The sequence below is a fragment of the Ziziphus jujuba genome, chromosome 1 (assembly GCF_031755915.1).
Source record: "Ziziphus jujuba cultivar Dongzao chromosome 1, ASM3175591v1".
Lineage (NCBI taxonomy): Eukaryota > Viridiplantae > Streptophyta > Magnoliopsida > Rosales > Rhamnaceae > Ziziphus > Ziziphus jujuba.
Window position 1 is genome coordinate 38,202,499 of NC_083379.1, and position 118,720 is coordinate 38,321,218.

The 118,720-nt window shown below is 33.8% G+C and overlaps 20 protein-coding genes and 2 pseudogenes across 29 annotated transcripts; 9 read left to right on the top strand and 13 right to left on the bottom strand.

Moving 5' to 3' along the window:
* Positions 1 to 3,744: 3,744 nt before the first annotated feature.
* Positions 3,745 to 5,986, top strand: LOC107405838 (uncharacterized). The gene is made up of 2 exons (XM_016012932.4): positions 3,745 to 4,070; positions 5,473 to 5,986. Exons 1-2 carry the CDS (start codon positions 3,911 to 3,913, stop codon positions 5,754 to 5,756), a joined length of 444 nt encoding a protein of 147 aa, XP_015868418.2. The 5' UTR covers positions 3,745 to 3,910; the 3' UTR covers positions 5,757 to 5,986.
* A 2,473-nt stretch (positions 5,987 to 8,459) lies between these two features.
* On the bottom strand, positions 8,460 to 13,479 carry LOC107406223 (uncharacterized). Of its 2 annotated transcripts, none has more exons than XM_025069376.3 (10): positions 13,050 to 13,479; positions 12,415 to 12,465; positions 11,147 to 11,248; positions 10,464 to 10,907; positions 9,937 to 10,370; positions 9,724 to 9,823; positions 9,542 to 9,601; positions 9,340 to 9,429; positions 9,110 to 9,229; positions 8,460 to 8,981 (listed from the first exon to the last, which is right to left on the bottom strand). In XM_025069376.3, the coding sequence occupies exons 1-10, from the start codon at positions 13,452 to 13,454 to the stop codon at positions 8,670 to 8,672; spliced, it is 2,118 nt and encodes a 705-aa protein (XP_024925144.3). In that variant the 5' UTR covers positions 13,455 to 13,479; the 3' UTR covers positions 8,460 to 8,669. The 2 variants fall into 2 exon arrangements, with proteins under 2 accessions (XP_024925144.3, XP_015868812.4); XM_016013326.4 differs by having other exon boundaries at positions 8,462 to 8,981; positions 11,147 to 11,263; positions 13,050 to 13,478.
* Positions 13,480 to 14,451: 972 nt separating this feature from the next.
* LOC107405834 (probable folate-biopterin transporter 4) lies at positions 14,452 to 18,466 on the top strand. The gene is made up of 7 exons (XM_048467566.2): positions 14,452 to 14,667; positions 15,352 to 15,479; positions 16,114 to 16,335; positions 16,621 to 17,103; positions 17,223 to 17,420; positions 17,508 to 17,645; positions 17,890 to 18,466. Exons 1-7 carry the CDS (start codon positions 14,587 to 14,589, stop codon positions 18,149 to 18,151), a joined length of 1,512 nt encoding a protein of 503 aa, XP_048323523.2. The 5' UTR covers positions 14,452 to 14,586; the 3' UTR covers positions 18,152 to 18,466.
* A 2,878-nt stretch (positions 18,467 to 21,344) lies between these two features.
* LOC107405837 (vacuolar protein sorting-associated protein 22 homolog 1) lies at positions 21,345 to 24,335 on the top strand. Its single transcript, XM_016012931.4, has 7 exons — positions 21,345 to 21,622; positions 21,768 to 21,878; positions 22,250 to 22,385; positions 22,778 to 22,932; positions 23,189 to 23,296; positions 23,859 to 23,948; positions 24,068 to 24,335. The coding sequence occupies exons 1-7, from the start codon at positions 21,572 to 21,574 to the stop codon at positions 24,167 to 24,169; spliced, it is 753 nt and encodes a 250-aa protein (XP_015868417.2). The 5' UTR covers positions 21,345 to 21,571; the 3' UTR covers positions 24,170 to 24,335.
* A 108-nt stretch (positions 24,336 to 24,443) lies between these two features.
* Positions 24,444 to 26,268, bottom strand: LOC107405836 (fatty acid desaturase 4-like 1, chloroplastic). Its single transcript, XM_016012930.4, has one exon. It carries the CDS (start codon positions 25,802 to 25,804, stop codon positions 24,845 to 24,847), a length of 960 nt encoding a protein of 319 aa, XP_015868416.2. The 5' UTR covers positions 25,805 to 26,268; the 3' UTR covers positions 24,444 to 24,844.
* Positions 26,269 to 27,895: 1,627 nt separating this feature from the next.
* LOC107405833 (uncharacterized) lies at positions 27,896 to 31,107 on the top strand. The gene is made up of 7 exons (XM_048465459.2): positions 27,896 to 28,322; positions 28,566 to 28,706; positions 28,835 to 29,200; positions 29,378 to 29,623; positions 30,069 to 30,161; positions 30,241 to 30,441; positions 30,636 to 31,107. Exons 1-7 carry the CDS (start codon positions 27,981 to 27,983, stop codon positions 30,849 to 30,851), a joined length of 1,605 nt encoding a protein of 534 aa, XP_048321416.2. The 5' UTR covers positions 27,896 to 27,980; the 3' UTR covers positions 30,852 to 31,107.
* Positions 31,108 to 31,245: 138 nt separating this feature from the next.
* On the bottom strand, positions 31,246 to 32,818 carry LOC107405839 (fatty acid desaturase 4, chloroplastic). The gene has a single exon (XM_016012933.4). It carries the CDS (start codon positions 32,638 to 32,640, stop codon positions 31,891 to 31,893), a length of 750 nt encoding a protein of 249 aa, XP_015868419.3. The 5' UTR covers positions 32,641 to 32,818; the 3' UTR covers positions 31,246 to 31,890.
* A 5,662-nt stretch (positions 32,819 to 38,480) lies between these two features.
* Positions 38,481 to 39,685, bottom strand: LOC107431800 (fatty acid desaturase 4, chloroplastic). The gene has a single exon (XM_016042802.4). The coding sequence runs from the start codon at positions 39,481 to 39,483 to the stop codon at positions 38,665 to 38,667; it is 819 nt and encodes a 272-aa protein (XP_015898288.4). The 5' UTR covers positions 39,484 to 39,685; the 3' UTR covers positions 38,481 to 38,664.
* Positions 39,686 to 45,936: 6,251 nt separating this feature from the next.
* On the top strand, positions 45,937 to 50,604 carry LOC107431793 (uncharacterized). The gene is made up of 7 exons (XM_048465289.2): positions 45,937 to 46,361; positions 47,074 to 47,214; positions 47,307 to 47,672; positions 48,327 to 48,572; positions 49,030 to 49,122; positions 49,585 to 49,785; positions 50,141 to 50,604. Exons 1-7 carry the CDS (start codon positions 46,050 to 46,052, stop codon positions 50,354 to 50,356), a joined length of 1,575 nt encoding a protein of 524 aa, XP_048321246.2. The 5' UTR covers positions 45,937 to 46,049; the 3' UTR covers positions 50,357 to 50,604.
* Positions 50,455 to 52,826, bottom strand: LOC107431816 (cytochrome P450 716B1). The gene is made up of 4 exons (XM_016042832.4): positions 52,012 to 52,826; positions 51,446 to 51,887; positions 51,152 to 51,339; positions 50,455 to 51,071 (listed from the first exon to the last, which is right to left on the bottom strand). Exons 1-4 carry the CDS (start codon positions 52,501 to 52,503, stop codon positions 50,769 to 50,771), a joined length of 1,425 nt encoding a protein of 474 aa, XP_015898318.2. The 5' UTR covers positions 52,504 to 52,826; the 3' UTR covers positions 50,455 to 50,768.
* Positions 52,827 to 60,170: 7,344 nt separating this feature from the next.
* Positions 60,171 to 63,006, bottom strand: LOC125418180 (beta-amyrin 28-monooxygenase-like). The gene is made up of 4 exons (XM_048465877.2): positions 62,048 to 63,006; positions 61,078 to 61,519; positions 60,764 to 60,951; positions 60,171 to 60,641 (listed from the first exon to the last, which is right to left on the bottom strand). Exons 1-4 carry the CDS (start codon positions 62,537 to 62,539, stop codon positions 60,339 to 60,341), a joined length of 1,425 nt encoding a protein of 474 aa, XP_048321834.1. The 5' UTR covers positions 62,540 to 63,006; the 3' UTR covers positions 60,171 to 60,338.
* A 605-nt stretch (positions 63,007 to 63,611) lies between these two features.
* Positions 63,612 to 65,666, bottom strand: LOC107431784 (cytochrome P450 716B1-like; annotated as a pseudogene).
* Positions 65,667 to 65,968: 302 nt separating this feature from the next.
* On the bottom strand, positions 65,969 to 71,039 carry LOC107431774 (beta-amyrin 28-monooxygenase-like; annotated as a pseudogene).
* A 701-nt stretch (positions 71,040 to 71,740) lies between these two features.
* LOC107432036 (protein FATTY ACID EXPORT 5) lies at positions 71,741 to 75,134 on the bottom strand. Its single transcript, XM_016043091.4, has 3 exons — positions 74,798 to 75,134; positions 73,601 to 73,688; positions 71,741 to 72,046 (listed from the first exon to the last, which is right to left on the bottom strand). Exons 1-3 carry the CDS (start codon positions 74,994 to 74,996, stop codon positions 71,971 to 71,973), a joined length of 363 nt encoding a protein of 120 aa, XP_015898577.1. The 5' UTR covers positions 74,997 to 75,134; the 3' UTR covers positions 71,741 to 71,970.
* Positions 75,135 to 75,230: 96 nt separating this feature from the next.
* On the top strand, positions 75,231 to 76,821 carry LOC107432025 (uncharacterized). The gene has a single exon (XM_016043081.4). The coding sequence runs from the start codon at positions 75,375 to 75,377 to the stop codon at positions 76,575 to 76,577; it is 1,203 nt and encodes a 400-aa protein (XP_015898567.1). The 5' UTR covers positions 75,231 to 75,374; the 3' UTR covers positions 76,578 to 76,821.
* Positions 76,822 to 77,135: 314 nt separating this feature from the next.
* LOC107431987 (CRS2-associated factor 2, mitochondrial) lies at positions 77,136 to 79,553 on the top strand. The gene is made up of 5 exons (XM_016043046.4): positions 77,136 to 77,971; positions 78,441 to 78,568; positions 78,649 to 78,874; positions 79,030 to 79,157; positions 79,262 to 79,553. Exons 1-5 carry the CDS (start codon positions 77,473 to 77,475, stop codon positions 79,352 to 79,354), a joined length of 1,074 nt encoding a protein of 357 aa, XP_015898532.3. The 5' UTR covers positions 77,136 to 77,472; the 3' UTR covers positions 79,355 to 79,553.
* Positions 79,554 to 79,668: 115 nt separating this feature from the next.
* LOC107431979 (purple acid phosphatase 18) lies at positions 79,669 to 82,478 on the bottom strand. The gene is made up of 5 exons (XM_016043039.4): positions 82,146 to 82,478; positions 81,004 to 81,672; positions 80,555 to 80,743; positions 80,381 to 80,469; positions 79,669 to 80,161 (listed from the first exon to the last, which is right to left on the bottom strand). Exons 1-5 carry the CDS (start codon positions 82,305 to 82,307, stop codon positions 79,942 to 79,944), a joined length of 1,329 nt encoding a protein of 442 aa, XP_015898525.3. The 5' UTR covers positions 82,308 to 82,478; the 3' UTR covers positions 79,669 to 79,941.
* A 496-nt stretch (positions 82,479 to 82,974) lies between these two features.
* On the bottom strand, positions 82,975 to 95,446 carry LOC107431767 (uncharacterized). 7 transcript variants are annotated; one of them, XM_048462624.2, is made up of 14 exons: positions 95,266 to 95,443; positions 94,026 to 95,157; positions 93,134 to 93,881; positions 92,500 to 92,992; positions 92,073 to 92,224; positions 88,581 to 92,006; positions 88,244 to 88,456; positions 87,360 to 87,563; positions 87,067 to 87,270; positions 86,410 to 86,568; positions 85,449 to 85,799; positions 84,264 to 84,729; positions 83,892 to 83,976; positions 82,975 to 83,379 (listed from the first exon to the last, which is right to left on the bottom strand). In XM_048462624.2, the coding sequence occupies exons 2-14, from the start codon at positions 95,153 to 95,155 to the stop codon at positions 83,178 to 83,180; spliced, it is 7,833 nt and encodes a 2,610-aa protein (XP_048318581.2). In that variant the 5' UTR covers positions 95,156 to 95,157; positions 95,266 to 95,443; the 3' UTR covers positions 82,975 to 83,177. The 7 variants fall into 7 exon arrangements, with proteins under 7 accessions (XP_048318581.2, XP_048318567.2, XP_048318574.2 ...); XM_048462610.2 differs by having other exon boundaries at positions 92,073 to 92,227; XM_048462617.2 differs by having other exon boundaries at positions 92,073 to 92,227; positions 95,253 to 95,443.
* A 234-nt stretch (positions 95,447 to 95,680) lies between these two features.
* LOC107431965 (polyadenylate-binding protein RBP45) lies at positions 95,681 to 100,149 on the top strand. 3 transcript variants are annotated; one of them, XM_016043019.4, is made up of 8 exons: positions 95,681 to 95,854; positions 95,934 to 96,272; positions 96,549 to 97,053; positions 99,033 to 99,088; positions 99,165 to 99,295; positions 99,408 to 99,504; positions 99,591 to 99,758; positions 99,850 to 100,149. In XM_016043019.4, exons 2-8 carry the CDS (start codon positions 95,937 to 95,939, stop codon positions 99,850 to 99,852), a joined length of 1,296 nt encoding a protein of 431 aa, XP_015898505.3. In that variant the 5' UTR covers positions 95,681 to 95,854; positions 95,934 to 95,936; the 3' UTR covers positions 99,853 to 100,149. The 3 variants fall into 3 exon arrangements, with proteins under 3 accessions (XP_015898505.3, XP_015898515.3, XP_015898495.3); XM_016043029.4 differs by having other exon boundaries at positions 95,949 to 96,272; XM_016043009.4 differs by having other exon boundaries at positions 95,681 to 96,272.
* Positions 100,150 to 101,047: 898 nt separating this feature from the next.
* LOC107431956 (DEAD-box ATP-dependent RNA helicase 32) lies at positions 101,048 to 105,598 on the bottom strand. The gene is made up of 8 exons (XM_016042998.4): positions 105,050 to 105,598; positions 104,134 to 104,409; positions 103,662 to 103,985; positions 103,242 to 103,433; positions 102,987 to 103,142; positions 102,296 to 102,765; positions 101,915 to 102,072; positions 101,048 to 101,643 (listed from the first exon to the last, which is right to left on the bottom strand). The coding sequence occupies exons 1-8, from the start codon at positions 105,410 to 105,412 to the stop codon at positions 101,294 to 101,296; spliced, it is 2,289 nt and encodes a 762-aa protein (XP_015898484.3). The 5' UTR covers positions 105,413 to 105,598; the 3' UTR covers positions 101,048 to 101,293.
* A 1,169-nt stretch (positions 105,599 to 106,767) lies between these two features.
* Positions 106,768 to 113,954, top strand: LOC107432008 (polyadenylate-binding protein-interacting protein 4). The gene is given in 14 exon segments (XM_016043063.4): positions 106,768 to 107,227; positions 107,718 to 107,839; positions 107,934 to 108,085; positions 108,893 to 109,043; positions 109,571 to 109,605; positions 109,918 to 110,002; positions 110,113 to 110,143; positions 110,581 to 110,873; positions 111,100 to 111,354; positions 112,201 to 112,299; positions 112,470 to 112,523; positions 113,051 to 113,138; positions 113,340 to 113,411; positions 113,414 to 113,954. Coding segments are annotated over 14 exon segments (1,659 nt in total). The 5' UTR covers positions 106,768 to 107,046; the 3' UTR covers positions 113,455 to 113,954.
* Positions 113,955 to 115,935: 1,981 nt separating this feature from the next.
* LOC107431807 (uncharacterized) lies at positions 115,936 to 118,436 on the bottom strand. The gene is made up of 3 exons (XM_016042814.3): positions 116,884 to 118,436; positions 116,583 to 116,780; positions 115,936 to 116,252 (listed from the first exon to the last, which is right to left on the bottom strand). The coding sequence occupies exons 1-3, from the start codon at positions 118,378 to 118,380 to the stop codon at positions 116,034 to 116,036; spliced, it is 1,914 nt and encodes a 637-aa protein (XP_015898300.2). The 5' UTR covers positions 118,381 to 118,436; the 3' UTR covers positions 115,936 to 116,033.
* Positions 118,437 to 118,720: the final 284 nt, after the last annotated feature.

A 118,720-nucleotide genomic window follows, 5' to 3' on the forward strand; every position in this document is an offset into this window, starting at 1 on the left:
TAAAATATTTTTATTTGTATCTATAAAAATATTTTTATTTAGATTTATAAAAATATGAATTCAAATAAAAAAAAATTAAATAAATTATAAATTAGATAAATAATTCAAAAAAAACAGAAGCTTGCTCAATATGTATTGACACGATAGAACTAAAGCATATTATTAAAGCAGCTTTAGCTTCTTTTTCATCTCCTTCTTCTTCTTTTTTTTTTTTTTTTTTCCTTTTTTCTTTTTTGTTAACTTTCCAATATGTGTAATTCAATGCAAAATTTATAAAGCAAAAATTTTTTTCGACCATATGTACCAAGGAATTTGACAAGCATTTCTTCTCCAATCATCCTATAATCCGAACTGTTAGATAAGCTTAATCCAAAAACTGTTTTAATTTAGTAACTGTTAAATTATGGATAAACATCGATTCACCGCTTGATTAGAAAATTGAACGGTAATGATGATTTGTCAAATCCCTCTACATCTAGTCCAAAATAAAATTTCTTTTGTACATGCAGTACATGGAATAACTCGAATACTCTCCAATATATTTAGGACAATTATAAAAATTACTTCCATTTAGACTTCTCATATGTTTAACAAAAACATAATTTTGTCCCTCAATTTTTTATAATTTCCTGTGGATGGAACGTGTCCAAAATAAATAAAATTAGTGATTGAAGTGGTGTTTTTGAAGATGTAAAAACTTTTTTTCTTTTTTAATATTCATATAAAGAAAGAATAATTCTCTATTCATTTGAAAATTATCCCATTCTATGATTAAAATGAATGATATATCAATTAATATAGTACATAATTTTCACATATTCACTAAACTCATGTACAGTATTTTTTGTTGTGCGAATTCATTCGATCTACTATAGAAGACGACATTTTTAAAAAACAAAATTGAGAGAAACAGATAACAGCAATCAAAAAATAAATAAAAAATAAAAAGATCAAGATTTGAGGCTTTTGGGTGAACCCGTAGTCATCTCCAAGCAACTAGCAGCAATAAAGATAACTAGGTAGCATGTCAAATTGGCACCATTGACTGTGTCTTCATTAACAAGGTATTAAAAGATATATATTATTTTTGAAAAAAAAAAAAAGTTCTAAAGCAAGCTTTCCTGTGAAAAATTAATAGTTTGGAATGCTAAGAAATTATTTACTTTTAAGCATTGGGAATTAGCATTCGGAAACATTGGAGCTTATACCATTCCCTAAGTCACGATTTTGATTCGTAAAATTAAAGACAAGTCCATCCTTATCCTTACTTTGATAAATATTTTACATATCAATGATCATTATAAGAAAAATACATGTATATATATATTTAGAGATTTGATGGAAGAGGAAGCTTCAACTCAATCTCTTCTTCTTGTTTGCTGTGTATTAAATCTATGTTGGCAGCTAGTCTCAGCCATTTAAATCAACTTTCTTGCTTTGAGTGCTTGTTCAATCTAAACCCTACTTTTTTAAAAAAAAAAAAAAAAAAGAAGAAATTTCAAAACTTATTGTTGAAATTAAAAATGGGGTTCATTTAAATATTCATACATGAATCGAAAAAAAGCAATGACAAATATGAGCGGGTACATAGTAAAATGATAACCAAAATACAATAAAATTTCTACACAATAATACTTTTGAGAATAAAATGAAATATTAATTTCATAGAGTTAATCTATTACAAATAAAATAAAAAATAACTCCAAAGAGTTTATTTATTTATCAATAAAATGAGTAATTTATCTAATTTAAAAAGAGTTTTTGTGTTTTAAAGCCTTCCACATTTTTTTCTATTCTTTAGCAAGACGCCTATCATAATAATAATAATAATAATACAATAGATAAATTTTTTCAACCCCATTCGTACCTGGGGTTTAATCGTCATGTCACTTAAAAATGGTGGCTCATGAATGTAGGTGGAGTTTGGATCCCATGGCCATGCGTATATTGATGGAAGCAAGAATAGAGAGCTGTTTCCACATTGGGTTGCCTTTAGTGACGGCTTTTTCAGTGCTCTTGAACAAATCAGGCAGCACATTAAACTAAACAACCTACATTCATGGTCAAGTTATTATATGAAACATCCTATTCATAGAACAATATTTATTATATATGTATGAAAAATATTTGATGCTGTACAGCTAACTCTGCAATTTCTTCACTACTAGGCCATATATCCTTAAAAGTACACATCTTTTCCGTACTTCCCTCTTCCAACTGGCTCTTTGTCAAACTCAATGCTGACCTGAAATTATTAGTTGCGAAACCAATGTTTTGTTATACAAAAAATTTGATATGGATTCACCGCTTTCAATGTCCAAAAAAATTTAAGTGTGGAAGTCCCTCTAGGAATAATTAAGGGCAAAACTATTATTTTGTTGGGCAATAATTAAAAAATTAAAAAGTAAAGAAGAAGACCCATCAGCAGCAGCATCGTCTTTTTGCTGAGCTTCCATGGCTGCTGCTTGGCTGACATAGGTGGTGGGTAGCTGTGAAAAACCAAAAAGACACGCTTCAAATGTGGTTCGCAACCAAACAAGTATTTTGCCATTGTATACGCCCTCAACCTCTGTTAGATGAGATGTTCACAAACTGCTTGAAAACCCACAATTCCTGAGCTTTGAAAATTGCACATATATTCCAAAACAAGTATCCAAAAAGGCTCTTTTTTTTTTTTTTTTTTTTTTTTTGGCTCTTATGTTCTGTTTGAAAATGCACATATTCATTCATTTTCAGGACCTTTTTAAAGAACAGAAGAAACCAAAAGTATTAACATCTAAGCACAAATCAAAGACTTTTTTAAAAGCAACGCAATCATATATAGTTGAAATAACCAAATATTTTATAATATTTTTTTGGCAATAAAAAACAATGCAGTTCTTATAATTAATTTACCAAATTGCCAGTTTGTTTTCTTCATATAAATCAAAAATTGAAAGTCTAAATTGAGTATAAAATTTCATGGAAATAGTTTGACTTCCTCAATTGGCATAGGTTACAAAACTAACATTGTATTGTAGTGAGAAGAAATTATTCATGTAGAAGGAATTATTCATTTTTACTTATTCTCATCCAATATTGCGTTTTAAATCCATTTAAAAAAAACATTACATCTAAAAGTAAATAAATAAGATGTTTTTGAATGTACAGTTTATGTTGTAGACAAATAAATAAATATAATAAATTTTTAAATACAAAAATTTAACTAACAAAATATTTAATAAAAAAAAAATAGAGAGTAAATTATCCTTGTCGTCATCATCATCATCATCATCGATGGGATTAAATGGATCATATCAGGCAAAATCTTTGCTGCTAAATGTTCCCAAATTCATATTTCATTAAAAAAAAATTTAAAAAAAAGAACATTAATATTTAAATTGATAACCATATAATAAAAATATGGTGTTTTCTAAGCTAATGTTTTTGTTAATTTAAAAGTTATTAAACTATTACAAAAGCAACAACGCTAGAGTCACTGTTATAAAATTATTGACATGAGATTTTAATTTGCACATTCTTCCCCATTAATTAATTTTATTATAGTATTTTTACATGGAAAAGCAATGAATATTTTGGCGGGTCAATCTCAAGATTATTATTATTATTATTACTTTTTGATAAAAGAAATTATAATAAAAATGCACCAAAAAAAAAAAAGAAAAAGCACAAAAGGACTCGTTTGGTTGGGAAAGCCAATTAAAGAGGTTTTTTTTGGATTTTTACCCGCGACCGACACAAATAAACCAAACAGGGTGAAAGGAAGTGGCGTTAACACCGAACATTGTGCGAGAAAGACGAAGACTTAAATGACACCTGCAATATTTTTATGTCGAAAAAATTAAAGCTTTGTATTGTTCTCAACCTGTTCAAGACACTGAACCTTTGGTAGCCTTAAGAAACAGCAGTCATGGAAGCTCAGCAGAAGAGGAAACTGCTGCTGATGGGTCTTCTCTTTTTCTCAATCTTTCTTTCTGGTGTTGGAGCTTGGACTGGTGAAATCCATGGCAGAGTTATCTGTGATGTCTGCGGCGATTCCTCCATTGGACCTGAAGACCATATTCTTGAAGGTCCCGTTTCTCTCTCTCTCTCTAATTAATTCGTTTGCCGTTTCTCATTTTGGTGGCTGTTTGTTGAAAATTCTGAGTTGGGTATTTGTCAATTACGTCTAATTTTTCGTGGCTTAGTTATTTTGATCCTTTTTGTCAACGAATTTTTGATTGTGGGTTTTGTCTCTGATTATGATATTTTGGGCTGGTTATGGTATTATTGTGAATAAGGTTTAAAAATTGTTAGTTTTAGCGAGTTGATTCTTATTGATGTTGGAATGGGCTGGTTGATGCGGGGAATTTAGATCAGAGTGACTGGAAATACAGAACTGCACTTGATTTGGCAGAATGATAGTTTTCCTTATTTCTCTTCCACTTAATTTCTCACATTTTTATGGTTTTGCATTGTTTCGTATCCTAATTGTGGTCATGTCTGAACTGTTTTTCAATGAATTCTAGTTGTATCCCTAATTATATATAAACATAGAGCATTAGGACTTTTTCTTTTTCATTGCAATCCTTCAATGAATCACCACTTCTTCAAGTTGAAGAATTCAGTTTTATTAAACATATTTGAAACTTACATTCGTTATAAGTTTATGTTTCACGTAATCCCCCCATCAGAGAGTTGTAACCTTAATTATTAAAATGTGCTTCTTTCATTCTGTAATTATATGAGGGAGCAATGCTAAAGCGCATTGTAGTTTATCTTTTCTGGATCTATTATTGTTTTATTGTCAAATGGAACACTAATTACCTTTGTTGAGAAAGAAACACACCAGTTATGTAGATTTTAGTATTTTGTGAATATATATATACATTGGCATGGAGGCCGTATAAAAATCAGGATGTCATAGATTGTATCATTTATATCTCAGTTGCGTAATGTTTCACTTACTTAAGCTAAAGTTTAGAAAGATGGCCACCAGAGGTTCCAGGTTTTTATTCATTCATTGATCTTACAAAGTCATTGTTTACAAGTTCGATATTCCTCTCTGTTTCTGAGCTTAATTTCTTTAATTTTATATCGCAAGATACACAGGAACACCTCTCAGATGATTTAAAGTTGAAATCTTACAGAAATATGACCATGTTTGGCACAAGGACACTTTCACTCATCTGTGTTGATGTCATTTCGCTTGCTAAACCATGGATGATCAACAGAAAAGACCAAGATATGGAGAAAATTGGTTAAATCTGAAATGGATGTTTAGATCTGTAGTTGTTCAAAAATCTAATTCTTCTTATAAGCCTCAAAAAACCTGGTTAACAGCTCCATTAAAAACAGCTGCTTGCCGCTTGTGTCTATCAGTCTTTAAACAGGTTTTCATGACATAAACAAACAATTAAAACGAGATACTTTAAGCTTGTTGGAGTTACAATGTATGTGATGGGTATTTGGTCTTAACTTGTTGAAATGCAGGTGCTGAAGTAGCTGTTCTTTGCATTACAAAATCTGGGGAAGTTCTAAATTACCAGGCATTCACAAATGCTAAGGGAGTATACACTGTGGCAGAGACCATGCCTGAGAGTGATCGCTGGGATGCATGCCTGGCACGACCCATCAGCAGCTTTCATGACCACTGCACCCATCTTGGTGAAGGCAGCTCAGGGGTAAAGTTCAGTTATAAGCGTCCATCAGGTTATTCTCACACCGTCAGAGCTTTCGTCTATCGACCTTCCAGTGTGCCAACATACTGCATGTAAAATCTCTAGGCTTTATGTGTATATCACAGTCACAATAATGCATGTGTTACTAGAGAGATGAAGTGAAAAAGAGATCTAGGATTTGTCATACAGTTGGTTTTACTGGGTTACTGAAATGCTGAAATTCAATCTGTGCGAAGCACAATCAAAGTTAGTTGGTACGAATCCCAGTCTTCTGTTCTATGGAAGAATATTTTACAGAAATGGAATGAACATGGCTTTCTTTACTAGTCTAATTTCTCCTCTCTGTTACTTCACTTTGTCATCTAATGATTGCTATTGTATTTTGCAGAGTGAAAGAAATTATTCATGCATTTACTGTGAAGTTTCAAAAATTTTGGTTATGAGAGATATAACAAGGAAATGAAAAAGAGTTTAAAAGATGGATTGGGAAGGGGAATCATTGTATAATTAACAAAGACACAAAATCCTGTTGTAAAACCATTTCATTTTAACATTAGTATTGGATTTTAATCAAGGTATTGCAAGTATAATTATATATATATATATATATATATATATAAAAGGGGAATGTTAAAAACTAGCACATTATAGTTTCAAATATATATAATTATATAATTAATTTATATGCGTATATATAATTATATATATTTATAATATATAATCATATATATATATATATATTTAATCAAGGTATTGCAAATATATATAATTATATATACATTGGATTTTTTTTTCTTTCAGAAAAAAAGAAATAGTTTTTATTGTATTAAACTTAACTCTTGAATTTTGTCTTTGAACCACTCATGGTTATTATATATAACATTTTTTTTTTTTGTGATAAATTAGGAAATGTGGATTTTATTACCAATAATTTTTAAAAATAGCAACTTTAGAAGAAGTACGTATATATATTTGCTTGTGAATGTGTATTTTTTTTTTTTCAAAGTTCTTAGAAATAAAAAGAAAAAAAAAACTATAGAAGTGAAAACACACACAAAATAAATAAATAAATAAATAAAAGGGTCAAAGAAAGGATAAATTATTCAAATTCTAATTCTATGAGTAAGAGTTCTAAAAAATGGTGTTATATTGAAGCAAAAGCTAAATGTAAGAGGTTTGTACTGATATTTTTTATAATAAAAATACAATATTGAAAAAATAATAAATTAAATGGTGCTATAATGATAAATTTAAAGAAGTTCTTAATTTATCGATAAACGGATAATATATTAATTTATTGATAAATAAATATTTTATTAATTATGCAAGAATTTTATATTTTTCTTGGAAATACCTTTACTAATTATATATGTATTTTTTGTTTTACCAATTTATTTATAACTATAAATTAAAAAAAAAAAAAGAGAGAGATATATCTTATAAATGAAAAAAAAATGTAGTAAAAAATCAATATGTGCTTATAGAATTTTAAAATTTAATATGTACATAGATAAAAGTTAATATCGATGTACATCCACAAAATCCAAAAAAAACAAATAATAATAATAATAATAATAATATTGTATGTATTCAAGGAGTAAAAAATACAACTATCGATGATTATAATGATCCATATCATAATTGTGCTTTATTAATAGCATCTCCAATAATAAATATTATTTTACTATTACAATTTTTAAATTTTGGTAACTCTACAATAAAAAATATCAATATTAATGCTAAATTTTAAAATTAATTATCTAATGGTACATGCTTAAAAATAGTATTATCATATTATAAATATTATTAAAACCAAATTTTACCAATTAAAAAATAAAATTGTAATAATTTAAATATTAAATGGTGATGAATCCTACTCAATTTTTTTTATTAATTAAAAATTAGTTAAAATTAAAAATCACATTAATAAACAGTGTCAATAATAAACAGTGTCAATCCCACAAACTTTAGTATATAGTATCCACTATTAAAATTTGTCAATTGCAAAATTGTGAATTTGGTGTCAAATTTGACAGCAAGCATAGCATTGGTGAAATTTGCCACTTGCTGGTGGAGTGGAAAAAGAAGTACTCCTATGCTATAATTTGGAATTCCAATGCCAAAATGGTACTGTATTGTAGATTCTTTAAGTATTTCTTCAAAGAAAAATTGTTCAAACTATAGTAAATTTAAATAATTATTTGTTATAGAATATGCTACATTGTGATGTATGCAATATAAAAAATTAAAAGTGAGATTAGATTCGTTCGAGGCACAAAGAAAAAATAAATAAAAAACTTTATATGTATAATTTCAAAACAAGCTAAACTGAAAAAGATAAAAGTTGTTAAGTAAAATTTCTTTAATATGTATGTAAGTGTTTATATATAAAGATATGTTATTATCTTTATAAATTTAATTAATTATTAATTTATATATTTGATGAATCCTAAAAGACTTTAAAAAATTATTATTTATGCATTTAAGAAGGTTATTCATTTGTTATTGTAGTTGGAATCTTAAACATTATTCTTAGATTTAACATTTAACCTTCATGTAAAATTAATTAAAAATTAAGGTTATATATTTTTATTTTATGATAATTCATCTAAATTCAAATTTATAAAAAAAATAGTATTCAAAACATATCTACAGTAGAATGAACAAGTAACTGTCCTAAAACTTAGCCCCAAAAAAATCTGTATTTAGTTCATGAAATAAAATCTGTATTTAGTTCATGAAATAAAAATCTGTATTTAGTTCATGAAATAAAATCTGTATTTAGTTCATGAAATAAAAATCTGTATTTAGTTCATGAAATAAAATATCATATTTTCTTTTAGCCAAAAAAAAAAAAAAAAAAAAAGAAAATTCTAAGGAAGGGAAAACAAAACAACCCTTCCTATGGGTAACAGCCAATATGGACAAGCCGTACATATGGATTTGGCCCAACAAAAGAATCCTTCAAAAGCCCTTTCAAATTTGAGTGTATTTTATAGTCCCTCATGTTTAGACCGCCAATAGATACTGGAACTCAAAATCGTAAGGAATTTTGTCAATAATGGTGCTCGACATTTTTCCCCCGCTATGTCCCCTGAAGCAGTCCACCATGGATTTTCTGAGCGACCCAGATGTGGGCAATTGGTGGCAAACCCACTCTACCAATGTCTCTCTATCTACTGCAAAATCAAGCATGTGTCGCAGCACAAGTTCTGGGATTGCAATCCTTCTTGTGCCTGTCACCACAATCGAAGCTTGCAGGTACTCTAGTTTCGATCTCTCTAATTCCGCTACTACTCCATCGGCTGTGTATATTCTCACCTATAAATTGAAAGACTTAGCCTTTTTTCCTTTTGGAGCCTTTTTATTTTTTTTTTTATTTTTTATTTTTAATAGAGAAAATGGCTTCGGAAGAAGAAGAACGGAAATGGGTTTTTGAGATTTCTTACTGCGGGAGAAGAACGAGTTCCACAACATAAAGCAAATGTGACATTTGTGTCCATTAATTCTAGCCCAAAAAGTTCACGAACAATGGATTCTTTATCATCTTTTTCGCCTTTCCTATAAGCCTGTCACCCCCACCCAAAAAATAAAAAAATAAAATTATCATATCAAACATATAAAGATGGTATGAATTGGATCCTGCACTTTATGAAACATTAAGGTGAATCTGATTTACCTCTTTCATGTTGGAAGATGCTGGTTTTCTAAGAACATAATGTTCTATGGCTTGAGCGTTTATGATGTTGCCTCCTATGTTGAGAGTTGCCTAATCCAATACGAGAATAGAAGCTGAATGAGACACCCAATTGATGCTTAATTACTGACTATATATACATATGTAATATTTCTGTGTTTATGTTTTCTATATGTATACATACTCTGTTCATCAGGGTGAGTAATTTTTCTGGGTTTGCAGGAACTCCATATTGGAGAAATCCCTGAAAGAAAATGATGCCAGTAAAACATGAGAATGTTTAAGAGAAGGTTGTGCACTTCAATTTTTCTTATAAAGGAAGTTGTAAAAAGGAAAGGATATGGGTTTTCTTTCTCATGATTATACATGCATGATACAAGCATTGTACATGTTGATCCAGAATGCTAGTTTCTGTTGGTTTGTCAAGGATTTTAAATCCGTTGTCTGGAGACTGTTCAACAAGGCCCTGTAATTGAAAAATAGAATTTTTGAAATCGAAAAGAAATCTATGAGAAGGAGATTCAAGATATGCTTATACATGATATCTGGAATTTCATATTTGCAGAGTTTATGACTTACCTTAACTTTCTCAGCAGTGGAATAGAACTGTTGCTTGAGATGCATTTAGGATCCATAGAGCTTGATGTGAAAATAACCAAGTTCTTATAAGGGCCAATGTCCCTTGGAATGCACTCTTCCACATTGAAAATACCATACGGGTCTTGTTGCCTCGATTCTTTTTGTAACATAGACTTTGAGTTTATGGGGGTCTCAGCCCTGAAGCTTCTTGAGCTTGCAGAAGAGTATGCAGATCTAGAAACGGGGCCAGACTTCTCTAGTTCCATTGCTCTTGTTGTTCTTAGCATCCTGATATATATGAAGTTCAAACATTTCATAATTTCCTCTGAGAGCTTGTTGGGATGCAAATTTTGGAAGTTCTCTTCTGGATTAACTTGAACAGGTATAGTTTTTGGTAGGAGGTCCATCGGAGTTCCCAAATTACGTTCTCGTGGCTGAAAGAATACCATTAAAAATCAAAATTAACAAAGTTTAATTTCATTGCTGAGAATGGAAACGAAAAGGAAAATGGAAAAAACTTGACATGCCTTGGGTGATGGATTTCTTGGATCTCTTAAAGGTGAGGCTGGCTTCAACAATGTTCCACTTTTTCTTGGGACCTTATCTTGAAATTTATCTTCATTGAAATAATTTTCTTTCTGATCATCGGATCGTTGCAGAATTCCCTTTTTCTCATCTAAACTAAAATCACTAAGATTATAATCACCTTTTATAGCTTTGCTTATAAAATGCAATGCCTTGGTTTCAAAGGCCATCCTTTCATGAACAGCATTGTTCATGGGGCTAGGAAATGTAAAATGTGATGAACGGCTAACTGGATTGTATGGAGTCCCATGTGGCCATTGTCTATATTTTGATTCCTTATTTGCTTCCTGTTCTTGTTTCAATCCAAGTTGAAGTTGACTGATTTGGTTTTCAAGTCGAGTTATTTCACCTTCAACCATAGCCAACTCTGCTAGGAGCTCCTTCACCTGCATAACAAAAACTTCGTTTATTTACTGGTTTCTACCAATTTTCTAAGTCTATACCAATACGCATTTGAAAGGAACTTCTGTATAAATAAACTTGTACTCCATACAAATCAAAATCTAGCAATGAAAATAAAGATTATCTAAGACTTCCTAGTGCCATTGTTTTACAGTAATCTTATCAGTTGCTTTCAAAAAACACTTCCATTTTCATGCTAAGGGAAGATTAAGGATAGTAATACCTTGGGAGGAAGGAAGTTTGGGATGCTGAGAGCAGACCCTTTTATGTGTCGATTTTGGACATGCTCCAAAACTAGATGAACTTTTTCTTGACTCAGCATTTTCTGAAGCAGAGAAACCTAAAAATGTATAGGTACAGGGAAACATGCCAATCAACATGATCATGATCCTAATTTTTGTTTTCATGCATTTTTCATATTCTTTCCTATTAATTTACCAAACACCATAAACTTTTGGTACCATAAAACGAAATTTCTTAATCAATTATTAGTTAGAAAAGAACATTTTTGTTTCTAGTTTGCATACTACAGAATATTTTCGAGTGCTTAAGTATGAAGAATCATGGAATAAAAAGGTACTGTTGTCACTTCTCAATCTCATTGTGATTGTTCTGACCTCTGTGACAAAGTACAGACACTGATTAGTTTGAAGTATTGTATACAATGGGACTCATTATCAAGGGTTTTTATTCCTTAAAAAGAGACTTGTTGTATTCCGTTATTAAATAATCACGGTGAAATATTCTCTTTAAGATAAAGAACATGTTTTGGAATCAAGCATATATTGTCTTTTCTAGCGGAACAAAGAAAAGCCATAAATTCATTTCGACAAAAATCATTAACTTATTGTAGCAACTTTTCTATTTGTTAATATGTGGGTCACAATTACTTTTCAACAGCTAAGAGCTTGTATGGCAATGAGTTAAAAGAACTAGATTTTTGTTTTTAAAAACATTATTTTTAACTTAATATATGTTTTAAATTATGTAAAAAGGACTTTTTTCAACTTGTAAACCAAACAAACCTGAAATCTTCCAAATCACAAAGTAAATAAAAATTTGACAAATAAATTTAGTATAAATAGCATTACTCATTTAAAACAAACACGGGAATCTAGAAGTCACATGTATAGGATGGAAGAAGAGTGATATCTAAATTAATCAATGAAGGCAGAAACCATTAATGATAAGTACATATAATGGGGATCTAGTCCTTGATGTTGAAAAAAATAGAGGAGTAAAAAAGCTTCCAACTTTTGTTGCCCATAGTATGTCTCAAATTTTCAATTATTGATTATTAATTATTTTGGAGCCACGTTTGTGTTAATATCAATTGGAGAAACCTTAAGTTGCTAGGAAAAACAGATAGACCAAGAAGCACCCCCTCACCCTCACCTAGTCCAATTCTCTAGGCTCTTAATTTTCCACCATTGCTTCAGTTTCCCAAACAAGTACTAATTGAACGTAAACTATACACGTAAAGCACCATACCTCTTTTTCAAGCTCTTCTTTCTTCCGCTGCCCACTAAGCTTTTTCTTTCTCTGTAGTAACAAAGGAAAATAATAATAATAATAATAATAATAATAATACAGAAAAAAAAAATAAAGTAAAAAAATAAAGAATTAGGTAATTAAGGAACAATATGATCCATCAATCTCCTATATGATTTTGTTACTATTTCTAATTAATAAAATAAAATAATTCTGAAATCAAATATATAATTTAAACAAAAAAGGGCATAAATTTGTTCTGTTTTGCTTGCATTTTTGCTAGTTATCAAAATGATATATTCATATATATATATATATAACAATTATACTATCAGGACATCCCGATGAAATTATTATGCGGATTCATATACATCATTCTAAAAAGAGACGGCTACTTGAAATACATACGTAATATGTTTGAATCTGCATGATTGATCTATCAGGACATCCTAACGATAGAATAAATGTATATATATATATATATATATTAAATGGCAAATGATTTTCATCTTAAACATTTGGTGTTCACGATTAGAGTCTTTCACATCAAAGCAATCTCTATGCATATAACACAACTTAATGCTTATCACCTTAACAATTTCATGCAAAATAATTAAGCAAAAGAAATTACATACAATAGTAGCATCGGAGGGGGAGTGAACTGAAGAAGACAAGTCAGCATGGGTGGCCATGAACCAGAGGTGAAGGCAGCCGAGTTTCAGGCCACCCCAACGCTTAGAACTCGAATTAAAACATGAAGAGGCAGAGGCAGGGATGGTACTCTTGCTTTGGCTTTGGCTTTGAATTTGATCACCAAAGTGTTGTTGGTAGGAGAAGATTAAGCCAGGCTTAAGCTTGGAGGCAAAGGAAGGCTGGCGGTTGGTTGTTGTTGTTCTTGTTGTTGTAGTTTTTGCTGTTGAAGCTTGATTTGAAGATGAGAAGGAGCTTTCATGTTGATGATTTGATGATGATGATGATGATCGTAGGGATGGTAGTCTTGCTTTGGCTTTGAATTTGATCGTTTGTGGGTGGGACATCATGCAGAGAAAAGAGTGGCGAGTGGGACATCAGGGCCTAGTTTTGGGGGTGTTTAACGTAGCTTGCAATCTTGGATTTTGAGGGTTATAGCGGTTATACCTTACCAATTTTCTAACTTGTATTCTTTTTCAATTATAGCAATCACTAATAATTATATCATCTACCCTGTATCCACTCAACATATATATATATATATATAAACTAATGTTTAGAGACTGTAAATTGTTGGAGGTAGTGCCATTAGGGATCGAATGCCTAAGCAACCTCAAAGATCTAGACTTCATTGATATGTCTAACGAGTTTCTCATGAAGCTAAACCAAATAACTGATTTGTTGCACATCTCAACCTTTTTTATTGGTCGTGTGACAGATTGGGGATTGGATGGACATTTTTATTGAAGTGATAACATTTTTTTAATATAAATTCTCTTTCATCATTTTGTAAACGGATGGAACATATATAGTTTCTCAGTTCCTGTCCTTATTTTTTTTGGTTAAATATTGTTATCACATTCTTTGTATTTTATTTATTTATTTATTTTTTGAAGAAACATTCTTTGTATTGTAATGTTTTTTTTTTTTTTTTTTATTTGGGGTCAAATGCCAATGAACTCTGTTTCCAGTAATTACTTTCGACTTAATAGAACAAAGTGAGCATTGATTGCAAATATAATTATATAATAATGTAAATTAAAAGGAAAACGCGATAGACGACATTGAAAAGGCAGGAGTAAATTACGACATGACGTAGGAGAAGCCCAGCGGGGCAGCTCATGAAGTGGTTCCCGACGTCCACTTGGCGAGATTTGGGTGGACCACTGGACGTGTCCAGGAGCCATTTGAACCGCCACGTAAATGACGAAAAAGCCCACAGCAAAAATATCATGTTGAGGCGTTGACTGGGGCGAAGTTTTGAGAGTCGTATGGGGGCGGAAGAGTCCAACAATTTAGCGCCCAAAAAAAGCCGTTAAAAGAGTCGTGTAAAATGAGGAGGGCATGAGAATTGAAAACCTTCCAACGGAAACAGAAACCAAAGAAAAAAAAAAGAAAAAAAAAAGAAAAATATTTTCAAAGCAAATTGTTTGGATAGAGAGAGAAAGCTGAAAAAGCCTGAAAGAAGAAGAAGAAAGAAGGATGATATTATGGATGAAACAATTAAGAGTTGCATTTGGGGCTTCTTTTATTTGGCTTATTTGCTTGATTTACTTCACCCAGGTTCCTTTCTTTCTCTCTGTCTTCATAATTAAAGTTTTCTGCTTTTTCATTTTCAAAATTTGTTCTTTATTTTTTCTTTTTCTTTTTTTCTTTTTTTTTTTTTTTGGGGGAATTCGACTTGTTGGGTCGTGTTGCAATCTGGTGTTGGCGTATGTGATTAATGTGTTAGTTATTTCAGTTTTTGAATTACGTCGGGTTGATTGATTGATTGTTTTTCCCTTTTTTTTTTTTTTTTTTTTTTTTTTTTTGAATTTTGGTTGAGATATGAATTTATGGCTATTGGTTTTGAACTCCGGCTCTTATATTAAAAAGAAGAGTTTGAACATTGTTGATTTTGGATTATAACATTTTTTTTCTTTTTTATCGCTTTATGTAACAAACGATAATTGTAATTTTTTTAACGAACTTATACTTTCTAGACTAATTATTCAATTTTGTTTGTTTCAGTTTGTTAATTATTGTGCCTGACAATTTTATGGAACATTTTCACATTATATGCAACATTTTGGGCAATTTTGAAAGGATGTGATATAGATAGGGTCCTATTTATTATTAAAATCATTTACTATTGTTGCTACTTCTGATTTTGTGAAATTTGAAAGACTTTATGATATTTCGTATTTAACTACAAGTTCCTTTTGGGTTCTATATATCTATTTATTTTTATAATAAATGTGGATGTAGGGTTTCAGGTCCTTTGTATGGACAGCAGTTTCTTACCAGCTAAAAGATAGGCTTAAGTTGTCACCCTCAGCTTCCCAATTTGTGTTTTCAATAGCATTCTTTCCGTGGAGCATTAAACCGCTATACGGGTATGAATCTTTCTTCTACTTGTTCACATGAGTATACATGCACAATGCATGAACAAATACACGTAGAATGTACACCGTTTTTACATCGGGTGGATGTGTTAAACTTCTGAAAAGTTTTCTCAATATTTCTGAGTTGCTGCAATTTACACTTAAACCACAAGTATACTTACATATTGAACCTTTATAATGCTGTTGGAGTTGCATCACAATGTTTATAGGATGAACTTGTCTTCTGTTGGCAATTAAAGCGCATTTGATTTGTGAAATAAAATCTTAAAGAAGTATGGCGATGTGATGGAGATAATCATATGCAAGATAATAACCTGCACTATGTTGTTTCCAATACGGTTGTATAGTCCTAGAGATAGGATTCTTTCAAATTCTATAAGAAATTATATGAATGATTTGATTGATCTGGAACTATCCTGCTTTTATTTAGCTCATATTTGTATACAAGAAAAAAAAAATCATAAATGGTAAAGGAAAGTTAAGCAATCTAATTGGACATTGTAAATGTAATCTGCTGCCTTAGTTCATGTTCCAACATTGAAGCTGTGTACAGAGCATGCCTTCTTTTTTTAATTATTATTTCAATTCAAATTTGTTGGTGTCTGATTCCATATTGCATATGCAGAATTGTATCGGATTGTATTCCAATCAAAGGAAGAAAAAGGATCCCTTACTTACTGATTGCGACTGTGCTCTCTCTTGTACCATGGCTCATGCTAGGCCTAAATGCAAACATGAGGAGTTCCAGTTGGCACCTCATGACCCTCTTAACAGTGCAAAACTTGGGCTCAGCCACAGCAGATGTAGTTATTGATGCAATGATTGCTGAAGCAGTAAGATTTGAGCGGTATGTGCACGGGATGAGTATTTATTTTTTGTTAATGAATTATATATCTAGTAGTCTGCAAGTTTAGTCTGTCAATTTATGAAAGAACAGCTTCATACAACCTAATCAAATGTTTAACTTTCAGTTTCCTTATTAGGGGACTAAGCATGATTCTCGTTGTTTCTAATTCCTATATTTGCTGCTAGTTAATAATTGTCTCTGTGATTAATTATGTAGAATTTTATTGGTTTTTATAATCTATTAAACAGTATGAGTTCAGATTTTACATCAATCATTGATTATCAGGGCCTCATTTGCCGGAGACCTCCAGTCAGTATCTTGGTTGGCAATGGCTTTGGGTGGCATATTTGGAAGTTTGTCAGGAGGATATGCATTAACCAACTTAGATATAGAGACAATATTTCTTCTTTTTTCTGTACTACCATCCATACAGTTGTTATCTTGTTTCCTGGTTGAGGAGAATTCTGTAGCTAGTAAAGTTTTGCCTGAGTTTTCTGATTCAGAAAGTTCCCATGGTCTGAATGGAAAAAATAGTACTGATAATACGAATGGTATTCTAGATAAAGATAGTTTCTTTGAGAAAAAATCCAAACATAGTACTTCAAGGAGAAAGAAGAGCCAAAAGAACAGTAAGAAGAAACTAGTTGTTCCTACTAAACACCAGAGTCCTGAAAAAGTTGACTCAGTGACATATTCTTGGTGGTTCCACTCTCTGAAAGCAGCCACTTATAATTTGTGCCGCACTTTTAGGCAACCACTCATTTTCAGGTAATTAATACAAACTTTATGTGAGTCAACCAATAAATACTGTATACTTATTTTTTCTTATTTTATTGTTTATCATTTTAATTTTCTGCTATTTTTATTTTTGCCTTTGGGAAGGTCAGACCAATGGCTTGGTTTTTTTTAGCACATATTACAGTTCCAAACCTCTCAACATCCATGTTCTATTATCAGACTGAGTACTTGAAATTGGAAGCATCTTTCTTGGGGACTGCACGTGTTGTTGGATGGTTAGGCCTCATGTTTGGAACATTTACTTATAATAAGTACTTAAAGACGATGAAGTTGCGCAAAATCCTCTTGTAAGTGCTGTTTAGATCTATACGTAGCCTCAATATATTCCCTTTGTTATGATTTTTCTGATAATGCTTTCATCTTGATTGATGCAGGTGGGCTCATATGGGTTTGTCTCTATTGAGTCTTCTAGATGTTGTTCTAGTGTCTCGAATGAATGTTCCCCTTGGTATATCAGATAAGACAATGGTGCTGTTTGGATCAGCTCTTAGTGATGCAATCAATCAGTTCAAGTATGTGCTAATCTTTCTTGTTGCAGTCTTCTTTTATAATCTTTTTCATGAATGTGATCATCTCATCTGTTTTGGTATCTGTTTCTATCATCCATCTACACCCTGCATGCATGCATAAATGCATCCAGTATAAAACCCTCAAAGGATGTAAGGAAGTTGGTTAAATACCTTTCTTTTGCTAAGAAGTTTCAACACACAATTTTATCTTACCGTTGTGGATATATTTTTTTTCCATGATTTGCAGGTTTATGCCATTCCTGATTTTATCTGGACAACTATGCCCACCTGGAATTGAAGGGACATTATTTGCCCTTTTTATGTCAATAAACAACTTAGGATCCACAATAGGATCATTTGTGGGTGCCAGTTTGGCTTCAGTTTTGAGCATATCGTCGGGTTCCTTCGATAACTTGCTTATGGGCATTATCATTCAAGTCTTGTGCACTTTTATTCCAGTAGCTTTTCTGTTTTTGATTCCTAAGGAAGCTACTGGGATATCAGCATAGGTAGTGATTGGTTTTTCAACCAGAAAGAATTGGCTAGTAACTGACGAAGAAAAAGTTATAGTTTACTTTTTAAGATTTTTTTTTTTTTTTATATACTTTTTTATTGCAGGTGACACTAAAGAGTCTCGAGTTAGAACTACTTTGAAAGTATACAAATTTTATTCAGAATTTAGCTTGACAAAGTACTGATTTGTGTAATTTTGTGGAAAATTAATTGTTTTGTAATGTAATTTGAATACGGAAATTGTTGTTGCTGTAATAGTTCATGGCTGTTGAAGTATTGATAAGAAAATGGCGGTTTGGTGACTGTTGAAACATTTGCCTTTACAAAGTAAATTGGATTATTGAATGCCTCAGATAGTGAACAGTAAAATCCTCCTATTCGACCTTCCATGAAAGCCAATGATACTCATTATTATTATTATTATTAGGGTTAAATGCCTTTTAATACCCTATACTTGGGCAAACTTGCACATTGGGCCCTTTAGTTTTAAAAGTATCACATTGAGCCTCCAATTGAGAATTTGTTCCACGTGAGGCTTTCTCGACAATTTAACAAACGGATTATAAACGGTGCTACCAAACATGCCTCTCACGTGTCACCCTAGCTGATCTTAACTAACCAAAACGATAGTGGCTTTAAAGAAAAACGACAGAAGCAAGATCTAGAGGTAAAACGACATCTGACCATGCCTTATAGAGTGGGTATGAAACGACGTCGGCAAGTTGCATGCTCTTTTGGATATGAGCTCTTTATGGTAATCCATATATGGTGTATGTTTTTTAACTGTGTTTGATATGATTTATTGGATTCTCTCTAACTGCTTCATTCATATAATCTCATTTCCTTGGAATCTATTTCTTCCCTTTGTAACATCTTTCTCTTTTTTAAGAACATTGAGATGAAAACCTTAAAATCCTTGTGCCTTATAAATTATCTCATGTATTGAGATTTTTAATATTATTATGAGTGTAATCTTGATATATTATCAATATAAGAAAATTTTTATCTTATAAAGATATGTATTAGTTATCTAAGTATTTTCCATATATATGTTTTAAGATTTCTAGCATACTTGTTTAACATTTTTTTTTTTGGGTAAAGGCATACTTATTTAACTTAATCTTCATCATTAATTTGAAAACACATAAACTTAGGTTTTTTTTATAAAGCTTATATTTCCTATGCCTAGTTCTCTATTCTGTTGAATCTATATTTCCTATGCCTAGTCCTCTATTCTCTTGAATCTGGAGTATCTAATTCTAGTCTAAAAAGATTAATGATTTTTATTTGGATTAATCCCATGTAATATATTTGTCTAATAAAGGTATTTCAGCTATTCTTTTTGGATGTATTTAGCTTATTTATTTCTATTAAAGTGTTCAAATATTTTTTACTGAAAGTATATTCAATTTTGGAATTTTATAAACATCATTTTCTTTTATTTCTAATCTTTCTTTTTCTAAACAATTAATTTTTTTTTTCTATTATAGAAAGAGTTTTTCCACAACATCTTTTAAAGTTATTGTTTCATTTTTTTAATTATTATTTTTTTTCCTAGTTGAAGTATGAGGATTAGCTCTTATTCAGACTTAAAAATGTCTTCTTTGAATTCCATATTATAAAGCATTTGCTCTTCATCTAAAATTTCTTCTCCAAATAAAACTTGATGAGGTTTCACTTTCAGTTTCTAAATTTTCTTATAGAGAATTAATTTTCGTAGAAATTTTTTCTTTTTCATATCATTCATCTATACTAAAAACATACTTATAATGTTCTAAAAGTTTTTCATATTTTAGACAAACTTGTCTTATTTGTTCTAAAATCTTATTTCTTTCTTTTATGCGGAAATTTGGTTCTTTATAAACTTATCGCTAGTAAATTAATATTTCTTTTATGATATGAAATTCATTTTGGTTAAATTTTTTTATTAGAGTAGTTGTTCCACTTAAAATGACTAATTTAGGATTTGGTTTATTACTATTTAGTTCTAGTATTTTAAGATTAGTTTAAGATTTAAACTGAAAGTTCATATTTTTTATAATATAACAAACAAGATAGGTAATATTATTTAGACAACTACAAATATGTTTGAGATTTTTATTTCTATCTTCAATAAGTATAATATGACAATAGTTTGTATTTCTTTGACATTGTAGATTTTGCTTTTTACCTTCTTCCATTAATTATGATATTTAAAACCTGTAAGTTCAACAGAATAGAGGATTAGGCATAGAAAATATAAGAAACTAAATACATGGGTTTTACACTGATGATGAAGATAAAGTTAATTAAAACGTAAACATATATATGTAAAATACTTAAATGATTAAAACATACCTTTATAAATATATTTTTTTTTTAACACTGATAATATATCAAGATCACACTCACAATGATATAAAAAATCACAACACATGAGATAACTCTTCCTGATTTCCATGGCACTTTTTCTTTAAATAATTACTCTGGGTAAGCAGGTAATTATTAATGCCCATTTGTATTTGTTTCAAATTTATATATATATATATATATTATCTTTTTTGGTTTTATGTTAGCAAAAAGTGATCTTGGTGGTTTTTCTGTAATGGGTTGTTGTGTTTGAAGGTATGTGACAATTGATGAAAACCTTGGGAGTAATCTCTTCTATTATTTCATTGATTCAGAGAGGAAGCCAACGGAGGAGGGCCCAATGGTTCTTTGGCTTAATGCTTTAGCTTCGATGGATTCGTTTATGAGCATGGTATTTGAATTTTTGTGTTATTATATTTTGTTCAATTTTATCTGTTATAAGTTCCAATCAATCTGACGCAGATATTTTATTTTATGTTATTTTTTTAGAAGCCTTTATAGTTTTAGTGACTTGGGAAGCAAAGGTGATGCGTGAAATTGTAGAGAGGGATAAATTGTCAATTTAAGGGGTTACTTTAAAAACTAGGTGGCCTAATGTACAAGTTTGCCATAGTATAAAGGGGCATTTAACCCTTATTATTACTGTTTTCGACATGAATTCTTCTAGTGCGGATAGTTTATAGGCCAGCAGATGATTTTAATGATTAAAATAATTAATAAAAGAAAAGGAAAAATATTGAAAATAAAATGGAAAACGTTTGAGACTTAAAAAAAAGGCTGATACACTTTTTGGTAATTCAATGTAAAATAGGTGTGTATTTAGGGTTTCCTACGGTGCTTATAGAGAAATAAGGAGGGAGACCCTGTGGAAAGTGGAAACTTCATTCTCATTTGTCAGCGCAAAGTGAAAACAGAAAAGCAAATTGGTAAAGCGAAACTTATTTAAATAAGTACGAAGAAGTTAGGATGATTGAATAATTCAAAGTGTGGGGAAAATGAAAACCTTTATGGAGATGAAGATGAAATAGAAGAAAATCAAACACAACTTTCGATTCAAAAAAGCAATAATGAGGAGGAGACCAGGAATTGGTGGCTTACAGAACGCCGCTGCTGCTAGGGTTTGTTTCTTCATCACTCTGTGTCTTCGATTCCCTTTCTGATTTGATAATCGATTTTTTTTTTTTTCTTCTTGTTTCGAAAGCCAAATATCTATAATAAAGTTGATGAAATGATTAAAAAAAGTTGTGTTTTTGTTAATTGTAGGATCAATATCGGTTGCTGGGTGAGAATGTAGCCAGGATCAGAACCGATCTTATGAAGGAACAGCTTACCACGTTCCGCTCTCAATTGGAAGAGTTTGCTCGCAAGCACAAGGTTTTTCTTTTTTCTTTTTTAAGTTTGTTCCTCAAGCTACTAGAAGTTCTCAAATTTAGTTACATGTTTGTTAATTTTGTAAATTTGCAACGACCCACAATTGGATTGCAGTGCAGAATACAAATATGAATGGAAACCTTATAGATACAAAACTAAGAAAATGTCAATGCTGCAAATTTGGATAGCTAGGAATTGAATCTTTATCACTGTTTGTTTGGATACGTTTACTTATTAATGTTGAATTGGGTTAAAATTGTTTGTGGTGAGTTGGACTGTCATGGGGTTCTGAATTTATAATGATATCAGCTATGTAATTAGCAGATTATGGATTTTACTGATTGAAATTCAATCTGTATTGGTGATCGGTGCAGAACGATATTCGCAAGAATCCTGCATTCAGATCACAATTCCATGAGATGTGTACTAAAGTTGGAGTTGACCCTTTGGCGTCAAATAAGGGTTTCTGGGCTGAGCTATTGGGGATTGGTGACTTCTACTATGAACTTGGTTGGTATCATCTTCTTTATCTTGTTGCATATGAGAGTGGGAATGTGCAGGGAAGTGAAATTTTGTAATTATGAGTTTTTTATTTTTTTGGCCTGAATTAGTACCCTCTTTATGTTTCTTTCTAGAATTTCTAGCTTCTTTTAGACTCTGTTGTTTGACAGAATATTTTCCATGCCTCTGCTAAACTGCAAATTCAGAATATTTTGTAGAATACTGTTGTTATATGTTTCCTTAGATGTCCAATTTGCGATTAAGCTTTTGAAGATCTGAATTCATTAATTGTTATAAATGCTAAGCCATAAAGTTAAGATGTATATTCAGACAGCTTCTGCTGTTTTACTTGTACAATATGCTTTATATATACACTGAACTAGAGGTTCTTGGTTAGACAGGGGTGCAAATTGTTGAGATTTGCTTGGCAACACGACCTCACAATGGAGGTTTGATCAACCTACAGGAGCTCTGTAATATGGTTCGTCAAAGGCGGAAGAATGATCGTGGAGCTGTTTCAGAGGATGACTGTCTGCGTGCTATAAGTAAGCTAAAGGTATTGTGGTGCCTAAGACTATTTGTGCAATTAATGATCGCAAGCACAAGCTTTTTTTTATTATTTTTTTCTTCTTCTTTTTCTTCTCTTTTGGTTGTGATCGAAATTTTTGCAATATTTGAGTGCCTGCTAAAAGGATTTATGAAATTGTTTATTGTATGATGTGCTGTTGCCTCAAACATTTTAGATTATTTACTGGAGTTGTAAGCGTTTTTACCATGTGATTATGTGCTGACATCTATTCCCTTCATTCCAGGTTTTGGGTAGTGGCTTTGAGGTTATTTCAGTTGGAAAGAAAAAGCTTGTTCGTTCTGTTCCAACGGAGTTGAACAAAGATCATAATGAAATTTTAGAGCTAGCCCAGGTTACTATCCTTATTTCATGTTCTAACTTATTCACCTGGAATCTTTTCTTTCAAACAAAACTTCTATTTTATATGTTTCATTTGCGTTATGAATATCTCTGCACTCTTGGAGATTCAGATCAAGTTATGGATGGCAAAATAATTATTGTCATGGGTCATGTATTTTTTCGAGCTAGTATTTTGTTGGATTTTTCCCTGCCCCAAAATCATATTCGCTAGGTGTTTTTATTCTTGACTCTCATATGGAGGTATGGGTTTTTTCTTTTACCTTCCTCTTGTTCTACAGTGACACTAATGCAAGTCACCTCTTGCAAACTAGTTGTGCTTAGTAGGTGCAAAACTTTTCAGTTTGGGCACACAAATTAACTTTTTTGGATTACATAATTAGGAGAGGCCAAACTGGAGAATGTGACCTGTTGTAATCTTATGCTGTTGGGTAGAGACTGTTAATTTACAACTGGCTTATAATATTTACTTGCATAGTTAATCAGAAATCAGAATGCATGTCGGTATTTCAACCAAAATTGATTAATACAACTTTAATTCATTTTTGTTGTTGTAGGCTCAAGGCTTTGTGACTGTTAATGAGGTAGAAAGACGGCTCTCTTGGACTTCTGGCCGTGCAACTGATGCTCTTGACACTTTGCTAGAGGTAAGTTTGTGCTATCGCCGGTCTATACTGTTATTTAGGCATCCTTTTTTCTTTTCCTCTTTTTATTTATGTATGTAGTAGATCCTTTGGGCTCATAAAACCCTGTCAAACTATTGCAGGAAGGTCTTGCAATGATTGATGATGGCCACAGAGATGGTAAATGTAGATATTGGTTCCCCTGTGTATCTTCCATTTCATCTTCTGTAGGAGCTGATATGTAAACATGAGGTTCTCACTATAATGCAAATTTAAAGGGTTTGAAAACAGTGTTGAATGTGGTTTTTCCTTCATTTGCATTTTTGTAGCACTAGTTGGTCCAACAAATTGTTGATAGACGATGTATTTCATCTTTTGTATGAGTGTTGACGACAAGTTTAATTTCTACAACTTAATTCATAAAAAGTCCCCAAAATTTGATTGAAATGCACAGCTTTTGGTTTTAGAATCAGGAATTGTATCAATTTCTGGTTCTGTACTGTTCAATATGCCATGAAAGAAACCAACAAAAAAATGGACAGATATATTGGCGAAAAGCTTGTCGCAAGGACATACATGATCTTGTTGTACCAATTTGGGTATTCTCTCTGATTTTTGCAACCTTCCATGTACATATATATATATATATATATTTTGCAAGTTAGGCCATCTCATATGGAGATTAGACCAGTTAAACTATAACAGAAGACACTGCGAAGCCACAGTACGATGAGTTTGAAGCCTCGAGCTAAAAATTCAATGATCATATTCAACGTCAAGTGCCAGGTAATCTCCTGAAACAAATCGTACAATATACATTATACATTCTGCAAACAATTCCATGAACTATTATATTGCAATGAAATGACTTGGAATAGAAATGCCAAAAAAAAAAAAAAAAAAAAAAAAAAAAAAGAGGTTCATGAGTTGGCTATGATCTGAGATGGGGTATCAATATCTTCAGTCCAGTCAGAGTTTGGTTCATCCCAAGACCGAGGTCTCACACCTAGCTTGAAAAACAGAACCAACTCCATCGCCTCAAAAACCTTGTGCTTATCCAAAAACTCATTCCAAACCCCACTAACTATGCAGTAGTTGTTGTTATAAGGTGGCCGGTGATGCGCGGCATGTTGTGACCGTGATACGAGTAAGCCGAGATCCTGCAGTGCTAACACTGCAGGTGGAAGCCGGCTCTTTGTACCATGTGCCCAAGCATGAAATTGCTGGCTAAACATAATGCAACCTGAGCAGACACCAACAAAGCTGAGGACAGTTGGGTTATCACAAACAAGGCCAATGGGAAGCACTGTAAAGGTCACAGCACGAGCAAGTGCATGCAAATTGTTAGCAAATTGACGTCTAGTTATTGTCCATGGCCATTTATGATGACCTTGAAATGCCTCGATTTGTGAACCAAAAATTGGAGTAGAGGCATGGCCATAATTGTCAATTCCCCAGTGGTAAACTCCGGACCCTAAATCAGCCAGCACGTAGCCAACCAAGCCTGCTAAAATGGGCTCCGGCCATATGTGCGAATTGGCTGCAACCATTATGGACTTTGCCAGAGAAGTGAGAACCGTAGTACACCCAGTTGCCACCCATGCACGATGAGACCATGTTGAGAGAAGACTTGGGTCATCAAGCACCGGACGAGCCTTGATGGAGACCGGGGAGGGTGGAGATATGAGTTGCGGTTTGACCAGTAACTGGTCAGGGTTGGGCTTAGGTTTGACAGTGGTGGTGGTGGTTGTGGTGGCCAAGCAATGCACCCGTGTGCGGAAAATGGGAAATGGGGATGCGTGGACATGGTGATGGGAACTCAAAGAGGAGAACTTTTTTTGCTCTGAAAAAAAGAACTTATTCTGGGCTAAGATGGACATCGGATAACTGTGGTCTAAGAGTGAAAGTTAGAAACCAATATAAGAGCCAAAATGGGAGGCGATATATACGAGGAATGAAACAGTGGCTGTGGAAAAAAGAGTTGTGGCTCTGTGGAGGATATGAGTTAGAGCCTTTGAGGCAATGATGTGGTGGGCATGAGGCTGCGTGGTGTTATGCAAATCTCAGAATGTCATAGAGAATCCGTGGTAGAGTTGGGTACTTTTTGTTAAGGTCCTTTTACGTAGAAAAGTCCTGCACTTTGTGGTTCATCTACTTTCTCTGCCAATCCTTTTTGCATTGAAATTGGACCATAAAATGGGTTTGTCTTACTTGAGGGAGTCCATTGCCTTGTAACTTGGGGTTGATTATGTGGGATGGTTCTACCCGTTGGATTGGTCTAAATTTGCTAGAGATAAAAACAAAAAGAGCGGAGTCATGATAAGCAAGGGTGGAGATCTAGTGATGGGTGTTTGTGGTGGAATTTTTTCTTTCTTTATTTTATTTTATTTTATTTTTATTTGCATATTTTTTTATTTCCCTGTTTTGAGAAATTTCTTGTAAAATTAATTTTTTAAGTAAATGTATGGACAAAAAATGGGAAATCAGTTTGTTTCCATGTGTTAAGTAAAGGACTATGACAATTGAGGAATATTCAAGTTCTTAAAGCATCTAAAGCCATCCTTTTATAGATTATATTCCGTACACGGCATCATTCAAATAAGAAAAAGCAATTTTTTTTAGGGTCAAAATGGAAAAACCAAAAAAGTAAGTAATTTTCAAACACTCATTTGTTAGTTTATAGAAAATCTGATGTTATATTTTGACCAGAAATTAATGTTATAATGAAAAATAGAATGGTAAAGCGCAATTATAATCATTCTAGAGACTAAAAAAAAAAAAAAAAAGAATTAGTGTTTTCTTTTTAAACTTTGCTGTGTAATTATTTGTTTGATAATAAAAACATAATACTGGGGTGGAATAATTTTACAATAGTTATGTGACAAAATAATATATATATACCCACTAAGCTTCAGCGTCTAACAAGCATGTTAAAATTTATTGAATACAATTGTAAAAATTTTATGATTGCTCGGAATAATCAAGTTAATGATTTTCAGACTTATAAAGCCATGCATTTTATCCAATACCGATATTGAATGATTTCATATGCATAATAGTAAAATTATAAATAACAACTTAATGAAATATTATAATTTCCCAAACTAAGAAAAAAGAATTAATGAGAAATAAATAGTTATTCTTTTAAGATCGTACAACATTATATCTCTAAAAGTTGTGATCAAAATTAAGTACCCTGATTTTATTTTTGATAAATTGGGTGGGGGAAAATTAATTACCTGGTTGAACATGGAAATGGTGGAATAATCATCATTTGCACTTTGCAGTAAAGCTAGTAGGTCAATTAATTCGGCTAGAAAAATACTGCATCAATATGGGGCAAAACAATTTTTGTGAAATTGCACAGAATCAACATTATATATATATTTTTTGGTTTTTGGGGTCATGGCAGAATACTAATGCTATTTCTTCCATTGCCATCCAACACCATCAATGAAGATTTATTTAATTAATATTTGATGATTTTTTTACATTTAATTGTTATCCCTAGCAAAAAATATTTTTCTCATAATTGATTACAGTGGTTTTTATATTTATTTTATATATATATATATTTTTTTTAAAAAAAAAAAAAAAAAAACTTTTATACCAGTCCATATCATCACATGTGCGAGCCATTGGATATTGGATTCTGATTAACCAAGTGGCTTATCTTAATTAAATATCAAAGAGGCGCATACATTATTCCTTAAATAATTAAACTATGCATTATCATATTTGATTATTCCCCATGAATATTCTTTATCCACGGTTAATTAATTTGCATGGAAAACTCAGATCAGATCAAATCAAATTTAATATATATGGTAGACAATAAGATTTTAGTTTCTAATGCACAGGCAAGATCCACGTCACCAATATTTTAATTGTACAAGAGATATAATAGTTTAATGATAATAAATATACATCAACAATAAATATAAAACGATGTTAATGTATACCAAAACCAAAATAATAAATGGGATGGGTCCAAAATGTCAAAGGCCGTATATTTACCAAAAAAAATTATGAGCAAAAGCAAACGGAGCACAGTCCATGGCTTATTCCATCTCTAAACTGCTGTGCACAGTCATACCAATTTTCATCATCACCCTCATCACTCTCTTCTTAGCACCACAACTAGATGACCATGTAGCTGTAAAATTACCATTTCACCCTCGTGATCTTCTTCCTCTCTTACCCAGACTGCTTTCATGGCCTGTGCTCAAGTCTCTCCACACCGCAGAGGATATCATGCCTGTTTTTGTTGGGTATGCTTCTTCCAGTTCAAAGAACACACTGGAGTGGAAAGGAGCTTGCTTTTATGACAACACTGCTTGGCTGGAGTTCCACAACAAGACTGGCAGTGAATTTGGTGGTGGTACCCTTCATATCAAGGTCGTCATTCCCAAAATGAAATTCATCATCTATTTGGATAGTTTTTTCTTTTTTGCTTCTTTTGGTTTTCAATTAGTGCTTTTTCTGGAAATTTTGAGTTTTGGAATATCTAATTGGTTTTTCTTAGATTTGTATTTGTTTATGGTGGTGTTAAATTAAAACTCTATACTGCTTATTAGTTCTTGCAATCAAAAATTGAATTGTTAGAGCTTTTTGAGTTGATAAAAAAGTTTTAAATATCAGGTTAGCAGTGCTCATAGTTGGACATGTATGGATATATACATCTTTGCAACTCCATATAGTGTAACATGGGACTACTACTTCCTATCCCGGGAACATACACTCGAGTTCGAAGAATGGCAAAACAAAGCTGAATATGACTATGTAAGTTAGCAATTTTTATTTTATTTTTTATTTTTTATTTTTTAACTCTAAAATCAAGTTTGTGTTGGGGAATATGAATTTCTGTGTTGTATAACTTGATACGTATATCTATATGTATATCATATCAGGTGAAACGAAAGGGTGTTTCGATTTTTCTGATGCAAGCAGGGATGCTGGGAACACTTCGAGCACTAATTGATGTGTTCCCTTTGTTCACAAACACAGCATGGGGTGAGAACTCCAACATTGAGTTTCTGAAGAAGCACATGGGGGCTAAATTTGAAAAGCGTCCTCAGCCATGGGCATCTAACATCAGTGTCGACGATATTCAATCAGGAGATTTCCTTGCAATATCGAAGATCCGTGGGAGATGGGGTGGTTTTGAGACTCTAGAGAAATGGGTCAGTGGATCATATGCTGGCCACTCTGCTGTTTGTTTAAAAGACTCTGAGGGCAAGCTATGGGTTGCTGAATCAGGACATGAAAATGAGGAGGTAAATTGATAACCAATTACTTATTGGAGACTTGGGATTTGATATATAGATCAAAGTAGAAGAACAAGAAAGAAACCTAATTAGATGGAAGTAAACATCAATAATTTGGGGTTGATGCAAAAGAGGTGCTTTTTTTTTTTTTTTTTTTTTTTTTTTCGTTTTCTCTATTTTCTGTAGGGAGAAGATGTTATTGCTATCTTGACATGGGATGAATGGTGGGAATTTGAGCTGAATAAAGATGATTCTAATCCTCATATTGCATTGCTTCCTTTGCATCCTGATGTTCGAGCCAAGTTTAATGAGACTGCTGCTTGGGAGTATGCAAAGAGCATGGTCGGACAACCATATGGATACCACAACATGATATTTAGCTGGATAGATACCAAAGACAAGAACTATCCACCTCCCGTGGATGCTCATCTGGTATAATTCACAATTTCTTGGTCCTAAATTTAACGTATATTTTATATCATGCAAGTTTTACAATGTTCATGAACATCTTTTTCCATTATGAATACAGTAACTTCTATGGTCCACATTGTGAACATAATAAATTCTATTATGAATACTCTACCATATTTGATTGTCACAACTGAGATGATACAATCATGTTGGAATTTACCAAATAAAAGATCTCTGATAAAAGTGAAAATAGTTGTTCTGTCAAAAGTAGAATTATTATTTGACTGGAACATAATCAACTGAAGGAAAAAGAACGAGATTCTACGTTCTCGTTATTCATAGCTAACTAAATCAGCCAAATTATGGAATGTAATTAAGTCTACTCTTTTTCTCTTTCAGCTTGTTCATTGGCTGCTATTAAGTGTTTTAGGCAGAGTTCTTAGTTTCTAGCTGTGTGGTACCACAGGTTGCATCTTTTATGACAGTTTGGAATCAATTTCAACCAGAATATGCTTCGAATTTGTGGAATGAAGCATTGAACAAGAGACTTGGAACTCAGGTATTAAAACACTCCTAGGTTATTAATTTGCCATCATATCAATATTTGTTGGTATAACTTTCTGTTGTGTTTGATGCAGGGACTTGATGTTCCAGATATAATAGTAGAAGCCGAAAAGCGTGGGACATCTTTCGCTGAGCTGCTGGCTGTTCCAGAGCAAGACGATTGGGTTTACAGTGATGGAAAGTCGGCCTCCTGCATTGCTTATATTCTTGAAATGTATAAAGCCGCTGGACTTTTCGGTTCAATTGCTTCTTCCATCCAAGTCACAGAGTTTACAGTGAGTTCATGATTCATATACAATAAAATTTCTGTTTATATGGTCTTGAATAGCCTAGTAAAATCAACAGTTAGCTAAAAAAGGCCCTGTGGATATCCCATTTAGAATGAATAAAGTCGTATAGTTGCTCTTAAGCATTAATTGTGTTTGAATATATAATTAGTTTGTATTTGGGTTTTTGAATGCATTTGCAGATAAGGGATGCATACATGCTGAAGTTTTTTGAGAGCAATTCAAGCAGGCTGCCAAAATGGTGCAATGAAGGGGACATTGTAGAGCTTCCATTCTGTCAGATTAAAGGAAAGTATAGAATGGAATTACCTGAATACAATACATTGGAACCATACCCCCATATGAATGAAAGGTGTCCATCTCTGCCTCCTCACTACTCCAGACCACCCACTTGCTAGGACTCCTCAGTACCTCCTTTTCTCAATATTTGTTGTAAACCCATCATTCAGTTTATTGTGATGTTAAGTTGTGCTTCAACTGCAATCTTTCAGATTATGAGATATGGTGGAAGATTTGGTCAGCACAGAATTATTCAATTAGATATGTATATATATATATATATATGTTTATAATTAGTCAGTACAGTACAGTAGAGATGGAAGACTTTTAGATTGTCGTAGATTAATGTATGCAAAAGAAACAAATTATTATTTATTTTGTGACCTGCTGGCTAGATTGATATCAACATTATACTTCCAATGTTGTATAATTCTGTTTGTCAGAGCAGAGAATGCCATAAAATTTTGGGATATTGGATTAAACTTTCAAATAAGGAAAAAATTATATTTTGGTCCATTTATTTGCCAATGATAGCAAATGTTTGATCAGTTTTTGCATTGAATAATGGGCCATAAAATGGGTCTTAAGTAGATGGTTTATTGTTTAAAAGTTCAAAGTTCAAACCAGTGTTGATAAAGCCGGATCCTTTTTATTAGGGATACTCGGTATGATCAATAATCATGTAATTGATAGTAAGAACACGAAATTAGATTTTTATTTTATGAAGGAGTGGGCTTTGAGTCTGATATCTTGATCTTTGAGTTGAAATTCAACTTGGAGACTTTTTTTTTTACTTGGTCGAAACAATGATCTAAAAGCTTATTCTTCATTAGTTTTAACATTAGACTAAGCGTACAAATACAAATAGTAGTGGGAGATGGGTTGGTTTTGAGATTCTTGAGAGGTGGGGTTACTGGTTCTTATCTTATGCTGGCCTTTCACCTGTTTGCTAAAAAGACTCTGAGGGCATGCTGTGGTGTGGTTTGGTTGGTGAATCATCAGAGCAAATAAGCCCTCCAGGGTATAACACCAACATCTACATATATCTTATTTTTATGAAAAAGGTTTACTACGTTTATATCATCCTTAATTAATTTTAAGAAATTTTGTTTATTTATTTACATATGTCCTATTCTATGAACAAGGGGAGAAAAATGATCATGAATTGGCTATCATTTGAGATGGGTTATCAGTTTCTTCAATCCAGTCAGAGTTGGGTTCATCCCAAGATCTTGGTCTCACACCAAGCTTCAAAAACACAACCAATTCCAATGCCTCAAAAACCTTGTGCTTATCCAAAAACTCATTCCAAACCCCATTTACGACGCAGTAATTGTTGTTATAAGGCGGCCGGTGATGCGGGGCATGTTGCGATCGCGATATGAGTAGGCCGAGATCCTGCAGTGCCACCACCAGGGGAGGAAGCCGGGTCTTTGGGCCATGAGCCCAAGCATGAATTTGCTGTGTAAACATAATGCAACCTGAGCACACACCAACAAAGCCAAGGACTGTTGAGTCGTCACAAAAAAGGTTGAAAGGAAGCAATGTAAAGGCCATAGCACGAGCAAGTGCGTGCAAATTGTTGGCAAATTGAAGCCTGGTTATTGCCAATGGCAACTTATGGTGAACTTGAAATGCTTTTATTTGGGGACCAAAAAATGGTGTAGAGGTAGTGCCATAATTGTCAATGCCCCAATTATAGAATCCGGACACAAGGTCGGCCAGCACGTAGCCTATGAAGGCTGCTAAAATGGGTTGGAGCCATGTGTGGGAATTGGCTGCACCTATTATGGACTTTGCTAGACATATGAGAACTGTGGTAAACCCAGCTGCCATCCATGCACGATGAGACCATGTTGAGCGAGTGGATGGGTCATCATCAAGCCCCAGATGAGCATTGACGTCCATGAGTAGCTAGCTGGTGATGGTTGAGGCTTTGGGGGTTTGGTTTTGGTATCTGGAGCTGTGGGCAAAAGAAGTGGGACTTATGGAGGGAATGATTGCGAGCCGATGACTCTTCGAGGGCCTGGAGGCTGCTTTGGTTTTATACTGAATCTCATGTAGTCCTTGTTTATATTTTTTAAGTAGCTTTGCTATTTGTCAAAAAGAAAAAAATAAATAAAAAGATTACAATTTAACATGCATCCTAATTCGTGTAGCGCTTATGCTTGTTTTTCTTTTTTAAATTTAAAATAGAGTAATTCTATTTTATTAGAGTATCTTCAATGAAAATATAAATTACAAAAATAAATATATTACATAAGTCAAGTAAATCATATTTAAAAATATTACTTTTTAATGATAATATCTAAAATAAATGTTAAATTGTAACATAAACATTGTTAAAGTGAAGTTATGTTACACATTATAAAAATTCCTAAAAAATTAAAAAATAATAATAAAATGTATAATTAATTAATATTTATAAATAGTTTTTGTATAATAATTTTAGAATTAATCAAACAATTCGTCTACATAAATTTAAACAACGTTTAATTTTCATATCACATAAAACTTAATCTACATTCTCCATTTGAAATGCTCTTAATTTGGATTGAATTACATTTATTCTTTTGTTTTTTAATTTATATTTTAAATTATATTTATTTATCAACCAATAAAATAAGAATGATATGTTATCATAATCACATTACTTGGTAAATAATTTGATGTGTAGAGCAATATTTAATTTGATTTGTAAACGCAATTACTAAATGTTATGATTCAAAAATGCAGAGTCATCGTATTTTTTGATCAAATTTTGTTTAGGAAATGATGTGCCAGAATAATTTTAGGTGAAATTTTTTTCTGACCTTAATAGTACTTTTTATGATTATTTGAATACATTCTTTAAAAATATACAATCAATCCCTTATCATTACATGACAGCTCTAATTTACCAAAAAAAAACATGTCATGATGGTTCTAATTAGTTACATACAGACACATATTTATTTGTATACAATATATCATATATCAAGTCTCACATTATAAATTAAAAAAAAAAAAAAAAGGCAATATAAAGATAAGTTGGAAAAATATTTTTCCTAATTGACTGTGGAAATGATTTTTTTTTTTTAATAAAAGATAATATATTGAATTGTTCATTAGGAGGAGCCAGTATATATGGTGCTTCGTCTCAGAAAATCTTCTATATCATTCTGGTTTCAGTTCAGATGATACCACATTTATAAAATATACCACGTCATGAGTAACGTGGGCCACTCATTAATATTTTCTTTTTATTTTTTTTGAAAAACGTGAATTTTTTTTTTTGCAGAATGGGCTGGTTTCTCCATCTTTCTTCTTTGAAAAATTAGCATACCTAGATTGCACGATTTTGATAACGTAGCATAGCTGCTAAAGTTCATGATATTCCATGGTCCACCTTATTAATTTGCATCGAAAAATATTTAAAACGGCCAAAATGTTCTCGCCACGTCTTCAATCAGAAAACAACTCAAAAATCAGTTCATAGCTTATTGAGCATCTACTTTTGAATTTTGGAAACCTCAGTGGTCATCACAGAAGTCCAAAGTGTGCTTGAATACTTGCCATGTGTCCCTGTATAATTAATATTGAATAAGACAATTGTACTTTATAATGGTGTGTGGACTGTATGAAAGTTTTGTTCGGTTAGAAAAATGCATTTCGCTTTTAGAACAACATTTCTAAACAACTTTTTTTTTTTTTCTGTAAAAATAGGGATGTCAAAAGGGCAGTGCAGGCCCGTCTCCGTTCCGGAAAATTTTATATTCCATTTTTGCGATTTCTTTTTTTTTTTTAGATATGGAACGGGATCGGAGATTTTGCGGTGTGAAGACGGGACGGAACGATTTTTTCTATTTTATTTTTTAATTGATATTTTTTTAAAAAAATTTATATAAAAAAATTATTTTATGATTAAAATATAAAAAAAATGACTACAATGCAATAAAAATATAATAAAATACATTAAAGAACAAATTTACAATTATAATAAAATATATATTTAAAAAAAAATAAAAAAAAGAAGTAAATAATTTTACATAAATGAAATTTTGTAAAAAAATAATAATACATAAATATATATATATATATATATATATATATATATATATATATATATCGGGGCGGGTTCGGGGCGTGGTTATTATTCCCCATCCCCGGTCCGTCCCCGACTTGGTTTTTAGGTATTTACCCCGAGCCCGTCCCACATCCTCGAATTTTCGAGGAAAAACAGCCCCGTTAAAGGCGGTGCACCGCAGGTATCGAGCCGTGCAGGGCAAATTGCAATCCCTATTTAAAAAACACGTTATTGTAGTTTTTTTTTTTTTTTTAATTAATAGGATCTATAAGTTTTTTTTTCTTTTTTTTTTTGGGTAAATAAGAATATATAAGTGGTTGGAAAATAGAAATTTGGTGGAATTAATTATAGTCAAGTCACTAGCAATTAATGTAGTTAGGAAAATAATACATCTATACCTGTCAATTTTTGTTTTTTGGTGATATTTATACTTGTCAATTAATTGCTATATCAAAAATTAATACAGTTAGAAAAATAGCAAATCAATAAAATTAATTGCTGAAAGTGATGTAAAAGCATCTTCAATCGTTATTTTAAAAAGCACAATTGACAATTGACGATATAGAAAATATTTTGAAAAATTTTAAAACATAAAGAGTAAAATTTCTTTTATCCAACTTTAATAATAGTATGTATAACAACTTTTTAGTTTGCACTTTCTCGTAAATAATTATGATTTCACACTTTTTTTTTTCTTTTCTACACCATAGTAGTATTTAAAAAAAATAAAATGTAAAATTATAATTAATAAATTCATAAAAATTATGCAGATAAAATTATAAATTTATAAATTAGTTCATTAAATATTTTATATAAAGAGTGAATATAATTTTTTTTGAAAAGTCAAATATTATTTTAATTTTAATTTTTAATTTAAAAAAACATATTAAAAGTATTAAAAGCAAGATATAAATTTTTAAAATAGAAATATATATCAATTTCATATTATCACACCAAAAAAAAAAAAAATATATATATATATATCCAAACTAGATAAATATCAGCCTAGTATTTTTCCACGGATTTTGCAATTTTCAGACAAAATCTGCAGTTTTTAATATCAAATCAAAAGATTCAAATCATGTCATCCTATTCCACTTGAAAAAAAAAAAAAAAAAAAAAAACTACAAAGCCCATGTCATAAATTTTGTCCAAAATAAAATTTTCAAAAAACTTGTGTAGATCAATATATAGTGTGTAATTCTTAAGCCAAAACACAAAAAACACAATGAGTTTACCATTGAAAATTCCTTTTTCATCTCTGAGAGAAGAAATTAGAGCCATAGAAGGTCAGTCCAAACACATGCAGCATTTTAAGTAAAAAAAAGAACATATTCCATTTCATTTGTTTTGATCTTAGGAAGGAATTTAAAGAAACAAGTCTGCATAATTTCATCCATCTTGTGCTTGAATTGTTTTCTCTCATTATTTCTTATGTCTCTGGTTTGGATTTTTTATTTAAAAATATAATGACAAGATCTAAATATGAATACCATTACGATAAATTCCTATGAAAATGAAACCATTTAGAAGATAAGTTATGTTGAAGATAATGTAAAAGGGACTTTCAAGGGTAAGTTAAGGTTGAAGATCATGCAAATAGGGTAATAAATTTATCCCAGCGATGCAAACAGAATTAGAGGTTGGGTGGTAAAGTGCCAAAGGAAAAAAAAAAAAAAGAAAATCGGAGGGCAAAACACAAGTGAAGATAAAGATTGAAGGGCAATCATAACAACAACCTTATCCAGAATTAATTAATATGTTTGATGTGTGCGATGTCTTTTCTTTTCTTTTTTCCTTTTTTTTTTTTTTTTGAACATATGTAATTTTAAGACTAGGCATTTACAATGTGTGTATTTGATAATTTACTTAATAATATTGAAAAATGTAATTTGTTGGTCATTATTTATGAGACACATATTTCATTTAACATTTTACGTGGTTGTCCTTAAAATTTCACTTTTCCAAAGTTATTAGAATAAAAAATTAATATATAATTAAACACAACGTATCACTACTTGTCATATCATCAATAATTTCACTTATGATTATCACTACTAATGAGAAATAGAAAAATTTAATGATAAAATAATAAATATTATTTGTTATTATTGATGAACAATCATCAATGAAATTGATATGTCAAATAAAAATTTAAATGGTTACTATTAAAATATTTATTTTTTAAAATTTAATATAAAAAATTATAATTAATTATTTCGTTTAAAATTCATCACATAAATTGATGATAATCACCAATAGTAATAAAGGACAAGACTCTAATAATATTGCTTAACTGGAACTCAATAATCGTGGTAGGACTTGAAAGCTTTGTTAGGTTAGAAAAATGATTTTTCCATTTAAAAAAAACATTTCTTTGACAATTTTTTTCTTCTTTTTTTTTTTTTTTCCCAGAGGATTTATATTTGGTCGCCAAAGGTCAAAGAGAAGGATCCATCATCTCAGAAAATTGTAGCTAATAATGTGGTAGTTAGTAGTAAATAAAGCAATTAATGTGGTTATAGAAAGACACTACACATCAATATGATACTCTGTATTTATATTTACTGATCAAAAAAATTTATATGATCCTCTATTAATTTTTGTAACAAAATGAATTCTTGGCTCGAGTGATCCCTATGGAAGTACTGAATTGGTAGTTCGGACCCTTTTCACATCAAAGTTCACTACTTAATGTAAAACTCACCATTTTTTTCTACCCGTTTTGTACATTAATATTTCGTTTGGCTACGCTTTTTGTGAGTTTACAGTTAGTTTGAAATGTCTGATGTTAGCTAGGCTGATTAAATACTATATGTGCTTTTCTTTATATTATAATTGCTTGTGTTATATGTACAATTAAGTTTGGTATTTAGACCCTTAAAATTTTTTTTTTTTATATTTATAGATTATTATTGAGTATAATATAAAAAATTATTTTTAATAAAAAAAATAATATAATATATAAACACATATGCTTTATGTGTGTATAGATACACATATATGCTTAATTTTTTTATTATTATTATTATTATTACCTTGAAAAGTTTGCTTTTAAAAAGAGGATTGCAATCTCTTTTGTATTTTGAAAAGTTAAAACAAAGATCGATCAATTTGTTTGGTTTCCTAAATATTTAAAAAAGCAAAATTATTTTATATTACTTTCGTTTGAGAGTAAGTTCCAAATCATAATGTTTTTATATGGACAAATATGAATATTATTAATAAAAAAAAATAAAGCATATTGTTGGACAAGGTTATAAATTCTTTTTGTTTATTGTATTGTAAGGACAAGTCGTGACATCAAAACCACTATTTTAGATAATAATTTTGAGTTTAAATATCCTTACCTTAGTGTAAAATAGAAAAAATAAATATTTGTCATGTGAAAAATATGAAATTTAAAATAATGTGACATTGAGGGATGCTCATAACAGCTTGTTTCTTGCATTATTTGTTGCTATGGGATTAACAAATTATTCGCATATGGTTATATGTTCTGATCAATTAAGACTCAAAATTATAAAGCTTAATTATATATCAATCTTTTAATTAATTAATGCAGTGAGTTGAAAGTTTGATAATGTGTGATATAATTTTCAGGTTATCATATATATTATTGCAAACGTGTGAATATACCTCACTACTAGATCTGATCTCGGAACCTGGTAATTCAACATAGTAAAAGATAAAAAGATGAAATATATGTCTTATTACCAATAAGAGATATTCTAATATCGCTGATAATACAAAGGGAAAGCTTATTATATACAAGATGAGCATGCAAGTCAACCATTAAGGTGCCGTATATATGTATATAAATACTAATTTTTGTTATTGTGGTAAGTTTTACATATGTCGCTATCTTAACTAGTCCAGTCAGAGTTTGGCTCATCCCAAGATCTAGGTCTCACACCTAGTTTAGAAAACACAACCAACTCCAATGCCTCAAAAATCTTGTGCCTATACAGAAACTTGTTCCAAACCCCACTTACGATGCAATAATTGTTGTTATAAGGCGGCCGGTGATGCGCTGCATGTTGCCACGGAGACACGAGCAGGCCGAGATCCTGCAGCGCCACCACCAGCTGCGGAAGCTGGTTCTTCGTGCCATGTGCCCAAGCATGAATTTGCTGGCTAAACATGACGAAACCGGACCAAACACCGACGAATCCGAGGATAGTCGGATTATCACAGAAAAGGTCGAAGGGAAGGACTGTAAAGGTGACAGCACGAGCAAGTTCATGCAAATTGTTGGCAAGCTCACGCCTTGTTATCGTCGATGGCAACTTATGGTGACCTCGAAATGCCTCGATTTGTGGTCCGAAAAATGGAGTAGTGGCACTTCCGTAATTATCAATGCCCCAGTGGTACAATCCTGATGCAAGGTCGGCTAGTAGGTAGCCGATCAAGCTTGGTAAAATGGGTTGGAGCCATATGTGGGAATTGGCTGCGCCAATTATGGACTTTGCCAGACATATGAGTAGAGTAACACAGCCAGTTGCCATCCATGCACGATGAGACCATGTTGAGCGAGTGGATTGGTCGTCCAGCCTCTGACGAGCATTGTCCGCAGATGCGACTTGCTGGTAATTATAAGGGTTAGGGTTAGGGTTAGGGTTAGGGTTAGTGTTTGGTTTTGTTTTGGTACGGACAGCAGGAAGATATGATGAGTCGACCGACATTGGAGGAGGATGAAGAGCAAGTAAAAAGAGAAACCTTAATATAAGAGCCAAATGGGATGCTTAATGTGTATATGAAAGACTGAAATACCAAAAATGGGTGGGATTTTTGGGAACGGAAAGATAAGTTCCAGCCAATGAGATATATATATATATATATTGTGGGCATGGACAGCATAAACATTTTCTTTTTGAATATATTTAAAAAAAAATAGAATATTGATTGTAAGAGCTTAAGCTATTAAAATGTAAATTTTTATTTTATTTATATATTTTTTTTAATATTCTCTGTTTCTTTTGGATTTTTAGAACTTTTTTGAGCTTTTGAATTCAGAATCTTTTGATTTTCTAGTGCTGATATCATATAAAATTATCAGCGATTTCATAAATTTAAGCCAATCAAAAATGAGTTTTCATTTTATTTTTATTTTTATTTTTATTTTTTTTAAAAAAATTAAATAAAATAATATTATATTGACTGTGATTAGAAAATAATAAAAAATATGTAGAACAAAAATTATATGTTGTATATACTTTATCTCATTTTTATTTTTATGTATAAAGCTAGTAATTATACAAAATATTATAAAAAAATCTGCGCCAGCTTCTACTTATACGTACAACCAAAATTTGTTAATATTTGTTACGGGACATAGTTTCTCTCAGACCTATAACTAGATCTTCAATCAGTACTGCTTATGCAAAAAGATATTCTGGTCAGGTTGACGACTAGATCATTGAGAGTCCAAGAAATAATTAACAATCCCAAACAAACTCTTCCAATAAAGGGTGAGATCACGATAAATAAGGAAGGACAAATTCCAATCCACGGGTCGTCAACATCAACCACCTACCGCCAAAGAAAAAATGAACATTACGTACTTGCAATATGTTCCATAAAAAAATAGTAATAAGAAAAAGAAAACGTGTTTGCAATAAATTTGTATGGTTTATAATTTTTGAGTAACGAGATTATTAATCAATTTCAAATAAAATTTATCTTATTTGATTGAAATAAAATTTATTTTTTATGATTAATAATTAACATTAAAAATTATGATTAAAGATTTAAAAAGTAATTAAATATGAATTAAATTTAATAATCTATTAAAATTCTATTTAAAAAATAAATTAATTAAAAATGAATGATTAATAAATATAATTTTAAAATTTAACAAAATTATGATTAAAGATTTAAAAAGTAATTAAATATGAATTAAATTTAATAATCTATTAAATTCTATTTAAAAAGTAAATAAATTAATAATTAATAATTAATAAATATAATTTTAAAATTTAACCGATTTAAAAATTTAAAAAAAAAATTTATACAATCAAAAGGCAGGGAATAAAAACAAAGAAAGATGCTTAGGATCAAGACCTATCACAAGGACCTCTCTCCTGATCCATAATTACAATAAAAGAGCTTGACAAAATGTTAGGGGACAGAAACCCCTCTTTACAAAATAGGGCCCATTGGCATAAAACATGGGAGAACTTATTAGCAGATCTAGCAATATATTTAAAAGAAACAAAATCAAAGCCCTGCTCCAGTCTGCAAATGTTAGTCAAAAACATCTCCGCTGACTAATGAGGAAGATCTTCGCCGACTAATAAAGTTATAGTTCATCTACATACAAAAAGAAGTATTCAACATATTTGCAAATAGTCTCTAATCCAAGTTTACAAGCGTAAGCTTGTTTAATCATATTATATCATTTTATCAAATACGATATGTCATTTATATTATTTTTTAGAATTAATATAATTAAATTTTAAATTGATAACAATTATCAAATCATTTTTCTTATTCAATATATTTTTAGTTTTCTTTTAAAATTATTATATCATTTATTTTATTTAAATTTTTTTTTAAGAATAACAAACTTAATATATATATATATATATATATTTCATGTAAAAATATCTTTAAACGTTATTATATGTTATATATCCCATCCAATATATATTTATACAAATAAATAATACATACTTTTAGCATTATCCTCTGATTTTTTACTTTGATTATTCTTTTTTCTAGTTCCCCTTCCCTTCTTTGTTAAGGGGATGCAGCTTTGTTCACCAAATAAAAAAGGGATGCGGCTTCAATGGAGGAATCGTAAAAGCGTTAAACGTACATTTCTTAATTGATTGATGATCAATTTGATGACAGAGTGGTAAAATAGACCACTCTTCACCAACCGTAAATGTGTTTTTACGGCTTATTATAGAAGCGTTAAACGGCTTCAAGTTTTGCCCGAAAATAATAAACAATAAAATAGACCGTCTTCACCAGCGGTAAATGTGTTTTTACGAGGAAAACAGCTGACGTGGAAACGTAAACATATCAGCCAATTGTCATTAAATGAAAAGTAGTACGGAGCCTTATAAATCGGGAATACTAGAAATATTTCCGTACCTAATATAGTATTGCTTCGGACATGAAAGCTTGTTATGTTAGAAAACTGATTTTTAGATTTAAAATAATATTTCTTAACAATATTTCTTTTTCCAAATATTTTACAGCTTCATGCATGGCTAATAGAATAGCGTCCTTGCATACGAGAACTAGACCGTTGAAAAGGTAGAGGGGTTTTGTAGTAACAAACATCTCTAGTGTGACCAGGCCTTTTACATATTTGACAAATTGGTCGACCATTATTACCTCTGCATCTGCCAAAAGTAACCTCTAGCTACCCCGATGATTATAGCCTCCATTGTAAGTTCAATAAAATGGATTATTATGAGAAAATCGATGTTTGTTAGAGCCAGAGTACAGAATATTGGGTCCAGAATACTGATTCATGTCTCGATTCATATTACAGTTGACTGAAGGCTTTATTATTACTGGTATATTGATCGGTCCAAACTAAGTGATCGAGACTTCTTGTGAAATTGTGCGTGTGTTTAAGTATGAAATTGTCTTCTTATAATTTCATGATATTACTAGAGAATGGTGAAACAACAAGAAGTGTATACTTTGAATTTACCATTTTAAAGCCGTTCTGATACCATTTGACGGTAAGAAAATAATAATTAAAAAAAAAGGGGGGCAAGAAACAGAGAGAAAAGCCGATAGAGAGTTGCAGCTAATTTCTGATTAAGATTTTCCAATACTCGACTACAATTAGAGCTCAATTCAGTATTTATACACAGTATAATCAATGCAACTAATACAACAACTAGTCACATGCTTCTAACCTTCCAACAAAATAGGCTGTTGTCATTTAACGGTGTAATTGAAAACTACTGAGCTACAAGCTAACTGAAAGACTGCCGAGTTGACAATACTAAACTTAATTCACTACTTTAACTAAATTACCACTAATCCAAAACGTAAACCATTTGAAAGTTTGGTCATCCTTTATTTTATATCTTTTCTCTAACAATTTTTTTTTACATGTAGATCATTTCTTGAAAGGTAGGTCATTATTTATTTTATATCTTCTTTTTTTTAACATTCTTTTTTACATATTTTTTTTTAAAATTTTAGGTAGAATTATTGAATTTTAAATTTAGAATTTTAAAATTTTTTGACAATCATATTAAATTGAATTATCATTGATTTTAAAAAATTAAGGTATCGAAAGAAGTGAACATTTTTTCTCCAACACTAACAAAGTACATAATGTAGCAAGTGCCTCAAAAAGAAAAAAAACAGTGTACGTGGTAAGCAATTAATCGGTTAGAATATGAAGTTCTATTAATTTTTGTGAAAATGGTGGAACCAAATGATTGTATATTTTATTTTGTATTTTCATTTTCATTTTTTCAATAAAACGTGTTAAATGATTATTGTTATATTATTGTTGTTAGTATTATTATAAGTATTGGTATTGGTTTGAGTTTTTTGTTTATGCATTTATTCCTTCGATATGGAAAGAATTAATGGCTACGAAGTACCACTTCATGAAATGGGTTGGAAACGCTAGGTGGTGCCTTAATTTTTGTGAAGGCTGTGGCATTAGGTTAGTGGCATTTTTGCAAATAAGGAAAGTGGCATTTTCGTAAATTTGATGACTGAGAGGTAATTTTGTTATTTTATGGAAAAGTATGGCATTTTTGTAATTAAAATTCAGTGGTATTTTAGTAATTTGGTAGAAATAAGTGGCTTTTTGGTAATTTAAAATATGTGGCATTTTTGTAACTTTGAACAGTGGCATCAATGTAATTTTGGTTAAAGTTTTGGCATTTTAGTAATTTCAAGCAATGGCTTTTTTGTAAATATGAGAAATAGTGGCATTTTCGTAAATTTGATGATTGTGGGTATTTTGTGAAAAATAATGGCATTTTGTAATTTTATGAAATGAGTGGCATTTTGGTAGTTTTGTAAAACTGAATGGCATTTTTGTAATTTTGTAAATGTGGCATCAATGTAATTTTTGTGAAAGTTGTGCCATTAGTTTAGTGGCATTTTTGCAAATAAGAAAAGTGGCATTTTCGTAAATTTGATTACTGGAGTGGCATTTTTGTAATGTTCATGTACAGTGGTATTTTAGTAATTTGGCAGAAATCTGTGGTTTTTGGGTAATTTAAAATACTGAGGCATTTTCGTAATTTTGGTAGTGGCAGTTTTGTAATTTAAGATGTTGTGGCATTTTTGTGAATTTCTGAATACGGGTACAGTTTTATGTAAATTTACAGATATGGATGGCATTTTGGTAGTTTTTGAAAACTCAAATCTAATTTCGTATTCGTAGAATCGGTGGCGTTTTCGTAATTTTGATTAAAACTGTAGCTTTCTGTAATTTTCAAGAAATTAGTGGCATGTTGGTAACTTTGTAAAAAATGGGTGGTGAAAGAAAGCATCTTTCGATGGGAAAATTTTCAAGTGCATTCAGTTGTCAGTACCACTTCCATTCATTTTAATGCCATATGGATTTTTTTTTCCCCCATATCAGAGAACAGAGTCACCCACAAAGAAAACTCTTTCTCTTCCCTCTCTTACAGACGTGAAGTTCTTTATCCCTCCTCACAAATGCCTCTTTTTCTTCTCCTCTCGCTCCACTACTCCTTCTGTTCTTCCCTAAATAAAAAAACCCATTAGTAAGGGGACAAAATTCTCTTAATCTGGAAACAAAAATCTCCTTCAACTAAAACTTCTGCCTTCTACTTCTCATTCTCAAAGGTGGAACAATTAAATTAACCCAGTTGGGGGAATAATTAAATCAATTCAAAACAAACGGAAAAATTATGAAGAAATAGTAAGTTACAGCCCACACATACCAATATACATATATATATATTGTTGACAAAGGGAGATGGTGAGATTTCTGATTTTTGTCGAGAAGAGAAAAGAGTGCTTCTGAGAAAGAGGGTTTCCTAGTTTGTGAAAGAGAAAAGAGAAAGAACAAGGCAAATCGAAGAGGAACTCATTTTCCAAATTTAATAGTGCAAATATTTGTCCTCAAATTTAAAGTTTTTGGACTTGGGTTTGAGTTTTTCTTGAAATTTCAATCCAAAGGGTGAAGAAATTGTTTGTGAGAGAGAAAGAACTTTTGCATATGTGAGAAAGGAAAGAGGGAGAGTTTTCTTTGTGAGTGATGAAAAACAGATTCCAATTGGCGTTAAGGAAGTCGGCCTGCCTCCGGCGTTGTATTTAATTTTTTTCTTTTTTGAATCTTCAAGTGTATATAGCCGCTGGAGTTTTTCGATCCAAGAGCTTCATGTAACCTAATTTTTGTATTTGAAACTGGAGATCGATAAAAGATAAATGCATGCATGCATGCCCAAATTGTTTTGAGAATAAACAATTCAAGCAGACTGCAAAGTGGTGCAAATGCAATGAGAAGGCCACAACGTACAGCTTCCAATTTTGTCGGATTAGAAGAAAGGTATGCATAGAATGGAGTTTCCTGGACGCAATTAACTAAAACCGTACCCCATACATATGGATGATAAAGTGCCCAACTCTGCCGCCTCACTACTACTACACACCACAGCAGCATTTTCTAGCCATACTCTGTTTCATATAAAATCAGTTAAGGTTTGACTTTGATATACATGTAGTTGATGTTCTAAATATGTTTTTAAGCGAGTGATTTCAAATGGAAGATTGTACAGTGTATATAATAATTATAGAAATAAATTGTAATTCTCCTAGTTTGGTAATTTTTTATTTTTTTATTTTTTTGGATATATTTCAATTAGCATTGGTAGGTTTCTAAATAAATTTGGTCCATGCTTGCATTTGGAATATGAATTCAAGTATAGAATATTATAAACTTTTTGGAAATTAATTTTAAGTTTAATTACGTTGCAATTGGTTTCAATTAAAGGAAAAAAAAAAAGAATTACTTTGTCGTTATCAAATGAAATCAACTAATTAATAACTTATAGGAAAGGATATTCCGACGAAAAAAATAATAATAATAATTATGTGAAAGGATGCATGAAAAACTACACGTCGTTTGGATAGAGCGCAAAACAATAAACGGTATCACTCATATGCGTCCAGGAAAGTCAAAACGACTATCGTATGCGCAAAAGAAACTAAAGTTCAATGTTGGAGAGGAGCGGAAGATAGATTAACACAGGGCCTCTCTTCTTGAGTTTCGCAAGCAAAATCCATGGCTTCCTCTGCATCTGTGCTCTGCACAACCGCCATTGTCATCGTCCTCTTGGCGCCTCAACTGCTGCTTGCTGTAAAATTACCATTTCATCCCCGGGACGTGCTTCCTCTCTTACCCAGACACATTTCATGGCCAGTCCTCAACTCCCTTCACGGCGCTGTCGACCTTCTTCCCAGTTTCGTTGGCTCTGCGTCGTCTCCAGACGATGCTCTGGAGTGGAAAGGAGCTTGCTTTTACGAGAATACTGCTTGGATGGAGTTCCACAACAAGACCGGAAGTGAATTTGGTGGTGGCACACTTCATATCAAGGTTTTCTTGAGAAAATAAATAAAATAAAATAAAAATTTGATTTGAGATTGTTGGGATTTGTTTTCATTTTTTATTTTTTATTTTTTAGCGTTTCTTTTAGCAATTTGAGTTCTTGGTTATCTAAGTTGATTTTTGCTATGTTCCATTTTCAAATCTTAGTTTTCTTAGTTTAGTCGATTCTAGTTTGATTTTGTGGAAGATTGGAGATTTGCATATTTAATATTGGAATTTGTGAACTTAATTGCTAATTTTCAATTTATACGGGTTTTCTTTTGATGAGTAATTTGAGGTTTGTGGTCTATCAGATACCGCCATTGATTTTAATTGGGTTTGGTCGTAGCTACTCTATTTACAAAATTATAGACATTTTGAGTATAGAATTCCAAATGCATTATCGGTTTCCGGGGCGTCTTTTTCCTTTTTGAATGTGGCTTTTTCCTTGGTTCTTTTGCTTATTAATATGTCATGGAAAGCGGAGTTCAGAATTTAAATTAAAGAAATTTCCTCAACGGTTTTTTATGTTGGGGATGTGAAGTGTGTCACTTCATATGATCCTGTTAAACTCAATAATGCTTAGCAGCTTTGTATCTTGTGATATTGCTACAGTGGTTTATAAATTTACCAGCATGGTCTGTTTGTTTACGAGGCAAAATCAAATTATTACAATTCGAACTTCTAAATTGCAATGACTTAGAAGTCTTAACTAATCCAGGTTAGCAAAGCTCATAGTTGGACATGTATGGATATATACCTCTTTGCAACTCCATACCGGGTAACATGGGATTACTACTTCCTGTCTCGGGAGCATACGCTTGAGTTTGAAGAATGGGAAGGGAAAGCTGAGTATGAGTATGTAAGTTGGCAGTTTTTGTAACTCAAAATTCACTAGGTTTGTTTTGAAGAATGAATGTTTGTGTAATGTAACCTGTTCCTTCCACATATCAGGTGAAACAAAAGGGTGTTTCCATTTTTCTGATGCAAGCAGGGATGCTGGGAACTCTTCAAGCATTATGGGATGTCTTCCCGTTATTCACAAATACTGGATGGGGTGAGAATTCGAACATTGGGTTTCTCAAGAAACACATGGGAGCTTCATTTGATCAACGTCCTCAGCCATGGGTAACAAACATCAGTGTTGATGATATTCACTCTGGAGACTTCCTTGCAATATCAAAGATACGTGGGCGATGGGGTGGGTTTGAGACTCTTGAGAAGTGGGTTACTGGAGCTTATGCTGGTCATACTGCTATTTGCTTAAAAGATTCTGAAGGCAATTTATGGGTTGGTGAATCAGGACATGAGAATGAGGAGGTAAACTCATTATACTAGCTAAATGTTATACAAAAAAGCAGTTACTTCTAGTTTCTAGATATAATCATTAATCATTTTATTTATTCAGGAACTGCATGGTATCACCTTTATTAGTTTTGATTAGGTATTTAGTATATGTACCTTTCAGTATTTAGTCTGGATATATATGATTAGCTTGCACTCACGTTGCCCAGTTTGGTCGGTACTAGACCCTGGCTGATCTATAAGTTTCTGATTGTCTCTGCCCTCAGATTTATGGGCATTCCATTCTATAACTTTGGCGAACATCCACCTTCTTTTCTCATTCTACTGCTTCTTGATCAAGTTTTTGTCTTAACAAAAGACCATATATTTTGCCCTTATGTTTCTACAGCTTCTTGGTAAGTTTTATTACTTATTTGTTAGATGGCAATTTAATCTTTTATGTATTCCGTTTAGACAATTGTGATGAATTACTATTAGGCATTAGGATCCATGGTTCTATTACTGTTTTTCTTTTTGAACCTTGTGCTTTGGTAAAGATGGAAAAGGTGTGGTCTTATGTGGCAATTTAGAAGGAAAACAGAAAGAAAGAAAGAAAGAAAGAAAGAAAGAATACACAGAAGTGATTCGGGGTTGATGCACAAGTGATGCTTTTCTCTTTCATTCTTGTAGGGAGAAGATATCATTGCTGTTTTACCTTGGGATGAGTGGTGGGAATTTGAGTTGAATAACGATGACTCCAATCCTCATATTGCATTGCTTCCTTTGCATCCCGATATGCGAGCAAAGTTTAATGAGACTGCTGCCTGGGAATATGCAAAGAGCATGGCAGGCAAACCATATGGATATCATAACATGATATTTAGCTGGATAGATACCATAGACAAGAACTTTCCGCCTCCCTTGGATGCTCATCTGGTATGACTCTTTTATCTTAACTTAAGATTTATTAGAATGCAAGTTTTGCTGTATAATTAGTGAAGAGATTTTTTCTGTGTCTAACTTTTTATTATTATTATTATTATTATTATTTATTTATTTGTTTATTTATTTTTGCAATCCTAGCCACAATTTCTGACCTTTTTTGGGTAGGTTATTTCAAAATCAGGTTGAGACACAGTGTTTCGATTTTATTATCTCTGAATTTTGGTTTCACCTCAGTATGATATAAAAGTTGCTTTAGTTTTTGTTTCCACGATGTGTCTACTAGTATGAGCATTTTCTGAGACATGCCATAGATAGCTGTTACATGGGTGTGTTGTCTACATAGAAAAAAAGATAACACTAATGTACCTTGTTGTGCTTTCTCTCTTTTTCTCTTTCTCTCCCTGTTCATTGGCTATTTGATTCAATTCTAAGCTCTGTGGTACAACAGGTCGCATCTGTTATGACAATTTGGAATCATGTTCAACCTGATTATGCTGCTAATATGTGGAATGAAGCCTTGAACAAACGTCTTGGGACTCAGGTATGGTGATATCCTCATTTCATTCTATGCAAATTGTTAGCTAAATAAAACTCTGGTTGAATTAGTCAGGTTCTTTTCTGTAAAACCTGTAACTCCTGTTGTTAGAAGAATGGTATATTTGGTGCCCATAGATGTAAACTAAATGGCCTGAAAAGTTCATTCCCTGTTAAACACGATTTTGTCATATAGATCATGTGGTGAATTTAATATGTGACGATTCATTGGTCACCATCATCTCATGGCTGAATATATAAATTATAATATAGGTTTGACTGCCAGTTATTAGAACTTATCACAAAACTGGCAAGTAATTGACTGTTTAATTTAGAAATATGTTGGACCTCATTGGTCCAGAATTCATTAGTGGTTGAAATTCAAGGAACTAGTCAAAATAATATTTGGAATTTAATATATCATCATTATTGTTTGAATTACTTGATACAGATTTTTCGTTTCATGCAGGGCCTTGATCTTCCTAATATTCTAGTAGAAATTGAAAAGCGTGGGTCATCTTTTGATGAACTGCTGACAATTCCAGAGAAAGATGATTGGATATACAGTGATGGGAAGTCAACATCTTGCGTTGCTTTTGTTCTTGAAATGTACAAGGAGGCAGGACTATTTGATTCAGTAGCTAAATCAATCCAAGTCACTGAGTTTACGGTGAGATCATCCAGATTAAATAAGTAATATTGCTGTATGATTGCGCTGATAGAAGGGAAAGGGATTGGTTTATATGTAGAAAATAAATTAATTTTGAATTTAAAAAATACATATTGGTCCTATGGTAAGACATTTATAAGCAAAATGGACGAGCACTGACCTCCTTCATTGCCTTGTCAATATGCATTTTACAATAATATTTTAGGGAACAGAAAAGTTTTTAAAAAAAAAAAGTTTGTTAGATTGTTTTACAGATATCTGTTTGAGATATGATCTTTTGGTGATTTAGAAATAAAGTTCTGTATAAAGTTCTTTCTTAAGGAGTTATTTCACATGTGTATCTTTGATTATGCAGATAAAAGATGCATACATGCTAAAATTCTTTGAGAGTAATTCAAGCCGCCTGCCAAAGTGGTGCAATGAAGGGGACAAAGTAGAGCTTCCATTTTGTCAGATTCGAGGGAAATATCGAATGGAATTACCTGGATACAATACAATGGAACCATACCCTAATATGAATGAAAGGTGCCCATCTCTGCCTCCTGACTACTTCAGACCACAGAATTGCTAGAAGTCTTCATTCTTTTTTCTTTTTGTTACCCTCTTGATGTCATACTGGTTTTCTTCTGATGTAAGTTCACATAGTATTGTTTGAAACAAAGTATGGAAGATGCCACAATGAAAAATTCATCGGTGTCGATTGTAAATATGTTTCTTGGTACAAATGGAGGACTTAAAATTATTGTACAATGTTCATGATAGAAATTGTGATGTATTTTATTTCCTTAATTTATACAATGCTTCCAAACTTTTTAAGCTTGTGTCCAGGCTGCCAATCTTGAATATGGAATACCATCAAATTTTGGGAGATTATTTAAGAGAAACTAACATGGTTGATGCTTGACTTCTTCCATTTGGAATTTTGGATTGAGAATTTGGACCACAAAATGAGGCATTAATGATAAGTAACCCAGAAACCAATTTTAGTAGTTTTTCTTTGACGTGATTTGAAGGGGTAATCCTTGTGCTGGCACTGGTGCTGGATCCCTGCAAAAAGAACTGTCTGCTAGTAGCTTCCAATTGAACTGAGTGACCAGATGATGGATTGCAACTAGAGTTTCAATCCTTGCAAACTCATTTCCAGGGCATATCCGTGGTCCTCCTCCAAATGCAACAAAACAATAGGGTGGTACGGGTGATTGTTTCTCGAATCTACTGGGATCAAATTTTGATGGTTCTGGGAATATGCTAGTTTCCATATGAGTCATTGATGAAGCCCAGAATATCTATACATTAAGCAAGAGGGCATTTACTAAAGCAGGAGAGAAAAAAGCATTGAATACAAAGATGAATAATTTTGACATACTTGCCATCCTTCGGGGATTAGGTAACCACCATATTCGATATCCTTCACAGCCTTCCTAAAGCCACCAAAGACAGGAGGAACCATCCTCAGAGTCTCCATTGCTACCGTCCATGTGTACTTCATCTTAGCAAGGTCCTCCCATGTCAGAAACTCTCCTGAAGGCTTGCTATTTGCTATCTCTTCCTGCTCTGCAACCATAACAGTTTATAAAGCCAAGATAATGATAAAGGTTAGCCAATTTATTATGGCAATTTACCATGTTGTTGTAGAGGGAAAAGAAAGATCTTGAAATACCTTGAACAACAGCTGCATAAATGGCTGGTTCATTAGCTAGAAACCGCACAATGAAAGTGAGCAGAACTGATGTAGTATCATACCCAGCAGCCATGGCTAGCATAACATTGTGGATAATCTCCTTCTCAGTAAGTACTTCTTCATTGTCTTCATTTCGCATGCTAAGCAGACAAGAGATGAGGTCTTTCCGTTGGGAAGGATTTCCCTGTTTGAGTTCCTTTCTTTTCTCTTCTATAAATTCCTTCAACATTTTTTGTACCGTTATGCTTGCCTTGAGGCCACGTTTGTAGCGTGTGAAAGGCAAGTTTAGAGGCACTGACCACATTCCTTCTATCATTTGTTTAAAACACTCCAAAAATTTGTCTCTGCGTGCTCCTTTCTCAATCCCAAAAAGAAGAGAGCATATCATGTTGAATGTGAGGATCTTCATCAGTGGCAGGACCTGTCAACAACAAAATTTTTTTTATCTAACATTGATAAATGCATTTGATTTGAAGGCTTTTTTTTTTTTTTTTAAATTTTTATATTATATTTTTTAAATCATAGTATTGATAACGTTGGCTTACTGTTACTTGTTGCTTGCCATTCCAATGCATCTCAAGGTGCTTCCTGTCTTCTCCATCCATTTTTCCCACATACTGCTTCAGCGACTCTGGCTTCAAGAACAATAAAAGTGCATCTCTAACACGTTTATGGTCGTTACCACTCAGTTCTGTTAGATTTCTGTCGCCCAAAATCATCCTAATAGACTCATTTTGCTGGTTTGCAATCATGCTGCTGTCACCATTGAAGACAAACTTGTTCGCAGCCTGTCCATGAATGAAAACTGTGGGTTTTCCAAAGAGGGTTAGCTTTGAAATTGGACCATGCTTTCTAACTCTTTGTTGCAGCCATTCTTCTGCTGAATTGGCACGCATGGCTCGAAGAAATCCAATGCTTTGGCCAATAATAGGTATTCCTAGTGGACCTGGAGGCAGTCTTTTGGATGATCTTCTCCATCTTGTGAGGAGAAAGAAGACTGGGATGAGAAGCAGGAAAATAGTGAATAGGATATTCATGATGGTGAAGTGAGATAGAGAGAGAGAGAGAGAGAGGGGAAATGAACGTTGGTAAAGAAGATGGTTTGTATAAGTAATCTCTTAAATTAAACGGGAGTTTTATAGAAGAAACCCGGATTCGTTTTTGTTGGGTTTTTGGGTGGCTGATTGGGTATATACTCTTTTAGGCTGAAAAAGTCTATGCATCTGTTTTTTATATTTGAAAGCTGAAACTCAACTAATTGTTTGGAGGGATAAATACAGAAATTTTTGTAAAGCTAATAGGAAAGACAGAAAACCAATATTATAGTTTTAAGTGATTTTCACATATAGGCAGAGACAACTTTGTAATGAATGAATTTTTTGTTTTTGTCTTTGTTTTATTTTTGATTGGTTCTTATTTTATTTATTAATTTATTATTATTATTATTATTTTTTTAACTAAAGTTGGGATTAAGAAGGAAAATACAAAAGTAACTTTACAATTACCAATTAAACCTCTTTTCTATATGCATATGTTTTCGGGCTGAGACCTATCGTAGGTAGGGATGGGCTCAGTGCGGATTAGTTCGGTTTTTGGGGTTTTTTTAAACCTAACCGACCAATTCGGTTTGGGTTGGTTACATAACCGAACCCAATACAAAAACCGAACCGAACCGAACCGACCATACTTGATCGGTTTGGGTTGGGTTTGCCGGTTGGGCCGGTCTGGGCTTCGTGTTGGGCCTCGGCCCAAATTGTATATATATATATATATTTCGAATTTGGTATTTTTCGGACCAAAATTGTATAAAAATTTTTTTAGACCTTTTTAATCATCAATCTATATTTTAAATTAGATATTCTTTTCAAATTATTCTTTAAATTAAATAATTTTAACATACATCCATCCACCTAAACAAAAATACCAAATAAGTTAATTATTAAGCATCAAACATATTAAATAATACAACACATAATCATACAACTATAATACAAATCTACAACTACCACCACCAAATTATAAACCATACATCAACAAATAAAGTATATAACAAGTCTACAACCATTATTAGCTACAAAATAAAATACAACCCATATTTGAAATCTAAAATTTTAAAATAAACTTATAATTAAATAAACTAATAATCCATAAAAATAAAAATTAGTTTAAATATTGTTTTCTTCCACATTCTCCATTGCATGAAAAGCCACCAGCAGCAACCACAAGCTCACTACCTCAATAAACCAAATTCCATTCATCCTTCAACAAACATTAAAATTATAAATAAACATTAAACATTAAGCATTAAATGTAAAGAATTAGCAATCAATAAACATTAAGTGTATTACTAAAATATTATCTAACTTAAAAGATAATTGATGATTTGGAATTAACAACAAACTTACCAAGTAATCATATATCAATTAGGTGGAGGTAAACTTTGTTTTGTAACCCAAGATGCTCCTAAACAAATTAAAATATGATATTAGATTAATTAGTAAGCTAAAAGAAGTTGTAAATATTACTAAAAAATTCTAAAAACTCTAAAATAGATAATAAAAATAAAATTACAAATAATAATAATAAAAAAAATTCTTACCCGATTCAATAGAATCATAATATGCGACATCTTCTATTGGTATTTCAACTCTATAATCATACGTCATAGGCTTTGATTGCAACCAATTTTGAGAACAAATCAAAGCCTCCACCATTTTTGGACCCAATGAACTTCGGAATGCATCAAGAATACGCCCTCCGGTACTAAAAGCAGATTCGGATGCTACTGTAGAAACTGGAATGGCGTATACATCTCTTGCAATTTGAGATAAAATTCGATATTTTGTCCAATTATTTTTCCACCAAGCCAAAATATCAAATTTCTCACTCTCCACATCCTCACATGGATCAAACAAAAATTTATCAACCTCATTCTTTATTTCCAATTCATTTTTTTCCATTTTTTTTTTTTAAATTGTGATTCTTTCAAACGCCGACGATCATCTATGCTTCCATCATCCAATGAATCCATCATCATCCCACTTTGTTGTGCTTGCATTGATTGACCATCAGTTGAATTTGATACTTTAGAACTCCCATTCATAGAATCAATTTCCTTATAGAAGTTGTAAAGGTTAACTAAAGTATCTTTTACATCCCTAGTCAAAGATTCAACCATACCACTTTCATAAGCATCCTCAAAAAGATATGATACATATTCCAGCTTATATCGTGGATCAAGCACAATGGCAATAAGCAACAACTTGTTGACATTTCCAAGTGAACCCCAATATTTGTCAAACTTTATCAACATTTTCTTTGCCATATCGGCCATCAAATGATTTTGACTATTACTCCATTCAACAAGTGCATTATACATCAAACTCAATTCATGAAAACATATATTAGAAGTAACAGTCAAAGAGGCACTAAACTTTAAGGTAACTTCATAAAAAGTAGCAAGAAATTTCACAAAAACCCTTGCACTATCCCAATCTTTAATTAGAGGTGGTCCGGCTCTCTTCCTTCCTACTTCATCTTCCTCAAAATATCCAAGATAATGTCCATCAGCATCTATCATCCTATCAAAACCTTTTTGATACTTCAAAGCCGAGTTCAACATCAAATAGGTGGAATTCCACCTAGTAGACACATCCAAAACTACGGTTTCTTTATATTCAATTTTCTCCTTCTCTACACATTCTTTAAATTTGTTTAACCTTGAAGGAGATGATCGAACATATCTAATAGCATTACGAATTCCAGCAATACTATCATGGATTTCCTTTAATCCAAATGTCACAATTAAATTTACAATATGTGCAGCACAACGAACATGTAAAAACTCACCATCCAAAACATTTCCTTTCCAATAATTTAATTTTTCTTTCAAAAAATTAACAGCCACATCATTTGAAGAAGCATTATCAACCGTTATTGTGAAAACCCTTTCAATACCCCATTCAATCAAACAATTTTCTATAACCTTACCAATTGTCTCACCCTTATGATTTTGCACAATACAAAAATTTAAAATTCTCTTATGCAACTTCCAATCATCATCAATGAAATGAGCGGTAAGAGTCATGTAATTGTTATTTTGAATGGAAGTCCATGTGTCCGTCGTAAGACAAACCCTTTGCTTCCTCAATGAAAACACACTCTTCAAAATTTTTTTCTCATCTAAGTACAACTGAAACACATCTCTAGAAATTGTTCTACGAGATGGCGGTTCAAACTTAGGGTTCAAAGCATTACAAAACTTTCTAAACCCTTCTCCTTCAACGTGGCTAAATGGTAACTCGTCCATGATGATCATTTCTGCACATGCAAGCCTACATGCCTCTTTACTAAATGTTGTACTCATAGAGACCAAATTGCTACTACCACTTTCAAATGAAAGAACTTGTTGCTTTTTATCCTCCATCCTATTAGGGTATTTTTTGCATTGGTTCATCAAATGGTTTCGCAATGCCTATGCTTCACTACACTTTCCAAAAGCAATTTTTGACCTTCCCACATGCAAAAATAACGAGAAAAAGGCTAAGTAACTTACCTCCAAATAATAGACAATCACACAATTGTTTGTGATCTTGGAATTAAACGAAGAAAAGGAATGCTATTCGATTTATGCAAGTCACGATAGGCTGTTTGATTTTATCTACAAAACAGGGGAAAAAAATATATTAGACCACAAAGCAAAATAAAAAAAATAAAATTGCAATACTAATTAGAAAAAACAGAAAAAAAAAAAAGTTTGCTATACACTTCTTCCATCCAAACTCCTGGTGTTAAGACTGATTAGAAAAAACAGCATTCCATAGTTTCCATGTATAATATTTTATGTATTTAAAATAGCATAGATTCTTTAAGTAATGGGAAACAACCACCAAAGGAAATTAAAAGAGAATAAATTCCAGAGAATTAGAAGCTTATCAAACCTGCCACATCTGTTCTACCATTTGGAGAGGAATTAGATTCACTGCCCAAATTAGTGCTGACTGCTGAGAGTTTGAGAAGCCTGTCCAACAGGTGATTCAGGCAAGCTGTTTGGTCCTTGAAGGTGACTGAAGAAGTAGCTTTCTTCCAATATATTCTGCGATTGTGAACAAAAAATGCAGGTTAAGGTTTTTATTCATATTTATCAAGACAAAAAGTTTTAGTTATGCATAAATAATTTTGAGTGACTTGAGGAAAAAAACCTCATATATAATTATATATAAATATATAAATAAAAATATATATATATATATATATATATATATATATATGCAGCTTGTACTTTAAGTTTAGCTTGTACATAATTATGAACATTATTATGATGAATTTATATAATAATTGGACAGATACTGCCAAGTCCACCATTCAACAAAATAAGCCATTTGAATCAAACAAACAACAATATAAACACTCTGATTTGCACAAGATTTTAGGGCATAAATATAAATGAATTGAAATAAAAAAATAATATTTATTTTCCATCATTCATGCAAATGACATAATTGAGTACAAGTATGCATTTTTAACCATTAAGAGCAAGAATCAAATTGGCAATGACAGATTGTTCAACAAAGAAATTAATTTTCAAATATTTTTAAAGTTCTAGATTCAAAATTACTATTATTTGATAAAGAAATTGTACATAACCCAAAAAGTTTCCACTTATTAGTTTTCTTAATCATTGTTCTTTTTTATATCACTTATCACCAACCAAATCATTCTGCACCTACACCATTACACAAGAAAAGAATAAACTTAAACATCACCCAAATAACAGGAAAAGAAAAAAAGTGAAATTTGACTATCTTTTAAGAGGAAAAACCAGGTGAATATTTTTATTGAATTAAAAAAAAAAGGAGAAAGGTTTTTTGTCCATTTAATTCTCTAAAATGTAAAATTTAGAAAATATATTTAAAGAACTCTTAACATTGACTAGTCTGAGTCAATACTCAATATTTTATTGGATTACCGGGTTTTAGGCAAAAGCATGAAAAAGTAATGAATTAACTGCCTTCTATGGCAGTCTTTAACTCTTTTTAAGCCAGCAAAAGCTCCGCTACTCACTCTTTTAAATAGATCACAGCAACTGGGTATTTTCTACTTTTCGTTTTCAGTTCTCTGTATTTGCTTTCTCTGAATCTGTTTTTTTTTTTTTTTTTTTGGGTGTTTCCAGAAAGTAATAAAAATACTATTTTTCTGTTTTTCTGCTTGTGTTTGTTTTTTCTCTAAATCAGAATCAGATGGTGCCATTCTCATCTTGTTGCTGTATCGATTGAGATGAGAGGAGCTTCTCCGAGTCCCGTGGAGCCCAGACTCCGTTTGTCTGCTTCAGCTAAGTCAGTCTCTTTCTGTCTCTGTCTCTTTGTTTTCTGTGTTTCATTGCTTTCATTTCTGGGTTTTTAGCTTAATTGGGTTGTGAAGGATGATTGCAATTTCCCGGAAAATTGTTTAATTTGTGCATAGGTGTTTCAGTGTTTGTGTAATTAGGATGTAGAGTGAGCCTCGTGAAAGTGTTGAGTGTTACAAGATTTGAATTGTGTGAGATGCAAAGATCTATTTAATTTTCCAATCCGAAGGGAAGCAGAAAGGAACGAAAAAAAAATAAAATAGAAGTTGCTAACTCGAAATAAAATAAAATTATGAAAGATTTCCTTTCAATTTCAATCAATCAATAATCACTATAATAATAATAAGAAATATAATGATTTTTACCTGCAGAGCTTGGGACTTGGGAGGGCGACGAGTGGTGGCGAATGGTGATCGGCGAGAGGGCGACGAGTGGACTGGGTCCGGTGCCGGCGGTTGTTCAAGTGGTGGCGTTGCTTGGGAGTTCAATCGGGTGGTGGCTGGCCGGAGGATGCTGCCTGCGAGTGGCGATTGGCGACGCGAATGCTAGGGCTTCAATTTCGTTTTGTGAGAATCTGAGATTGTGTTGACTGTTGAGTGCTGTCACTGTTGTGTATTGTGTTTTCATCTTGAAATCCAACGGTGGTAATTAGATGGTGAGAGATCAATGGCTTACAAAATTTCATAGAAATAATTTAATGAAAATAATTTTTGCAAAATGGCTCTTTGGTTATGAAACGGTTCGGTTCGGATTGGGTGGGTTAAAATTCCTTCCAACCCGTAATCTGAACCGAAAATCTAACATTTTTATATGTATAACCCGATCCAAACCGATTAAACAATAAAAACTAACCCAAACCGACCCAAATTTTTTGGTTTGGTCGGTTTTGTCGGGTCAGATCGGTTTTTGCCCACTCCTAATCGTAGGAATTCCTAGTTCTAAATTTAATCAGTGTTCATAGAATGAACCTAGATGTGTTTTTGCAAGGCCGGCCTGGGATTTTGGGTAAGCATATTTTATAGGTTGGTTTTTTTAATATTTTTTAGATGCATAATTTATAATTAAACTATTACAATCAAATTATTCTAGTATTTTTTTTTTTAATAAACACCATTGTCAATTCATTTAAATAATAAAACAACTAGAAGATTAAGTATATGTATGTGATCACATTTATAGTCTTGTTGAAGGCAAAAAAAAAAAAAAAAAATGATAACTATAGTTGTAAATTAATTTAAAACCTAAAATAATAAAAAAAATGTTCATTTTATTATTATTTTTACTAGAAATTTAATATTTCAATTTCTTAAATATTCTTAAAAAAATAATAAAAAAATTTAAAATATTCAAGACCCCGACAAATGGGATGTTGTGGCAGTGCGCACTCAGGGCCGGCACTGTTTTTCTGTTCCGTGTATTGTTCCTCTCTAGGCCGAAAATTCCATGCCTGTTTTCTAGCTAGGAGCTTCATTATCTTTAGTTTGACAAGACAAGTACAACAACAATTTATTTATTTATAACCAAAGAATAAAAAAAAAAAAAAAAAAAAAAAAAACTAATTATCTTAAAAGCAAACTTGGCACATTTGTTTGGATTCTAGTTGACGAGTAATTTGAAAATAGAGTGATCGCACAGAGAGCTGAATGAATAAAGACAAAAACTATAACATCTTAAAGAGTCCCAGGTACAACTCATATGAATTTTTTCATCGGAATTAAATATTCAATCCATCAAGTTTATTAATCTTCTGATCTTTTCAGACACCAGATGATCCAGCTTCTTTTTAAGTATAGGTTTTCTACAGCTTTTTACAAGTATGGTATAAACCTTAAGTGATGATTGGTGTCCATAATCCAGAATTACAATTGCAAGTAGGAAAGCAATTTTTTTTAACAAAATAAATGAAATGAGCTCAAAAGGTTTATATATATAAGATGATTTCAATATAATGGTCACAGTCTGTAGCTCATTCTACACTTGGGGGTAAAAGAAAAACTGAATAGTTGAAAATGAGAACACAGAGCAACATCATATCCAACTGCTATTGGCCATCAACATCCATGACTGGAGGCACTGAATTACACTAAAATTTAAATCAACTGGCCACTGAAAACTTAACAAATTTAGGGGATCCAATAGAGGTTTCGGTTTGAGTGTGATCCAAATACATCCATTTAAAATCTTGAGGATCTATAAAATAAATCAAATAAGTTCAAAAGATTTGTATAATATAATTTCAATATAGTAACTACAGTTAGGTTGATTTTTATACGTTAGGGAGAAAATTATCACTTTTATTGTTGAAAATCAGAACACAGTGCAATATTATATTTAACCTTAGTTCAAATCCATTGGCCACAGAAAATTTAATAATAGGCTTTATTTGATAATTTAACACAGTGCAACATGATAATTGTTGTACAAGTTTTCCAACCTTGGTTTGAGAATTTGGAAGTAAGGAGTTTGGTGTCTTTTAGAAGTAGGCATGGCTACAATTCTGGTGATTGAAAACTGAATATTACAGATTTACAGTGGTTTCTTTGGGCTGATTTGAACTGGCAATCCTTGTGCTGGTATCGGCGTGGGATCCCTGAAATAAGAATTGTCCGCTAATAGCTTCCAGTTGAACTTAGTGACAAGATGATGTACTGCAACAAGAGTTTCAATCCTTGCAAACTCGTTTCCTGGACATATCCGCGGTCCTCCTCCAAATGAAACAAAGCAGTAGGGTGGAACTGATGCTTGTTTCTCGAATCTACTGGGATCAAATTTTGATGGTTCTTTGAATATGCTAGTGTCCATATGAGTCATTGATGAAGCCCAGAATATCTAAACATTAAGCAAGAGGAATACTTATAGGACTAAAGCAGGAGAAAGAGAGAGAGAGAGAGAGAGAGAGAGAGAGAGAGAGAGAGAGAGAGAGGGCATTGAAAACAATGGTTTTGACATACTTGCCATCCTTTAGGGATGAGGTAACCGCCATATTCGATATCTTTCAGAGCCTTCCTGAAGCCACCAAACACAGGAGGAACCATCCTCAGAGTCTCCAATGCTACTTTCCATGTGTACTTCATCTTAGCAAGGTCCTCCCATGTCAGAAACTCTCCCGAGGGCTTGCTTTTAACTATCTCTTCTTGTTCTGAAAAAGTAGTAATTTATTTTATGAATTTTTATTTATTTTTTACTCCTGCAGTCCTGCTTATAATTGTTTAATCTGCAAACGCAAAGCCTATTGTTAGAGTGAAAGAGAGAGAGTTCTGTTTACCTTGAACAACAGCTGCGTAAATGGCAGGTTCATTAGCTAAAAAGCGCATTATGAAAGTAAGAAGACCAGATGTAGTGTCATATCCCGCAACCATGGATACCATAACATTGTGGACAATCTCCATTTCTGTTAGTATTTCTTCATTGTCTTTGTTTCGGATGCTAAGCATGCAGGTGATAAGGTCTTTCCGTGGAGAAGCACCTTCCTGCTCGAGTTCCTTTCTTCTCTCCTGTACAAGTTCTTTAATCATGTTTTGGACCCTTATGCTTGCCTTGATGCTCTGGTTGTAACGTGTGAAAGGCAACTTAAGAGGCACTGACCACATTCCTTCTATCATTTGTTGAAAACACTCCAAAAATTTGTCCCTTCGTGTTCCTTGCTCAATCCCAAAAAGAAGAGAGCATATTATGTTGAATGTTAGGATCTTCATCAGGGGAAGGACCTGTGATCAGCCAGTGAAAAATCATTCTTCACTTTGATTAATGAAGCTTGATTTTTTGAATATATTTTTTGGACACTTACTGAACTATGTTTAGGTTCTTAGCAAGTTTAAACTTGAGGATGGAATTAGATAAATGAAAAAAGTGGCTTTTTCTGTCACAATTACAGACTATGGTTAGAATATACAGTGTTTAGAATCATGTGAACCTCTATTGACGAGGAGATCATAATTGAAGGTGACTATGATTTATGTGGAAACTCCAAGTAGAAAGACATGGCCAGGGATCGATTTTATCGAATCCTTTTCTAATGGCAGTGGAAACTACAAAAGCCTTTTTTTTTTTTTAATCGAGATTTGCTTGCAATGAAATTAATAGTTCAATGATACAAGAGGGTGTTCATGCTGCTATAATTCTAAATTATATATAGTAGTGGTAAATTTTGTAGCTGATATTTTACTGTCATTATCCTACCATTTTAATGTCTCATTCAGCGTAAAGTACTATTGGAAAGAATATTATTGACTTACTGTTATTTGTTGCTTGCCATGCCAATGCATCTCAAGGTGCTTCCTGATTTCTCCATCCATTTTTCCCACATACTGCTTCAGTGACTCAGGCTTCAAGAACAATAGCAGTGCGTCTCTGACACGCTTGTGATCATAGCCGCTCAGTTCAAATATATTCTTCTCACCCAAAATCATCCGAAGAGACTCAGTTTGCTGATTGGTGATGATGCTGCTGTCACTGTTGAATACAAACTTGTTTGCAGCCTGTCCATGAATGAAAACTGTTGGTTTTCCAAAGAGACTTAGCTTTGAAATTGGACCATACTCTCTGACTCTTTGTTGCAGCCACTCGTCCGCTGTGTTGGCACGCATAGCTCGGAGAAGGCCAATGCTTTGGCCTATTATGGGTATTCCTAGTGAACCTGGAGGCAGCCTTTTTGATGATCTTCTCCATCTTGTGAGGAGAAGGAAGACTGGGATGAGAAGCAGGAAAATAGTGAATAGGGCATCCATGATTGTGAAGTGACAGAAAGAGGGGAAATGAAGGTAGGTAAAGAAGATGGTTTGTGCAGGTAATCTCTCAAATTAAATGGGAGTTTTATAGACGAAACCTGGATTCATTTATTTGGGTTTTTGGTTGGCCGGTTGGGTATATACTCTTCTAGGCTGAAAAGTCCATGTATTATTTTTTATTCTTTTAAATATATGAATGCTAAAACTCAATTAATCTATTGTTTGGAGGATAAATACAGCAAATTTTTGTAAAGCTAATAGGAAAGACAGAAAACCAGTGAAATAGTTTAAGTGATTTTCACATATAGGCAGAGACACCAACTTTGTAATAAATGATATTTTTGAATTAAATGAATTTAGTCTCTCAAATTAAATGGGATTTATGGAAGAAACCTGGATTTGTTTTTGTTGGGTTTTTGGGTGGCTGATTGGGTATATACTCTTTTAGGCTGAAAAGTCTATGCATCTTTTTTTATATTTGAATGCTAAAACTCAACTATTATATTGTTGGGAGGGATAATTACAGCCAATTTTTGTAAAGCAAAAAGGAGCAGAAAACCAGTGAAATAGTTTAAGTGATTTTCACATATAGGAAGAGACACCAACTTTGTAATGAATGAATTTTTTGTTTTTAACTAAAGTTGGGATTAAGAAGGAAAATACAAAATTAAATTTGCAATACCCGATTAAACCTCTTTTATATATGCATTTGTTTTTGGGCGAGACAATTATTAAGACTCCTGTTCGAGTATGACGGCAAAATTCAAATATAAAGAGAACATATTTCAATGATTTTTAGATGCAAAATGTCTGGGTTTATAAGGAGCCAATAAGGATAAAGGGATTTCTTTTTATTGTATAAACTTCAAACTCAAAGAAAAAGGCTCTCTTTGAATCGTATATCCCAAGAATTTGGGAAAAAAAATAAATAAATAAAAATTTCCAAACACCATCTATTAAGAGAACATTAGTGTCTTAGAAAAAGAAAAGATATAGCATAATGATTCTTGTAGACATGGAAACCTTTTCTACTATTATATATTTTCTGCCTTGGTTAAGAATTCGGAAGCAAGGCAACTGGGTCATTCAGAAGCAGGCAAGGCTACTATTAAAAACTGAATATGTTACAATGGTTTCCTTGGCATGATTTGAACTGGTAATCCTCGAGCTCGAACCGGCATGGGATCCCAGCTAGAAGAATTGTCTGCCAATAGCTTCCATGTAAACTGAGTGACCAGATGATGGATTGCAACAAGAGTTTCAATCCTTGCAAATTCATTTCCTGGACATATATATCTGTGATCCTCCTCCAAATGCAACAAAGCAGTAGGGTGGAACTGGTGCTTGTTTCTCGAATCTACTGGGATCGAATTTTGACGGTTGTGGGAATATGCTAGTGTCCATATGAGTCATTGGTGAAGCCCAGAATACCTAAAAGTTAAAACAAGAAGGCTTTTAGTTATAGAACCAGTGAAGGACTTAAGGAAATAGACACCCTATTGTCTTTTAAACATTGAAAAAAAGAAAAAAAAAAAAAAGAGTAATGAGATTTTGACTTACTTGCCACCCTTAAGGGATAAGGTATCCATCAAAGTCTATATCTTTCAAAGCCTTCATGAAGCCACCAAAGATAGGAGGAACCATTCTCAGAGTCTCCATTGCTACTTTTCATGTGTACTTCATCTTAGCAAGGTCCTCCCCTGTCAGAAACTCACCTGAGGCCTTGCTTTTAGCTATCTCTTCTTGTTCTGCAACCATAACAATTTTATAATAGCAATTCATATTTTCCTGCTTTTAATTGTTTAATCTGTGAACAAAGCATGTTGTGAGAGTGAAGAGAGAGAGTCCTTTTATACGTTGAACAACAGCTGCATAACTGGCAGGTTCTTTAGCTGGGAAGCGCATAATGAAAGAAAGAAGAACAGAAGAAGTGTCATATCCAGCAACCATGGATATCATAACATTGTGAATAATCTCCTTCTCTGTTAGTACTTCCTCATTGTCTTTGTTTCGGATGCTGAGCATGCAAGTAATATGGTCTTGCCTTGGAGAAGTACCTTCCTGCTCTAGTTGCTTTCTTTTCTCATGTATAAGTTCCTTCAACATGTTTTGGAGCCTCTTGCTTGCCTTGAGGCTGCGGTTGTAGCATGTGAAAGACAACTTAAGAGGGATTGACCACATTCCTTGTACCATTTGTTGAAAGCACTACAAAAATTTGTCTCTGACTGCTCCTTGCTGAAGTCCAAAAAGAAGAGAGGTAATTAGGTTGAATGTGATGGTCTTCATTAGGGGTAGCACCTGTAATCACCAGCCAAAAAGACATTTCTTGACGTTGATTAATGCAAAACTAGAGAGAGGTTCTGGTACTCATCAAGTTTTAAAAGAGGAGGATCGAATTAGATATATGAAAAGAGTGATTGTTCTAACACAACTATAGAATATGGTTAGGATAAACATTGTAAATCATGTGAGCATCCTAATTCCTGTTCATAATTCCTTAATTTTAAACATACATAGAAGTTTCATACTTTGTAGCTTATCTTATAGTATCATTATGCTACCAACATTCAGGGTAGTATATTTGTTTAGCATTGACTCCTTTATTTTATTTGGATTGATAGTGATAAATAATATTAATGTCACTGACTTACTGTTACTTATTGATTTCCATGCCAGTGCATCTCAAGGTGCTTCCTCATTTCTCCATCCATTTTTCTTAGTGACTCTGGCTTCAAGAACAACAAAAGGGCATCTCTAACACGCTTGTGATCTACTCAGTTCCAACAAATTCCTTTCGGCCAAAATCATCTGGATGGACTTAGTTTGTTGGTTGGAAAGGCAGCTGCTATCACTATTGAAAACAAACTTGTTTGCAGCCGTTCTGTGAATGAAAATTGTTGGTTTGCCAAAGAGACTTAGCTTTGAAATTGGACCATACTTTCTGACTCTTTGTTGCAGCCATTGTTCTGCTGCATTGGCACGCATGGCTCAGAGAAAGGCCCATGCTTTGGCCTATTATGGGAATTCCTAGTGAACCTGGAGGAAGCCTTTTTTATGATCTTCTTCCTCTCCAAAAGAGAAGGAAGACTGGGATGAGAAGCAGGAAAATAGTGAATAGAGCACTCATGATGTTGTAGAGACAGGAGAATAGAAGAAGGGTTGGTTTGAAATTTTGAAAGAATTTTGAAAAAGAATAATAAAAGTTTTGACCATCAATTAACGAGAATAGTAATGTCTCATAAAGAAAAACTAGTAATGTCTCAGATAGAAAAACAAGTGTGTATATCTATATATATATAGCATAATGATTCCTTTAGACATGGAAACCTTCTCTGCTATTGTATATTTTCAGCATTGGTTGAGAATTTGGAACTAAGGCAACTAGGTCTGTCAGAAGCAGGTATGGCTGCTACTAAAAACAGAACAATGTTACAATGGTTTCCTTGGCATTATTTGAATTGGTAATCCTTGTGCTAGAACTGGCATGGGATCCCTACGAAAAGAATTGTCTGCCAATAGCGTCCATGTAAACTTAGTGACTAGATGATGAATTGCCATAAGAGTTTCAATCCTTGCAAACTCATTTCCTGGACATATCCATGGTCCGCTTCCGAAAGCAACAAAGCAATAGGGCGGAACTGGTGCTTGTTTCTCCAATCTACTGGGGTCGAATTTTGATGGTTCTGGAAATATGCTAGTATCCATATGAGTCATAGATGAAGCCCAAAATATCTAAATGTTAAGCAAAAGGGAATTTAGTACTCAAAGGACTAAAGCCAGAGAGGAATAAAAAGAAAAGCATTTAAAACAAAGATGAATGATTTTGACATACTTGCCATCCTTTAGGTATTAGGTAACCACCATATTCAATATCTTTCAAAGCCTTCCTGAAGCCACCGAAGATAGGAGGAACCACCCTCAGAGTCTCCATTGCTACTTTACATGTATACTTCATTTTAGAAAGGTCTTCCCATGTCAGTAACTCTCCTAAGGCTTGCTTCTTGTTATCTTTTCTCGTTCTACAACCATAATAGCTTATTATACATGGAAAGTGACACTCCTGGCTTTTAGTAGATTAATTGTGTTATTGCAGATTATGTCATTGTGAATACCTTGGGGAACAGCAGCATAAATGGCGGGTTCATTAGCTAGAAAGCGCAATATGAATGTATGCAGAATAGATGTAGTGTCATGTCTTGAAACCATGACTAGCATAGCGTTGTGGACAATCTCCTTTTCAGTAAGTACTTCTTCATTTTCTTTGTTTCCCATGCCAAGCATGCAAGAAATAAGGTCTTGCTTTGGAGAAGCATCTCCCAGCTTGAGTTTCTTTCTTCTCTCATCTATGAATTCCTTCAACATGGTTTAGACATTCACGCTTGCCTTAACACTACGGTTGTAGCGTGTGAAAGGCAAATTAAGAGGGACTGGCCACATTCCTTCTATCATTTGTTAAAAAAACTCCAAAAATTTGTCTCTTTGAGTTCCTTCCTTGAGCCCAAAAAGAAGAGAGCATATCATGTTGAATGTGAGTTTCTTCATCAAGGGCAGGACCTGTCAGTGGTGAAAAAATATTTCTTGACATTGATTGATTTAATGCAGCTTGATTTGAAAAGAGTTTTGTGAAGTACGTTAACTATAGAATGATTCTCAGCAAATTTACAGTTCAAGATAAAATTAGATATAATATCTTCATTGGAATAAACAGTGTGTAAAAACTCTTCAGTCATGTTAGCCTCCTATAAAGAGAAGATTATAGAGGAAGGTGAGTGTGGTTTTTGTTATGTTGCCACTGACCTCAACTTAAGCTGATTAAAGTGGACCCAACTATGTACATCTTTTTAAGGGACCAAAAGCAGGCTGAACAAGTACTTAACACAAATAGGGTATTAAGATTTGAATTTTTAAGGGACCAAAAGAGGGCTGAACAAGTACTTAACACAAATAGGGTACTAAGATTTGAATACAAGACATCATGATTACCAAGCTTTTTTAATACCGTATTAAGTTATCACTAATCCCAAAAGCTATGAAGGGGATCCAACTATGTCTATCAAGCAAATGCATAGCACATAGCAATGGTATTTCTTTTTTTTGGTAAATAGCACAGAGCAACGGTATTAGTGTTTCATTAACATGCTTTTGATAACATTGACTTACTGTTACTTTTTGCTTGCCATGCCAATACATCTGAAGGTGCTTCCTGATTTCTCCATCCATTTTTCCCACATAATGCTTCAGTGAATCTGGCTTCAAGAACAATAAAAGCGCATCTCTGACACATTTACGAGATTGTTGGGAAAAATAATTGCATATATATGTAAATACATGTGCATATAACAGAGTAATGTAAAATAAAATTACATAGATATTCAGAGAATTTAGAACCTGTATTTCCTTAATTGATTTGCTTTCTGGAAGTTTAACCGAAGCCTGTGTGATACCACAGTGTCCTTAAGACGTTTTACATTCACTAGTGCAGGAGTTTTATGACGAACATCTCATAGAATACAACGGTTGCAAGATCTTGGACACAACACCTGTAAAACCTTTCCTTTGAACTTTTGTGTACCTTCACTTTGCCATTGTCACTATTTTTTTTTTCTATTTTTCACGTATTTCTCAACAATTCTTTTTCTCTATAAAAACCTCTAAAAACTGAAAAGAATGTTTTCAATGAACATGTCTTCTTCTATCACTCATCGCAGAGTTTTATTTCCTTCAAACTCTCAACCCTCTACTTTCAAAAAAAATATTTAAATTACTTATTAAAATAAAATACTATTTTCTCCATCAACTGTAGGGTACAAAAACAAAAATAAAGGCCCAAAAGCCCATTTACAAATCATTCAAACTTAGGCCCAAATTACAACAATTAAGATTGTTGGGAAAAATAATAGCATATAACCAAGGTTTGTGTGATACCACAGTGTACTTAAGACGTTTTATACCCACTGGTGTAGGAGTTTTATGACGAACATCTTTCAGGATACAACGGCTGCAAGATTTTGGACACGCCACCTCCAAAACCTTTCCTTCGAACTTTTGCATACCTTCACTTTACCACTGTCACTGTTTTCTCTCTGTTTTTCACTTAAAAAACTCAAGAACTTTTTCTCTGTGTTTTTTCAAAAACTGAAAAGAACGTTAAAACAACGTGATCCCAGACAACTCTCAACTTAGAGAGTCTTTTTCTTGTAAAACTCTCAACCCACTTATTTCAAAATACTTTTTTATTTATTTATTAAAATATATATTATTTCATCAAAACGTAATAAAGAGAAAAATGACCGAAAGCCCAAATCATTCACATATGTGGGTCTGGGCCCAAACTCTAATAATCCTCCACATGAATGATTTGATTTCTAAAATAAACATGACTCTGGTGGTAAAGCTTTGCAGTTGGAATCTACATAAGATAGGTAGATATTATTCTTTAAACCTTCCATTTTGAGACTATATCTTCTTTATTGACTTATGGTAGATGCGATATCTTTGAACCATTTCGTCTTTTGTGTAACTGACATCATAGCCCACACATGATTCATTCCTGGTACGCTTCAGTTTTTACTGTTGTGTTCATTTTAGCCCTGAACACCTCTCTAGTTCTACGAGAGTTTTTAAAGAATTGTGCCCTAAACAATTATTCTTTGAAGTGGCCACTTTTCTTTCTCACATAGGTAATTCCTATTAATCAGTATAACTATGCATAGATTACCACACATACTTATAAGAATCATTAAAAGCATACTTTCATGCTTAGTCTTTTTCTATCACTATTTCATCATAGGAATGGGTAGATGATTAACCCCCACAGTGATTCATACCAGTCTTTACAATTATGTTGTCCCATTGAATCTAGATCTTGGGATCCCCAATCAATGAGGTTGGGTTTCCATCATATCAACTTTACTCACAGACTTCAATCCCATTCCCCTGGACGACTTCTCAACCAATTCTCTGTTTAATGTTTTGGTTAGCGGATCTACAATGTTATCTTTTGACTTTATATAGTCTGTTGAGATAACTCCAGTTAAGATTAATTTTCTAATGGAATTGTGTTTAAGACTAATATGTCTAGACTTTTTATTATACATAATATTTTGTGCCCTGCCAATCACAAATTGACTGTCACAATGTAAACTTATTGCTGGCACTAGTTTAGGCCACTTAGGAATGTACTCTAAAAATGGCATAGTCATTCTGTCTCTTTACCACATTTATCTAATGCGATAAACTCAGATTCTATCGTGGATCGAGCTATCACAGTTTATTTTGAGGATTTTCATGTCACGGCTGCACCTGCTAATGTGAGCACATAGTAACTAGTGGATTTTGAATCCTTGATATTTAATATCCAATTTGCATCACTGTATCCTTTTAATACAGCAGGATATCTTGTATAGTGCAGTCCGTATTCACGAGTATATCGCAAGTATCTTAGTACTCTGACAATTCTTTTCCAATAATAATCATTTGGATTCCTCGTTGATCTACTCAGTCTACTTATTGCATAGGCTAAGTCTAGTCTAGTACAACTCATCAAGTACATCAGACTTTCAATCACCCTAACGTATTCCACTTGAGATACACCTTCTCCTTTATTTTTGGGTAAGTGTAAACTCATGTTTATGGGTGTTCCGGCCATAATAGTATCATCATTACTAAACTTAGCCAGTATTTTATCTACATAATGTGTCTGATTAAGAATGATTTAATTCAAAGTTCTCGTGATTTTCATACCTAAAATCACATTTGCAAACCCCATATCTTTTATGTCATATTTAGAATTTGACATGACTTTTGTAGTTCGGACCATATTGTCATCACTACCTACTATAAGTATGTTATCTACATACAAATATAGAATAACATATCCATTCTCTGTATCTTTTACATAGATATATTTGTCATATTCATTTATTTTAAATCCATCTTTTAGCATGGCATTATCAAATTTTTGATGCCATTGCTTTGGAGCTTATTTAAGTCCATATAAGGACTTTACCAATCTACAGACTTTCTTTTCTTGTCCTGGAGCGGTAAAACCCTCAAGTTGCTCCATGTAGATCTCTTCATTTAGATTTCCATTCAGAAAGGCTATTTTCACATCCATTTGATACACTTCAAGATCCTGTAAAGCAGCGATCGCTAGTACCAATATATTCCGGTCACCTAAAATCTTCCGGATAGACTCAATTTGCTAGTTGGAAAGGCTGCTGCTATCATTATTGAACAGAAACTTGTTCGCAGCCTGTCCATGGATGAAAACTATTGGTTTTCTAAAGAGGCTAAGCTTTCAAATTGCCCCGTACTCTCTCTTTGTTGTAGCCTTTGTTCTGCTTTGTTGGCATGCATAGCTCAGAGAAGTCCAATGCTTTGGCCTATTTATGGGTATTCCTAGTGAACCTGGAGGCAGCCTTTTTGATGATCTTCTCCCTCTCGTAAGGAGAAAGGAGATTAGGATGAGGAGCAGGAAAATAATGAGTAAGGAATTCATGATGTTTTAGACACAGAGATCAAGAGAAAGAGGAGAAGGGAGGTTGATTGAGAAGATGGGTTGAGTAGGTGAACTTCAAAACTAAATCAGAGTTTATAGAAGGAATCTAAATCTGTTTGTGTTGAGTGTATTTTCCCTTCAGAATGAAAATTCCATGTCTGTTTTTTAGCTAAGACCCATCTTCTAGTTTTAAAAAGTATTTATTTTCCCAAAGCAAAATCAAGCCAAATTAGAGGGGAAAAAAAAAAAAAATCAAAAGGAGAGAGATTAGTAGATTACTTAAAAATAATTGTACATAAAGTAATGTTAAAAACAATTGTACATAAAGTAATGTTAAAAAAGGTTTTCAATATTAGTTGATGAAAACGATCTTAACTATCTTGAAAGGCAGAAAAATCCACCATGTTTGTCAGTTCTAAATGATAAATTATTTAAAAATGATAAAGATGAACAGAATCAGGCATATCCCAGAATTTTGATTCATGGAATGCATGGATAAGAACCAAAACTACCATTTAGACTCACCAGGTAGAGACTCATTTCTCCATATACAAAGATTCATTTTGATGTTTAATCAGAATAAAATTTTCCACATTAATTTTTTGTGGACCTTTTACGACAAAGTAAACAAGTTTCATTCCAGTTTCAGGACATCAGGAAAAAGCATTCCCCATCATCAGTAACAAAAATCTGAGCAATCATTTATGTCCAACCAGAATTCTATTTGATTCAAAGTCTACAACCAAGTTTTCTCCAATATTATCAAAAAGAAAAGCCATACACAATTGGCTAGCACAATGCCTAGCAGTACAAGTTACATCGACAAATTTAAGACATCCAATACATGTTTCTGGCTGCGTGTGATCTAAATACATCCATTTAAAATATTTAGGAAAAAAAAAAATTGAAAAAGAAGCTTTCACTTCAGACATCATGATTTGGCTTTGGTTGGGATATGGTTGCCCCCCGTTGCAATCTTGAACAAATAAAACCCAGTCATAAGAGCACTGCAACACAAAACAATTGCAAGTAAGAATGCAATTTTTTAACCAAAGAAAAAGAAATGAGTCTGGAAATCCAAATTTATGTAATATGATTTTAATATAATAATTAGAATGGGTTTTCCATTATACACCTGGAACCAAACTATCACTCCATGGTTGTAGATAAGAACAAAATGCAACATTAAATCCAAAACCGACATGGGACATCAACACTAAAGGATAAAATAACATATAATTAAAATCCACTGGCTACTGCAAATTAAATAAGATCGGCGAGACTGTTATTTTCAGGGGATGGAAATGGGTAGAGCAAGAAGGCAGACGAAGAAATAGAGGGTGAAAATAAAAAATAAAAAATAAAATAAAAGGGCAGAAGAAATAGCGCAAATTGGGAAAAAGTATAGGTGTAAATAGCCAACATTTCAGCATGGTATGTGAATGCATAAGAGTTCTGCAACTTGTTCAATCAAACTTCTAAAAATGTTTTTGATAGAAGATATCACCTATAGAACTATCATTCAAGACAATAGTGAGATATGCTATAAAAGGGGGGAGCACAATTCTAGATTTTAGTAAAATTCAATACAAGAGTATACATTTGTGATGCAAGATGCAAACAACCTTTAAAAACTTATCAAAGGAGAGGAAAACCATATTCTAAAGCCCAAACTTTGATTTGGGTGAAGATGGGCTTATTTGGGATCTTCAAGGATCTAACTAGCTTTAGTTTAATTTAGTTTCCTCTTTTAATTAGAGTTTTTTTTTTTTTTTTAGTTTCCTTATATTTTTAGGTGGTTTTATTGTTTATTTTCTTTATTTAATTAGGGTTTATTTTTATTTTAGTTTCCTATTGTTGTCAGGTGGTTTTATTATAAATAGGGATCTTTATAATCTTATAAAACAGCTTATAATAATACAAATAATTTCTGAAAATTATTTTCACTGGTCTTGTGTGATGTAAACCAAAACTAGATATGATGCCTAGGGATTTTAGGAGTAATTACTAAAATTGTTCTAGTGTGATATTAGCTATCCTTAATTTTCTGCTTCTTTTCTACTCTATCCGTCCAACATCAATTTGGCTGTAGCATCAAATTAACAGTAGCTTCTTCAGAGAAAATTTCTTGGACTTTACCACAGTCAATCCAGCATATAATGGTTAGAAACTACTTTCTGCATTTTCAAGACTTCAAAACATCTACAAATCTACTGTCAGGTAATTGTTATGTTGGCTTAATATACATGGTTTCGTTCACTTTCTAACAGTTTAAGCTTTGGGGAAATTGTAATTTATCTGCAGGTATTCTAAACCTCTAAACCCAAGGAGAACATACCTGTAAAATTCCACATGCCACATCTCATACTCACTCATACCAGCAGACATGGTAAGGATTATAATGCGAACCAGATTCATAACTTCTAATGTTTAAATAAATACAAAATGACATTCATAATTTAGATACAGTACTTAATTCAAGATGATAAACAAAAAAGAAACGAAAATTCAACAAAGAAGAGCATGACTTCTTAAAGAGGCAGAATTTACACCCAACTTACCTCAAACCAGCAACAATACCAGCTGGCATAATCTTAGAAGTTAGCAGATAACGCTGTCCCATTATATATGTGACTGTGGCTGCACAAACTGTTTTTAAGGCAGATGAATCAGTTTCAAAACAAATTTCTTTTTAAGTTGAACTTGAAAGAGATCATTACAGTGAACTCAATATAAACATGGGGAAAAAGAAAAAAGAACAAACTTGGTTTTCTTTCTCTTTCGCTGCAATGGGACCATGTGCATGTGTGTACATATCCACATGCTCACCTTACCAACAATACCAATTTCTTAAATAACTATCTTGACATTATTATTTTAGAAAAGACTCATTCTTGACATTTAATAGAAAAACAAAAACCATGATACACATTAAAATACTTCTTCTGAATCACCCAATCAAGCTACAAATCTATTTCCAATAACTTAGACCTCTCCACAACTCTTTGAAGTCATAGACACTTCTTAAAGCCATCAATAGATATATCCCAATAGCAAGAAGCCTACTATACATTGGGATAACTATCCAAATGTACCTGTTCGATTCTCATATAAGCATACGAAAAGATAGACACAAAAGTTGCTCCGCTGTTAAAATTTCATTATTTGAATTTCACATTCACCTCCAATTGTACATTACCCACCACTTCATCGAGCATATCCCTGACATATGGATACATCTAGTGATGCCCATTTCTTATTATAGAACAACCATAACAGACAGTCCATAAAGACAATATAACAAAATTGTGGAGGAACCATATTTTATTATTATTTTTTTCTCAAATTTAAGGCTTCTAGTCATGCAGAAGTACATAGCTTCAGCTATACTTATGAGGTACCAAAAAAATTCAAGATCCTGCCTGCCAAAAGAGTGCAATCCAAACTAAAAATTTTAAAAATTTTGAATCCTAAACAAAAGAACAGAAGACAAGGAAGCGTTATTTCAGCGAAATAAGGACCCAGAGCATGGATTTTTTAATTTCCTTTAATTGTCAATAAAACTACTAAAACTTTTGGTCACATGTTACACCTGATATTGATACCTATTGAAGTTATAGTCCAAATCATAAAAATCTACAAGTCATTTTTCAATCCCCAATGTAAATACTAGACCAACGAATCAGAAAGACAACCTAAGAAACCTCAAAGAAAATCGTAATAATATTTTGAAATAAAATAAATAAATAAATACATACCCGTCTCAAGGATCAAAGCAAGATACGAGTTCTTCTTCCTCCCAAAGGCTTTGAGACTGATATAGCCAGCAAGAATGAGCAGGAAACCAGTTCCCAAACCACCAGCCAAAGAAGATGTGCTCCCCTTCCTCAAGTACCCGATAAGACCTCCAACCCCAAGAATCAACCCGTACGGGATCGTAAAGCAGAAATCGTGCATTTTCTTCAGCTGGGTTTCTCCAAAAAAATCAAAATCTCTCGGAAAACAAAAAACTAGCACCTGGGTTTTTCTCGTGGATCACAGATAGCGAAAACAACGACTATTTCTCAAAATTTCTTTTGCTTTCTGAACGATTATTGGCGCGTGGAATTCCGTTGGTCAAAAAAGCGATAAAAAAACCAACCATCCTTATTTCCTTTTGGTTTCCCTAAAATAACCCTTGACTTTGGCTTGATATCACACTGCGAGTCATTGGCTTTAACGACCTGTCGCTTGTGGTACAAAAGGACCGGTTCTTGGTGGTAGCTATAAACCGACCCGTCGTCTACGCACTGCTTCCTTCTGACGGTTTTAAAAAGCAGATTGATATTTTGATCCATGGCGGTGGTCATCTATAACCAGCTCTGTGCGCTATTTCAAAAACCCTTCTTCTTTCCTCCCCGAACTCGAAAGATGGTGGCGACTCAGGCCGGTTCCAAGAGGCCCACTTGTGCTTCATGTTCAAAACCCGCTTGGCTCTGCCTCTGCAAAAGAATCAAGAAACCCCGGCTCGATAACTCTGTTAGGGTGACTATTCTCCAGCACAGTCTAGAGAAAAAACACCCTCTTAATTCTGCTAAGATTGCGAGACTAGGCCTCAAGAATCTGATTGTATCCGCTGTTTCTGATGTGCACATGGAAGCCCGGTTCGTTATTCGGTCACTGGACCAGAATTGTGATATGGGTTCCAATGGAGTAGATTGTGATCAGCATGTGAAAAATATGGATACCCGAAAGTCAAGCTTTGAGGAATGCAGTGAAATGGGTTCAGAAGAAGAAAATGTGGATAACTCAGAATGTGAATCGTTTGCAAAATGCCCCAGAGAGAAAAGCATTGGCTTTGTTGATGCTAATGGGAAATGCAGTTTGGAGAGTGATATAGGTTGTGAAAATACTCGAAACGAATTAGAAAGTGATGAACATGGTGTTGGCAAACATGGACCAATTATCACTGCTACAGTCGGCAAACATGGTGTTGTTATCTCTCTTTCCCATAGTTGGATGCAGCAAAGCGATTGGGAGAAGCCAGATTTCAATAAGATTTTAGACACTCCAGCGGCTTGTACCGCTCTTTCAAAAGGATTTAGTGTACGGAAGTTGCAAAAGCAGCCAGTGGAAGGGCGCTTGGAATTGGAAGAGGAAATGGAGTTTGAAATTGATGTGCCTCCTGGATCTGCGCTCTTATATCCAACTAAAGAGGCATTTAGTATAAATGGTGTAGAGGACATCAATTTTGAGGTGAAGAATTTGATTGTTTTGGATGGAACATGGTCAAAGGCCAAGAAAATGTATGCTGAAAATCCCTGGTTGAAGTTTTTGCCACATTTGAAGTTGGAATTGGACAAGGTTAGCTTGTATGGTGAAGTCAGGATTCAGCCAAAGGCTGGATGTTTGTCCACCCTTGAGAGCATTGTATATGCACTAAGGGCAGTGGGGGACAATGTTGAGGGGTTGGATAATCTTTTGGATGTTTTAGAGTCTATGGTTGTGGACCAAAAGCGGTGTAAAGAAGAAAGGCTGAGCAATGCAGGTGATGTATGAACCTTCCGCTCAGTTTCATTTAGTACGGTTTTGACAGTATCTTGAAACCTAGTGAAAGCAACAGACAAAACTATACATCATTATATGTCGTTGGTGACCATTTTTGGTCGCTATATTATAAATTGTACTCTTTTTATTTTTTATATCGGTGTTTAGTTCGTGTTTACTAGAACTTGTTTCTGTAGCCCACATTTCATCAAATACATCAAAAGGGTACCTTTATTTTATGCACCCTACTTTTATATCACATAGTCTATATGATTTACTTGAAGATTCAGCTATTCCTTAACCTTCTGTTAAATTAATTGTTTTCCCTGCAATCAGTATCATCAATTACAAGATGTAATTAACTCGTCGTTTTATACTGAACTTTGCTAATGCGAGATTAGCAAAAGCTTGGAAATTTAATTTGGAATTAACAGGTTGAACCTCCTGAGTTGTCTGCAAAAAATTAATGAAATTTGTGTTGGTGTAACAAATGGCAAATGGCCTAACCGAGAACTGGGCTTCATTTGTATGTGTGTATATATATATATATATATATATATATATTGTCCCTTCTTTTATAAAGACAAGTATAAAGTCCATGCTTAAAAGGAAGCATAAGAAACTAATTTTCAAGGAAACTTCTTATGCATTTCTCTTGTTTTTGTACGATTGATGCTCCCAAAGCAGTTAGCTGTTCATGTTGTCGTTTGCCTCAATGCATCTTTTTGATGTCGTTTGCTCATATGAAAGTACTATAGCATGTCGTTTTTTTGAAACCGCACCATTGGCAATGTTTAACCGCAGAATTACATCTGTTTTTGCCAATATCACACACTTCACAGCTCCCTCACTCTCTCTCAGAGTGCCATTAGCAACCAAATCATAGTCACTCTCTGTTCCGCCATCGATGCTTAAGCTCCTCCTATGGCGTTCTTCACTTCCACAAACATACGCAAAGAAACCATTTTTATGCATCTCTCGTCTTCTAACCCAGTCTCTCAAAGACGCCTACGACCCTCCGTTTTCTCCGGCTTCCACACTCCCAAAACCCAAAAAAAAAGACACCCAGAAGAAGAAGAAGAAGAATGATCTAAACCCCCCAAAGAAGGAACCCATTCGACCTCTCAAATCGGACCTGCCCTTTGACTTCATGTACTCGTATTCGGAAACCAACCCGTCCGTGGAACCAATTGGGTTCCGAGAGTCGCCAAAGTTCTCTCCTTTCGGTCCAGGCAGACTCGACCGGAAATGGACCGGGACCGTCGCACTTGCCCAGCAGAACGTAGACATCGATAGGGTGGCAGAAGAGCGGAACAGGGTTCTTGGAGACCCCCTTACGGAGGACGAAGTTGCTCAGTTGGTGGAACGGTATCGTCACAGCGATTGCGCTCGGCAAATTAATCTGGGTAAGTTGCTACAAGCTCTCTCTTGTTTTTTTTTTTTTTTTTTTCCTGTAATTATTTGCAAAGCTTTCTTTGTTTTCTGTAAAGTTTTGCTTGGTGATCGATCACTTAGCTTGTTTGGTAGGTGAAAGAAAATCTGGGATTTTGACCATTCTTATCATGTTGCTTCACTACCTTATGCCCAAACCCAGAACTAAAGGATTTGTAATCAAGTATATAAACTCTGAATTTGTGTAAGTATATTTGATGATACTAATACTATAATGTGACTACTTCGACTCCAGTTGCCATTCTGTGTTTACTTCTTGTACCAATGACATTGTAGCTACTTGATAATTTTGGAGGTGAACCATATCTTGGATGTGTATGTGTATACAACCCAGCCTGTACTCGTAAATTGAAAACATATGTAATTGGATGATGGTTAAATTGTGTTGTCAGTGAGTGAAAGGGGATTGATAATTTGTGTTAGGGAAGGGTGGAGTCACTCACAACATGATAGATGATATTCACAACCACTGGAAGCGGGCTGAAGCTGTTAGGATCAAGTGTTTGGGTGTGCCAACTCTTGACATTGACAATGTTTGCTTTCACCTTGAGGTTTGAATTTGATGCAGAATCTATCTATCTTTTATTGTTATTCTTCAGTTTCAGCTGATTTAGATATTAATGCTCTACAGGAAAAATCTGGTGGGAAAATTATATGCCGGAACATTAATGTCCTCCTTTTATACCGAGGTCGAAACTATGATCCTAAGAATCGACCAGTTATACCTGTAATGCTGTGGAGGCCCTATGCACCCATTTATTTGAAGCTTGTGAAGAATGTTGCTGATGGGTTAACTTTTGACGAAACAAAGGATTTGAGAAACAGAGGACTGAACTCCGACCCTTTAATGAAACTTAGTAAGTGAAAATTTGATTTATGAAGCTTCTGAATTTTAGATGAACTACTGCTTTCCATTCTTGTTATAATAAAAGTACAAAGATCATAGGTATATAGCATGGTAGCATTCCTTTTCATTGACATGGATCTTACTGGTGAATGTTGTTCATGGCAGCCAGGAACGGTGTATATGTGAATGTTGTGGAGAGAGTGAGAGAGGCCTTCAAGACCGTAGAAGTAGTGAGGCTAGATTGCACACATGTTGGTACTAGTGACTGCAAAAGGATAGGTGTTAAATTAAGGGTACGCTGGACGCTTGAAATTAAGCTAGAAGCTATACTGTCTGTTTAGTGTTGGAGTTCCTACTTCAGTCTCATTTCTGTTTTCTGTGTTCTTTTTATGTTCAGGATCTGGTGCCCTGCACACCTATACTGTTCAAGGATGAGCAGATTATACTCTGGAAGGGTAAACAGACCAGTGATGGGATTTCAGAGGATTGAGGGAAGCTAAACGTTTGTAGATGGTCAGTAATGGTTCTAAAACCGTGCAGACAAGTATACTGCATGCCAATTTAAACTCCCAAGTCAGATTTCATGGACTCTGCGCTCAAAGACACTGTTAGTCCCAATTCATATCTATCGAGATATATGGAAAAGAAATATTTCCAACATAATGATATTTTCCAATCTTTCAGATCAAGAGACACAAGTTTTTTAGATAGCAAAATGCCGTAATGATATTTGAGGGTAACGTTTTGAGGTTCACATACAAACAATGCAAATTGCAGGAAAACTGCTACACAGCTAATTGCTAATTGACATAAACGGATACACTTCCATCTATTTTCTAATAAGCGAGATGCTTCAATCTCTCAGGTACAATATACTGAGTAATTTTGCCAATTAAGTCGAGGCTTAAGGCATCGTTCTTCCACACACTTAAAAGGATCATGCTGTTCACTGATGAATGCGGCTCTCCTGGACTCACACAACTATGATAGATAATTTCAGCTAATCTTTACATCAACACCTTGGTAAGATAAAAATTCATGCAAATTAGAGTAGAGCAACCAACTCTGCATATAATTCTATGGTGCCATAAGTATCTTCCTTAGTTCATGGCTTTTCTCAGCAACACATCCTGAAGAGACCAATGACGTTATCCAGACATCATCAGACTTTACAGGCTCATCATCATCATTCCGATGCCAGCTCCAGAAGGCATGAGTCGAATTTACTACCTTGAGCTCACCATGGCCAAAACTTGCTTCACGGAATACAGACCACTCAGGTGATGGGATTTTATACCTGTCAATTCAAAGAATTAATTGAAATTTTAACCCTTTTTAACAAGTAATAGTTATATATAACTGAAAAAAGTTCAATCAATAAACAATATTATCAACGTCCAAACACAACTAAACAATCTTTGCACTGGAAATAATATTTTAAACTAAATTAAAAGATGTTAAACATGATTTTCAGTAACTTTGTTGAAAATTTAGTCTTTGACAGTGCAGGACATACTTGTGAGCTAATCCTTCTCTGTTTCCTCCATCACCGATGGTTATGTGAACAGCACCACAAGGATCTGCTTTTCCATTGTTGACACGATTCTATCAAACAAGACCAACACAGTTAAAAAGGAGAAATACAAATTTAAATTGGAAAAAGAATTGTTAAATGAAGATAGGTATATACCGAGCGTTCGTAGGCATGAACATGGCCTGCAAGCACTATATCTACACTAGCAGCATGAAGCAAAGGCTCCATTGATGCCATCATATCATCCCCTTCACCTTGATGAGCCTTGTTGCTATTGTACCATGGGACATGGAATAGCACAATTAACCAAGGAGTCCTTTTGCGATCCACCGTTGAGAGATCAGCCTACTCCACAAGGATGACAGAAAATTTCCATTGTAAATAACAAATCTGCTGTAATGTTATTAGTTTACCAAACAGATAAACACAAGGAATATAAAAGACATCTAAATTGCACTTGCATGCAAAGATAAAAGCATAATTACTTCAAAAAATAACCCTGATGTTCATGCCCCATGAAAGATTCCTTTAATTAAACCTCTTCTACTTTAGTTCAAGAGAGAAGTAATACACGTTTTGAGAAGTGGAAGAGAAAGTTAACTAACCTTCAGCCACCTGTATTGATCAGAATATATGTCATAATCGGTGTATGAACCAAGCATGATAACATGTACGCCCGCAACTTCAAATGAATAATAGAGGTTGGAACCTGATCCACTCTCCTTGTATGGCATCTTCCATCTAGCATTATAGGATTGAAACGCATCTTTTAATAATGGTATGTTCTCCTTCTCATGGTTCCCTTGTGTTACCATCCATGGCCTTGCACTCGCAAGTGGCTGCACCAGCTCACCAAATGTGTCCCATTTATGCTGAATATAATCGGCATAAGAAAGGTCTCCTGGTAGCAAATGCAAATCATATTTACACTGGTCAATATGATCAAGCGTTGATTTAGTCCAGCCAGTTTGTCCCAGATCCCCTGCCACAGCAAAAGTAACAGGAAGTTGAGCAGGAGGGGTTTTGAGCTGAAACTCGGGATCTTGTCCTCCACACCGGTAGAAGTACACAGTGCCAGGTTGCAGAGGCCCGATGACAGTGTGGTGTATCTGTCCTGATTTATAGAACAAATAACTATAAGAGGTACTTTCTCCTTGAGCTACGGAGCTGTATCTCCCAGGTGACGTTCCATATTCAACCTTCGAAGGTGAAGACTTGTCATCTGTGATCCAAGTGACTCTCATGTGCTTGTCTCCTGCCAAAGAAATGTGCACCTGCAATAGGAATTTGTCCATTGAAGCTTATTATTGTTCTAAAACACTCTTACCATGAACAAACATCAAGAACTTTATTAAATGAGACCCATTAAAGAATAACTATGTCAATGTAATAAATGCCTCAGAAATGCTATTTCGAAGATTATTGCATCCACTCAAAGCCTCAAATCAACCCGATTTCATAACAACATGGCATTAATTACTGTGCCAACATATTATCTAGTTTAGTAATACTTCCAATTCAATGAAATTGATCAATTGAGATACACGGGCAGCATCGAGTAATACGCAATTAAACAGTGCCTAAATGCTCAGTTGAGCAAGATTCAAATCAGAGAATACAAAAAACCCATCATCAGCTCCCGGCAACCTAACATCATAGTACAAAATTCTGATTGTTTCCTGAGAAAACATTAATAACCCAGAAAATAAAATAGAAAGTGGAGAATAATAATTGATGAAGTTAATACCTGCTGGGGATTAGAAGAGGGTTTTGGGTTCCATGGGAACTGAAGAGTTCTGCGAGGCAGAGGTCGAACATAGGAGGAGTCAGCCGAAGCAGTGACAATAGCCGTGGCGATCAAGGAAAGGATGATTGGTAGGATGAGGATGATGATGGGTTTTGGATCCATTTGCTTTGGTTAGTCTCCTGCAAAGATGAGAATGGTGGATTTTGCAGGCAGTTTTTTGGGAATGTACTTTTTGGCAGCTTCTAGACTGTTTTGCTCTGTTGCCAAGACAAAGATCCTGTTTTTGGTTCCGTGTAGTGGGAAAGCTTGGATTTTTATTTCTTTCTTCCGTATTGAAACAGTTCCATGATATAAACTTAATAATATCAAAATTGAAAGTTGAAAAAAATAAAGTTATAGAATCAAACTTTGTCGTACAAATAATTTAATTATACAGCTAAGTTGAATTTATTTTTCTTTTTTCTTTTTTGCCCTTTTTTTCACAGTCAAAAGTAAATATTTTTTTCCTAATAGGAGAAGAAAAAAGACACCAAACTATAGATCTCCACCGAAAAAATTTAGGAAATAAAATAAAATAATAGCCACTTGGGTAATTAAGGAAAGCTGCACTTTGGAAGTTCCAGTTAATTATTGTGATGTGGAGTATAATATAATAGTCTAATTTCATAATCATATATTAACGACAAACTTTGATAATGAAAGTCCATTGCCTTTCTACTACTACGGCCATTATTTGAACAAGGATTGGTCCCCACTGGATACAAGATTATAGAAATTAGAAAGCTTAACTTTTGTTTCGGCATGTAGCTTCTCTTAAACTGATGCTAACTAAGCAGAATCTTTTGTGTTAAGCTTTCATTTAATCAAATATTCATCGAAAGAGGAAAATGAAAATGTGGGTAAAGTACACCAGTATACATATATGTACATTCCGACAAAATTTTCTAATTTACAAATGTTGTGTAATTTTATGACACTTTCCTTTTCTTTTCTTTTCTTTTCTTTTTTTTTTTTTAAGCTTCCTTGCTATTTTTAAGTTTCTAAAACACTTTTTTCCCATTGAAAAACATCAAAATTTTCTACATCTTCAGTTGATAAGATCTGAAATTCTGATGGTCTACTTCCAAGCACATTGGAGAAGATAACTAAAAGAGTTTGACAAGCATGGAGTTCTTCAATCTTCTGTAATTCAGTCAGCTCCAATGAGGGATCCTTCCATGGCTGGTAAAATGACCTTCAGCAAATAACATGATAGATAAGTTCAGTTTTATAAAGGATAACAGAGCATATGTGACAAACAGGCCTGCAAAAACATAAATAATGAAAAGTGGCAAAAGGTCGGGCAAAAGAAACATGAATTCTTAGATCCAAGGTTCATCAAATCATTTCAGTTTTTCAACCTGGCCATAATTTTCATCAATTTGTTATTTCTCTCTAATTTACCAACAGTTCAATTACATCGGAAAAAAAGTTCTCCCGTTTCAATAGTAACAAAAATATCAATAATAAAAATTAAAAAGGAAACCAGGACTAGTAATAACAAACACCTGTCTTTCTCAGTTTGCCCACTCCCTACAATCTCAATGAAGATACGAGAAAACATTTATATGGTAAACCACCTTATGCAAATTTGTGTAAACAAAACAATCAGGGCAAGCATACCATGCTTTCCAACTCTTTGTTCAAGAACTGAGGATTGCAAAGAAATGGGAAATAAAAAAGGGCAATAAGATAATAAAATATTACCATCTCCAAGCAGGATTAGCTTCAGCAGGGCATCGAATCTTTGACCATAGCGATTCCATGAGTGTCCGGTGATCATGGAAAAAATCTGATCCAGATTAAATAAAGTTAGCATCTCTTGAATCTACATTTGCTATACATATTCATGTCTGTAATTTTTTGTCCAAAAACATTCATAGTTGGAAAAAGACAGCAGATTTTCTATTTAATTTCTTTCAGAACAACAAAACGATAGTGTATAAGAACCATGTTCTTAAAGTTTATAACCAAAGCAGCTCATTAAACCTATGCTGCATCATAATCATCCCAGAAGCCAAATCGATATGATCTGACAATAACACAAATAAATTAATCAAGTTGATTTAAATAACATACCTGCAAAAATGGAGCTATCCCAGAGAAGAAAAGTAACAGCAGATAGAACTGATGGTAGCACTTTGTAATCTGCACCAACAAGCTGTTGCAAGTAGATTATTGTAGAAGCTAAAAATTCCTCGCAGCCAAATCTACTTTGGCTGATTCCTCTGCATGCATTTTCACCATGGCCCAGCAACGACTGCAGATTTTTTACACGTGATCTCAAATTTGGCTCCAAATAATTAGGTTTCCTAACAAGCTCCCCAAGGATTACAGAAGCAGTCAGCCAACGTAGAAGTTTGAATGTTAGACAATTTTCAGATTGCTGTCCTTCTGGAATAACTGTACAGCAGTAAGATTCTCTGGTTTGAAGCATTTCTGCAGAATCTGCTTGCAGAGCAGAAGATATTGCCCAAATAACAAAACTTGAAAGCTTTGCTTGACTCTGTTGATCAAAGCAAATTGTTGTGAAATTTAGAAAACACTGCAAAGATTAATTATTTGTAAAGTTATGCACAAGGCATCTGAAAACAAATTAGGGGGAAACATTTTTAAATTAATATGTTCTACTTCCTTACTAATCAAATTATAAATTAAGTTTATAGGAATCTAGGAAATAGTAAAGATAGCTTAAGAGACATAAAAATGGGGCACTGCAGAGTTCATTTAAATTAAAGGCACCAAAGTGGATAAGACACATCTCCTTAGGGCAATAAAAAAAATTTACTTAACCAAAATGGAAATGGAACTATTTAATTAGCCTCCATAAGCATAGTAACTAGCATTGAAATACCAGCAATAAAAAGTAGCATTGGTAAGATAGCACAACAAATTCATATTTTATATCATCTCCATCATGAAGCATTAAAGGAATATTCCTTCAGGTCCTAGCATATTATTTAAGATAAGTATATAATGCAATAAACCTGATATACTAGTCCCAACCACTGAACCAAACGAAACTGACATTAATTTTTTATATTTGTAATTTACTCGAATATTCTAAAATCTTTCCTGCTATATTCTTAGACTATCCTAATAAATCAAGAAAGTAAATTAATTGAAAAATCTTTGGAACTGCTAATAGATATATACATGCGGACAAAAAGATAGATAGATAGTTTTTGGGTGGGTGGGTGGGGGGGGGGGGGGGGGGGGGGGGGGGGGGGGGGGGGTGGTGGTGAGGGAGAGAGAGAGAGATACCATGGAAAAAATGGTAATTGGAGGTGCACTCGTCAGTATGACTTTGAGCCCAAACTCTACATTAGGATAAGATTTTGCATTGTCATATATATTAACAACCTCATATAGTTGAAACAAACCCTCAATTGATACGTTAAAATGCGGCTGATATATCTTTCTTTTCAGGGATATCTTCAACGTTGATATCATTATTTCTAGAATAGCATTGACCAGTGCAGCATTTTCCTTTATCAACGTCATACCACCAACTAAGAATCGATACAGATGAGACACAAGTTCCATGAGCTGCTCAAGGGCGTACTTTTGCAGCCACTCAATGATATTTCTGGAAGAAATAACACCATTAACAACCTAAATTGAAAAACATACGAAAGTTAGTTGAGAACTAAAATACTACTGATATTTCTGTTTTTGCCATAAGGCCTATAAGTGCTAGAGATTTAACTTTCTATGATTGTATACAACCTTAAACTAATAAAACAATGGTAAATATATATATATATATATTTATATATATATAATGGTAATGTTAAAAGCAGTAAATAAAAGACTCGTCATTAGTGTCATGAGATTTAAAATATTATTGATATTTCTTTTCTCGCCACAAGTCTTATAAGTGCCATAGGCATTTAACTATCCATGCTTGTACAGAAGCTTAAATTAAAAAAACAATGGTAAGCCTTGCAATTCTCTACTCTTACAAATTTCTTTTCTTTGATAACTATTCTGTCCCTAGCATTGACATGCAACAATGCAAACATTTCAAGTACTTCTTTGACGCTTATATTTTTGCCATGAGGACTGCATGTTGTCTATATCAGATAAAAGGAATCGTTGACAAGTTTCATTTGAAACTAAGCAGATATTCATAAGACACTGCAAAGCATTTGAACAAAAGGAAAAAGAATGGACTTCAAGACGATGAAGAAAAGTTAGGAGCGAAAACTGTTCATGTATTTACCTCTAAAACCACAACCAAGTGCCTTAAGATAAAGCTTTCTTCTTCTCTCAAATGCATTTTGTTGGAAATTGAGAGAACAGATGATAACCATGAAAAAAGACCACAGTTTTCAACCAGATATGCTGTCATCTTATGCAATTTAATGGACTTCTTCACTACCTGCAGAACAAATAAGATAAAAGTCCAAGTTGTCAATAATATGGTACAAGACAAAAATAAACACATCTTACGTTCTTTTTACTTTTTATTTTTGGAGGGTCGGTGTGCGTGGGTGGTAGTGTCGGATGCTTGTCAATCTAGAAACACTGTCTTGCATGCAACCTCAAGATAAAGTAGCTGTGAGGGGCAAACTCACTATCTTGAGGATAGATAAAATCCATGGAACAACCTTAGCAAATATCAAATTTTAACTCCATGTCTCTGTATGGTGATCTGAATGGTGCATGCACATCCAGGGAGAGAGGAAAAAAAAAAAAAAAAAAAGAGAGAAAGAAAAGCGATGCCTTGCACACTCATAATAAACCAATGTGAACAAAAGAAACAGGCCATTTCTCTTTTTCATAATTTCAATCAAGAGCCAGGACTCATGAACCAGAGCAAGTTAAAGCAATACCAAAGGGAATAAACTCAAGTCATCATAATGAGGTAAGAAATCACCTGAAGAATCAATTCTTTGGACTCATTGTCTGAAAGGGGAGACGTATAAAAGCTCATTAAATTCTCCATAACAGAGTTTCTAATATAAATTTGAGCATCATCTTGCAAGTTTAACCCCACATATAGCAAGCGAAGCATCCACAACCTTTCTGCTTTAAAACTAATAGAACTGCTCCAGAAAAATTCTTTAAACAAAGGGATATTCTGCAGTTATAGAAACATCATCTAAGCAGCAAGGATAGAATCTAAAGGAAAAATAAAATTAGAAATTCTATTTATGACAAAACTTTTACCCTCATGTCCAGCCTAGATGAATGTGTTAAAAGCCTGCTTAAGGTTGCACAATGATCATGTGAAGGATCTAACAATATTAGAGATGCCTCTGCAGCAAAAATTGCAATAACAGAAGGGATTCTCTGCCATGGTTCTGTTATACCATTTTGCATACAAGTCAGCAGAAGTTGAATTCGCGTCATGTCCTTCCTCTTTTTACATTTCTGTTAAAGAAAGTTTGAACTTTGATTAACAAACAACTCCAATAAGAATGGAAAAGAAGTAATGAGGACCACCACGAACCAATGTAGAAAAGAGCAATACTTTTATTGAATACAAATAAAATGGATAATTGCATTAGCATCTGATGCTCTAATGTATTTGCAATTTAAATTTAAAAAGAAAAACAAAATCAAGATACAAAAACATAATCAGTGCTTTCTCAGATATTTACAAACATGTACCATAGGTATCTAACAGTAATCTAATACAATTGCTTCCAGCATATAAAACACTGCTATTATAAATGAAGGCATAGGTTGGCTTTGACTATAAATCAAGCTTCGTATAGAAACCTAGCTTCGTCGAGTGCAATACTTTTCTTGAGAGAAATTACCCTACAAAAAGGTAGCACTCTATTTTATAAACTGATTATTTTTTAACATTTTCATCTAGTTAGGGGACAGTTGCAAGCTTTTTCAGTCACACATAAAACTAACCAGGTCTGCTTTGTTGTCTGCTCTACTAAGATTACCTTCTAAGATTGGTGAATCTAAGATTGTTGAAAGCTCATAACCAAAAGCTACACAAGGATTAATGATTTTTACTTGAGAGTTAAAATTAACATACAGAGACAACACACAGCGACTTTCACAGATCCATTTTCACATACAGAAAGCCTCACCTCCAGTGCATTCTTAAATCCCACAAGAGTATCATAAGCCAATCTTCTTATCGAACCATCAGGTGATGACATACTAACAAATGTGATGGCAAGCAAGCCCAAACAGGCAAACTCCATTGGTTCAATATAACCAGCAGATAAACTATGAATCGAGAAGCGCAAAATGAAAGCAGGATCATATCGTTCTACTCTTGCAACATCAGGAGAATGCTTCTGCATATAATCCAGAGGAATAATAAGTTGACAATTACAATTGACTACCACACAAACCATATAAAAGCTGCAGCCCTACAAAAATCAAATTAGATGTTCTTTCCTCTAGAGAAATAAGGCATACCAAGTTATTGGATTGAAACTTGTCCAATGATAATGGTTCATCAGATGAAGTTCTGTCATAGGGAAAATAAAGCACCGTTGATGCACATATTCTGGGGTCAATTGGAAGATTATCTCTAAACAGACTTCTGCGACGTTCTTTGATTGCTTCGGCACCATTCATGATATCAGAAGGTATATCCTGCTCCAGAACCTGTTGTTTTTCTATTTTTGAAGCAGCACTGCCCCACAGGTAGTCCAACCCAGCAACATTTTCACCCACCAAACCATCAATAGACTCAATGGTGCGCATCAGATTGTATATCTCCATATCAATTTCACTTAGCTTTCCACCATAAGAAGTCAAAAGCAGAAAATATAATTCCTTAAAATTTATGCCTAAAACTTTGCCAGAATCACAAGCACAATGAGCCTTGGATGGAAAGAGTATCCGCAATAGTTTAATAACCTCCAACCGCTTTAAGTAGAGTTCAGTTGTTTCCAGATTTACCTTCCCATCAGATGCATTATGGCCAGTAGGGATGACAAGAGATCTCAAAATACCAGACATAGGCCTGAGAAAGGCACCAACATGAGAATAACTAGACAGGCTGGAGACTGAATGAATTGTAGGAGCAAACTGAGAGTGAGCAAGCAGGAGCTGAAGATAAAAATCACGTGAAAATTTCCCATCAGACAGCACAGTTAGGATGCCTTGGAGCATTTTCAAAGTTGAGGGATCCTCAAACCTACATATAAGTGCTGATTTCATCAACTGCTCTAGGAAGGGAATAGATTCTAATTGGATAAGGTAATTATGCATTTTTATGGTTAATTCAAGAATACTTCTCAATATGAAAGCTTCCAAGTACTTATAAATGGATGTACGGTCTGTGCTCTTTCCATTCGTAGAATCAGAAACAAAAGGGATTTTCCTAACAATCAATTGCCAAGTGCTGACCAAATTGTTTATAAACTGAATTCTTGATGAGTTCTCTCGATTAAATTCCATTTCCTGAGGAACATCTTTCGAGACCCCATCTGCTTCCTTTGGCTGAAACTGAACCTGATTACCATTAGGAACGAGTAACATCCTGCAAAACAATATCTTTGCCACAACTCTGTTTATAAGGTTCAATGACTGATTAACTGAGTAAGAAGCCAATTCCCCAACATCACAGTCTATCAGCTCATCATGTTTGGCAGTACGTGAGCAAATAGAATTAAATAGCTTCAATCGTTGCTTCAAATTCATTGAATCTCCATTTAAAGCAAAGTGATACTGCAACATATGGATGGATTTTCCAAGAAGACTATCACTGACAAGGGTAATGAGTTCTTGCAAAGATGATGGAAAGAACTCACCATATTCCTCTCGAAACACATCACCAGACACAAAGCTCTTCCAATGAAGGAAACCATTCAAGAGAATTCTTGAGTAGAAAGATGGTATACAACAAAAATGCTTGAGATGATGTTCTCCAAATTTCAACAAAGTTGAATTTAAGTATGTCAAAGCAGCAGGCAGAAGCATAATATGGTCATCATCCGAAAGAGCAAGGCCCTGGCTCTCTTCCATCACATTGCCTCTACGAAGAGGATCTTTATTCATAATACCAAGAAGTAAGTGCCCAAAAATCGACAAATGAAGTGAGCTTGCATCAGTAAGAAGAAACAACAATTTAGCTTTTGTCTTGCTCGTCTTGTAAATACAATGGGAAAGCATTTTCATGGGAGTGGTCATCATAACTCTTGACATTACCAAACCAAATGTGTGAAAATTATGAAATTGTATGTATTTACTTTTCCGTGCAGCATAAACAGCTTCTAGCAAACACATATCAGCATAATCTGTTTCAAAATGCAAGGCAAATTTTGATACTTGCATATAGATTTCCTCAATAATGTTGACATTGATACTGTTTTCTTCCATTTCCCACAGCAAACTGTACTTCATTCTCCTCGATCTTGGCTGCACCAAACAATTAGACAGATTTCTGAAAGCATAAACAGCAATAACAAAACCAAAATAAATAGCAGATGTCGTGCAAGATTTCCAAGCTGACAAGTCATCTAAGTCAACTCTACTAAACATCCAATGCACTAATTCAAGGAGCTCAAAGGGGGATATAAAACCAATCAAGACATGCAAAGCATAAAATGCATGGAGGGGTGTCAGATCCATCTTGTGAATGCATAGATTAAATTGGTCTCTAACTTCCTGAAAAATAATCTGTATCAGCCCATTGAAAGACTTTACAAGCTGTCTACCAGAATCATTTTCAACTTTGGGCTTAAAATGGTGGTCACCGCACAAAGAAAACAAGTACTCAGAAGTTGTAACCAACATATTCAAAACATAGTGATCTAACTTATGAACTCTCTGCCTGGATAAACTAATCAAGCTATCCATACTGTCCCCTAGCTTTTCCATTACCATGTCCTCTACAGACCCTAAAGGACTCATCAGTGTTGTCACCACTGTAGGGTGACAAAAGATGGTTTTAGCCACTTCTAGAATTTCTTGGCTTGACATGAGAATCCCAGAAGTACTTGAATAATCTGCTTCAGCCTTCAATACCAATACTTGATTTAACAAGTTCTCTAAAAGAATGAAGCAAATCTCAGAAAGCTGTTCTAAATTGGCTGATGATTTAGTTCTATAAGATGCTTGTAACTGATAAACCCAAAATAACAAAAGGCGCAAATAGGAAACAAAGGACGTGTCAGTCTTCCATTCTGATAGTTTTGCCAAAAGCAGGTCCCTTATTTTCATAGGCTCCATGAAATAAGGGCCATCTATGCTCATAATGGCAGGAAATAGAACATGGAAAGGTGCCTGCTTCAAAAAGACACTAAAGGTGGCAGCAGCATTAGCAGCTTCACTTGCATCAAAATCTTTCTCAGAGAAGAAAGCACAATCATGAATTCCACAAGCATCATCTTTTCTGTCTTTGCAACAAACATCAGATACAGCCATTACCAGACCAGATAAGAAAATTTCAGGCCACAACTTAGAAACACTTGCTAGAAGGGTTTGTTCAGAAAAGAATATCGATGTCATAAGAGATACAGGAACACCAAGAAGACTTTGAGAAATGGTCATAACTGATGGAAAATTTTTCAACATCTCTTCAGGAGTTGTACAGATAATTGAGGAAGAAAAAGCTTTAGCTATTCCATCTATTTCACCAGCAACCCCATTCCTTAAGTAGCTTTTAACTTCATCAAGTGTAATCCCAAAAGAACTATCAACAGTCGTAGCTTTTCTATCAAGTGAGAAAATGCTATAAGTTCGTTGATTTGATACGCTCTGTGAAAGAAGCAATAAATTCTTCAACGGCCTCCACTCACAGTATTCTCCAGGACGGTTGACTATGCAACTAGGTTCTCCAAGCCTCTCGAACAAGACTGATTCAATTGTAGCAGATAGCAATCTTGCATCTACCTATCAAAACCAGTTTAGTATCAGCTTTGCACAAACAGCGAGCAAGAGAAAATACCAGACTTTTACCTGAGTTTGTAATATATATTTTACTGTATTGGACACGTATAATGATATCATTGATTTCTCAGGCAATGTAAAGGTTTCAGATTCAGAATCCAGCAATCTTAGACACTTCTGCAGTATACATACAACAAGAGGACTGAAACCAGGGAATTTATCTGCTGGAAAGATAGGAGGAAATTAGGGAGTAAGAAACATAGAACATTTAAGGACAAAATAAATAAAGGGTGATATATTTGTAACTTTTCAATGCCAAACCCTAACTAAATATACCCAGTTTTCAAATAAACACAGTAATGATGCAAAAAACATGGTTAGAGCACGAATACCTAACTACTACAGTAAATACAATCTCAGTTCACCAAAAAAATAAATAAATAAATATAAATTTGTAACATGACTAAACTAACAGAGGTGACCTGATAACAGCTACCTTCAATACTAGTGAAACGACAGGTATACTGCTTAACAATGTCCCAATATTTGAATAAATTATTTCCAACAGTAGAAACGGCGTCGCATAAGAATGAGATGACAACTTGACACAAACCCTGTAATGCTTCCATCCTTGAAACTCCAACAGAAGATATTCTTCTGTCATAACCCGGTAAAAACAAAAACCATGATCCAATTTCATAACAGTTTCTGTCAAATGCACCAGTACTCAACATAGCTGCTTGTGCCAGACCATATGCTTTACCTTTTATGTCTCTAATTGGTGAAAAAATTAATAAGTTCAAAAATACATGGAGATGTTTGTACATCAGTGTTGGGGTCCGTACAGGAATTCCATTAGGAGACCATCCTACATACTCTATCAGCAAAGACAATAGGGAGTGCTGCAGAGTAGTTTGTAATGTTGAAGGTTTGCTCAAGAGATTTACAAAAAACTCAAACGAACCATCCAGTAGTGTTGGCAATATTTGCTGCAAAAGAGGAAGTAAGATCCATTATAAGCAGTGGTTACATAGATATATTTTTTGATGATTGATGGTAGAACTTAAACTAAATCCTTGAATTCTAATTTCCAATTAAAGCAAAACAAGTTTTAAAGAAAAGAAACTTACTAAATAAATTTTGAGAGAATCAAGCAGCTTGGTGAGGAAGTATGTCTGTGAATCTTTTATTTCAACAAGAGGAATGGAGCATGGATCCAGCCCCCAAACTTCTGCAATAACATTCATGATATCCTTTCCAGTATCCAACTCATCTGTTGTAGGTGTACCTACAACTCTTTCACCGTCCTCAATCGAAGCACTGTCTTTATCAAAACTTATTCCGCTTACAATAATATCAGAGTCATTGTTAAAATTATAAGCTTTCAATTTTTTTACACTTCTGCTACCATGCTCAGGTAAATCTGCCAAGTTCGCTCTTCTCTTAGTACATAATTCATGAATTTTGGAATGACTACTCAGAGAAGAAAGTAGTGTCAACAAAACTTGAGGATCAGGGAGCAAGATTCGGACTTCATTTTGAATTTCTTGCTTGAGAGATGCCCAACCTTGTATTAATTCATTGCTTGAATATGAATTATTTTGAGCTTCACTTAAAGCACCAATTAAGAAGTCCAGCAACTTTAGAACCTCCAAAAGAAGCCTTAAAGTTCCATGCTTTACTAGCAACTCAGGGTGAAGCAACCCCTTATTGATTACTGACCGGCTGAATGAACGTGGAAACAAGCATTTCATAAAACTTTGCACATCTTGGCTATCAAATGAAGGTGGCACATGAGACTGGGAAGCAAGAAAACCAAACGATAGGCCGCTGCCAACGGAGGAAACCAAATTTGCTGCCAGAGTGACCGTAGTTAACCTGCAAATGAATCAGTCACCATGAAAAATTTACGTGAACAGGAAACTTTTTTCATGGGAACAGGAAACTACTTGAAATAATAAAATAGAAAAAATGAATAGTAAGATGAAAGATTATATGAAACATGTAGTGGTATAAACCAACCAAGTGGGCGATGAGTAATCTTCAAGGTTGAAAGGAAACTCTTCCATATATGCTGCACCAAATGACGGTCTCCCACTAACAATGGCTAAAAGTAATTTTTTATGATAGCCAATCTCAGTTGCTTTTAGCTTCTTCATCAACTCAATAAGTCGTCTGGGGTTACCCCTTAAAGGACTCGGGCGTCTCATAGGATCTGGCATTAACCCATTACAAGGATCAGTACACACCAGAACGAGAACATCATAAGCCAACTCTGCAGCAGAACCATTCTCCCTTCCAGAAATGTTTAATAACTGTTCCAAAGTAACACTCCCAAAGAGAACACTCCTCAGTCCTGGAGGCACCAATGACTCTTCTACAAGAATCCTATCCCGCAATGTGGACAAAACATAGATAACAGTCTCGTCATCATCATTCCCAAGCGCGCGAAGCACACCGGAATACATTTCCTTCTGCTGTAGTACCCACCTCAACAGTCCTGGCTTTCCCACCTCAAGAAATGACATCGCAAAACCAACAAGCGACTTTCTCAATGACGGCCGCTTCACTCTTTTCTCATTTTGCTTCTTCTTGAACTCTGCAAGCTTGGAAAATCCTTGGAGCTTGAAATCAAAATACTTTGCAACCTCAGAAGCCAAACCTGACCCACGTCTAACAATGGAAGCCATCAGCAAAAGTGCCGCACTTTGGCATTTTGCCTCTTTACTATTTAGCTCCTTATACACATCTTGCAAGTGTTCTTCAATAAGCGATCGAGCAAACTTATCGAGAACCCTACTTATAACTATCCTCTCCTTATCATTTGGTCTATATTTTCCATCAGGATGACTCAAAATAGCAGATATTAATTTAAATATATAAGACATTCCAGGTCTCCCACTTCTGAGCTTCCAGGCATCTAGAAGCTCAGAGCAACTAGATGAACTTCTAACGTAGTACCGGAGAAATTCACCTCCCGAATCACTTCTAAGTAGCTTCATGAATTCCTTGGTAGCATCAGAGTATAACTTAATCTCAAATGAACTAATTCTATACAACAGCTCTTTAAGCTTAGCTTCATGATTTGCATTGACAGCAAGTTTTGGAATTTCTTTTTGTTCAACCTCAATCTCATTATCATCATCTTCCATAACTGCAAATCAATCCATAAATTCCAAAAAAAAAAATTAGCAGGCCAAAGAAACCAAAATGAAATTTGATGTAAAACTATTGAAAAAATCAAAGTACGAATATTTAAAACCGTGATCTTCGGAAGCTGAGCTTGGCTCCTCCACTGAAGAAAAGAGAGATTTTTCCTTTTCTTTTTTTTTTCTCTTTTGCTTTTCTTCAATCTGGGTCTTGTTCGCGGAATTAGGGTTTAAGAAAGAACAAAAATGGAGGATGGAGGGTGGAGGAGGAGGGGAGAAAAAAGGGTTTTGGGAGGGTTTGAACAGAGGAATAAAATTACAGAAAAGCCATTCAATAATTCTAATATGGGCCCAAAATTAGGGGCCCATTAATAAAGGCCCACACACACACAACCGACCCAGCCCTATATGCCCCAAAAAACCGACTCTCACTTCGTCCTATCACAACCAAGCCAATAAAAAACTGCCACGTATCAATATAAAAGGTCCCATTGCAAAACGAATCTTTATATAAACCCTAGCCAGGTTGGAAAAAAATCCTCTTTCGCACCGACCCTTTTGGTGGGATTAGGATCTCTTCCCTCAATCCCTTCTATTTCTTCCCCAACCCAAACCTAGGGTTTGCGCCGATCTCACTCTTCTCCGTTCCGTTATCCTCGACGGAGGCAATTTAAACCCTTATTTTCCTTATCCCTAAAAAAGGTTCTTCCTTTTTTTTAATTTTCGTTTCTTTTTCTTCCATCTTTTTTGTTTTTTAAATTTTCTTTGAAAGGGGATTTAGATAATGATGCAACAGCCGGCAGCCGGAGTGGTCCCACAGCCGATGCAAGGGTTGCCGTCCGATCAGCAGGGTCAGCAGCAACAGTACCAGCAGGCGCCGCCACCACAGCAGCAGTGGATGATGAACCCGCAGCAGCAGCAGCAGCAGACTGCCGCCCAACAGGTACCTCCTCAAGCCGCTTTCGCAGCCATGTCGTACCCGCCTCAGGCTTTGCAGGGTCAGCAGTACCAGCCTGCACCCGGTACCACCACTGATGAGATCCGCTCGCTCTGGATCGGTGACTTGCTGCCCTGGATGGATGAGAACTATATTCTGAGTTGCTTCGCCCACACTGGAGAGGTAAATATTCTTGTCAGTTCACAATGATAGGTGTATATATATGTGTATAGTCTACCCACTTGTATATAATGTTTGGATGTGGAACCATATTTATTTACATAACTATGAAGACGGTAATTTTTCTTTTGGGTTAGGGGGGAAAAAAAAGATTGTGTTCTTAAGTTTAGCAATTCGGTTAGATTTTACTTGTATAGTGTGTGATACTTACTTGTTTTCAAAGTGCTTTTTTTTTTTTTGGGGGGGGGTTGATGGGTATTTGTCTTCCGTTGCGAACAGGCAGTCACGGCAAAAGTTATTCGGAATAAGCAAACGGGTATGCCAGAAGGATATGGTTTCATTGAGTTTGCCTCTCGTGCTGCAGCAGAGAGAGTTTTGCAGACATATAATGGCACGCTGATGCCAAGTACCGATCAGAATTTCCGGCTTAACTGGGCCACACTTGGTGCTGGTGAGAGGCGGCAAGATGAAGGTCCGGAGTATACAATTTTTGTTGGAGATTTGGCAGCTGATGTTACTGATTATACTTTGCAAGAGACGTTTAGATCTGTATACCATTCAGTGAAGGGGGCAAAAGTTGTTACTGATAGGACCACTGGGCGCTCTAAGGGATATGGGTTTGTTCGGTTTGGTGATGAAGGTGAACAACTGCGTGCCATGACTGAAATGAATGGTCAGTTTTGCTCTACTAGGGCCATGCGGATTGGGCCTGCTGCTACGAAGAAACCTGTTGGTGGTGGTGGTGGTGGTGGTGGTGGTGGTGGTGGACAGCAATATCAGAAAGGTATGTATGTCTGTATAATGAATGATACTTGTGGTGGTGGCGGTAACAGGTCCCTAGTTAAGCTGAATTCTGTTGTTTGATTGTTGTTCAATTTTTGGTCTCTATGTTAGTTCTCATATTTTATGGTTTAGCATGCTTTGATTTGGTAAGTTGTATGCTTGTTTATTTGTCACTCTTTAGGTGAAACTCTTTTCTAAGTTTGATGTCCTTCCAGTTACTCACTTGAAGATTGGCGGAACTTACAGTCATTTCCTTCCAGTATTTACCTTTCTAGACATGGGCACGTTTAATTATATTAAAACAGTCAAAAACTTATATAAAACTCATGTTGTCTTAAAGCAGGATACCGCGAGGCTCTCATTTTGGGGGGCCCTGAACTGATTTCAGCTGAAATGATTCCACTTTAATGCGTGGCCTCATTTTAGGTCAGTTATTTTGTTTATGTCTAAAGCTTCATACTTCATTTACTCGTGGCATCAATTATGCTACTTTCAAGGATTACTTTTCCAGTTCCTTTTATATTAAGAGTTACCCGTCAAGTTTTTATTTCTTTTCCAGTTCCTTTTCAAGTTTTATTTAGCTTATGGTAGTCTTAGGGACCATTGTTTATTTTTCATCATGGATCTGTTCCACTGTTCTCTCTACATATGGTAGGGTAGAAATTGTTCCCAAGTGTTTAGGTCCAATGTGATTCTGCTTTTAAGTTTCAGTTTTTACATTAGCAGTTTCTTTTTAAGGTCTGTTTTCCAGCTTTTAATAATGTCAATTGTTAAAATCCACTTGTACATAATGGACAAAGCTCATATGTGAGCTTGGGACAGTTAAAGTCTATTATGAATAACCTGCAATGAACTAGAATGTGCTTTTTCTGATCCCTTTAAAGTATAATTATTTGACAGAAATGTTGTAAGCACAATAATATAGGCCTTTGGGGGCGTTGCAATTTTGGTACACTAGATATGGTTTCTTTCTTTCTATGCTTAAACATATGCATGCAATCTAAGAGTCTGGTTTTTAGCATCTAAAAGTCCATCTTATTCTGTTTTTTTCCTTTTTTTCTTTTTTTATTTGTTGGGTTTGCTTTGGTTGTCCTTCTGTATGAGGATGCATCAAATAATGCTGAAGAAAGTAAGTGGATTGGTCTGCCAGCCTTTTTTTTTATTTTTTTATTTGTTTATTTTTTACCCCTTATAAATATGCTGTTACTTTATTTTCCTGATATGGGTTGGTAGGAGAACGGAGTTTGGCAGAATATAGACTTGGAATTAGGTAATAGAAACACAAGACTGATAATAAGGTGTTTTGGGTGATGAAGTATTGTATTTTTTTGTTGCATCTTGTTCGGAGTGAAAATTCCAATGTCCAACTTCTACGAGTCTTGTTTAAGACAGATTACATGTAGTCTATTTTGACTTACAAATATTTTGTATTTGTTAACTTATTATGAATTGATCAATCTGTGGTTTCAGGACTTTATATATGACATGTCTCTCAAGTAGGTTGGATTAGTCACTTGTAGGATATAAGTAATGATGAGAGGAAAAAGGCAGTTAGTTGGGTTGGGTGGATTGGCCCACCTATAGCTTGGTGCAAGGTTGGTGTTTTGGAATGTAGATTGTGTGCTTGAGTTGCAGCGGGAACTTGTGGAGGGTTTGTGGTTTTGTCGTGTTAACAATTCATGGCTTATAACAGTGTGTCTGTTATTTATCCCTGTTTGATCTGTAATTGTTGTCTTCATTATCTTAGTACTCTTTTGTATTTATCATATTATCACGTCTTTCAGTTGGATGTTATTTAGGAGTTATGAACTTGAGATCCACGACACTGTTAAAAACATTTTAAAAAGGTTAATTATAACTGTCATAGTATGTAATTTAATTTGAGTTCCTCCAATTTCCTTTCTGAATATGGTTCCACTGTGGAAAGTAGTTTAGTGTGCTGCTGAATTAGCTAGTTCTCATGTGTTTGTCAATGTGCAGCTACTTACCCAAATGCTCAAGGAAACCAGGGCGAGAATGATCCAAATAATACAACAGTGCGTAGCTTTTTAAAAGTTTGGTAGCATCTACTTTACATCCATCTGGTAGTGATTCTTTACATTTCAATTGCAGATATTTGTTGGGGGTTTGGATTCAAGTGTCAATGATGACATGCTGAGACAAGTATTTAGTCAGTTTGGTGAGCTAGTGCATGTAAAAATACCTGTAGGCAAACGATGCGGTTTTGTTCAATTTGCTAACAGGTATCTGCTGTTCTAGATAGAAGCTATCCCCAATACTTTCCTCCTTTCTCTGTCCTAGTTCCACTAAACACCTTGTTTATGCGTTTATTTTTTTATGTACGATTTGCTTCAGATCTTGTGCAGAGCAAGCACTATCAATGTTGAATGGAACCCTGTTAGGAGGACAAAGTATTCGACTTTCATGGGGCCGTAGCCCTTCAAGCAAACAGGTTTTAGTTGCAAGCATATCTTATTACTGTTGTCTATTACCTTTTAGATTAACAAACAATGGGACTTGACCATTACATTATTTCAGATTCAGCCAGATCAGGCACAGTGGAATGGTGGTGGGTTTTATGGATATCCTCAAGGATATGATGCATATACATATGCACCTCCTGCCCAAGACCCTAACATTTATTATGGAGGCTATGCTGGATATGGAAATTACCAACAGCCTGGTGCTTACCAACAGCCGCAGCAGGTAATTATTGTTGTGATTTTCGGCACTTCAGATTATTATTTGATACGCTAAGAGGATACTGATACATTTTTAATGGTGTTTTACTTTGCAGTGATTTGGCCCAATCATCATTTATATTGGAGGATTTTAGTTGCAGTGGGTATTCCGTAGCATGTTCTGCGGCTTTCATGTCATGTTTTAGTTTTATTTTCTTCATCTTGGATTTTTTTTTTTTTTATATATATATTTATCTTTTAGTCTCGCTGTCCTTAAGTTGCTCGTGGCATCCTGTGTTTGAAGGTGCTACTGTTCAGATGGTACAACTTTAAATGGTTTTTACTTATGATCTTATACTTTGCTACATACTGTATTTGACTTTATATTGTCTTAGTGGTGATGTTTTTATATGCTAGATCTTGCATGGGGAACACTTTTTATTAAAGACAATCAGCCAGCATGATAGTTGGGTGAATATGTTCAGGAAAGAAACTTTTTTAAAAACGATCAGCCAGCTTAAAGTCAATTTTATATGTAGTTCACGTTCGGTATGTGAACGATAAAGTGGGGCGAAAAATATGCAGAAAAATTGGTGTTTTGTTTGTTTAATGTTATTAATGATGAGAAATAAAATGCAAGAGCGGTCAGTGTTACATTTATTGAAATCTTTTTGGTAAATTCTTGAGGGTATATTAACGCCTATTGATGCATCTCTTTTGATTTCTGGTGACCATTTGGGTTAATGTTACTTTATCCCCAACAGTTACATGTTTTTTTTATAATAACTCACCCTCTAAACTATCAATTTTGCTAGATTTATTTATGTACGGATTTTTTGATAAAATTTTATTTTGAAAAAGTGAATTTATTTTAAATAGTTATTTAAATTGCCAAATAATATAATGAATCTCAATAGTAATCACCATTAAAAAATAAAAATAAAAATAAACAGAAGTACAAGAGGCCAATTGAAAAAATTTACAACTTGGAGAGCTGAGTGAGAAATATGTATAATTTGGAGATAAAATGATGTTAACCCTAGTCATTCTATTAATTTATTGCCAATGTTTCTTTAATCATTTCTATGCATCATCACCTGGCTGTCAATAAGGTTTGCCATTCACCCATTGGAAGGTCGTTCTAGTCGATATGGTTTGCCGTAAGCCAGTCAAATATGCTACCTTGATAAAACGACTATGAGTTGCATAAGACTTTTTAACTGAAAACCATAGTTAAATGGCTCATTATCGAGAGGTACGCTACTGGAATAGAATTATGAAAGTCATAATAAGTTAAAATAATTAACAAGAACAGCACCAAAAAGTCTCTTGGATTTAATTTTCTAATTTATAGAAAATTGTTTGTGAACAAGTTTCTAGAAAAAGTTCTTTGACGGTTCCATAAACAAAAACCTGATCTTCTGTTCTCTTAAAAATTTGAACAAAATTGTTACAATCATCACTATAGGCAATAGCTCTTCAGTACTCTTTCAAAACTTGATAGCACTAATAATAAATAATTAAATTGACAGAACACATTATGCAGGATTTCTTACCAGCTTATGAGTGCATGGAGTTCAACAACTTGAGAGCCAAAGCTTCTTGCTCCTCCAATGATATAGAACTGGCACTGATACCTTTTTCAACATTGTTAGCCCTTCCTTCACCATCCTCATTGTCGCTATCAAAGTATATTTTTGACCTTTTATGGGATCTATCCCTAGATGCCTCTTCTTCTGACCCAGAGTCAACACCCTGCTCGCTGTCTTCTTCTTCAACATTATTTCTCTTCCTCTTCAACTTCTCCTTGATTCTTTTCTCTCGGCGACGCTTGCTTTCCAAAAGTTTGTCTTCCTTGTCAACCTGCTTTAATTGTTCCCTCATCTTCTTATAATATTCTTTTTTCTTGTCTGCAACATAAATGAGAAATTTTGAGCACTAAAGCAACTGCAAAATTTTTTTGAAGGTATTCAATTATAAGTGAAACAAGGAGACATGCAGTGCTGATGCAGACCGGGTAAAAACATCAGTCTGTCTTTACCTATGAATCATCTTTCAATTTCTTGTATTTACTCTCTCTTAAAAGGTCACTAGGTTCATCACACATTCAGTTAAATAGTCTCATCAGTATTATCATTATGGTTTAAAATTTATGAGCAACTCGAGGATAATAATGCATACCCTGATCAAGTAGGAGTGAGTCATTAGCACCGTTCATGTCAGCTATTCTCGCAAGGGGTGGTAGCGTTTTGCCTTCCTCATCAAATACAACTCTAGTTCCCACTGGTCGGTGGATGTTGATCTTCAGCTTCTTTTTCTTCAAAATCCGAGTTGCTGGTCTACAAGGAGAAAAAATATATATCAACCAATCTATATTTACAAAGTCCATCAAGAAGTAGATGCTAACACAGAATTTGTGATTTCACAAATTAATTCAATATGCCATAGGTTTTAAAAGGAAGATTACCCTTTCAGAACTTACGACTTCCAACCTAATTCTATGAAATTTGAGCTGACTGTTAAATAGACATACATAAAGAAGATACTAGAAAAATAACATACACGATATCTTTAACATCACCGGCTTTCCCATCCTCATTTACAGCATCCTCCTCCAGAAGAAAACCTCTGTCCACTTTCTCTTCCTTAAAATTGCCAATGTCTAGCTCCTTCCTAGGAATATCCAAATCATTCTCCTCAGAATTCACTGGTTTGAGGTCCTCACTTGGATTCTCCAAATCATCATCCTTCTCAGAATTCTCTGGCTGAAGGTAGGATGATTTTTCTTGCAAACTATTTTGTTTGCTTTTCTTATTAAGGAAACGAACCTTTGGGACAAAAGGCAGACCCATTGATGCCGAAAATTTATCCAAAGGAAGTTTCAACACATCAAAAATTTCTTTATCCTTCTGTTTATGAATAGACAGCAAATATGTTTTAAAGGCTCTTTGAGCTGTATTCTGAAGTTCTGTATACTTAACTAGTAAAGCTGATAACAACCCAGAAATAGGCTGCAGTCTTTTTTTATTTGCCTGCCATATCAGTACAATAACTTTAGCATGGAAACAATTACCAAAACAAACTTTAGCATGGAAATTCAACCACCAAAATGAAATGTGAAAAAAATGAAAAGATTTATCAATATTTACTCTGTCACCCAAAAAGAAAATTTTCTACATTCATAGACTATGAAATATAAAAATTAATAAGGTTTTTGATAATTACTCAGCGACCAAAAAAGAAAAAAGTCAACCTTTATAGATTGTATGGGTGATTTAGCTGCTCGTAATTTCTCAAGCATTTTTGTTTCTGACGGCATCAAAAATAAAACCGATCGCCCTCCAGACTGATAGCGTGCAGTTCGGCCAACTCTGTGTATGTAAGTCTCCACATTCTCTGGGCAATCTACCTATACATGACAAAAACCGAAAAACAAATACACAAATATACATATGAGACAATATGTTAAATATCTTTTATGAAAAGCATAGTAAGTGTTAATTATCACCTGAACAACCCAGTCAACTGCCCGATTAAAATCAAGCCCTCTTGCAGCCACATCAGTGCAGAAGAGAACTGAATGTTTCTCACAAAACTGTGAATATACACCCAACCTTTTTTCCAGCTTCATCTTTCCATACAGACACATCAAGGGTATTCCAGGGCGGAGCTTTTTGAATGCTTCATAAACAAATTTTACCTATGAAAACAGCAATTAAAGCATCATGCATAATAGTGAAAAAGTAAAAAATACATCTCAGCCTATGTCTAATTGCGGCGAATGGTACATCAGGACCATACAAATGCTCATAAAAAATTCTTGAAAGAAACCATATAATTGCAATCACAAGACTAACAAGGGCCAGGAAAAAAAAAAAAAAAAAAAAAAAAAAAAAAAAAAAAAAAAAAACAACCTTTCAAAGCTAACCTGTTTACGAGTTGATAGAAACACTAGAATCTTTGACTTGAGATGCGCCTTAATGAAACTCCACAACATTTCTAATTTTTCATCAAGAGAAACAATTATTGCAGTTTCCTGCAAACCAGTAGGGGTGGCTTTTTCAGACTCCTCATGCACACTGATATACTCGGGGTCCTTCAAACTAAGTCTTGCAAGATCTTGAACTGACTTTGTTTGAGTAGCCGAGAAAAGAAAGGTTTGTCTTCTTTTAGGTAGCTGTGAAATGATAGCATTTAATTCCTTCTTAAATCCCACATCGAGAATTCGATCTGCCTCATCAAGGACCAAAACCTGTTCCCTGGCCAGGAAATTCAACCCAAATCAGCAACCAAATTGACAAAGTATCAAGATAGATGGAGAAAGAGAGGGAAATAAATAAAATAAATAAAAAAAAATAGCATCACAAGAAAATAAAAATGTTGATGATGGAGGTCTTGACCTGAAGTTGTGAGCAATCAAAATATGGAGTCTCATCCATGTGCTGAAGAAGTCGACCAGGAGTGCAAACCAATATGTTTAGCTCATTTACTCGCTCTTTCTCGGACTTAACATCTTTGCGACCACCAATTAGAAGGCCAGAACTAAAACCATGGTACTTCCCAACCAACTTGAGTACGTCGAAAAGTTGGCCAGCTAATTCCCTCGTGGGAGAAATTATGATGCAGCCTACCCCATCCTCATGGCCCCATCTCTCTTTGTACAATTTCTCCAAAACCTGAAACCGACAACTGATTAAACATAGGACAGCCACAACTTTTGAGATCAACAAGAATGAGCTCACTAAAAAAGCACACATGAAGCCATAGGATGTAAACAACATATTGATGTTGACTGCTCAGGTCCTTTACTTTTTAACATGACCTCTCAACCCCTACCAAAAAACCCTCAAGTTATTGCAGAACAAATTGTTTCGCTTCCTTAGACTACATCACAGAAAAGAACCATTGTCAGCAATGCTTGACAAATAATGGGGAACAAAGCTCACAACAAAACCATTAAAATAAATCAAATTACGGCTGTAACTAGCTAAATCAATGCTTCCTATAAACTCTCCCACAAATAAATCAAATGCTAACATAGCAATGCAACTCCTTTTCCAACAATTTGGCAGCAATTAGAAATCACAATTCTTCTTGAAAAAACAACAAACCAAAATCCTAATTTCTTCCTTTTTTTTCTCTCTCTTTTTTCCCAAAGTTCCTAAGCTACCCATGACCCAACAACCACCAAAACTCTTAAAAAAGCATAACTTTCTAACATTCTCAACCCCCAAATTTCATTTTACCAAAAGCTTAAAGAGCAGCATAGCAAAAGCACAACAAAAAAAAAAAAAAAATTGAATTCCCGAAACTCACCGGAATAACAAAAGCCAGAGTCTTCCCGGACCCAGTTTTGGCGGCACCGAGTATATCCCTACCGCAGAGAGCATGGGGCAGAGAAGCTCTCTGAATGTCGGTCATCTCGATGAATTTGCTCTGGCGCAGAGCGTCCTTGGTTTTCTTGGAGATGGGCAACTCACTGAACAAAGTGGCCCCAGAATATCGTGGGAAGGAATTGGCTCCCACACGACGTTCTTCCTTGGAAAGTGGAGGCAGCGACAAGGGATTGAATCCGGATTCGGGTTTCTGGGCCTCGATCCATGAGTTCAGAAGCTCGATTTCTTTTACCTCCGAGAGCTTTTTTTGCTTGCTTGAACTTTTTGCTTTGGGTTTTTTCATTTTTTGTTTTTTTTTTTTTTTTTGTTTGTTCTTTTGCTGCGGTTGTGGGGGTTAGGCGGGCAAGTAGAACTCTCTGAGTTTTGGATTTTGACAGCGAACTTGGTAAGGGTTTTGGGTTGGTCTTGAGGAAGACGAAGGGTTTAAGCGAGAGACAAAATAGATCGACTCGAATTTATTTTTATTTTTATTTTTATTATTTTCAAGGGGAAATATTTAACATATTTTTATTTAAACTTGTTAAATATATATATATATATATATATATATATATTGTTGACCAATTATATTGTTCTATTTGTGATTATTATGAACTAAAACCACTATTATTCATCATTATTTTCTAAATTCTTTAAGAAATTAAATTTTGTTTTTTTTTATTATTATTAAAATATCATTGATAAACTACAAAGATATACTCTGGTTAAATTTGGTTCACATTTATATTCTCTAATTTTTAGTAGTTATATATAGTTTTTTCCATATTTCACTTTTGTATTTTGTCTATGTAATTTATACTTCAATAGAAGTTAATTTTTCTTAATAACAAAAGTTATATATTTCTGCTTTTGAATTTCATAAACTGATATTTCCTAATTCATGATTTAATATTTTTATGCAATATTTGTAATATTAGTTTTATGAACTATGAAGTTTGAAGGGAAAGGTGAATTCTCAACATTTGAAAAACGGTGTTTTTCGCAATGAATTTAAATTTCAAATTATTACAAGTGACCATTAAAATGAATAAATATATGATAAAAATAAAATAAAATAAAATAAATACAATAAATATATGTAAAAATAAAATAAATAAAATACTTATGTAAATTATCGTAATATTATTTCTCTCACCAACTGAAAATTATAGAAATTATTTGATAGCAGGATGGGATCCGATTCGAACCACCGAACTTCATTCCTCAAGAATTTAGCAATGTGGCATTTGCAAATGTTTTTAGTTTTTAGTTTTTTTTTTTAAGTTAATTTAATAGCATTTTTTTTTCGTTCAAAAAAAAAAAAATCATTTTTTTTTGTTATTTAACAGCATGGTTGATTAAATTTTGTAATTGATGTTATGCTACAACATCTAATGCTAATGTGGCATCCCATATATATATATATATATATATTTCTTAAATAAATGTGACATTCTATTTATTAATATATATATATATATATATATATTGACATTTGGACATCTTTCCCACATTATTTATTTTATTTTTTTTAATTGTCTTTTTTGGACACTACACAAGAATACATTTTCCGTAAACAACGACGTTGCATTTCATACTTTCAATAAACGACATGTCGCGTTCAGTGCCATTTAAACCTCGGAGGAAATGAAAATTAAAAAAAATAAATAAAAAAATAAAAAAGGTTGATAAACAGAGAAAGAGAGACACATTGCGGAGGAGAAGAAAGGGCGTGTTGTAAATTCAATTGCGTTTGGGCATTCATAGTCATCATCGTCTTCAGACAACCTAGCATACTCCAAAACCAAACCTCTTCAGATCCATTATAACTTCAACAAACTACGACATATTCAAATTTAAAAGCTTTTGCAGTTAGAAAACCACTTGGATCAGCCAAAAAAAAAATAAAAAATAACAGGGAGAGGGAGACAGACAGACATGGACTGCAGAAACACAGAGTTTCATGAAGTTGAGACTGTTTCTTCTTCTTCTTCTTCACTAAGCGAGGCCTTGCTCTTCGCCACCATGTGCATGATTGGTCTCCCTGTTGATGTTCATGTCAAGGATGGTTCTGTTTATTCTGGAATCTTCCACACTGCCTCTGTCGAAAATGAGTACGGTGAGTTTTTTTTTTTTTTTTTTTTAAGGTTTTCTCTAACCTTTTTTTTAACATTTCTTTATTGAAAATATGTTTGGGTTTCTTGTGAATTTTTTCTGGGTTTTATTGTTGTCGGAAACTGTATCTGGGTTTTGATTTTCTTAAGCAATTATGTCTGATCCTTTCCCGGATTTCTGGGATCACATGGGGTTCATCTGGATTTGCTTATTATGCTTGTTGTTTCATGGATATTAATACTTTTGATGGAGATCAAGATGTCCCCCCTTTTCCCTATTAGGTTGTGTTGGAATAATATACAACTTAGAGTATTACTCAATAGTAAATGACCAAAACTAAAATGAGTGATTAAACATTTAGCATTTGTTAATTTGTTTGCTGTATAAATCTCTTTAATTATTCATGTTAGTTTGGTTTTTGTTGAAACTACATGCGTCTCAGTTTGTTGGTTAGCATCTGTAGCAATATTAGTCAGATTAAATTTCTTCTGTAGGTATTGTTTTGAAGAAAGCAAGGATGACTAAAAAGGGGAAACGCAATACAAATATAGCAAATAGTGGATTGATAGACACTCTTGTAATCTTATCAGGTGACCTCGTCCAAGTTGTTGCCAAGGTTTGTAATTCTTGCCATTCCTTTTGATTCTGTGTGATCCTAGTAGGTAGAACTTGTCTGATTCAAACATTTAACTTTTTTATACACCGTTCAGGGAGTTCTGCTTCCAGCTGATGGGGTTGCTGGAAATGTGGCCAGCAGTGATACAGAAGCTGTTGTGGGCCCTGTTCCTTCTGATGAGCCTGCAGAGAATTATCCAAGGAAATCTATCAAGTCTGCCATGGATAGGAGAACCAATGGAAAAAGGTACTCTGTGATGTTGTATTGGTGCTGATAGATATTTTGTACTAGAGGATCATGTAGTTTCGATTTACAAGAGGATCATGTAGCTGATAGATATTTTGTACTATAGAAGCCTTCTATTTACTAAGTACTCCTAATAAAGAGGTTCTAATACTTTATGCATTCATATTGAGAATACCTTCATTTTTAGTTGTTGCCTAGTGTTAGCCTTTTACTTGCAAATGGTTCTGTTTATTGATCACTGTAATAAGAAGAGATACCTTTATATGGACTTTTATGCATGAGGTAGTTGAGACAAAAAGGGTTGAAGTAACTAAACTTACCATTCCACTAAAATTTCAATTATTTTGGGAAACTTTTGAAATCATCTGTTGCTTCCACACTGGAATTTGCTTATTTTTAGTTATCCTCTTTATACTATTACCAAGCATTGTGAAGGAGAATTGCCTTGAGAGTTGGAGATTGCATAGGCCCTACTAAAGATGGATCATTGAGCAATGTATATATTGCTCATTATTGATTGCTAGAAACTTGGATGAAAATTTTATAGACTCTATGATGAAGGGTTTTAGACTACAGTCCATTTATTTCATAAAACTAACATGGGCTTGGTCGTTACTGTTTTAATATTATTGGACTCTCTACAAGTCTCTTACATGTTTTGTCAGAAGAGAGGTAGAGGTATTTTTCATTTAAGACAAAATAATTTCATGTTTAGCAAAAGTGGTTGCTGAGATACTCTGTTTCCTAGTTATGATTGTTGAATTCTGCATTATAATGGAACTATATACTCTTTACTTGTTAAACCAGGAGTTCTTTACAAAATGGGAACAGCTTTGATCATGTTTTCGTGCCTGTACATCCTTGGAAGGAGCATGAAGTTAGAAAAGCATCATCGAATGATGTTGGAAATTCAGTGGAAGTTGAACATGGGAAAAAAGATAGGACAAATTTAGAAAAGGTATACTTTAATATATAAGTTTTATAGTACAATAATTCACAGGTCATATTATTTGGGTTGAATCATATCTTGTAATATATCAGATCTAAACAAAGATAAAGAAAAGAAAGAATTCTATTGGAAGAAACCAGAAAGAAGAACAACTTTAGCACTCATGGAATACAACCCAAAAAAAAAAAAAAAAAGAAAAAAGAAAAGAAAAGAAAAGAGAGGAAGAAGAAAGAAAATGCAAGAAGTTGGATTGTTAAACTGTTTTCATCATGCTAATAAGTTGCTTCTTGCCTACAGAAGCCTAATTCTTGTCCCTACAAATTCTCTGGGTCAAAGTTAAAAGAACCATTAAGTTATAGGGGGTCCTTGTATTACTTGTTTTCTCCTTCAGCCTGAAAGCCACCGATATCTAACTAGGCTTGACCGGTAGAGACCAAAGAGAGAGAAATAATGTTGGTGCAAATGCTAAAATTTTTTACTGTAACATGTATGTAGCCGTATGAGTATTCTAAGTACTTATTGTGTTTTCAATGCAGATTAAAGAAGCCTCTGAGGCCACAAATATTAGGAGGTATGAGTTGTATTTCATTACTTGTTTATAGAAAAACTTGGGAAATTGTATTATGGGGGCAACCCTAAATTTGGGTCTTAATTCTGTGCCTTGATACTGGCATCAGGAGTGCTTACACAGTCAGTTGTGGAATAGATACCCTATGTGGCAAATGCTTCTGCCTTTTGTGTTGGGCATAGAAACATTATTCATCATCATGTCAGATTGCATGTATCTGTGCCCAACACTGTCATGGTACTATACAGCAATTACCTTTTTGTTTTTATGATTTTGCTTCCATCTCATCTTAGAATCATGTCAATTGTTTAACAGACAGTTTGGGCATGATGGGTCAGAGGGGAAGCAGATTGGATTCGGAGATAAAGTAGGCTTACAGAAGGAAGAAAGGGAAGAAAGTGTATGTTAAGAGTCTCTTTGAAATTTTTATGCTTAGTTGATGCTATTCTATCACACTTCTTAAGCAAGTTCTATTTTATCAATGCTTATTAGTGCAACTATTTTTTGCAGGCTGATAAAGGTCAAGGCTCAAGTTCAAGCTGTAAGTCAATATCTATATTGATATTTTTAGCATTCAAAATTAATTTTGTATCTTTTACAGGTGATTGTCCAGGTTGGTTCTTTTTTATATTGATATTTAATTCCTTCATAACCTCTTGACAAGAGTATATCCATCTTTTGATTGGGGACCTTTCATGACATTTACCCCAATATTGTAAAAACACTGCAATTGGAAATTGTAGCATTAAGGTGCTGAACATAGTACTGTATACATAGTCTTCACTATATAAAAAACCGATTGCCTTGGTAAGGAGCATATTCTACAGACATAAATGTCTTTAAACTGAATACTCAAATTTTGCTTTTTTCAGTTGAACAATGTTTATTGGCTTGTTTATTTGGATTTTTTAATGCAGTGGGTGGTTACCTGCCTTACCCAGTAAGCCTAATATTCAATTGTTTATACTTTGAATGCAGTAGATATGTGCCTTACCCAAATAACATCTATAGAGGAAAGGCCTACAAAAATGGCATCCAAGTTGTTGACCTCTGAAGTATCTTCTTATCATGCTCCTGTTTCTGTAAAAATGAACAATCAGTGTTCTGAAAGGCCCACTTCAGCAGATACTCCCCCCCTTGCTGGCTCCTCAGGTGTCTCAACTTCACTGAATCCAGCTCTGGATGTGACCTCAGAATTTTGTAATAGTTTGGTTGTAACATCAACTGATACAGTTTCTTCTCATGGTTCAGATTCAAATAAAACTGCTAAAGTAAGTATATATATATATATACATATATTAACACTTTATTATTATTATTATTTTTAACACTTGCATTATGAGTGAATTACATACTGCTTTCTTCTCAGCCATCTTAATTGCCTATGTATTATTAATTTCTTTTTCTTTACTGATACTAGATTGGACAATATCATGCTAAGTTGTTCTTTTTTGTCTTTTTGGAGTTGAAAATATTTTTGAATATCTTCTGTCTCAGGAATTCAAGCTCAACCCAGGAGCAAAAATATTCTCTCCATCATCTACAAACACTATATCAGCAACTCCTGCTGTGCCTACAGTTGCAAGTACGGGATACATACCAAGTACGTCTCCTGCAGTACCTGTTGCTGCTGGTCAGCCAGAAGTTGGAATCGGTCCTTTTGCACCACATTCATCTTTACCTGTTAAATTTGTCCCATATGGTAATTTCACAACTGGGAATGGTGGCACCGGTTCTCAGTTTTCACAACCTGTAAGTATCATTAGATGTTATTGAATTCTTTTTGTTGTTTTATTATGATTTAGTGAAATCTGTTCTTGAAGGAAGCTAGAACCTTTAAAATATTATTCCTTTGTCCTTTTGCTCTTCTTTACCCTTATTTGTCAACCAACATAATGAAGGAACTTCTCTGGCTTATAGTGTTTGTGCAAGAGTTCATTTTTCCACCTTTTTTTGAAGGACACTATTTATATCTGTTTTGTTTCTTCGTCAATTGAACTGGCTCAATAAGAAGATAACGATACAATTTGAATCTAATCTGCTGGTTTGCTAAATGAGAACCTTTTGTAAATTAAACAATCGAGAACCTTTTGTAAATTAAACAATCTAACATGGTTTACTGTACTCTTTACAAAAGGTGAACACTTGTGGTGGCACACTAACCAATTTGGTGCAACTGAGTACTAATCTTTAGTGCTATCAAATTTCATCATATGAATTATCAGGTGAAGAATCCAGAGAGGCAGACTGACAGAATTAAACTTAATATATATATATATGTGTGTGTGTGTGTGTGTGTGTGTGTGTGTGTGTGTGTGTGTGTGTGTGTGTGGGGGTGCATGTCTGAGGGCAATGGTTATAATTATTTCTGGGTTTTATTTTCTGGAAATAGGTTGTTGCCTGTTGCACATTCCAGAGTGGCGGACTGACAGAATTAAACTTAATATGTTTCTATTTTTGTTTTATTATTATTATTATTATTCTTTTTTTTTCTGTTTTTTCTTTTTTTTTTTCTTTTTTTCTTTTTTTTGTGGGTGTCTGTTTGGTCTGTATAAGGCTAGTATTTATAATTATTTCTGGGTTATTTTCTGGAAATAGGTTGTTGGACATGTGGGAAGCAGGACACAGACCCTTAGATATGCTGGACAGCATCCGCTTCAGGCTGGACCTGCCTATGTGCATCCAAGTTCTCAAGCTGTTAGTACAAGGACTTTGTTTGCCATTTTTTAGCTTCTTCCTAGTACTTTTTATACTGTCCGTAACTGATGACCAAACAAGAAAATTTAGTGTATACTGGATAATGATCTCAATCTTGCTGATTTGTGGGCCACTTTTATGGATTTACTCAGCTCGCTCCCTCTTTCCAGGTTATGGTTGGTGGACGACTAGGGCAGCTTGTCTATTTGCATCCTGTTTCTCAAGTAAGATACTGTGCCTGAGCATGATGGGAGTGCGTGATTATGTGATTAAAGCCATCTGATATTTGTGAATTCTTTAGTTAAATTTGAGAACTGGTAGCTGTGCTGCTATTTAAGATTCGTATTCAGCTGTTTTTTGCTAAGAGAGGAAGCCTTCCATAGTCCATTTGGCAGTACCCAAATTAGAGGAAATTTCTGGTTTTCTTTGTAAAATAATGGATGGCTAACCCTAAAGCATAAACTGGAGAGAGCAACAAGCGGTAAAGATAGACCAAAAATATCATAGATACTAGCAAAAAAGTATATGATTATTGGTGGTATAATTATAGCATAGAGGAAATTATGAGAGATGATGGAGATGATCCATATTGAGGATCATGATTTGTTAAGCAAAGATTCTTGTATCCAACCCTAACTATTTTAGGATAATGGTCTGTAGTTGAGTTATTGCACAACTATGCTTAAAGTAGAATTTCAATGCATTCATCTCTTTCTTGGTTGCTTAAATATCTCTTACTTTGATATTGAAGGAGTTGGTTCAGGGTGCCACGAGTATTTCACCTCTATCTGCGCGTCCTGTTATGCCTCCACAGCAGGTCCCTTTTCCAAAGCACCAGGGTATGGCATGGTTTAATAATTTCACAATCAAATCCGGGAGGTCAAACAAGAATAAATTTGAGTACAATTATTAATTATACTTCTGACCATCTTAATCTGGATAAAAATATTCTAAATTGTTTATTATATTCCATCATCTTATTGGAAGGTTATTCCTTTGACTTTTTCATTGAAGCATTTTCTTTTCATAATTTGGAGCAGGAATTGCGGCTGGCCAAGCCATGCAGCTATATGTACCTCCACCTTTGGTGGCTGGTGGACAGCAACCTTTTGCAATGCCATATCACATCCCGATTTTGCAACCTCCCTTCCCTAATAGTCGCCCCACTCAAGTTCCAGGATCTAATAATACTTACGGCTCTAAGTTTTCGTAAATATTATATCTCCATCGAGTATATCAGGCTTTTTTTGGTGCCTATTCTCATTATAGTTCCCCCATAATTTTGGCCTTTTTTCCTTTGTGGGTTGGGAAGAGTCTGTTATAGATGTTTTCATTTAAAGTGTCATCTACCATGCAAAAAAAATAGGGTGAGAACTTTTTGTAGTGGTGGTGAGTTTTGTAAGACCTGATTAAAGGGTGAAGCTTCAATATTTTTTTGAAGAATGTTTTTAGGGTAACATTCTTTTTTTTTTGTTTTTTTTTTTTTTTTCTTTGTAAGAGAAATGGGTTACATGGCTTTTCCAGAATTCAAAATTTTGTCCAAAAAAACAAAAGGTGAGGATGTACAAGTAGTGGAACATATGGAAAAAGGGACTTCTTGATTCTTTTGATTTGATAATATGATAATTCATATCTTCTATTGTGATTCTAATGGATGTTCTAGTTTTGCATGTTGTGGAAAATCTGGGGCCACTGTGGATGTTTCAAATGCAGGTTTGGTTGGAGTTATGGCTTTCTGCCTCTACACACATTAAGGTTCTTCGGCTGGGTTGATGACCGATGACCCTGTTTTAAGCTCTCTACTGGGATGTGTTTGCTGGTTTATTTTCAGTTTAGCTAGTAAAAATCGTGTTTGGTTTTTTGCCAAGCTTGTTTACAGAAGAAAAGTTGATAGCAAACATGAGAAATAAATTTACATGTCAAACATGTAATTTATTGTGATTTTTTTTTTTTTTTTTTTTTCTTTGGGGACAGAATTTTGGTATTAAGGTTGCAGACATTCTTTTGACAGTAACTAATCATTCCGAATAGCATTAAAGATTGCTGTTATCAACATATTTGAAATGTGATATTTGTTTAAGCAATTTGACATAATTGTTGAAAGGCAAGTATATCGGTTTTAACTCCAGTCAATGATCTCATTCATAGTTTTAAAACTTGTTAAATAAGTTTCATATTGTAAACAATAATTGGTTAGTAACTGTGTTTTCATGATTCGAACGTTGGGTTTCACTTATTATAGATGATAATATGTTTCAGCTTCCGCCAAGTAGTCCCCCCAGCATTTTGCAAGTACTAGTTCACAGCAACAAATCTCGTCCTCGTCTGCAATGGAAACTTGAAGAGCTTTTTCATTCTAGGCTACCTGATAGACATAGTTTCCACACAAGGAAGGAAGGAACAAGCCAAAGTAAGTTTTCGATCAATTCCACAAGATTATGGTCCATTTTGCTAACTTCTAGCTTGAGATGTTAACCCAACGCAATGGAGGATTCTTAGTTTCTTTCATTTCTTCTGGAAAAATCAATCCTGTATGTAAAAGTTATACTAACACCAACAGTGAAAAAAGAACATAAACGAAAAACGAATTACCAAGGAAAAAAAAAAAACAACAACAACAACAACAATTTGATCATAATTAATGTGGATATATACTTATCTTACTACAAACACAGCGTAGAGACAATGTTTGACAATAACCAAAGTAGACAAGAAAATCCCTGAAACGATTAAGAAACCTCTCTGTGATACAAAAATTTGATTTAGTCACCTTGTTCTTGGGATGTCGTAGCATAGGAGAGGTGAATGCTGTCCCCTATATTATTAAAAACAAAAATTATATCTTTATATCTTCCTTACATTTTAAATTTAAATATTAAATAAATGCTATATAGCCCAAAAAAACAAAAAAACAAAAAAACAAAAAATCGACTAATGTTAGAAGTACTCAAATGTGCACAATAATATGTGGTACCTTTATCCGATTCTTCCACTTAATTAAACTGATCAATCTCATTGAAAAGCATGAGTTTTTTTTTTTTTAAGCGTGAGTTTTTTTATCCAATAATAATAATAATAATAATAAGATAGGAGTTTAAATGAGACTATTTCACTAAAAGTTCAATTAATTGACACAGGTCGGAAATTCACATAAATTATGTTGGAATTTGTCTTAATTTTTTTTTCAATAATTTTAGTTTAAATTTAAATTACAAATTACTAGAAATAGAGTTTAACCTTCATTATGTGCTCCAAATACGGATGTAATTGAACCGAATTGTATTGAACCGAATTGTATTGAGTATTAATATTCATAAACTTGGCCCACATGATTTAGAAGTATTCAAGCTTAACCTTGATCTATTTATGAAAAACTCAAATTTAGTTGTAGTTGTCTTGTTACATATAGAAATTTAAAATCTTAACACAGTGCTTTCTTAAAATAAAAATTCTAACACTAATAATTAATAAATTCCATTTATTCTATTAATTTTATATAAAATTAATTTATTGTTAAAAAGTTTATAAATTTAAACGTAAAGATTATTGTTTATGCATTATAATATCCAATAACAGGTATTAATTATCCAACTTCAAAATGAGTAGTTTCACCTAGCATAAAAACTAAGAAAAAAATTAAATAAAAAGGAAATATTTTATTGCAGAAAAACTATAAATATCTAACATAGTTGGAGCGGTTTTTAACAAACTCATATTTTAACAAATTAGAGAGATCAAAATCTTTCTGAGCTGTCTCTAAAGGGACAAATAAAAATGGTTATTGGCTTGCCATTTTCACACAAAAAATTATGCACACGACTCCTTTCCTCTATCAAATCTTCAAAGTTGTTCTTTTCAGCTTCTACCAAGTAATCTTCCCACAATTTTCCAGGTAGTAGTGGTTTACAGCCAAATTCATCCACGTCTTCCTCAACTGCAGGCTTGCACTGGAACTGCATTAAAAGAAATTCCGTTATAAAGCATTGAAATTTCATAAAAATATCAATAAGAAAATCAGGGGACTGAAATTGACTCCGTAAAACAGTATGTAGTTAGTTTTTTTTTTTTTTTTTTCTTATATATATATATATATATAATTTTAGCTTTTATAAGTTGGGAAAGAATTCTAATAGACTGCTAAGAAATTTTAGTTAAACTTTGGGTGATTACATATGTAAGCTATAAGGAACAAAAAGAAATGTTTGAAATTGAAACAGAGAAATTCTTGTTCAACTACTTCAAAAAAAGAAACACCTAGAATTGGTATTTGACAAATTATGTACCTCTAACTTGAATGGCTTTGTCACTCTGTGATAGCTGATAGTGATAGACATAGATTCCACACAAGGAACAAGCCAAAGCAAGTGTTCTATCAATTGCACCAGACTATGCTGAAATGAACGAACTTGAACCTTGAGATGTTTGACCCAATACAATGGTGGAATCATATTTTCTCTCATTTCTTTAGGAAAAATCAACGCCTGTAAAAGTTATATATTCCACTACAATATTAAATAAAAACGCAAATGAATGCGTTACCAAGCAAGCTTTCGTCTATCATCTTCAAAATGAATTAGTACTTACCTCACTGTAGGAACAACATAGAGACAATCTTTGACAATGTCCGAAAGATGCAAGAAAATCCCTGAAACGTTCAAGAAACCGGTCTGTGACATCTAAATGCGGCGTAGTCACCTTGATCTTGGGTTCATGAATCCTAGAAGAGAGAGATTCTAGAGGTAAGAGTAAGGGCAGTTCAAACCCACTGAACTCAAATGAAACTAGATTTGGAGCTGCAATATCAATTCTACACAAGTTGTGGCATTCCAACAGCTTCAATTTTCTTAGACTCCCACCATAGAAATCAATCTTGTTAAGCGAAAAACGGCAGTTTTCCAATTCCAACCCCTCAAGAAACCCAAATCCAGAGAAAAACTTGTCTGTTAATCCATTATCAACACCTTTCAGTTTTATGTGTTTGAGATTTATACAACTGCAGATATCAATGTCACAAAAATTCTTTTTCGATTGATCATCAACACAGAATATAAAAGATTCAAGATTTCTGGCCACAACGCTGACATTGTCAAGTCCAGAGAAACAGTCCAACTCCAAAATTTTCAAACTATTGCTACTCACATGAACATGCTTCAGTTCTAAGCATCTAATGAGTTTCAGAGTTTGAAGCAAGTTGAACTGAGAAACATGGTGATGTAGCCACTCCTGATGATCAATAGAAATCTCAGTGTCCCTGATCTCCAAAAGCTTTAGCGATTCTAAAAGAAAGAGCTTGATTATCTTGCCAATATAAGGCGAATCGATACATGAAAAAGATTCAAGACAGAGCAGGGGATGAAGGTTAACCTTTTCTAGTCCATAGACAGAGTCAAAAACTAGGTGTTTGAGATTAGCACACTCAGACAAATCGATGAGTTTCAAAATTGTGCAGCGAGTAAGATCGAATTGCTCAATCAATGGAGAACTTAAAACTAAATAATCCTGCAAATACCCCTTGAGAGTTAAACCTGATAGCTTCAAGATTTTCAAGTGTTGAGAAGAAAATATGAGAGTAGGCAAAAAAATATGCAGATCAAGTTCAACGACTTTCTTCTCTAATGCAAAATTTACCAAATGTTCAACCCTCCGATCATTTATTACATATCTACTTTCAGGCCCTAAAAATCTCAATCTCTGTAAACTAACATCAGTATTATTGTTATTATTATTAGTCAACGAAAGTCGCCGTCGACGTTCAACGGAATTAAAGACGAAATCCAAAAAAGATTCATACGAAGTCAATTTGTCCCGTGGCGATGCTGATGATTTCTTGGAGAATATGGTATAATCGAAATCGAGCACCGGTGAGGATCGAGCCGCAGAGAAGAAAATCTTGGACACCGTGCTGAAGCGGATTGCGTCTTCCATGGACAGCTTTGAGAGGATGATATGGAGGGTTTCTTCTGGCAATTTTGATATTCGATCAACATCACCATCTCCATCCCCATCACCATGGATTCTGATTTTTTTGTTTTCCATTGTGCCAAAAACAAAAATAAAAAATAAAAAAATATCTAACACCATTAATGAATACCTAAGTTTCCTCTTTTTATCTTTACGAATTTCTTTTTCTTTTTTTTTTAATTTTCTTTTACGAAATTAATTCCTTGGTTAATATATTCATATGACATGGATGGGAATGCCACGGCATTATTAAAACTGCTTATAAAAGACGCCTAATGATGCTGTGTCTTGTCAGGTGGATGTTGGCAGCCATTCATTGAATGATTGCGGATTAAGGTGTCCAGTGTGAAAATTAAAAATAAAATAAAATTGTAAAGGATAAAAATAATAATAATAATAATTATTATTATTATGCGTCTTTCAATAAATTATTTTATTTATTTTGATAAATTAATTTAAC

Coding starts and splice junctions, on each gene's coding strand:
- LOC107432025 (XM_016043081.4), top strand. CDS start 75,375: ATGGCGGTGGTCATCTATAACCAGCTCTGTGCGCTATTTCAAAAACCC.
- LOC107431965 (XM_016043009.4), top strand. CDS start 95,937: ATGATGCAACAGCCGGCAGCCGGAGTGGTCCCACAGCCGATGCAAGGG. Junction 96,273..96,548: donor GCTTCGCCCACACTGGAGAG/GTAAATATTCTT, acceptor CGTTGCGAACAG/GCAGTCACGGCAAAAGTTAT. Junction 99,296..99,407: donor TTTGTTCAATTTGCTAACAG/GTATCTGCTGTT, acceptor GATTTGCTTCAG/ATCTTGTGCAGAGCAAGCAC.
- LOC107431987 (XM_016043046.4), top strand. CDS start 77,473: ATGCTTAAGCTCCTCCTATGGCGTTCTTCACTTCCACAAACATACGCA. Junction 78,875..79,029: donor CGACCCTTTAATGAAACTTA/GTAAGTGAAAAT, acceptor TGTTCATGGCAG/CCAGGAACGGTGTATATGTG. Junction 79,158..79,261: donor GGATAGGTGTTAAATTAAGG/GTACGCTGGACG, acceptor TTTTATGTTCAG/GATCTGGTGCCCTGCACACC.
- LOC107405836 (XM_016012930.4), bottom strand. CDS start 25,804: ATGTCCATCTTAGCCCAGAATAAGTTCTTTTTTTCAGAGCAAAAAAAG.
- LOC107431800 (XM_016042802.4), bottom strand. CDS start 39,483: ATGTCGGTCGACTCATCATATCTTCCTGCTGTCCGTACCAAAACAAAA.
- LOC107431767 (XM_048462610.2), bottom strand. CDS start 95,155: ATGGAAGATGATGATAATGAGATTGAGGTTGAACAAAAAGAAATTCCA. Junction 86,569..87,066: donor CCAAAGAATTGATTCTTCAG/GTGATTTCTTAC, acceptor TTTGTTCTGCAG/GTAGTGAAGAAGTCCATTAA. Junction 83,380..83,891: donor GCTAATCCTGCTTGGAGATG/GTAATATTTTAT, acceptor TATTTGCTGAAG/GTCATTTTACCAGCCATGGA.
- LOC125418180 (XM_048465877.2), bottom strand. CDS start 62,539: ATGGATGCCCTATTCACTATTTTCCTGCTTCTCATCCCAGTCTTCCTT. Junction 60,952..61,077: donor TTACGCAGCTGTTGTTCAAG/GTAAACAGAACT, acceptor CTACTTTTTCAG/AACAAGAAGAGATAGTTAAA. Junction 60,642..60,763: donor TCATCCCTAAAGGATGGCAA/GTATGTCAAAAC, acceptor CTTAATGTTTAG/ATATTCTGGGCTTCATCAAT.
- LOC107405838 (XM_016012932.4), top strand. CDS start 3,911: ATGGAAGCTCAGCAGAAGAGGAAACTGCTGCTGATGGGTCTTCTCTTT. Junction 4,071..5,472: donor TGAAGACCATATTCTTGAAG/GTCCCGTTTCTC, acceptor GTTGAAATGCAG/GTGCTGAAGTAGCTGTTCTT.
- LOC107406223 (XM_016013326.4), bottom strand. CDS start 13,454: ATGATGTCCCACCCACAAACGATCAAATTCAAAGCCAAAGCAAGACTA. Junction 9,230..9,339: donor CATCTTCCAACATGAAAGAG/GTAAATCAGATT, acceptor TGGGGGTGACAG/GCTTATAGGAAAGGCGAAAA. Junction 8,982..9,109: donor GAACTCGTTCTTCTCCCGCA/GTAAGAAATCTC, acceptor TTCAATTTATAG/GTGAGAATATACACAGCCGA.
- LOC107431793 (XM_048465289.2), top strand. CDS start 46,050: ATGGCTTCCTCTGCATCTGTGCTCTGCACAACCGCCATTGTCATCGTC. Junction 47,673..48,326: donor CAGGACATGAGAATGAGGAG/GTAAACTCATTA, acceptor TCATTCTTGTAG/GGAGAAGATATCATTGCTGT. Junction 48,573..49,029: donor CTCCCTTGGATGCTCATCTG/GTATGACTCTTT, acceptor GTGGTACAACAG/GTCGCATCTGTTATGACAAT.
- LOC107431979 (XM_016043039.4), bottom strand. CDS start 82,307: ATGGATCCAAAACCCATCATCATCCTCATCCTACCAATCATCCTTTCC. Junction 81,673..82,145: donor CCTCTTCTAATCCCCAGCAG/GTATTAACTTCA, acceptor TTCCTATTGCAG/GTGCACATTTCTTTGGCAGG. Junction 80,470..80,554: donor TTCATGCCTACGAACGCTCG/GTATATACCTAT, acceptor CTTGTTTGATAG/AATCGTGTCAACAATGGAAA.
- LOC107405833 (XM_048465459.2), top strand. CDS start 27,981: ATGGCTTATTCCATCTCTAAACTGCTGTGCACAGTCATACCAATTTTC. Junction 28,707..28,834: donor ACAAAGCTGAATATGACTAT/GTAAGTTAGCAA, acceptor ATATCATATCAG/GTGAAACGAAAGGGTGTTTC. Junction 29,624..30,068: donor CTCCCGTGGATGCTCATCTG/GTATAATTCACA, acceptor GTGGTACCACAG/GTTGCATCTTTTATGACAGT.
- LOC107405834 (XM_048467566.2), top strand. CDS start 14,587: ATGATATTATGGATGAAACAATTAAGAGTTGCATTTGGGGCTTCTTTT. Junction 17,104..17,222: donor AGGCAACCACTCATTTTCAG/GTAATTAATACA, acceptor TGGGAAGGTCAG/ACCAATGGCTTGGTTTTTTT. Junction 17,646..17,889: donor GATGCAATCAATCAGTTCAA/GTATGTGCTAAT, acceptor CATGATTTGCAG/GTTTATGCCATTCCTGATTT.
- LOC107431807 (XM_016042814.3), bottom strand. CDS start 118,380: ATGGTGTTAGATATTTTTTTATTTTTTATTTTTGTTTTTGGCACAATG. Junction 116,781..116,883: donor TATGTTGTTCCTACAGTGAG/GTAAGTACTAAT, acceptor TAACTTTTACAG/GCGTTGATTTTTCCTAAAGA. Junction 116,253..116,582: donor CAAAGCCATTCAAGTTAGAG/GTACATAATTTG, acceptor CTTTTAATGCAG/TTCCAGTGCAAGCCTGCAGT.
- LOC107432036 (XM_016043091.4), bottom strand. CDS start 74,996: ATGCACGATTTCTGCTTTACGATCCCGTACGGGTTGATTCTTGGGGTT. Junction 73,689..74,797: donor TGCTTTGATCCTTGAGACGG/GTATGTATTTAT, acceptor CCTTAAAAACAG/TTTGTGCAGCCACAGTCACA. Junction 72,047..73,600: donor GGTATTGTTGCTGGTTTGAG/GTAAGTTGGGTG, acceptor TTTGTGTTGCAG/TGCTCTTATGACTGGGTTTT.
- LOC107405839 (XM_016012933.4), bottom strand. CDS start 32,640: ATGGACGTCAATGCTCATCTGGGGCTTGATGATGACCCATCCACTCGC.
- LOC107405837 (XM_016012931.4), top strand. CDS start 21,572: ATGAGGAGGAGACCAGGAATTGGTGGCTTACAGAACGCCGCTGCTGCT. Junction 22,933..23,188: donor GTGCTATAAGTAAGCTAAAG/GTATTGTGGTGC, acceptor CCTTCATTCCAG/GTTTTGGGTAGTGGCTTTGA. Junction 23,949..24,067: donor CTCTTGACACTTTGCTAGAG/GTAAGTTTGTGC, acceptor AAACTATTGCAG/GAAGGTCTTGCAATGATTGA.
- LOC107431816 (XM_016042832.4), bottom strand. CDS start 52,503: ATGAATATCCTATTCACTATTTTCCTGCTTCTCATCCCAGTCTTCTTT. Junction 51,340..51,445: donor TTATGCAGCTGTTGTTCAAG/GTATTTCAAGAT, acceptor TTATGGTTGCAG/AGCAGGAAGAGATAGCAAAT. Junction 51,072..51,151: donor TAATCCCCGAAGGATGGCAA/GTATGTCAAAAT, acceptor CTTAATGTATAG/ATATTCTGGGCTTCATCAAT.
- LOC107431956 (XM_016042998.4), bottom strand. CDS start 105,412: ATGAAAAAACCCAAAGCAAAAAGTTCAAGCAAGCAAAAAAAGCTCTCG. Junction 103,434..103,661: donor TTCTATCAACTCGTAAACAG/GTTAGCTTTGAA, acceptor CTGTTTTCATAG/GTAAAATTTGTTTATGAAGC. Junction 102,766..102,986: donor CACCCATACAATCTATAAAG/GTTGACTTTTTT, acceptor CTGATATGGCAG/GCAAATAAAAAAAGACTGCA.